At 45.2% G+C, this 143434-nt stretch overlaps 1 protein-coding gene and 1 pseudogene across 1 annotated transcript; both read right to left on the bottom strand.

Moving 5' to 3' along the window:
• Positions 1 to 11898: 11898 nt before the first annotated feature.
• LOC142486074 (uncharacterized) lies at positions 11899 to 35289 on the bottom strand (annotated as a pseudogene).
• A 38850-nt stretch (positions 35290 to 74139) lies between these two features.
• Positions 74140 to 130982, bottom strand: LOC142486073 (uncharacterized). Its single transcript, XM_075584733.1, has 4 exons — positions 129988 to 130982; positions 129589 to 129702; positions 129099 to 129212; positions 74140 to 76453 (listed from the first exon to the last, which is right to left on the bottom strand). Exons 1-4 carry the CDS (start codon positions 130004 to 130006, stop codon positions 74448 to 74450), a joined length of 2253 nt encoding a protein of 750 aa, XP_075440848.1. The 5' UTR covers positions 130007 to 130982; the 3' UTR covers positions 74140 to 74447.
• Between the last annotated feature and the right edge of the window lie 12452 nt (positions 130983 to 143434).

Below are 143434 nucleotides of genomic sequence, written 5' to 3'. Positions count from 1 at the left end.
ATTGTTTTTTGTAATTTATTATATGTAATACTATTTTTTTCCATTATCATTTCTTGCCACTGTATGTATGTATGTCTCTATTGATATATACATACAGGGTAAGAAATTATTTGGTTGGAAATGCTTGTTTTGCACTATTTAAATGTATTTTGATATGCTGCTATTCTTAAATGTGTGTAATGTATTTTTTTTTAGATGTAATTTTTGGTGTTGTATGCTGTACTTTAGGTAAGGTGAGGCTTGCTGTTTTATAGTGGGGGTTTTTTGGTACTACTATTTTGTCAGATGTTAACTTTTTTGGAGAATGGATTTGTTTAACGATTAAAAGAGTTAATTATGTAATTGATTTGGATGGTATTTTAATTGTTTTGGGATTTGATTAATAGTAATTTATTTTGGTTGCCTTGCTTGGTTTAAATAGTATACTTGTTTGTATTTCATTGTATTTTCTTTTGAATATTTTATTGTTAACATTGATTGACAGAGTGTACATGTTGCACAGAATTTATGCATCATGTATACAATGTAAATTCAATGTTTTGATTGGCATTTCATGCTTTTGATTGGCAGAAGAGAATGATTTTATTAGGAAATAGGATTTTGTTTTACTGTGGCTGATATTGACAAGTAGTATTTTTATTTGTGCATGTTTTTGTTAACCCTTAAACATTTCTTTGTTTATTGGTTCATCATGTGTATGTATATATACAAGTGGTATTTTTATTTGTGCATGTTTTTGTTAACCCTTAAACATTTCTTTGTTTATTGGTTCATCATGTGTATGTATATATATATATTCATCATGTGTATGTATATATATATATATATATATATACATACACATGATGAACCAATAAACAAAGAAATGTTTAAGGGTTAACAAAAACATGCACAAATAAAAATACCACTTGTCAATATCAGCCACAGTAAAACAAAATCCTATTTCCTAATAAAATCATTCTCTTCTGCCAATCAAAAGCATGAAATGCCAATCAAAACATTGAATTTACATTGTATACATGATGCATAAATTCTGTGCAACATGTACACTCTGTCAATCAATGTTAACAATAAAATATTCAAAAGAAAATACAATGAAATACAAACAAGTATACTATTTAAACCAAGCAAGGCAACCAAAATAAATTACCATTAATTAATCAAATCCCAAAACAATTAAAATACCATCCAAATCAATTACATAATTAACTCTTTTAATCGTTAAACAAATCCATTCTCCAAAAAAGTTAACATCTGACAAAATAGTAGTACCAAAAAAACCCCACTATAAAACAGCAAGCCTCACCTTACCTAAAGTACAGCATACAACACCAAAAATGACATCTATCTAAAAAAAAAAATACATTGTATGTATATATAATGTATGTATATATATATATAATAATTGTTGCATGATGAAGCCACTGTACAAATGAATGGGTGAAGGGTGGGTATCGGGCCACAACCTATTGCTGGGCTGCAGATACCGGCACGTATCCTGCCACTAAGCAGCACACGTGACTGCAGATTCTCCAGCACACACCAGCCGGCATACCTGAGGTGCAGAGACCCATGGCAGCACAAGCAGGAAAGGGTTTTCCCCTGGAGCTCCGGTCGGACGCCAGAACACGTGGTGTGGCCTGTAAGAGAGGGGATACTCTCCAATATATCCACTGCAAGCATTTAATGAATGTCTGGTAAGCGGGCATTTCTTCTGTGGCTTCGACGCAGACGTGACCCATCTTTTTAATGTTGTTTTATTAAATGTGATACTTTTTATTACAGTCCTTGTCTCAGCAGATGTCTGTTTAGTGTTAAGTGTTTTGTATAGTTACTGTATTACACTATGTCTGTTTTTGTTTTTCTTACATGATTCACTGCCTTCATTGGAAGAGTTCCAGCGGAGCACATCCATTCACTGGTTGTATAACACTTTTTTACTAATTTCTTTATGCCTGTGACCCAGCGCCATAGATATAACGTTTTTTTCCTGTTCTATATCTGACCCGGGGGGTCAGAGTTATATCAAAGGCGGCGGGTCTTCCTTTAGATTAGCGCTACCTTTTCTTTGTCTAGTGTAATAATGGAATGGGTCACAGACAGAATTCTTTTTTAGACAATCGTCAGGGTCGAGCACCGTTCCAGGAAGGATAGAGGGGTCCCAGATTCCAATCAGGGAGACAGGAGCCAAAAAAAATAGAAAGGAAAAGATCAAGAACGGACGAGTCAGAGGGAAGAGGGGAGGGACAAGGATGAGAAAGAGAAAGGAAAAGACCAGACCAAGGGAGAGACTGGTAAATAGCAATGTTTTCAATATCAGCAATATCCCTCTTAAACAAATAGAAGTTCTTTCAAAGGGTCTTCATTTCGCCCCGGTAATTGGACCAAATATGTTTAACACCTTTGTAGATGTTCATAAGTTTTTGAGGAAGATCACCCTGAAAAAATATATTATAAAGGATGCAGTAAGTCGATCGGTTATTTTACTGAGTCCAACCAACTTGATGACTAAGCCTCCACTAACACCCTTCAAAAAACCATCTACCTTTTATCCTAAAGGAATTAAAGGAACTTTCATTGATACATTTGCAGAAATGGTGATCTCAGATCTAAAAGCAGCTAGTTCTAATTTCAAGTGTTATAGGCAGCATCTCAGTAGAGAAGAAAAGGAAGCTGTCAAATCCCTTGAGTGCAATAAAGACATTGTTATTAAGGCGGCAGATAAGGGGAGGAGGTGAGGAGGAGTCACAAAGAATTCTAGGTGACAATACCACTTATTTGAAATTGGAGTCAAATCCAACAATCCCCTTTAGAAACAAGCTGTTGGTTTTCTTGGATCAGGGTCTTCGGGATGAGATTATCACCAAACGGGAACTGGAATTCCTGATAATCGAACAACCCAGGATTCCGGTTTTCTATTTCATCCCTAAGATTCACAAGAATCTCACATAGCCCCCTGGTCGACCCATAATATCTGGGATCCACTCCCTCACCTCAAATCTTTCCCAGTTTTTGGACCATCTCCTTCAGAAACATGTCATTCGGTTCCCCTCATTTCTGAGAGACACTTCGCATGTGTTAACCACAATACAGGATCTCGTCTGGACTGGCGAAATGTGTTGGGTCACATGCGACGTAGTCTCATTGTACACCATCATAGATCATGAGTTGGGACTCGATGCTATTAGTAGAGTTCTTGAAAGTGATGTCAGTGTAGATGACAAATTGAAATCATTCAGCATAGATGGAATCAGGTTCATCTTAACTCACAACTATTTCAGTTACGATCATGACTTTTACCTCCAGACATGCGATACCGCAATGGGCACCAGGTTTGCACCCAGTTATGCAAATTTGTTCATGTCCATTTGGGAGGAGGACCACATTTGGAACTCCAACCCGTTCGGTGCAAACCTGGTGCTCTGGAAAATATATATCGATGATGTGCTGTGTGTCTGGAGGGAGTCATCTGCTGAACTTGAACAATTCCAGAATTATCTTAATGACAATACTCTCAATTTGAGATTCACTTTCAATCATAATAAAACAAGTATCAACTTCCTTGATCTTATCCTTTATATAGAAAATAACACCGTACAGACCATGAACTATCATAAAGAAGTCAATGCCAATACATATTTACTGGCATCTAGCCATCACCACCCCAAGTGGTTAAAAAATATTCCTAGGGGTCAAGCTCTTCGAATTAAGAGGAATTGTTTCAATGATGTACTGTAGTATATAAACAGCAAGTGAATGATCTTAAAGATAAATTCCTAGAGAGAGAATATAACAGGCGAGATCTAGACACGGCTATTTCTGCAGTAGACAGTATCAATACGGCCACTATTGTCTCAAAGGAGGCAGTACACAAATTAAACCTGAAAGACCAGGGACAATTCCCTTTGTTCATAACTCAATATAGTGGTTTAGCCCCTATGATATCCCAAGTGTTTAGGAAGCATTGGGGGATTCTCCAAAGAGACCCAATTCTAAAAACTTGCCTCCCCAAAAGACCCCAAATAGTGTATAGAAGAGCTAGGAATCTAAAATCTACGCTGTCCCCAAGTTGTCCCATTGACAATCTTCAGGACCGCCATGTCACATGGCTTAATAACCTTAAAGGCTAATATACTTGCCAGAATTGCATTGGGTGTAGATATAGCAAAAAGAGTAAACAGTTTCAATCTACCGTAACTGGTATAAGCTACGATATTGATACATTTATTAACTGCAAGACCAATTTCTGCGTTTATCTATTACAATGTCCATGCGGATTACAATATGTTGGCCGGACTGGGAGACCTCTAAAGCGATGTTTCGCTGAGCATGTGTATAACATCAAGAGAAGTCTAGAGACACATAGTGTCTCTAATCATTTTAGAATAAAACACAATCAAAATCCAGATGGCCTTATCTGCATGGGCATTGATAATCCCAAAACCAATTGGCGCAGGGGTGATAGGTTAAACACGGTGTCCAGACGTGAAAGTTACTGGATCTATGTGTTGAAAACCTTATCCCCCTTGGGGCTTAATATAGAGTTTGACTTAGAAGCCTTTCTAAAAGATCAATAAGTTCTCATTACAATTCCATCCTTTTTAACATGTTTTATGCATTTCATTTAAATTTTAATTTTTATGCATCAATATGTTTTAGTTTATATTCCACGCAATGTTTTATGTATTGATAGCGATGTGTTTACAGACTTAATTAACCCCATCAGCGATCTGGTGTTAGATGCTGGTATCTGTCTGTTACACAGCCTGTCAGTCACAGAATCTTATCCGCCTTTTTGTGGGAAGTGCCCTTATTGTTTATGTATATAAGCAAGGTCTTCACTAAGCTCCACCATCCCGAGGAAGTGACGTTCAGTCACAAAACGCGTAGGGAGGAGGAGCTTAGTACTGTGGTGCCTGTTCAGCTACCGTTGCCGCCCGACGCCGGAAGCGAGACGCCTGCCGCTGACGTTATCATCGCTGAGCTGCGGGAGTTCTCATGCACACTAGCCGGTTGTTTTCATTACATGTTTCGGACGGCATCCGTGAGTTGTGCAGTTACTTCCTACACATCGTAAGTGTGGGTAGTTTGTGTTTTTATCATTTATTAAAAGTGTAGTTACGTATTACACTACGCTGTGCCCTTTTCCTTTCTTATCATCGGGTGTTGCTGCTATCGGTGTCACCTATGAGCCCTGACTAACATCTTAAAAGAGGAACCATTCGGTCAGACAACGTGGGGTCCGTGGCAGAACGAGGTGAAGACGTGGCACAAGCACAGATTCTATCCCCTGTCTGAGCAAGATATATCTCTTGTGAGTAGGGTTTAATATGCTCTAGATATGTTCCTGTTCTAGGTACTGCGCAATTGGTGTGTTCTCTGTCTCATTTTCAGGATCACCCTTTGAGACATCATATAGGGACATTCTCATCCATCCAAGACATCTCCTGGTCACTCCAACAACGTGTTCCTGATTCTGTCTTTCATTTAAGGACTGTCATTTGAACTACGGTATCTTGGACATTATTTTATTTGTCAGCGCCAGGGAACGCATATTTTGTGTTTGTTATTTCTACTTCTTATCGACACCTCCCCCAAAACCATTAATTTGTAGTTGGAGTCTTTGTGGCTTAGTGTAATCTTCCCGAGCCCTGGTTCAAACGCGCATGCGTACGTGTGAAAAGCCTTTCTACTTCTTATCGACACCTCCCACCCGAGAGTCATTCATGAAAATCTTTGAGGCTTTGTTTACAGTTATCCACACCTCCCCCAAAGCAATTAATTTGTTACAGACTGTGTAGATACCTCTCTCTCCCCCCCACCACACACACTAAGTTTAAATGATTCTCATGAATTTAAAGAAGGAACAATTTTATTTGTGCAGGATATTCATGGACAGATGAATAAAAAAAGACAGTATGTCGCCTCTTCTTGACTTTCTCTTCTTCGTAATGGCTGACAGTTGCTACATTATACACACAGTACAATACTTTTAAACATGCCTCCCCCCCCCCCACCCCTTCCTGGTCTGCAGCAGCTCTGAAAAGAAAAGAAAAAATTAGTGCAGTAAAGTGCATATAAGACATTGCGTACAGTAATAATTACTGTATATTGGACAAACTAGAGAGAGAAAAAAGAACCATGTTCTATGAATCGTTGCTACCAATATATAATGAAAAGTTCCAATATGTATATGTTGAAACAATATGGATCTTGCTTGAAGAAAAGATACTCATAATATCAAAAGTGTCTGGTACATGTTAGCAAGACAAACTATAAACAGTATAACTGTATAACTACTGTATAACTGTAAAACTACTGTAGGCCAAACTACTGTACTGTAAGTCACTTATTTATACTGTATATAGTATACTGTACAGTAACTACTGTATATACTGTATAACTATACTACTGTAGGTTAGACACATCCTGTACTGGATTTAATACTGCATACTGTACAGTAGAAAGTGGAGAGGAAGGGCTGAAATACTGTAAAATGGTTATTTTGAGTGCCATACTTACCTGTATTATACTTACCTGTACTTACCATACTACAGTACCTTACTATTTTTCTGTGGCCTGCCCATTACGCTTTAAAAGAATAGGCAACATGGTTGCAAGATGATAGATATATTTATTGCATCTTTGTACGGTGAGTATGTTGATCCAGAAACTCATTATTCCTTCAGCTAATTCATCCTTTTTGGACGGTTTCACCACTTTTCTGATATAATCCTTCAACTGATGCCATACCAATTTGATGGGATTCAAGTCTGGAGATCTTGAATTGGAGGGGGAAAAAAGGTGAATTAAAACAATGAGAAACGGTTACCGAACTTACTCCTGTGGCATCTTAACCCAGTTGATACCGCTGGCAAGAATATGGGCACTAGACACTGTGTGTTTCGGATTATTGTCTTGGAAGAGACGGTGACCAGATGGGAAATCACGAGTAATGTATTCAACAATCTCTGGCACTATTTTCTCTTGGAGAAATACTTTATTCATGATTCCTGGAACAAGAAAAGAAAAATGTAACATTAGGTTTGGTTGGGGGGGAATAATCCTTCTCCCTCCCTACCCTCTCTATTCCAGTCCCATGAATATCCTCCCTCCCCTTCCCCCCTCCCCTTCTTACCTTCCCTCCTTCACCCTCTTTTCCCCCTTATCTCTACTCCTTCTGTCCTTTCCTCCCTCTATTCTTTCAATTGTCTCTACAGGGATATGCAAGGGGACTCTGCCTTTCAAAGAAAAAATGAAAAAGGGTTCATGGTTTAAGGAATCTCAGGAATTAGTACACATACAGCTGGTTCTGTTTGAGTACAAGGTTCTGGGTCTTTGTATATAAAAAATGCTGTAAAGATACCCCCTTGAAACGCTGTTATATTACTAATTTGTTTATCCCTGTGACAACCAATAAAAAAAGTTTGAAACAAAAAACACACTTGTATAGGTATAATAGTTTTACTGCACAGACTAATAATAATAACACTCCAAAACATACATGCCTCGCAGGGTCTTACTCCTTCACCTTTGCACCGTGATCTCACCCTCGTGGGGTTTACTCCCAAGTACTAAAATGTCCCTGAGCACCCAACACTCTGGTGTCCACAGAGTCAATCACCCTCAGACGTGTGTGTGACATCAGTGTCAAACTAGCCTGTGTATGGGTGGTGCACTTGGTGAGATTAAGTACCTGCCGGATGTGTCCACACCTGTGCGCGCAAGGATGAATTTGGGAACCACGGATCCGAAGCGACGAACCGCAATGCCTCCGCCTCTATGTTGGGTGGGTCCTGCGTCGATTGTACCACCTTAGAGTCTCTGTGGGAATAGATGGATGATCTGGTCCCTGATCACCCTGGTCCAGGATGCAGCCGTGTCCTGGCTTTGTCCCTATGCTCTGGTTCTACAATGCAGTGTCCCTGCAGCAACCACAAGCTACACAGGGGAGTTATGGCCTAGCTGGGGCCCAATAGGAGATATCTGGCATAGTGCAGGTGCCAAGGGCACCTGCACATACCTCTTACCCCTTCCTTGTCCCTGCTCCGACTGGCATGGCTTGCAGCAAACAAAAAGTATCTATCTGTAGAGCAGGAAGATTCAGGAGCCCTATTGGCTGACACGCGCTATGTGACTCTGTCCCAGAGGCTCATGGGATATGTAGTCCCTGCTCAGAGTCTCTTCCTATTGGCCGCCATTTGCGCGCTTGTCCTGCGATTGCGCAGCATCTAGTACATGTGCAATTGCCTCAAAGATGGCGGTGCCCTGCAAAGGTAGCTGCCAGCGACGCGATCGCCATCGCAACCTGCTCCGTGCCTCAGTTCCCACCCACAGCCCTCCCCGCACCCTCTCCATTCTCCGTTGTCGGTCACAGCCGCAGCGGCAGGTAAGGGAATGAAGGGGAACCCGGGAGGAACCAACAGGGTCAAGGGGAGCCCAGAGGGAGCCCCATGCTATGCACCTCTGCACACATCTCTTACACAAAGATACGCCCTTTCCTCTGTTGCTCGACTGCTAAAACTCTGACAGACCCTCATTCTCTACCGTCTCGATTACAGTAACCTCCTGCTGTCTGACCTTCCTGCCTCTCACCTGTCTTTCCTATAATGTATCCTAAATGCTGCTGCCAGATTAACACTACTGTAAGGTCCGGGGGAATACCTCTCTCTAAGGGGGTTCCTCCCGTGCCATTACCTGCCTCCGCTCCGGCTGTGCCTCCTCGCCGCCGCGGGCAGGATCTTCCTTCTCCTCCGCTTCCTGCGGCGGCTACTGAACGCGCGCATGCACGTGCACGGCCGAGGACGTTTACGTCCTCCCTCAGGAGGAATTCCCGCCCCTGCTCAGGCCGCGCGCATCTCTCCCGCGCGGCACACGCCTGATGCGCGTGCACCACTCACAAGCTTCACATATAGCACAGCTGTGGTAATCTTCTCCCCAGCAATCCCTATTTTCCCTGGGGACGCTCCCTCATCACTCCCTCTCTCCCTATTGGTCCTTCCTCCTATCTATACCTTGCTCAGCCATTCCTTCTTTGGCTGAGCAAAGCTTTGTGTGACCTGTGTTACCCACGGTCGTGTCTGCCTCAGTTCCTGTCTCTTTGTCTTCCCTAGTGATTCCTTGTGTACCGTACCGGCTTGGCTGTGGACCCGCTCTTGGCTTGCACCCTGACCTCCTGAACTCCCCGAACCCCTTTACCTCGGCTTGCGGATTCCGACCTACCTCCCGGCTCTGGACCCCAGGCTCTCGGTACCAACTATCTTCTGGAACCTCCCTTCTCGTCTGGCGAGTATCTTACTTTATCTTATACTCCCAGATGGTTCCAGACGCCTATTTTCCACTTTCCAGGTGTGTCCCCGTAGCTGTAGTTGTTACCCATCTCACCTCAGTTTCGGGGTCCCTCCTTGTCCGTGGTTAGCACAGTATAACAACTACTCATTCCTAAATCTGTCTCAGCGTCTCCCCTGCTGAAATCCCTCTCCTTGCTTCATATCAAATCCCGTATCACACACAATTCTCCTCCTCCTCACTGTTAAAGCTTTACACTCTTCTGCTTCTCCTTACATCTCAGCCCTAATTTCTTGCTATACACCATCCCAACTCTTGGGTTCTGCTCAAGGATGTCTTCTCTCTACCCTTTTCGTATCTAAAGTCCTCTCCTGCCTTAAATCTTTCTCACTGACTGCCCCACACCTCTGGAAGGCCCTTCCCCGCAGTATCCGACTAGCACCATCTCTATCCACCTTTAAGACCCATCTGCTTAAGGAAGCATATGAGTAGCTCCATGGCTGATAATTTACAACTCGTACATAATTTTATTTATTTATTTATAAAATATTTTACCAGGAAGTAATACATTGAGAGTTACCTCTCGTTTTCAAGTATGTCCCCTTGGCCCCTTGCAAGCACACTTACCAGAACGCCCTCCTACTGTCTCTGTATGTTCTTCCTACCAACCAATTAGATTGTAAGCTCTTTGGAGCATGAACTCCCTTTCCTAAATGTTACTTTTATGTCTGAAGCACTAATACCCATTATGTTTTATTTGTTATTGATATGATTGTCACGTGTATTAGTGCTGTGAAGCGCTATGTACACTAATGGCACTATGTAAATAAAGACATAGATACATAGATACTTACCCTGTGTAACACTTGGGTGACAAGGTTTTCTTACTGAGAAACATTTTATACACTCTGTACACGGGAAAGGTTTCTCCCCTGTGTAAATGCTCTGGTGTCTGAGGACTGTCCTCCTATTACAGAATTGATTATGATGTAATCCCCTTTTATTAATTGTTTGGTGTGTGTTGAGGTGCCTCTCAGTGCTGAAATGTTTCCCAATTCTGTACAATTAAAAAGTTGCCCTCTTGTGTAAATCTGCTCGTGTAACAAGAGGTCCCACTTTGTATAAAATGGTTTACCACACTCTGAGCAAGCACATTATTTCCCCTGTGTGAATCATGTGGTGTGTGAGGTCATTCATCCAAGAAACGTTTTGCCTATACTCTGTCCATGTGAAAGGCCTCTCCCTGCAAGAATTTGTTTGTTTCTGAAGAGGTGGCCCTAACACTGAATTGTTTCCCACAAGCAACAAGCAAATGGTTTCACCCGTGTAAATACTTGGGTGTGACAGGAGGTCACACTTTGTACTGAATTGTTTCCAACACCCTGAACTAGGGTTAGACAATAACAAAAAACTTCCCACCATAACAGTATTAAGTAATTTATCGTAATAACAATATTCAGCAATATATTAACACCCAATAGAAAGCAAAAAAGCAAAAGTCCTCAAAATGTTCAAGGTCATTTATTGTGAAACATATTTCTTATACAAATGCATTTCATTCTTAATAAAATGTAAAAAAGCAAATACATTTTAGTATATTTTGAGAATAACAAATGTTTCCATTAAAATGTTACACAAACTACACCCACACTAAAGCCCCTTTCGTCACCATTTTTTTTTTAATATAAGTTGAAAAATAAGGCAGTGCACTGCCCAAAGTAACAGAAGGAGGATCACGGTTTTAAGTAACAAAAAATAGATTTATTACATAAAAAGTGGACAAAAGGGTCCCCCCTAGGCTGCAGCAGGGGTCCACTGTGACAAGGGAGAGGCTTTGGCCCGGGATTAAAGGGGTTACACCCCAATTGGCCACCCTCTACTCTCACCTGGGAAGCAAGGGGTTAACTGGACTGAGGTCCAGTAATGTGTTTTTACCTCGCTTCAATATACAAATGCTTATTCCCCTGTGTAACTGTATTGTGTTATGCCAGTGTCTGCACCACACACACACTGGGGCTAAAGGGGTTAATGAGCTACAGTTTAGTAAAATAGAAATGTGGTGTATCTTTTCAGAAAATTTGGGCTTCAAAAGGCTTGATTGAAGTTGGGTGTGAAAAAGTACAGATGGGGGCTTTGGTGCACAGTATGTTAATACCTAATTTGCAGGCCAAGGGAATATTGCTAGAGACAGCTAGACCCAGGCTGGGGCATTGGGTGTGAAATCTAACACCAGGTGACAAATGTTCACTACACATGGGTCCCTGCTTCAAAGGATGTATTGATGGGGGCCAGGGGTGCGGTTACCCAAGGAGAGATCAGAATGAGTGACCTTATTAAATATAAGAATATTTAAAACCAGAGACAGAACATAAAACACAGACAAAGCTCAGTTTTAGCACATCCAGTGAAACTCATACACAGTACAGTGCCTAAATATATATGTATAAATATCTATTAAGTAAAATGGTCTTTTAGTTTGACATTTTTGGCCAAAATTGTTGTAAGCCCCTGAGCCAACTTCACGGCAGACCACAATTCAGGGGTCCCTAACGCTAATATAAATTCCTAATAACCTGTTATTAAGAATTTATATTAGCGTTAGGGACCCCTGAATTGTGGTCTGCCGTGAAGTTGGCTCAGGGGCTTACAACAATTTTGGCCAAAAATGTCAAACTAAAAGACCATTTTACTTAATAGATATTTATACATATATATTTAGGCACTGTACCGTGTATGAGTTTCACTGGATGTGCTAAAACTGAGCTTTGTCTGTGTTTTATGTTCTGTCTCTGGTTTTAAATATATATTGCCATGCTCAGTAGCACTCCTCTGTGACACTCATATGCTTATATATATGTTGTAGTTATTTTGGGGGTTCAATAGGAGCTTGTTAGGTGTCCAGTAAATATAAGAATATTCTGAGACGTCCTCGGCAGAACATGCTAAAAATTACATATGTGTATTCGTGGGACCGAGTCACAAATAATGAATACAGACACCTGATGTTTAGCCGGTTCTAAGCGATAGATATTAATATCTCTCTTAATATTACACTGCAATATTTAGTCTCGTTGGGAGCGTCATGCGTGCCGGAATGTATTAATATGTCTCGCGTGCCGGTAGGTATTACTGAACTGAAGTTATAAAGTTATTTAGATAGGAAAAGCAGTTTGTAAACGTCCTTGGGTGGGAGGAGTTTTACTCTGAGGAAAACTGTCAACTTCACCGCTGATTTATGAGAGGGGCTGGGTTTAGGTTGTGTTCAATGGGAAATAATTGTATATAAACAAGGCTCAGCCTATGGCTAGTGTGCTTCATGGTCTTTCATGTCTTGATGATTATGAAGATTGCTGTATGAACTGCCAGTCCAGATGGGACTGTTTCATCATTCCATTTTAAGTAAGTGTCCATATTTTGCCTGTTATTTGTATATCCTGTGTGTTCACCTTTATCAAGGAATAAATTATATTTTATCATATCTAAGTCTCGTACCAGTTCAACCCAGTTATATATATTTTTTTGTGTATTATTAATAGCCTGTCACAAAGCTCCCGTCACATCCACCAACTAGTTTCAGGCAAAAATGCCCTTTAAGTAGGAAGGGTGGTCATTCCTGCTCAACCTTAATATCCATCAGTATATAGTTTTTGTGGCGGTGCAATGGGAAGAAACCAATATATTTCCAAAAAGGTGTTCAAAAGATGATCACCAGAAAGATTCCCATTTAAACTTGCACTCAGCCTATTGTTTATTTTTCTTTATAATTAAACAGTAGGTGTCCTAAAGTTGCTTTTGTTTCACAAACACCAAGGAGATAAGTACATAGGGAAGTATTAAAAGTTAAAATCATTTTATTAAACTCATCTATCAAAGAAAAACCCAAATAAACTATAATAAAATTCTTGCTTCTCTTTTTTACACAGTGTGTACTAATTGTTTCACCAATAATAATTATATTGTAATCGTTTGGTTATCACACAGTCTCTAGACGCTAGTATATGTGGAGGTGAACAACACCCTAATTATAGGTTTATCACTCTCAGTTGTACAGAGTATCAATCTTAGTAGCACAAAATGTCAATATCTGAGTTGGAATGGTTGTCTCAATAATGAATGGTTACTATTGTAACCCTGCTAAGTTACACACACATCAGTAGTCAGAACACAGCTCATCTACTATTATAAAAGGTAAGTATCAGTATATATATAGTATTATGTAGGACTGTGAACTAGCTTGGTAGGCTGCCCCTAGGGTCAATGCAGCCTAAGAATTATATCAATTTAATTCTTACTTATGCGGTCTTAGCTATGTAGTTAGTATCCATAAACAGAATATAATACAAATGCGGCTCTGATCTCACACGGGTAAGACAAGGGGTTAATGCCTTATAAGCACATATATGCACATATACAATATCTGCACCAGATGTTACGTTTGCACTTGGTATCGTGTAGGACTGTGAGCTAGCTATGTAGGCTGCCCCTAAGGTCAATACAGCCCTGCTAAGATTTATATATATTTAATTCTCACTATTGTTGCCTTAGCCATATGTGCTTAATATCCAAAAACAGAGTATAGTACAGATGCAGCTCTGATCTCACATGGGTAAAGCAAAGGGTAAATGCCTTAACAACACATATATGCATACAATAATAGCACCATGTGCTTTAACCCAAGTCTGGCATATCATATGAGTTAGTAATTGTACTTGGAAATGCACTGATGTTATTAGCCTCTCTGCTACCCTTTCATACATGAGGTAAGGTACCCCTTTGTTATTAATTTACACATATCTTAGTGCTGGATTGGAATACAGCTGAGTGGCATTATCACTCTGTAAATAGATATAGATTCATACAACCGTGTTAGCTCCGTGTCTCTGCATCCAGTGTCTAGTAACTGATAAGCATGCTGTGTGAAGCAAGTTCCTCCGTGACGGCTGACGTCATTAGTGATCGCGTCGCCTGACTGCCCGACAGCTGTTTCATGCCGTGGACCGGCACTTCTTCCCCTTGAATGTATACTAACTGTGTTGGTACATCTAATGAAATAACTTCAAATATGTGTATTTCAAAAATATTGTGGTATGTCACATGATGTAATCACATGATGTAATGGTTTGAGACTCAAAGGGCTCTATATATTGAATTGGATGAACTTAATTATGCTCATCTAAATTCGCATACTGTAGCGTACATTATCATATGACCTATCAATCATCCTAATATAAATAGATCTCCTAATGTATCCCTTTTCTATTTTCTCCTCTATACAGTTACATAGGGTTGCTGCTAACATAGCAACTAGTTATTTGTATTTTACTTGTCTGTCATATAATGTTTGTTCAATAAAGTTTTTGTTGTAGAAAAAAACATTACTGGAGATTCAGTCAGTCTACGGAATATGACGTCACACTGGGGCGACCATTTTATATGGCGCGCGGCTGTGACGTCACCCGGTGGACTGAAGTCGAAAGTACTGCTATGTGTATTTGTATTTTGCCCACTCTGTAGATGCGCGCGCACCACTCTCGCGTGGTTTCGCACATACAGGCGACTGGATTAGCCGCCTTTACTCTGCGAGACGCGGGAAGGTGACGCGGCTTGCTATTGGTTTGGAAGCAGTCTGGGTAAGTATAAAACAGCGGTATTAAAGCACTATGGTCACCTTGATAAAGTACACTTTGTACGAAACGCGTAGGTGCGTTTACCTGTCTGTTCCTTGTGTGTATTTTCAGCATGCAATAAACCTAACACCATTTTTTCATTTTTGGAGTGGCCTGGCTGTTTTTTTTTTCCTGATTGATACTCTCAGGATTCTCTGGCAGTGCGCTATCAACGCTCTCTACTCTTCTGGATCTTCAAAGGATGGATCGCACGCCGCCAACGACACGAGTGCCCCCTTGGTAGTACAGGTAAAGAGCCATACTGCCTTTTATTTATTCCTGCTTACCATGGTCATTGACCACTCATTTCTATAACACTGGTTGGGTTTGAAACACTGTAATCTAGTGAGGGTCTGGCTGACTCCACGTCTGTCCCACCAGTTGTCAATCAACTTTATTGGGGGCACTCTATCGTTATACAGATTAACCCATTGTGGACTCAAACAATATTGGATGTTCAATACAGGACTGGTTACAATTGGGAGCATCACATATATCTTGTTTCCACCCCCTCACAGCAGCTGCTGATAGGAATGCAATGGCAAGAAGTAATGGCAAGTATTGCGTTACCGTCCATTTTTATTACTGCAGTATTACTATGCTACTGGTATATTGCCCAACCCTACTTTGAACAATCACATATTTTATCTCAAGTATGAATCCTCATGTGTGTAATGAGGCTGATCCTCTGTGAAAAGCTTTCCCCACACTATGTACATGGAAATGGTTTCTCCCCTGTATATATCCTGTGGTGGGTGAGGAGGTGGCTCATTTGAGAAAAGCTTTTCCCACACTCTGCACATGTGAAGGTTTCTCCCCTGTATGAATTTGCTCAATGTTGAGGAGCTCTGTCTTCTGAGAAAAGCTTTTACTACACTCTGTACATGTGAATGGTTTATTCCCTGTATGAGTCATCTGGTGCCTGAGGAGGTTTCTCTTAGTACTGAATTGTTTCCCACACTCTGTACATGTGAATGGTTTCTCTCCAGTATGAGTCAACTGGTGACGGAGGAGGTATTTCTTAATACTGAATTGTTTCCCACACGCTTTTACTACACTCTAAACATGTGAGTGGTTTTTCTCCTGCATGAGTCATCTGGTGTATGAGGAGACTGCTCTTAACTGTGAATTGTTTCCCACACTCTGAACATGGGAATGGCTTCTCACCTGTAGGAATCCGCTCATGGATGAGGAGCTTCACCTTTGTAGAAAAGCTTTTACTACACACTGCACATGGGAATGGTTTCTCCCCTGTATGAGTCATCTGGTGTATGAGGAGCCTGCTCTTAACTCTGAATTGTTTCCCACACTCTGTACATGTGAATGGTTTCTCTCCAGTATGAATCCGCTCATGGTTGAGGAGGTCCGCCTTTCTAGAAAAGCTTTTACTACACTCTGAACATGTGAGTGTTTTTTCTCCTGTATGAGTCATCTGGTGTCTGAGGAGACTGCTCTTAATACTAAATCGTTTCCCACACTCTGTACATGTGAATGGTTTTTCTCCTGTATGAGTCATCTGGTGTATGAGGAGACTGCTCTTAACTGTGAATTGTTTGCCACACTCTGAACATGTGAATGGTTTCTCCCCTGTATGAATCCGCTCATGGATGAGAAGCTCTGTCTTCCGAGAAAAGCTTTTACTACACTCTGCACATGTGAATGGTTTCTCCCCTGTATGAGTCATCTGGTGTCTGAGGAGGTTTCTCTTAGTACTGAATTGTTTCCCACATTCTGTACATGTGAATGGTTTTTCTCCTGTATGAGTCATCTGGTGTATGAGGAGACTTCTCTTAATACTAAATTTTTTCCCACACTCTGTACATGTGAATGGTTTTTCTCCTGTATGAGTCATCTGGTGTATGAGGAGACGCCTCTTAACTGTGAATTGTTTCCCACACTCTGTACATGTGAATAGTTTTTCCCCTGTATGAATCCGCTCATGGATGAGGAGCTCGGTCTTCCGAGAAAAGCTTTTACTACACTCTGTACATGTGAATGTTTTCTCTCCAGTATGAGTCATCTGGTGTCTCAGGCGGTGGCTCATAGTACTGAATTGTTTCCCACACTCTGTACATGTGAATGGCTTCTCCCCTGTATGAATCCGCTCATGGTTGAGGAGCTCTGCCTTTGTAGAAAAACTTTTACTACATTCTGCACATGTGAATGGTTTCTCCCCTGTATGAGTCATCTGGTGTATGAGGAGACTGCTCTTAACTGTGAATTGTTTCCCACACTCTGTACATGTGAATGGTTTCTGCCCTGTATGAACCCTCTGATGATTGAGGAGGGTCCTCTTGGTACTTAACTGTTTCCCGCACACTGTACAAGTAAAATGAGTCACTGATGTCTGAATCATCTGGGGTGGAAGAAGTTTCCCCTTCAGTGAGAATCTGCTCCCACCATCTGTACATGTAAAGGTTTGCTCCCTAGCGGGGACACAAAGGTGTGTGAGCAGGTCCCTGTCCAGTGAGAAGCTTTTGCCACACTGACAACAGAGAAAAGGCTGAGCACCGCGGCTTCTTCTTAAATCTCTCGCATACCTTTTGCTGGACCCATATTTAGAGTCCATCTCTGCTGTGTTCTGTACAAGGTCTGTAAATTCACCATCATGTGGCACTGGTTCCTTGCACGTGTCTAAAATGTGGCAGGAATCATTGTTTTTTGGCACTTCTGGGCTGCGAGGAGTCAGCCAGCTTCTGGATGTATCAGAGCTCAAGTTCTGTTCCTCATTCAGGCCGATCTCTAACAGAAGTAAACAAAAAAGACAAAACAAATGTTTTCAATCTGTAAATCAAATTACTGAACACAAATTACAAATCCAAAACACTGAAGAATCTATTTCCCCAATACTTAATTAACAAAATATTCTCATCACCCAGGGTTTTAAACTTGTGGCACATGGACATCCAGTGGCCCCTAATGACTTTGGTGGTGGTTCCCGAAGGCCTGAAATGTATTTGTAGCAGCTCATTGATGCATATATAATTTGTATTTATTACTGTATTCATTATTTAAGGGTACATGCGCATCCTCCAAATAATTAACATTGAAAATGTCCATGAGAAGTAAAGTTAAGGAACTCCTGGTCTATCATATTAGTGAATCAGAAAAAGGGGGAAGGGAAATACAAAATTAATGTGCACCCTAAAAGAATTCACTTATATGCACACCAAACTAGTGTAAAAATTAACTTTTAATAAATTCCTTAAAACATATATTACCAAAGTAATGTGTAATGTGAATTAAAAATGTATTAAATGAGAAATATCTGGCATCCGTGTCTTTGATTATTTGAGTCGTGCTATCCCAGATGTCCACTTAATATTAGTGGGATACCAGAGACAGGGGATGCTAAGAGTCAGGGTGTTAACCCCTCTGGAGCAACGATGAGACCCAGTAGTGAGAATATATAGTTGTTCACAAGTAGGTGGCCAGCAGATTAAGCTTCCTTGCTAGATGGAGCAGCACTGCGCACTGCAATAAGGGCTTAGGTGTATTAAAGTACAAGTGCCTGGATAATAAAGCTAGCACATATAGTGTAATGATGATACAGACACTGCAGCTTAAAACTGCCAGAATAGCACAGTGATATCTGTGAAAGCGCCTCACATAGAGTGCAAGGAAAGCAGGCACACAACCTGTGGTAATAAATAAATGAACGACTAACTGCTAGGGTCTGCAAAGTTAGAACCAGGAGACTGCAGACACTACATTAAAACAGCTCCAAGTAGGAGACTGACAACATTGCGCGTCCAACGCGCGTTTCCCTCCAGCAAAGGAGCTTCTTCAGGGACAAGTTTTACTGGGGGAGAGAGGTCTGAACCCTTTTATACCCCTTCAATACCCTAATTACAAAATCAATTGCTATCAGCTGTTGCACATGCGCACTGATCTCACTCACAAACTGACTCAGCAAAGTACTCAAACACCAATACATGTAATATCAGAGAAAACCCCATTGTTTGTACCTTTATTAGGCATATTCCCATCATAAAAGTTAATTTTTACACTAATTTGGTGTGCATATAAGCGAATTCTTTTAGGGTGCACATTCATTTTGTGTTTCCCTTCCCCCTTTTTCTGATTCACTTTTCAGTTCACAGTTTGCACCCATCTCTTTGATTACCTCACTTATATATTTGACTACATTATTCAATTGGTATGGTCCTGTGATCACTCCCTATCCCTCTGTTGTTTCTATCATATTAGTGCGTTAATAATATCACCTAAACCAGACAGCAACCTATAGTGTAAAGATACTGTAAATGCCCATGTATGTATGTATTTATTTATATAAGGCCCGCAGTGTACTCAGCGCTTTATAGCAGAAACAATACAGTACAGGGAATTATAACACAATAAGTGCAACAAACACAATCAGACAATAGGAACGGAAATCCCTGCCCTGGAGAGCTTACAATCTAAGTGATGCAGCGACTACACTGCCCATGTAATCTTCTGCCATAAGACCCACATAACTAAACTGCTCCATTTTGTGTCATATTTTGTCAGTCAAAAATACTATTCATATAAGTTCCCAAGCACGCAGCCTTGGTGTAATTTTTGACTCCTCTCTTTCCTTCTCTCACATTCAAAACAAAGAAAAAAAGGAGCACTGCAGAAAAGAAGAACTGGAGGCAAAAGTAGAAAAAATAAAAGTTATTGAGACACAGCCTTAGTTAAAAGAGAAACCTCCAACGCGTTTCTCGCCATGGAAGCTTTATCACAGAGTGTTTTCCTGAGTCTAGAGAGTGTCACGTTATAGGCACTCCCCGCTGGAAACACTGCCTACCTGTATCCCAGGTAAAAACTTCTCATGGGAACAAAACAGTCCGGGGAAAATGTAACCACGGAAAGAAGGCAGTATAACTGTGGGGGAGAAAACCAGCAAAAGGACACAATAAAGAATACAATAACAAAAAACTTACATAGACTCATAAGGACAATAAAAATTAAATGAAAAATCATCAAATTTAAAAGTGGATAGGATGTGGAGAGAATAAAATTGAAATTAAATTAACTGTAACACCAAATAATATAATCATGTAATAATATACATATAATAAATGTAAACTCAACTACCAAGGCAAAGAACAATTTGAATCTTGATAAAGGGAATATACAGTTAGGTCCGGAAATAATTGGACACTGATACAAGTTTTATTATTTCGGCTGTGTACGAAAATAAATTCAAGTTACAGTTACATAATGAATATGGGCTTAAAGTGCAGTATATCAGCTTTAATTTGAGGGTGTTCACATCCAAATTGGAGGAAGGGTTTAGGAATTACATCTCTTTAATATGTAGCCCCCTCTTTTTCAAGGGACCAAAAGTAATTGGACAATTGACTCAAAAGCTGTTTCATGGACAGGTGTGGGCTATTCCTTCGTTATTTCATCATCAATTAAGCAGGTAAAAGGTCTGGAATTGATTCCAGGTGTGGCATTCGCATTTGGAAGCTGTTGCTGTGAACCCACAACATGCGGTCAAAGGAGCTCTCAATGCAAGTGAAAAAGGGCATCATTAGGCTGCAAAAAAAAAAAAATATCCATCACAGAGATAGCAGGAATATTAAGAGTGGCCAAATCAACAGTTTGGTACATTCTGAGAAGAAAAAAAAAGAACGCACTGGCGAACTCTGCAACACAAAAAGGCCAGAATGTCCACGGAAGACAACAGCGGTGGATGATCGTAGGATCCTTTCCATGGTAAAGAAAAACCCCTTCACAACATCCAGCCAAGTGAAGAACACTCTCCAGGAGCTAGGCATATCATTATTCAAGTCTACCATAAAGAGAAGACTTCACGAGATCAAATACAGAGGGTTTACCACAAGGTGCAAACCATTCATAAGTCTCAAGAATAGAAAGGCCAGATTAGACTTTGCCAAAAAATATCTCAAAAAGCCAGCCCAGTTCTGGAACAGCATTCTTTGGACAGATCAACCTGTACCAGAATGATGGGAAGAAAAAAGTATGGAGAAGGCTTGGAATGGTTCATGATCCAAAGCATACCACATCATCTGTAAAACACGTGTGATGGCATGGGCATGCATGGCTTACAATGGCACTGGGTCACTAGTGTTTATTGATGATGTGACAGAAAACAGAAGCAGCCAGATGAATTATGAAGTGTATAGGGATATATTGTCTGCTCAGATTCAGCCAAATTCAGCAAAGTTGATTGGACGGCGCTTTATTTTACAGATGGACAATGACCCAAAACATACTGCTATAGCAACCCAGGAGTTTTTTAAGGCAAAGAAGTGGAATATTCTGCAAAGGCCAAATCAATCACCTGATCTCAACCTGATCGAGCATGCATTTCACTTGCTGAAGACAAAATTTAAGGCAGAAAGACCCACGAACAAACAACAACTGAAGACAGCTGCAGTAAAGGCCTGGCAAAGCATCACAAAGGAGGAAACCCCGCGTTTGGTGATGTCTATGCGTTCCAGACTTCAAACAGTCATTGCATGCAAAGGATTCTCGACAAAGTATTAAAAAGGAACATTTTATTTATGATTGTGTTAATTTGTCCAATTACATTTGAGCCCCTGAAATAAGGGGACTGTGTATGAAAATGGTTGCAAATCCTAAACGTTTCATACAATATTTTTGCTCAACCCCTTGAATTAAAGCTGAAAGTCTGCACTTCTATTGCATCTCGGTTGTTTAATTTAAAATCCATTGTGGTGGCATACAGAGCCAAAATTATGAAAATGGTGTCTGTGTCCAATTATTTCCGGACCTAACTGTACATAATGAATAAGATGTAAATAAATAAACCACACTGAGAAAATTGTCATATTAAGGATACAATACTACTCATCAAATGTGACTAGAGAGACACATATGTATCTCAATGATAGAAACAAATGTATATGAAACACACACAGTATTATATAACCTGAGAATGGGCAAAGGAATAATATAGATTAGAGAAAATGTTTTAGGTCCCATTCTGTATTATTCCCAAAAGGGGATAGAGTATTAAGTGAGTGGGTCCAAAACATCTCACGCTGATTAAGCTGTTTAATTCTATCATCCCATCATGTAGGAACAGGTATAGATTCAATCCCCTCGTGTAGGAACAGGTATATATTCAATCCCCTCGTGTAGGAACAGGTATAGATTCAATCCCCTCGTGTAGGGACAGGTATAGATTCAATCCCCTCGTGTAGGAACAGGTATAGATTCAATCCCCTCGTGTAGTGACAGGTATAGATTCAATCTCCTCGTGTAGGAACAGGTATAGATTCAATCCCCTCGTGTAGGAACAGGTATATATTCAATCCCCTCGTGTAGGAACAGGTATAGATTCAATCCCCTCGTGTAGGAACAGGTATAGATTCAATCCCCTCGTGTAGGAACAGGTATAGATTTAATCCCCTCGTGTAGGAACAGGTATAGATTCAATCCCCTCGTGTAGGAACAGGTATAGATTCAATCCCCTCGTGTAGGAACAGGTATAGATTCAATCCCCTCGTGTAGTGACAGGTATAGATTCAAATCGCTGAAAAATGAAAGGTGGACAAGTTTCCCAATGTACAATTTGTAAAATATTTGGAAACTGGGAACCTCTTGTGTAGGAACAGGTATAGATTCAATCCCCTCTACAATGAATAAAAACTGGAATTGTGTGTGTTTTCTTACGGTGTAGAATATCAATAGAATTGATAGGATTGGCATAGCAACAAATATAACATTTACCACATTTGAAAAAAAAAATAAACATGTATTAAATTTGATTCATGAACACGGTCTGACCTGGAGGTAAATAAACTAGGCGAAAGATAGTTTGCCAAGGATTTAGCCTTTCTAAATGCAAATTTTGGTCCTTGTTCAATTGGCTCTAAGGTCTTCCTCCAAGGTAAGCACTTCCCAATGTTTCTGGATGTTTGAGCGGATTTGATCTATGCCGTGTAATAAACAGCGGATTGGACCCTTCGGGAGTGCCCTGGTCTGTCCTTGATTTAAACCCCCTGCCTAGATCCAGTTGAACCATAAGACAGTAACTCAGCATGAGTACAGAGTTTGGCATTCATGTAAGACTCCTCTATATCCCTGTTCTACAGCCCCTGACAGAAAATCTGTTTGCCAATTCGGTGGCCTGTTGATCAAAAGAATCCTCGTTAGAGCAAAGCCGCCTTAGGCGGAGGAATTGGCCCTTGGGTATACCACGGATGAGTGACCTGGGGTGCTTGCTATCCGCTTTAAGAAAGGTATTCCTGGAATTTTGTTTCCTATAAATGTCAGTCTGTATTTCTCCTGTAACGTCAATAAATAAAGTGATATCTAAATAATTAATATGGTGTTCCTAAGTAAAGTTAAGATTCAACATAAGGAATTAAGAGTATTAATGAAAGTGTCTAGTGAATGTGAATCCCCTTCCCAAATCATAATCGGGTTATCAATATAACGATTGTAAAAAATAATATGATGCCGAAAAGGATTAGAATCACCAAAAATAAATGTGGATTCCCAGAGACCCATAAAAAGATTAGCATACGACGGGGCAAAGGAGGTACCCATAGCCGTACCCCGTGTCTGCAAGTAAAATTGTGACTCAAATAAAAAATAATTGTGTATCAATAAAAATGGAATCTAAAAGAAAAGTGCGAAGTGAAATAGATAATGAGGACTGAAGGGAAAATTGAGTAGCCTTAATACCCTGGTCATGATCAATGATGGTGTTTAACGACATAACGTCCATCGTAACCCATCTATAGTTCTTATGCCATTTAACAGCTTTTATAGCACATAACAGATATGTAGAGTCTCTCAAAAAGGATGGTAAACAAGAAAAGGAAAATCCATCATGTATAGCTGGGAGTGGGGTCTCTTGTGATGTCACCTCCTGATATTGGTATAATATAATACCTCTTGTAAAGAAATGTATTACTAGCCCTTCTGGCAGAAAATAACAGAGTTGGAGATATATTATCTTCTTACCTGCTGATGGTCATGTGATAGAAAAAGAAAAAGGCGCTCCAAGGAGGAGGTGATGACAATAAATGTGCTAAATAATCTTAACTTAATAAAGTGAAAAACGTGGTAAATACTGTGACTTAGTCCCAGGATATTAGGCAGCTTTCTGCCCGATTTAGGTCAGAAAGTGCAGGAATAGTGCAAAAGGATCCATCCCACAGCTTGACATTTAATCAGGCTGGTGGATGGAAAGTCCAGGCCACAGTTTACAATGGGTCTAGTTCTCCCTCACCTGCTCTCCTAATTACAGAAACAGGTATATATGTCAGCTAGCTGTGCTGCTTCATTCTCTCTACTGGAGGCTGGGGGCACGCTACTCCCCTGTATCCAGTTTGGGGAAGACGCCCCCATCATGACTTTCACTGTCCGGAAGAATTGCCTGGACTCTTGGGACGCTGTTCCCATCTATCAGTTAAGCTATCTCTAAAGACTGTGGCTATTATTGCGCATCTAATGACCCTAAATGAGAGGGTATTGTTTAAGCTGGGGAAACAGGTTAGTTGGCCCAGCAACCTTTAGAGAGGCTGATACTACTGTACAGTTAGATCCCTAAAAAGGGATAGGTGTTACTTTTATGGTTTCTTTTGTTTCTTAAAGTGACGGTGTTTGAAATGTTTAGTGTCACTTATTTATTATTTATTTATAAAACATTTTACCAGGAAGTAATACATTGAGAGTTACCTCTCGTTTTCAAGTATGTCCTGGGCATAGAGTTAAGACACTGATATGAGTAAACCGCTGGAGGTTAATGGCTGAGCGCCTCCAACATGTATCTACTGAATCTGCAGTCCCCACTGGGATGAAATAAAACAGGCAGAAACCTGGAGTTACGCACTATACTGCTATCTCTTATTCTCTTATTCTCTTATTCTTGTGTTTTTTCTAAATAAACCCTAGAAGACTGTGTCGGTAAGAGCCCAGACAGACGTCAGCGATACGCAAGGGTGGCATTTGTCACTTATGGTGGAGAATGTGGGTTGACACTAAAAAGTCAGTGGTTTTGCAAATAAATGTGGGTGTTTAAAATGTCCGCCCAGCTAAAAAAAAGTACAAACTGTAAGTAAAGTCTGTCCTACTGTATATGACTGACAGTTCTGTATACAGCATTGCCACGGTAGACAAGAACTTATGCGTACAAAATCACTGGGAACTGATTGGAGCGAGACAGCGATAAAATAAACATGTACGTTTATTTATTTTCTGACTAACACACACAGTAAAACGAATAACATGGGATAAAAACACAGCAATCACATGAACGAAATACCAGGTCACACAGGTAGCAGCTTGTTCCTCAGGATTAGATCTTCACATGATTCAACAACAATTATTTGCAGATTATTGGAGATGAGGAAAAAGCAGAGGTATTAAACAAATTCTTTGCCTCTGTGTTTACCAGGGAAGAATCAAGTTCAATAGTAGTGCCGCAGGAGGAAGCCACAACCTTCCTATTAATGACCAATTGGTTAACTGAGGAATAAGTTCATACGCGACTTGAAAAAATTAAAGTAAATAAGGCACCTGGCCCCGATGGCATACATCCAAGAGTTCTCAAGGAGTTAAGCTCAGTAATAGCAAAAGCATTATATTTAATATTCAAGGACTCAATTTCCACAGGCTCAGTACCACAAGATTGGCGTAAAGCAGATGTGGTGCCTATATTTAAAAAGGGAGCTAGATCACACCCAGGGAATTACAGACCTGTAAGCCTGACTTCAATAGTAGGGAAACTACTTGAAGGTTTAATACGGGATAATATTCAGGAATACCTAATGGAAAACAAAATTATTAGTAATAGTCAGCATGGATTTATGAAGGATAGATCTTGCCAAACTAACCTTATTTGTTTCTTTGAGGAGGTAAGTAGGAATTTAGACCAGGGTAATGCAATTGATGTGGTCTACTTAGATTTTGCAAAGGCTTTTGATACGGTTTCACACAAGAGGTTGGTGTACAAAATAAAGAAAATTGGACTCAGTAATAATATATCTGTCACGAGAGCTTGCGACAGGCTGTAATTTTACACCAAAAACTATATATATAAATATATATTTATACCTGGGTTTGAACTGGGACGAGACTTAGATATGATAAATAGAATTTATTCCTTGATAAAGGTGAACACAACAGATTATACAATAACAGGCAAAATATAGACACTTACTTAAAAGATGAAAATAATGAAAACAGTCCCATCTGAACTGGCAGTTTCATCCAGCAATCAGCCCAAGACATTGCATGGCATTTCTCTCAGCAATCAGGAAATCATTCAGCAAACGAAGACAAAAGATATATGGGTGGACAGCAGTTTATAAACCTTTCTCCTTCTATTCTTAACCTTAAGCACAGGGGATTGGTTTACAATTACCTCCAGCCACTCACTAACGTGGGAAAGCATTCTGACCCATGCCCCCCTGCTAGTTGGCACATGCGCAGTAGAACTCTGGGGGTCTCATTTCTGAAGCCCCACATTTACATCAGGAATGCCAGCCAGTCCACCATTTGGAGTTCTGGCAGGAAAACCTTTGTTGAAAGGTGTTAACTGGAACACGTAAGACCTGCCCTGGTTTGGGCTTCGGATAAACAGTGAGGGTGATAAAACTCTTTGAACAGCACTTAAATCCTAGACATAGCGGCGTCCCCAGGGCCATCTGCTACCTTATGGCCCAAAAGAATTTCCTCTGGGTCTTTGTCCATACCTTAAGATACACTATTAAGCATAAAATATAAACGTATTAAAATATCCGGTTCCGTTATACACACAGTCAGGTGAGATATATTAATACGGCCGGTGACACCTGACGCTCGCAGGAAGACCAAAAATTACATTGTAATATGAACATTAATAGAGATATTAATATCTGGCATTTCGTAACAGGTAAATGTACAATGTTTAGCCTCAAAACGATGGGCTACATCCAACGGATACACATATGTAATTCTTATCCTTTTCAGCCAAGGACATCTCATAGTATTCTTATATTTAATAAAGTTACTCACTTTTGATATCCTGTTGGGGGTAGCCCCCCCCCCCCTGGCCCCATCAATAAAACCTTTTGAAGTGGGCTTTTGCTTTTCGCATAACCAATTAGGTCAGTTACCTATTGATCAGGGCGATGTATCACACCTCTCTGTTGATATACACTTCCAGTGAATACTCACGTGAATACTCATATGAGGCACCATTTGGCTCCTTACGCATTACAAAGACAGGCATTCTGCCTGTACATTAGCACACCATTAGCATTCTGCCTGTGTATTTCAAAAACTGCAAAAAGTCACTTTATCAAAAATATATGTCCCTCTTATGACAAAGTTATATTTTTAATATGTGTGTACTTGGGGGGTGACCCGGAGGCTGTACCCCAAGGCTCAGAATACCTTGCGGGCACAGGCAGTTGCAGGCCCATGAGGCAAAGGGAATACACAGATAACGCATTAACTAGCCCACTGGGCTTACACAATTAACCCCTGATGACCCAGTGTGTGTGTTATGCAGGTACTGATTAACCCAGACATTACAATGGAACAGGGAAGAATACATTTACAGGTTATAACAAGGGTAAAATCACATTTCTGGGCCTCAGCCCAGTTAACCCCTTGTCTCCCTGGCGACGTTAGAGGGGGGCCCTTGGGGGGTAACCCCGTTAACCCCGGGCCAAACCCTCCCTACCGCCACAATATGCACCTGGATTGAAAACTGGTTAAAGGACAGACAACAGAGGGTTGTCATAAATGGAACTTTTTCAGGTTGGGCTAAAGTTGTGAGTGGAGTACCTCGGGATCGGTACTGGGACCCCTGCTTTTTAACTTGTTTGTAAATGACCTTGAGGTTGGGATCGAGAGCAAAGTTTCCATCTTTGCTGATGATACTAAATTGTGTAAGGTAATAGAATCAGAGCAGGATGTAATTTCTCTTCAGAAGGACTTGGAGAGACTGGAAACGTGGGCAGGTAAATGGCAAATGAGGTTTAATACAGATAAATGTAAGGTTATGCATTTGGGATGCAAGAATAAAAAGGCAACTTACAAATTAAATGGAGATATATTGGGGGAATCCTTGATGGAGAAGGATTTAGGAGTGCTTGTAGACAGCAGGCTTAGCAATAGTGCCCAATGTCATGCAGTAGCTGCAAAGGCAAACAAGATCTTATCTTGCATCAAATGGGCAATGGATGGAAGGGAAGTAGACATAATTATGCCCCTTTACAAAGCATTAGTAAGACCACACCTTGAATATGGAGTACAATTTTGGGCACCAATCCTATGAAAAGACATTATGGAACTAGAGAGAGTGCAGAGAAGAGCCACCAAATTAATAAAGGGGATGGACATTCTAACTTATGAGGAGAGCCTAGCTATATTGGATTTATTTACATTAGAAAAGAGGCGTCTAAGAGGGTATATGATAACTATATACAAATATATTCAGGGACAATACAAGGATCTTTCAAAAGAACTATTCATCCCACGGGCAGTACAAAGGACTCGGGCCATCCCTTAAGGTTGGAGGAAAGGAAATTTCACCAGCAACAAAGGAAAGGGTTCTTCACAGTAAGGGCAGTTAAAATGTGGAATTCATTACCCATGGAGACTGTGATGGCAGATACAATAGATTTGTTCAAAAAAAGGTTGGACATCTTTTTAGATGGGAAAGGTATACAGGGATATACCAAATAAGTATACATGGGAAGGATGTTGATCCAGGGATTAATCCGATTGCCAATTCTTGGAGTCAGGAAGGAATTAATTTTTCCCCTTAATGGGGTTTTTTGTTTGCCTTCCTCTGGATCAATAAGTAAGTATAGATATAGAATAAAGTATCTGTTGTCTACAATTAGCATAGGTTGAACTTGATGGACGTACGTCTTTTTTCAACCTCATCTACTATGTAACAATGTAACTATGTAACTATGTAACAACAACACAGGAATGAGGGTTACAGGCATCTTTATAGACAGGGGTCCCTATACCTAACCTTCGCTCAATTCCATTGGTGGGAGAATATTTTCCTCCTATCAAAACCTGCCAGGTAACGTGGAAAATGGGCATAAGGCCAGCCCAGGTAACTCTGAGCATGCCCAGTGAGCAGCTTGGTAGTACTGCTTAGTAAAAAGGGGCCACTCGTTTCTGGGGACACAAAGTCTGGGGTTGAAATATATGGCACGGTTGTAGTATTGTCAGATAGCTGAGGAACTCACACTTCAGCTGTATTAACACACCCTTGCTATCTCCGGACTGCATACTAAATAGAATGGCTCTGTGGCTTTGTCCTTCTTAGGTCCACAGACAGCAGGGGTCCCCTTTGAACCCCGGCAGAACAAAGCCATCCCTTACCCTCGCTGAATACATTAGCATATCAAAAGGGAACATAAAACCAGCTTTGGCTTACATTTATAAAATATAGAAAAGCATTGCTTCTTTTAAAACTCTAACTTCTGCCCTTCTAAATATAGTAACAACTATGTGGGTATGCCTGCCGGCTACGTTTAAAAAAAATCAACCCGCTAGCATATATACATTTTAAGGGACAGAAAACGTTTGGCAAGGGAAACACAGGATTATTACATACAGATTTTGTTAACCCCTTCCGTCCCAAGATGATTTAGGGGACACACCGTTAAGAACGCATTGCAGCTGGGAGATTTAGCTGCAATCTGGGACAAATAAAGATGGTGAAGGGGAATGCAAGTTATTACACAGAGTTTACACATTAACCCCTTCAGTCCCAACACGATTTAGGGGCTCGATCGTCACAAGAATACACAGGGAAAAGTGTGAAAAGTATTGACGCAATAGCACCTCTAGAGGTTAGGGTGAAGAATACACCAGAGTGCAAAAATGGAGGAAAAAACGGGATTAATGTGTCACGTGTCTGACCACAGAAAGTGGTGTCCTTTCAGGAATGAGCGTCTGAGTACCCAGTGTGTCGCCGCAGAGCAGTATGAGAGGGAGCATGAGAAGGTCCAGAAACTGAAGCAAGAGCTAGAGGAGCAGAGACGCTGCGGGGAAACCTGGGAAAGGCAAGCTGATGGGACCCTAGCAACGGGATTTGTAGAGGCCCTAGACGTAATGAAGGCAGAGTTCCTAAATGTAATGAGGGATGCGTTCATGCACACAGAGCCCGCGCCAGGAAGAGATGAAGGCTCTGAGTGCAGAATTGCGAGATGTACGCAAGGAACAGGATTCTCTCACAAGTGGACTAAACATATTGAAAAGGGAGAAAAGCATTCAAATTATTCAGAAGCACGGCAAAGCTGTTATCCAAGGAAGGGAAAGAGAAAATTATCGGCGTATACGCGCCGCAACTATCATCCTACAGGCTGCCTAAAGAGGGATGAAAACTCGTCAGTTTAATCATCTAGTTCTCCCTCACCTGCTATCCTAATTAAGGAACAGGCATTTATGGCAGCTAGGTTTGCTGCTTCATTTTCTCGCCTGGTGGCTGGGGACAAGCTCTCCACTGCATGCAGTTCAGAGAGGACGCCCCCATCATGACTTTCACTGTCCGGAAGAATTGCCTGGACTCTTGGGACGCTGTCCCCATCTATCAGTTAAGCTATGTCTAAAGACTGTGGCTATTATTGCGTATCTAATGACCTTAAATGAGAGGGTATTGTTTAAGCTGGGGAACCAGGTTAGTTAGGGAAGGGTCCCTTGAATTTGTTTTCCCAAATGCGTTTTATCGCATCTATTGATGGTCAGATACCCATAACTCTGCATTTCCAACCTTTATACGTGTTTGAGAGCCATATTGCACTTCTAACTCTGCTGCATGTGGCTTGTCCCAGAACACCCAGCAGGCCTGGGGACTTCCTATGAGAGGCAATTAACCATGAATATTCTCTAAATGTGACCATGTGTCTTGTAACAAGATAACACCCCTTTGTGCAGAGAAAGGAGAAAAGGTACTCACCAGAGACAGGAAATGGAACAGTTTCACTCTTTATTGGGGTCAGAGGTTCCTCAGTGTTCGGTTCTTCCTTCTCTGACTTAATCTCTAAACTCTCCAGCACAATCACTGGGAAACCTGGCAATAAGAAAAGGGAAATCCATCATGTAAAGCTGGGAGTGGGGGCTCTTGTGATATCAGTATACAGAAATACTCTATACTGATTCCTATGGGGGAGGGGTGAAGGGATTGATGTTACTTTATTATTAACCCTTTGAGTGCTGAAGAAGTTTTTACCCCCAAGTGCCGAAAACATTTTGGAGCTACCAATGTTCAAACCTCAATAACAATAATATCCTCAATATTACCTTAGACAAATTATTTTTTTCATTAGGACAGGTATCTAATAATTCTATGCACGCTTTAATATTATTTCCCCATATATTGTACACATTTCAGTCCATGTTTTAAACATACTGAATAAAGACAAGTGAGGATGTAAGGGTACTTACCACAAACAGGAAATGCATCTATTTCTTCCTTTATTGGTGTCAGATGTTCCTCTGTGTCTGTCTCTTCTTTCTCTGACTTAATCTCTAAACTCTCCGGTACAACCACTGGGAAACCTGGCAATAAGAAAAGGAAAATCCATCATGTAAAGCTGGGAGTGGGGGCGCTTCTTGTGATTTCACCTCCTCTGATATTTATTTATAAAAATGTTTTACCCAGAAGTAATACAGTGAGAGTTACCTCTCGTTTTCAAGTATATCCTGGGCACAGAGTTAAGATGACAAATAATACATGGTTACAAATACAGTTACATAAGTGAACAGTGTATATATTATATACAAGACATTGCATTCACAGTTAGAGGTAATATATATTATGAGCGTATGAAACAGTTACAGACCAGATTAAAATGTGAGACAGCTTTAGTTTTGAAAGAACTTAAACTGGTGGCGGCTGAGAGTGTCTCCGGTAGGTTGTTCCAGTTGTGGGGTGCACAGTAAGAGAAGGAGGAGCGGTCGGAAACTTTGTTGAGCTTTGGGACCATGAACAGTCTTTTGGAGTCAGATCTCAGATGATAAGTGCTGCATGTGGTAGGGGTGAGGAGTTTGTTCAGATAGATGGGTAGCTTGCCCAGAAAGTATTTGAAGGCAAGAGAGGAAAGGTGAACTTTGCGCCTAGACTCGAGTGATGACCAATCTAGTTCTTTGATCATTTCGCAGTGATGTGTGTTGTAGTTGCATTGGGGAACAAAACGACAAATTGAATTGTAGAGGGTGTCACGTTTGCTACGGTGGGTTTGGGGTGCCGAGCCATATAGTATGTCTCCATAGTCGATAATTGGCATTAGCATCTGCTGTGCGATACGCTTTCTGACCAGCAGGCTTAGGGAGGATTTGTTCCTGTAAAGTACACCTAGTTTGGCAAAGGTTTTGGATGCCAGGATATAAATGTGCATTCCGAATGTTAAGTGGGAGTCAAACTATATGCCCAGGTATTTAAAACCAGTAACAGGAGTTAGGGTGGTGTTAGTGTTGGTTCTGATCAGGAGCTCAGTCACTGGAAGCTTTAAAAATGTAGTCTTGGTCCCAAATACCATTGTTACAGTCTTGTCAGTGTTTAAAAACAGTTTGTTTTGGGAAATCCAGTTTTCGAGCCTCAAAAAGTCAAAATACTCAAAAGTATGTGTTGAAGGTCGGAGAGGCTGTGGCTGTGTGCATATAGGATTGTGTCATCTGCATACATGTGTATTGAAGCTTCCTTACAAGCAGTGGGAAGATCATTGATGGACACTGAGAAGAGTAGGGGCCCCAGAAAATAGCCTTGTGGGACACCACAAGTGATATCCAAGGGGTTGGAATTAGAGCCTGAGATGGACACATGTTGGGATCTACCTGATAGGTAAGACTGAAACCAGTTTAAAGTATGTTTCCCTATTCCAGAGCTCTGGAGTTTAAGCAGGATAACATGATCAACAGTATCAAAAGCCTTTGCAAAATCTAGGAATATTGCACTAGCGAGTTGTCCCTGTTCCATTCCACATTGGATTTCATTGCAAACTTTTAGCAGGGTAGTTACGGTGGAGTGTTTGGGGGGAAAGCCAGATTGGAATTGGCTAGGGAAATTTGTCTTGATATAGTAATCGCTTAATTGGGAGTGGACACATTTTTCCATTACTTTGGATAGAATTGGGAGAAGTGAGATTGGCCTGTAGTTTGAGACAGTGTTTTTGTCCCCACGTTTGAAGATTGGGACAACTCTGGCAGTTTTCCAGGTCTTAGGGATATGGCCTGCAGACAGGATAGAGTTGACTATGGAAGCAATTGGTTTGGAAATGGCTGGGACACCAAGTCATAGGAACCTAGAGTGTAGTAAGTCAGGTCCACATTATCTGCTTCGTTTTAATTTGAGGAGCGCTTGTGTAATCTTCTCTTTGGATACTGGGCCAAATTGAAAATTGTGGGCAGTGTTGGGAGGGGGTGGGGCTATATGGTACTCCCAGGATGAGATTCAGGTTTGTGGTTTGAGTTGCGTTTTGCTAATAAGTTAGTAGCACACCCCACAAAGTAATCATTGAATGCATTTGCAATGTCAGTGGGGTTTGTCAGAGTAATATCCCCCTTAGTGATATTACTTGGCTGTTGATGGTTAGGAGGCTGGAATATATTGTTGATAACCTTCCAGAAGTTAGCTGGGTTTGATGTATTCTGGTGGAGATTGTCAGACTAATATTGTGCTTTTGCATTCCTTGTTTGCCTTGTGCACATGTTCCGAGAGGCATCTGTAGTGATTGAGATCCTTGGTAGTGCCAGTTACTTTGTAGCTTTTCAACAAGGCATCCCTGACGTGGTAGAGTGCTATAAGGTCACTTGTAACCCATGGAAGGTGGGCAACCCGTACCCTTATTCTGCGTAGTGGAGCATGGGTATCACAGAGTTTTAAGAACTCGGAATTGGAAATAGTCGAGCGCAGAATCAGGGTCGGGAATTAAATCGATTCTGAGCCGAGGGCAGTTGGTAAGGTCAGCCAGAAACTGTTGTGGGTTAAAGTTTCTAAATGTTCTAGTGTGGAGAAGTTTAGGGCTTGATTGGGGCGGTTTAATTTTCCTTACACAGTACACTATTGCATGGTCACTGAAAATGTCAGGAAGGGTGCCAGAGGATTGGATTCTGCTGGGATTTGAGGAGAGAATCCAGTCTAGCAAGGAATGGGAGTGCGATTTCAGGTTTGTCCGTGTTTGTTGGGAGATGAGTTGCGATAGGTTAAGCGACTTGATTTGTATCTGGATTTTGTGGTTTTTAGGGTCAAGACAATTGAAGTTGAAATCCCCAAGAACTAGCAGCTCACTCTTCTCATTCAGAGGAAATGGAGCCAAGAAACTGGGTGATATCAGTCAGGGATTGAAGAGGGGCTTTAGGGTGGCGGTAGATGCCAGCAAGCAAGATGGGCTTAGAAAAGGGGAGGCAGATTCTGCCAACTAGGATTTCAAAAGAGGGTGGGCTTGGGGGGCAATTTAACAGTGTAAATTGTAAGGTGTCTCCAATATAAAATAACACCCCTCCACCTCTCTCTCTTTGACCTATCACTCCTAGAAATGGAGTATCCCTTAATGGCAATATTTGCATCGGGAGTTTTAGGGGTTAGCCATGTTTCTGTGAGAACGATGGCTTTTGGTTTATGCTTAAGGCACCATGCCCTTAGTTCATCCAGTTTGGGCAGCAGGCTCCGGATATTTATATTGGTATAATATAATACCTCTTGTAAAGAAATGTATTACTAGCCCTTCTGGCAGAAAATGACAGTGTTTAAGATATATTATCTTCTTACCTGCTGGTGGTTCTATAAGAAAACAAGATTAGTTTGGGTGTTTGACTCACATAACTGTAAAATAATCAGATATTCCCTCCTTGCAGATTTCAAAGACACCAAAATATCTCCTCTACTCACTTAACAAGTGTGGATCCATGCTGGCAGTGCCGCTCTGGAGGTGCCGGCAGTGGGCAGTGAAGCTCTGGGAGGTGCTCGCAGTGGTCCTTTGGGAGGTGCTGGCAGTGGTCCTCTGGAGGTGCTGGCAGTGGTCCTCTGGAGGTGCTGGCAGTGGTCCTCTGGAGGTGCTGGCAGTGGTCCTCTGGAGGTGCTGGCAGTGGTCCTCTGGAGGTGCTGGCAGTGGTCCTCTGGAGGTGCTGGCAGTGGTCCTCTGGAGGTGCTGGCAGTGGTCCTCTGGAGGTGCTGGCAGTGGTCCTCTGGAGGTGCTGGCAGTGCTCCTCTGGAGGTGCTGGCAGTGCTCCTCTGGAGGTGCAGGCAGTGCTCCTCTGGAGGTGCTGGCAGTGCTCCTCTGGAGGTGCTGGCAGTGCTCCTCTGGAGGTGCTGGCAGTGCTCCTCTGGAGGTGCTGGCAGTGCTCCTCTGGAGGTGCTGGCAGTGCTCCTCTGGAGGTGCTGGCAGTGCTCCTCTGGAGGTGCAGGCAGTGCTCCTCTGGAGGTGCTGGCAGTGCTCCTCTGGAGGTGCTGGCAGTGCTCCTCTGGAGGTGCTGGCAGTGCTCCTCTGGAGGTGCTGGCAGTGCTCCTCTGGAGGTGCTGGCAGTGCTCCTCTGGAGGTGCTGGCAGTGCTCCTCTGGAGGTGCTGGCAGTGCTCCTCTGGAGGTGCTGGCAGTGCTCCTCTGGAGGTGCTGGCAGTGCTCCTATGGAGGTGCTGGCAGTGCTCCTCTGGAGGTGCTGGCAGTGCTCCTCTGGAGGTGCTGGCAGTGCTCCTCTGGAGGTGCTGGCAGTGCTCCTCTGGAGGTGCTGGCAGTGGTCCTCTGGAGGTGCTACAAGTGGTCCTCTGGAGGTGCTGGCAGTGGTCCTCTGGAGGTGCTGGCAGTGGTCCTCTGGAGGTGCTGGCTGTGGTCCTCTGGAGGTGCTGGCAGTGGTCCTCTGGAGGTGCAGGCAGTGGTCCTCTGGAGGTGCAGGCAGTGGTCCTCTGGAGGTGCAGGCAGTGGTCCTCTGGAGGTGCAGGCAGTGCTGCTCTGGAGGTGCTGGCAGTGGGCAGTGCTGCTCTGGGAGGTGCTGGCAGTGGGCAGTGCTGCTCTGGAGGTGCTGGCAGTGGGCAGTGCTGCTCTGGAGGTGCTGGCAGTGGGCAGTGCTGCTCTGGAGGTGCTGGCAGTGGGCAGTGCTGCTCTGGAGGTGCTGGCAGTGGGCAGTGCTGCTCTGGAGGTGCTGGCAGTGGGCAGTGGTCCTCTGGAGGTGCTGGCAGTGGGCAGTGCTGCTCTGGAGGTGCTGGCAGTGGCCAGTGCTGCTCTGGAGGTGCTGGCAGTGGGCAGTGCTGCTCTGGAGCTGCTGGCAGTGGGCAGTGCTGCTCTGGAGGTGCTGGCAGTGGGCAGCGCTGCTCTGGAGGTGCTGGTAGTGGGCAGTGCTGCTCTGGGGGTGCTGACCGGAGGTTACTTAATCTATATGTGTTGGATTTTAGAATGAGCCTGTATATAAAACAGAATTGTAATGATCAGTTTTTTTTGGACAAATATACAGCATTTAGTATCAGCTCTTTCACACCTAAATCATTAACCCCAAAGGAGTCGGAGAAGACAGGGGCACCAAAAAACACATATGGTCCATTCGCAAACAGGAACTTCATTTCAAACACTGCAAAACTTTAATGGCTCAGGATTGTGTCACAACATAACCATCTAGAAAAGTATAGAGATAGTGGGAGATTAGCAGCCAAAAGACCAGTAAAGTTCTCATAGTGTAACATAGTAACATACTGTACAGTTCCACAGTATGAATAAAAAGCAGATACTGTACATGAGTGAGACTGATAAATGCTCCCGATACTCTCTCAGGTCCAGCAGTTCTGCTCCATACTGACACAGTCTCACTTTCCCATTTCATACGGGGAGAAGTGGGTAATGCAGAGGAACCAGTGCAGTAACTTCCCTCACCTTACCCCACCATAATAAATAGGGGGGTTTGATCCCTCACACCCTCATTAATTTGTTCCTCGATCACCTCCAGTTTCTCACATTCAGCACATTTGTACCTGGCAGGACATGCTTATAGAAAGGAATGCCTGGGAAACACTGACATGTTACTCACTGATTATTTATTTTCCCCTGGTCTCTCAATGTCAGCACATGACATGAGGGAATAGGCTCTGCCCATCTGAAGGTAGGACACAGACTTCTGACCTGCTCACACCCTTATAAGCCCGTCCTATTATGACGGGATCACTGCTTCCCGACCCAGATAATTTCCAGCGGAATAGTTATATTCTGATACTGAATCAAAAGCTCTATTCTCTGTGTTATATCTGTGGAACGTATCCACACGTATAATACAAGTATTGTAAACATAATAAAAAAGGCTTCGAGATTGTAAAAAATAATAGTAATAATAATATTTATATACACACACATTGCATTTGAGATTATGAGTTAACCCCTCCAACCTCATACCCATCCCCTGCCACCCTCCCTCCTCTCTCCCTTTCTCCTGTGCCCTTTGGAATGCTCGCTCCCTCTCTAACAAGTTCCTCTCTGTGCATGACTTCTTTCTCTCTCACTCCCTGCTTCTCTTTGCTATAACTGAGACCTGTCTCACTCAGTCTGACTCTGCTCTGGAAGCTGCCCTCTCCTATGGTGGCCTTTCCTTCTCCCACACTCCGCGCCCTGATGGCAGGGGTGGAGGTGTAGGGCTCCTGCTCTCCTCTCTCTGCCATTACCGAACTCTTCCTATTCCCCCCTCTCTTGCCTTTCCCTCCTTTGAGGTTCACACTGTCCAGATCTTCTCTCCTCTCCCTGTTCACGTGGCGGTCATCTATCGCCCACCTACCTCTACTCATCCCCCTTCTGCCTTTCTCTCTCACTTTGAATCCTGGCTCTCTTTCTTCCTCTCCTCAGACTCCCCTGTTCTTCTCCTTGGGGACTTCAATTGCCACATTGATGACCCCTCTCTCCCTTGGGCTTCCCGCTTTCTTTCTCTACCCTCTTCTTTTGGCCTTCAACAGTGGACTGCAGCCAGCACCCACAAGGATGGCCACTACTTAGACCTGGTTTTCACTAAGAACTTCTCTCTCTCCGATTTCTCCATTTCCCCTGTTCCTCTCTCTGACCATCATCTCATCTCATTCTCTCTATCTCGCTTCTCCCCTTCTCCACCTCCATCTACCCCCCGGTTCTGCAGAAACCTGCGCTCTATTTACTTACCTTACATTGAGTCCACTTTACGCTCCTCCCTCTCCTCTCTCAGCTCTGCTACAGACCCCGACAACCTGGTCAGGAACTACAACTCTGTCTTGTCCTCCTCTCTTGATCTACATGCCCCACTTTCTCTCTGCCGCACTCGCCCTTCTAACCCTAGACCCTGGCTAAATTCCCACACACGTATGCAGCGTTCCTCCACTCGTTCCTCTGAACGCCTCTGGAGGAAATCTCACACTCTCGCAGACTTCCTTGACTACAAATTTATGCTATCCTGTTTCAACTCTGCCCTCTCGCAAGCTAAACAAGCCTACTTTTCTTCACTAATCAACATGCACAAGTCTAACCCACGCCGACTGTTCTCGGTCTTTGATACTCTACTCAAACCACCCTCAGCTGCCTCTCCTTCCTCCATCTCCGCTCAGGACTTTGCTGACTATTTTAAGGAAAAGGTGGAATCCATACGTCAGAACATCCCCTCTGTTTCTTCTTCCCATCCTACACCTCTTCCTAACTCTCCTCCTGCCTTCCTTGACTCTTTTTCCACTGTCTCAGAGGAGGATGTATCACTGCTGATCGCCTCTTCTCCCTCTACCACTTGCCCTCTTGACCCCATTCCCTCCCATCTCCTAAAACCTCTTGCTCCTACTATAATCCCTACGCTCACACACATTTTTAACTCCTCCCTCTGCTCTGGAACCTTTCCATCCTCCTTCAAACATGCAACAGTCATACCATTACTCAAAAACAGCAAGCTTGACCCTACCTGTCTTTCTAACTATCGACCTGTCTCCCTCCTGCCTTTTGCCTCTAAACTCCTTGAACGTCTTGTATTCTCTCGCTTGCTCCATTTTCTCAACACCTATAATCTCCTAGACCCTCTACAATCTGGCTTCCGCACTGCTCACTCCACGGAAACAGCCCTCACTAAAATAACTGACGACCTCCATGCTGCCAAAGACAGAGGTCACTACACTCTGCTGATATTACTCGACCTCTCTGCAGCATTTGATACTGTGGATCACCCTCTTTCTCCTTCACATTCTCCATACTCTTGGTATTCGGAACAAAGCTCTGTCCTGGATCTCATCCTACCTCTCCCATCGTACTTTCAGTGTCTCTTCTGCTAACACCTCCTCCTCCTCTATTGATCTCTCTGTGGGGGTACCCCAGGGCTCTGTCCTTCTTCCATTCTTCTCTTTTCTCTGTACACACTCTCTCTAGGTGACCTAATAACATCTTTTGGGTTTAAATATCACCTCTATGCTGACGACACACAAATATACTTTTCAACACCCGACCTTACACCTGCTATACAGACCAAAGTTTCTGAATGTCTCTCTGCTATATCATCCTGGATGGCCCTCCGTCGCCTTAAACTCAACATGGCTAAAACAGAGCTCCTCATACTTCCTCCCAAACCTGGCCCTACTACCTCCTTCCACATTACTGTTGGAACTACGATCATTCACCCAGTAGCCCAAGCACGCTGCCTTGGGGTCACACTCGACTCCTCTCTCACATTCGCCCCTCACATTCAAAACATTTCTAAAACTTGTCGCTTTTTCCTCTGCAATATAACAAAGATACGCCCTTTCCTCTGTTGCTCGACTGCTAAAACTCTGACTCAGGCCCTCATTCTCTCCCGTCTTGATTACTGTAACCTCCTGCTGTCCGGCCTTCCTGCCTCTCACCTGTCTCCCCTACAATCTATCCTAAATGCTGCTGCCAGAATCACTCTACTCTTTCCTAGATCTGTCTCAGCATCTCCCCTCCTGAAATCCCTCTCCTGGCTTCCAATCAAATCCTGCATCTCACACTCCATTCTTCTCCTCACTTTTAAAGCTTTACACTCTTCTGCCCCTCCTTACATCTCAGCCCTAATTTCTCGCTATGCACCATCCCGACTCTTGCGTTCTGCTCAAGGATGTCTTCTTTCTACCCCCTTTTTATCTAAAGCCCTCTCCCGCCTTAAAGCTTTTTCACTGACTGCCCCACACCTCTGGAATGCCCTTCCCCTTAGTACCCTCTCTATCCACCTTTAAGACCCACCTTAAGACACACTTGCTTAAAGAAGCATACGAATAGCACTGTGAACATTCTGAACACATGATACGTAAAGCTTGGCCCCCTGCAGACGCACTTACCAGAACTCCCTCCTACTGTCTCTGTACGTTCTCCCTACCTACCAATTAGATTGTAAGCTCCTCGGGGCAGGGACTCCTTTTCCTTAATGTTATGTTTATGTCTAAAGCACTTATTCCCATGATCTGTTATTTATATTATCTGTTATTTATTCGATTACCACATGTATTACTACTGTGAAGCGCTATGTACATTAATGGCGCTATATAAATAAAGACATACAATACAATACAACCCCAATATTACCAAGGCTTAACAGATCAGGTGGGCTTAGTCTCAGGCCGACAGGCTTCGGACAATACAAGAAAAATAGTCAGTATCATAGAACATGTCCACTTCACTAAAACAAAGGCAATCCTACTGGGCCTTGACGCAGTGAAGGCGTTCGACAGAATAAAGTGGAAATTCCTGGACAAGACCATGCAGTCCTTTGGTTTCTCTGGACCATTTCTAGAAGGGGGTCTGAGCCCTCTATCAGTCCTCTAGAGCCCTAGTTAAAATAACACTCGCACAGCCTGCCGATGGTGTCCCTACTTCCCGGCGGGTGTGCCCGCCACTCCAGTGGCAGCACCCGATAGCCCAGCGGTATCCTCCCCCGCAGCTGCAACGGAGGTAAGGGGGACCAAGGGGTGAACCCGGTTACACACTATATTATATTGTGTTTCTGTATTTCTGCCAGACCTGATGAAGGATCCTGAGAAGTTTTAAAACTTGTAACATTTCAACTACTTGTTGTTCCAATAAAAGGCATCCTATCCCCTCCTCCCTCTCCCCCCTGTTACTACAAGCCATGTTTCATGGATTCCTACAGCTAATAGTACTGTATCACCGGATCTTGTACCTTTCTGTTATCTTTGGGAAGAGGGCTCTGTGTCTCACTTCTACAGCTCCAGCTCTGCACAGACCTCCCCCCCCCCCCCTGAACATACTGTCAGACCACTTCTACATCTCCAGCTCTGCACAGACTGTCCTCCCTCTCTCCCCTGTCCCAGACACATGATTTAAAACTGGGACATGAGAGAATGCAGCAGATATTTGGGACATCAGAACATACTGTCAGACCAGGACTGTCCCCGGGCAAACGTGTCAGCTTCACACAGAGAAGCTATAGCCCATAACACACACATGATGCTGGCCCTGTGGTAATGAAGGAGTTAAACTCCAACCAATACTCCCTCAATCTAATTACTTTCTAACTCTATTTAATAACTTTCCCAATCTTATCCTCACTGATTCCTAATGTTAATTCCCAATGTAAAATAACCCCCATTATCTCCCAGTCCCTGTGATACAGGAGGAGTAACCCCCCCAGTGCCAGAGGCTCCCCCTCACTATCAGAGGCTCAGCCTCTCAGGCTCCTGTGTGTAAGGAAGCTCAGAGCAGCACTGGGATAATGTGCACAGGTCACACAAGGGAGGGGAAGGGAGGAGGAGGAAAGCACTTACCCAATAACACAGGCTGAAGATCTCTGTGCAGCAGGGGGTGGGCAATGTGAGGGGGACACAGGAAAAGGGACTTAGAGGCTGCAGAGCCTATTCCTCAGTGTGTCCCCCCCTCAGTGCCTGAGATGTGCACTTTATCCCCCCCTCACTGTGTGTGTACTTCCTATGGAGGGTGGGGGGAGCCCCTGTGATCTCTCAGTCCTTCCCTGTGGGAGTGACCTGGATTCCCCCCTCAGGATGTGGGACAGTCTGTGCTCAGGATCAGTGTTTCCTGCCGGAATCAAACCTCACACACCAGGACATCCGGCCGCAGCAGAGGGACCATAGAGAGGGAAGAGGGGAGGCCAGAGCGCCTCTTTCCATCTCCTCCTGAGCTCATATGGAACAGTGACCCCTGGTGGGCTCCCAAGCAAGGTGCGGGGAGTACCCCTTGGTGAGTGAAGAGAGAGACAAGCTCTGTATCTGTGCTCAAGGATATACTCCAAAATGTTGAAATAACCAATAGATAATCATAATGTCCAGTCCACGTAATAGCAGAAGAAGTAAGGGCTTGCTTGTGAGGGTAGTCAAATAATGCTCCAATTTAAAGGGAGGAGGAACAAAAAGCATAATACTCCTGGATTGATCCCATAGTGGAAATGAATGCACCATGTAATCCCAACGAGGAAAATTACCCCTCCCCACGAATTTGGTGGGGAATCAGCGCTTACAAGCTGACTTACATCTTTGAAGTATCTGGCGAATCTGTCGTAGCTGTTCCGGGAGTGATTGCACGTCCTCCATGGTGTGTTGAGTGAGGCTATCCGCCCACACGCCGCCGGCTGGCGTGTGCGACCCCTCACTTACGGAGAAGTCCCGGCGCAGGAGCAGTTACAGCTGTAGAGAGGGGATACTCTCAAATATATCCACCGCTTGCCTGTATCATCTATCTGCTGAGTGGGCATTTGAACCATTGCTGCAGTGTGCCGACCTGACCTAATTCCATTGTCCAATATTCTTTTATTATTTTTCTTATGTTCCATGATATGTTTTATGAAATGTTTTTCATTTTATTTTTCACCTGTTGATCTCTCAGCTGATTGTTATTTGTATTACATGTTGTCTGTATTATATGTTGTCAGTCCATTCACCATACAGTATTGTGCTATGTGCTACACCGCCTGGAGCCATTTCCTTATCTACCAACAGGCTTGGTTTTTATATCCTTTTTTGTTATTAGTAGGCGCCACAGATACATATTTTTCTTCTATGTAATCCCAACGAGCTTTTAACTGAATGAACAATCACTCCCCTGGGGCTAGAGCCAGACAAACACCCATAGAGTATGTAGCCCTCTTACCCCCACCCTAAGTGAGATTGAGTTGGGTAGGTGTATCTGACTACTTATCAGTGTGGTGCTGTACCTGTTTGGCAACCAGGAGGGCTGAGCTTCTGCCACGGGGAACCTGGGGTGAATTACTCTTAATACTACTATATGGTGCAGCGCCTCCACCTGCGATGGCTCCCAGCAGAGCGGGAGTTGTTCCTCGCAGGACACATACAAATGAACACATACACTGGATGTGAAATAGCAAAGGGCTTTACTGAACATAACATATATCTTACACACTTATACTCTAACGCTCATATAACCTTAGTGGTTCGGCCACTCTCATCAGGAGTAACGTCTCCGTCCCGTCACCGCGTACCCCACACACCGTGTCCAAGTATGATACTATTAGTATAGGCTCAGTTCTGTAGCCACTCGCTCACTGTTCCTAAAGAGTTTAGCCTAAGGTGGGATCAGCGCCTGTTGACCGGTGTTGGTACACTTGTTGTTATAGTACCTTCCGGTCACGCCGGTGACCGGTACCTCTTCGCAAAGGGTCAGGTGAATCAGCGGTCTGCCTCCTGGGTCTCAATGTCCAGCTGTCTGGTCCCAGACGACTCGCCAGCAAGCCTGCTCCGCACGCTCGTCCCTTTGTCCCTAGCTGTCTACACAGTAAGGGTGATGCTCGCTACCACTATGGGCGTCCCTGCAGCACAGCAACCTTTGGTGACTTCAGGGAACACTCCTAGGGGCCTGCGGGGTAGAACTGTCCTATGCAGGCGGGTCACTGACCCCCTGCACCCACACTACCTCTCCCTTCACCTGCAGCAACCGCACTGCACTCACACTGTACCTGCAGCTATACTGCACTGCACTCACACCGTACCTGCAGCTACACTGCACACACACTGTGCCATCTTATCAGCACTCACAGCACTGACAGCCGTGACACTGACAAGACTGCACACACACTCACACCTAAGGGCAGGGTCCCTACCTTAGGGGCCGTCCCTCAGTACCTACCCACTACCCTAACAGGGATTGGGGCCTGCCTGGGACCTGGGGAACCTTACCTGGTGTAGGAGCCACTTGCTCCCTACATCCTGCTTCCCCCTTCCTGCTTCCAGCTCCAACTGCCAAACGTGGCCCCCGCAACATTGTAGCCTTCCTCCACAGGAGAAGCTGCAAAGCCCTATTTGCTGGCTGGCTGCACGTGATGTGGGTGAAAGGGCAATCCCCAGAGGCTGCTGGGAATTGTAGTCCACTCAGGACCTCTGTAGCATTGGGACCGCGTGCGCTATCTTTACTGCGCACGCGCAATCCTGTAATGGCTACCGCGGGGGTAAGGGGGCTAGGGGGAAGCCTGCTACAAGTACTAGAATATAAGCAATGAAAGTACTCACACTGGCACATTATGCCCATTGATGTCCTGTATTGTGCGTGCAGCTGCAGCATACGTTTGGAGAGCAGTGTCCATGGGGAGGGCGGCAGGCAGTGCACTGCTGCTGGAATGGGCTGAAAAACTGTGACGGAGGCTGGATCACAGTATAAAATGCCGGCTTTATTGAAGAAAACACATCACAGTATGTGCAGAGCGCTGTAAGAGGTCAACTCTGACGCGTTTCGGGCTTCCTGCCCTTTGTCAAAGAGTGACGTCTGGCGATATACTCTGTGCTGTGTGTGTAGTGACGTCTGGCGATATACTCTGTGCTGTGTGTGTAATGCCGTCTGGGGATATACTCTGCCTGTGTGTGTGTGTGTAATGCTGTCTGGTGATATACTCAGTGCGTGTGTGTGTGTGTGTGTGTGTGTGTGTGTGTGTGTGTGTGTGTGTGTGTGTGTGTGTGTGTGTGTGTGTGTGTGTGTGTGTGTGTGTGTGTGTGTGTGTGTGTGTGTGTGTGTGTGTGTGTTGCTGTCTGGTGATATACTCTGTGCCCGTGTGCAGGGCTGCCAACAGAAATCATGGGGCCCAGGACAAATGAAAGGAGCAGGGCCTCCCCTCCGAACATATAGCGCACCTACCATGAAAAAATATTTAGCGTGCAACTTTTACTTAACTGTTTTCTTATTGTGATACAGAAAAAAACATTACAATGCAACCTGTATATATATATTTATATATTTTATATATCTTTTATATTTTCAACAAAAGATAGGTGACTGCCTGCCTGGGTGGTTGGGTGACTTTGAGTGACTGGGTGGGTGAGAGACTGGGTGGGTGGGTGAGAGACAGGATGGGTGGGTGACTGACTGGGTGGGTGACTGACTGGGTGAGTGAGTGACTGGGAGGGTGGGTTAGTGACAGTGACTGGGTGGTGGGTGACAGTGACTGGGTGGTGGGTGACAGGTGACGGTGACAGTGGGTGATGGGTGACTTACCTTGACCGGGTGGGTTCTGCTTCCTTGCCGCCAGCCGCTTCCCCCCCTGCCCCCGATATCCCTGTGGCATCTGCACGGGGCGGGAGTTGGGGGAGGGGGGTGCGGGAGGTGGGCTCGGGGGGCACGCAAATGCTGGGGGGCTGGCGTGAGACTGGCGGCCGGCTGCTGTGTGTGTAGTGCCGTCTGGTGATATACTCTGTGCCGTGTGTGTAGTGAGGTCTGGTGATATACTTTGTGCCGTGTGTGTATTGACTTCTGGTGATATACTCTGTGCCCGTGTGTGTAGTGAGGTCTGGTGATATACTCTGTGCTGTGTGTGTAGTGACGTCTGGTGACATACTCTGTGCTGTGTGTGTAGCGAGGTCTGGTGATATACTTTGTGCCCGTGTGTGTAGTGACGTCTGGTGATATACTCTGTGCCGTGTGTGTAGTGACGTCTGGTGATATACTCTGTGCCCGTGTGTGTAGTGCCGTCTGGTGATATACTCTGTGCTCGTGTGTGTAGTGCCGTCTGGTGATATACTCTGTGCCCGTGTGTGTAGTGACGTCTGGTGATATACTCTGTGCTATGTGTGTAGTGCCCTCTGGTGATATACTCTCTGCCCGTGTGTGTAGTGAGGTCTGGTGATATACTCTGTGCCGTGTGTGTAGTGAGGTCTGGTGATATACTCTGTGCCCGTGTGTGTAGTGAGGTCTGGTGATATACTCTGTGCCCGTGTGTGTAGTGAGGTCTGGTGATATACTATGTATGGAGACACTCCATTATTCTCCTCCTCTTTACAGTGTCAGGACGAGCCCATTCCTCTAGAACCTGTAATGTGTAGTCTTTTCAGGCTTCGGAGGCCTCCTCGCCGGTAGGAGTAGGTTTAACCCCGGAAAAGATTTGTAATTTGCGATACGGCTGCGGGGGTGGGGATTCCGTTTTGGGCCCGCCCAATTGCTGTATGGCCTTGGCTAGCATTTGTATATCTCCCATTCTATTGGAGCAGGGACTGCTTACGCTGGAGCGGCAGTTAGAACATGTTGATATAACACTGACGTCATCCCCGTAAATACTCACTGGCGGCGAGGACGACATTCTTATAGAAGTCTCTTGTAAGTCCGTGCTAGAACTACATGGTTCTGATTTTACAGGTATTTCATGGTATATAATGGGACACCCTGGACTGAGCGCTCCGCGGAGCTGTAAGTTGGACGGGCCTCCATCTGCTGTTAAAACACATCCACCTGTCACTAACACTGAGCACCATGCTTCTTCTGCGTCTGTGCGGCGCCCTAGGATTTTGGCATCTCCTAGGCCTGGATAGTGACCCAGTAGTAAACATATATCATAGCAGGAGGTGTTAGCGGGAACTTGTCCTACAGCAAGCGTTTGTAGAGGTGGGACTTGTCTCTTTAATACCCATTCGTACAGCTCCTGGCGGGAAGGTAATGATACATCGAGCGACATAATTCTCACTGAGCTCGGGCACCCCAGGTCTGACATCTCAGCAGCACCTCCAAATGTATAAAGGAAAAAGGAATACTAGCGCGTGGGTTAAATATGTGCCCTAATGTGCAAAAACACTATGTGTTTAAACCTATAAAACACACAACTATCCTATATACCAGGGGTGGGGAACCTTTTTTCTGCCAAGGGCCATTTGGATATTTATAACATCATTCGAGGGCCGTACAAAATTATCAACTTAAAAATTAGCCTGCTATATTTGGTCAAACATTTAATTAAGTCACCCCTAATGTGATGGCTGGAACTGCTTCTCTTTGTGTGGCTGACTGACTGACACTTGGGTGGTGGGTGACTATGACTGACTGTGTGTTGGTGTCGTATACACACACACACACACACACACACACACACACACACACACACAGGGAGAAATGTGCAGGGGGGGGGGAATCAGACTCTCAGACCCACACTCTCAGACTCACAGACTCACAGACTCACTCTCAGACTCACACTGTCAGACTCTCAGACCCACACTCTCAGACCCTCAGACTCACACTCTCAGACTCTCAGACCCACACTGTCAGACTCTCAGACCCACACTCTCAGACCCACACTCTCAGACCCACACTCTCAAACCCACACTCTCAGACCCACACTCTCAGACTCACAGACTCACAGACCCACACTCTGACTCACAGACCCACACTCTGACTCTCAGACCCACACTCTCAGACTCACAGAATCACTCTCAGACTCACACTGTCAGACTCTCAGACCCACACTGACAGACTCTCAGACTCACACTGTCAGACTCTCAGACCCACACTGTCAGACTCTCAGACCCACACTCTCAGACTCTCAGACCCACACTCTCAGACTCTCAGACCCACACTCTCAGACCCACACTCTCAGACCCAAACTCTCAGACCCACACTCTGACTCTCAGACCCACACTCTGACTCTCAGACCCACACTCTGACTCTCAGACCCACACTCTGACTCTCAGACCCACACTCTGACTCTCAGACCCACACTCTGACTCTCAGACCCACACTCTGACTCTCAGACCCACACTCTGACTCTCAGACCCACACTCTGACTCTCAGACCCACACTCTCAGACCCAAACTCTCAGACCCACACTCTGACTCTCAGACCCACACTCTGACTCTCAGACCCACACTCTGACTCTCAGACCCACACTCTCAGACTCTCAGACCCACACTCTCAGACTCTCAGACCCACACTCTGACTCACACTCTCCCTGACCCACACTCTCCCTGACCCACACTCTCAGACTCTCCCTGACCCCCACTCTGAGACTCTCCATCCCCCACTCTCACTCTCCCTAACCCACACTCTCCCTGACCCACACTCTCCCTGACCCACACTCTCCATGACCCACACTCTCCCTGACCCACACTCAAGCAAAATCCTACTGAAGGCTCCAAAGACAAGTGTTAAACTTGAGTGGCACTCAGTTCAAGTGAGTGACACTTGACAGGACCGCAGACACGGTCAAATTCAATGCAGTCAAGTTCAATGCACTGAGTGAGTGTGACTTAGTCTTCCTGAAGTAAAAAATTGCAAATTGAATACAAATACTCCAAATACTACCTGCACCGAAATCCATCACCAATGATGCTAAACAAGAATGACAATCTGCTGCAAGAAGTGACAACTTGAAATGCATGAGGGACGGTCTGACAGCTTAGATCACACTGAGTCCTTTTTTGGGGCACATTTCATGGGGGGGGGGTGTCTGCAAAAGCTAATCATACAACAACATGTATTGAAGTCAGGGAGACCAATGATGCTGGGATTAGGTGTCACTCAGTGACTGAGTGACAGGCCTGGTGGTGTCCCAGGGCCATCCTGCCCTCCCCGTCAGGGCCCTGCATGGCTCCCTCTCCCCCTCCTCCACGGCTGCTGCACGGTGTGGGGAGGAGGAGGAGAGTCGGTAGTGGGGTGTCTCTCCCTCCGCAGACTCGCTCTTCCATCCCCCAAGCCAGTGATTCACAACCTTTTTTGTTTGGAGGAACCCTTTAAGTATTTTGTAACATTTCGGGGAACCCCTATCTGGATGACATGTTTGACAGGGGTAAATCACAAAATAGACGTGTAAAGCAGTGGGGGTAATAAATAATAATTAACTCATACTTTTGAATAAACAATGTGTATATATTTTGTAATGATTTTGGTTTAAACATCACCCCCCCCCTCCCCACATCTCACATCATCCCCCACTGATCAATCGATCTCTCTCCCCCTCTCTCCTCTCCCCCCTTCTCTCTCCTCTAGCTTTCTCCCTCCTCTCCCTCCTTCTGTCTCCTCTCCTCTTCCTTTCTACCTCTCTCTCCCTTTCCCTCATTCTCTCTCCTCTCCCCATCCTCTTCCATTCTACCTCTCTCCTCTACATCTCTCCCCTCTCCTCTCTCCCCCTCCTTTCTCTCTCTCTCTCTCTCTCTCTCTCTCTACCTCTCCTTCTCCCTCCTCTCCTTCTCTCTCCTGTCCCTCCTCAGTCCTCTCTCCCCTCTCCCTCCTGTCTCCTCTCCTTCTCTCTCCTCTTTATCTCTACCTCTCTCTCTCCTCTCCCTCATTCTCTCTCCACATCTCTCTCCTCTCCCCTCTCTCCTCTCTCCCCTCTCTCTACCTCTCCTCTCTCCTTCTCTCTCCTGTCCCCCTCTGTCCTCTTCCTCTCTACCTCCTTTCCCTCATTCTCTCTCCACATCTCTCTCCTCTCCCCCTCTCCCTCCCTCTCCTCTCCCCCCTCCTCTCCTCTCTCTCCCTCCCCTCCCTCCTTTTGTCTCCTCTCCTTCTCTCGCCTCTTCCTTTCTCCCTCTACCTCTCTCCCTCTACTTCTCTCCTCTACCTCATTCTCTCTCCCCTCTCCATCTCTCCCTCCTTCTCTCCTCTCCCCTCTCCCCCTCCTTCTCTCTCCTGTCCCTCCTCTGTCCTCTCCTTCCCCTCTCTCGCTCCTCTCCTCTCTCCTCTTCCTTTCTCCCTCTACCTCTCCTTCTCCCTCCTCTCCCCCTCTCTCCATCTCCCATCCTCCCTCCCCCTCTCTGACACACACACACACACACACACACACACACACACACACACACACACACACACCACACACCACACACCACACACACACACACACACACACACACACACACACACACACACACACACACACACAGTCTGACACACACACACACACACACACACACACAGTCTGAAACACACACACACACAGTCTGACACACACACACACACACACACACACACACACTCAGTCTGACATACACAAACACTCAGACTGGCATACACACACACTCAGACTGACACACACTCAGACTGACACACACAAAGTCATTTTGACACACACACACACACACAGTCTGACACACACACACACACAGTCATTCTGACACACATACACACACACTCAGTCTGACACACACACTCAGACTGACACACACACACACACACACACAGACTGACACACACACTCAGTCTGACACACACACACACACACACACACACACACACACACACACACACACACACACACACACACACACTCTGACACACACTCAGTCTGACACACAAACACTCAGTCTGACATACACACACACTCAGACTGACACACACAGACTGACACACACACACACACACAGTCATTCTGACACACATACACACACTCAGTCTGACACATACACACACACAGTCTGACACACACACACAAACACTCAGACTGACACACACTCAGACTGACACACACACACAGTCATTCTGACACACATACACACTCAGTCTGACACACACTCACTCTGTCTGACATGCACACACACACACAGTCAGTCTGACACACACACACACTCAGACTGACACACTCAGACTGACACACACACACACACACTCAGACTGACACACACACACACACACACACACACACACACACTCAGACTGACACACTCAGACTGACACACACACACTCAGACTGACACACACACACACAGTCAGTCTGACACACACACAAGCAACTTTGAGCAGAAGCAGCATCTCCCTTCTACCTCCGGTAGCTCACATGATAAGTTCACAGAAGAAGCCGACACCACAGATGACCCTCCTCCCTCCTCCCTCATTACCTCCTCGAAGGCCGCCATCTTCCCCTCCTACTCCGGCGGCTGCTGCGGCTCTGGACTTGGGAGGGGTGGGGCACAAGGGGGACTTGGGGCAAGGGGGAAGCAAGGGAGGCATGGAGCAGACACCACGTGCTCCATGCAGGAAGAGGCGGGCCTCGCTTTGCAAGCTCGTATAGAGCTTGCTGCGGGCCAAAAAAAAAAAAATCTTGGCAGCGTGCCAACACGTGGCAACCAATCAGGAGAGGGGGAGGTTTTGTTTTTTTTCCTCCTTGCTTGCGGCGCATCGCAAGCGCAGTAAGCGGGCGATGGGATTTATCGAATGGCAGGGGGCCCGTGCGGCCGGGCCCCCTGACTCACGGGGGCCGGATCAAATCATTTTGCGGGCCTTATACGGCCCGCGGGCCGGACGTTCCCCACCCCTGCTATATACAGTGCAAAATATATCCAATCTCTGTGAAAAGTGCACTTACATAAACAAACGTCCAAGTGAAAATGTCCCGCAAAGTAAGTCCACTTTGGAGAAAGTATCCACAGGTTAACTTGATCCAGATGATAGGTGTGTCTCTTCACACTTGTTCCACTTTAAGAAAAGAAAAGAGAGAGGGACATGGCATAATAACGTTTATTACAGGTGTAACGGGTATTCCCCCACCCACTCGTAGATAATACTGTGGAGGTGTAGGAACATGCAAGGTTACGCAGGTGTGGTGCATTACCTGTTGGCTCACAGGAGGGCTGAGCTTCCGCCACGGGGAACCTGGGGTACATACATCCTATACATCTCTAGGTGCAACGCCTCCACCTGGGAGGGATCCCAACGGAGTGGGAGGAGGCCCTCACAGGAAACAACCACACAAAGCGAACGAATGTAAAACAGGACTGGCTTTACTGCATAACCAACTATATCTACATACATCAACACAACCGTCATGCGCCACGGCGGACGCTACCACCTGGGCGTCACGGCGGACGCTACCACCTCTGGCGTCACGGCGGACGCTACCACCTCGGGCGTCACAGCGGACGCTAACCTCCCACAGAGTGATCCCACCCCGTGTCCAGTAACCCCCACCCAAATGTCTCGCACCCCCAAAGTCAAATACCACTGTGCATGTGTATGTGTGACTGCGCAGCCACTATGTCTGGTGATAGGCCTGGTTGGTGCACGTGAGTTGCAGGTTACCTGCCCGGGCTCCTGCCACGGGTACCGCGATATCACCGGAGATCCGCCCGATCCAACGTTGTCCTCCACACCGCGTTGGGTGAATTCCAGCGCGGATAATATCACCTTAGTCCCAGGGTCTTTGATGGTGTTCTGAGCCCAGAACCCACCTCGCAGTGCCGCACGGCTGTAGCACTGTGTCCCTGACTAAGCTACCAATAAATGGGTCCGGGTCCCTATCTAGGGCCTGTCCCTATACTCCACAAGCTATAAGGTGGCTCAGGACCTAACTGGGGCCTGGGGGCTGCTGGCCTAATGCAGAGGGTCACCGACCCCTGCATCCACCTCTTACCCCTAGCTGGTCCGGATCCTGACTGCCTGCGTGACTCAAAACCCCGCGAAATGTATCTAACTGGGAGCAGGGGAACCTGGCCTTCCGATTGGCTCCCTAGCGTCTCATGTCCCTGCCCCTGTGCACCCTGGGGGCTTTCCTTCCCGTCTTGCTTGTGCGCGAGCTGTTGGAGCCTCTCGCGCTAGCTGGCCTCCTGCGCATGCGCGAGCTGACTGTCAATGGCGGCGCCCTGCTCCGCTAGCCGCCGGGACCCTAACAACGCGATCGCGGCCTCGGCAACCGGCCCGATCGCGTCCCCGGCAACCGGCCCGCTCGCGTCCCCGGCAACCGTCCCGCTCGCGTCCCCAGCAACCGTCCCGCTCGCGTCCCCGGCAACCGTCCCGCTCGCGTCCCCGGCAACCAGCCGCAACTACACCACGCGCGGCAACGGGGAAGGAGGGGGTGAGTGCGCGAGGGGGACCTGGCTACATCCGCCCCCTGGTGAAAAACCCCAACGACCTCGCTTGGGATAAATAACTCAAACCGTACAGAACTTATATAATGAAAATGCAGTAACTATATAACTTAGCACAGATAACTCTAAACGAGATTGCATAATTCATTGAGCATCACAATCACAGACTGTATCTTACTCCGAGAACACTGCTGAGCCTCATAATGGGGTGCCCCCATCTGATCATAGGTTACCCGAGTTGGAGGGTACCTGACCCTTTGGCTCCTACGGAGTTGTTCTTCAGCAACTCCCTCTGGGGAGTAATAAGTACAGTCCTGAGGCTCAGCCTCTTCCCTTGAGGGGAGAAATGTCTCTGAACAGTCTCTGTTAGGCACAAAGCACGGGCTCTGTGGATCCAAAGGCTGGCCTGTTGGTGCCACCTTAGTAGGCATTGGCCTACGGGGCCCCTTACCTGTAGCTCCTTCGGGAGATGCCCCTCCTGCGGGATGGTCCCTTTGAGAGGGTCCTTCCATAGGGTCTTCCGGAGTGTCAGAGTGGGTCTCGTTATTTACAGTCTCTTGACCCACCTCTGATAGATCGGACTCACCGTTGAGCGGTGTGGCCTGTATTTCTTCTTCTTCGTCTCCCACTTGGGGGATAGGGAGAAGGTGATTACGATGCCAAACCTTTACCCGGCCGTCTGTATCTTTGATGCGATAGACCGGGAGGCCGGGCATCTGTGACTCTACCTCATATACGCCATCTCTCCACCGGTCTGCCAGTTTATGTTTTCCGGGGACTCCCAAATTACGAAGTAACACAGCGTCCCCAGGACGTAACTCTCGATATTTGACTTTGTTGTCGTATCGTCTCTTATTGCCAGCATTCAGTTTAGCTGTAGACTTCTCAGCCTGTTGGTAAGCTCGCTGCAAACTGTCCTTTAGCCGTTGCACATACTTGAAATGGGTAGCATTGTGTACCCCATCCGTTGAGACTCGAAGACGCACATCTACGGGGAGTCTTGCCTCCCGCCCAAACATGAGGAAGTACGGGGAGAACCCAGTGGACTCATGGCGAGTACAGTTGTACGCGTGTACCAACGTTTCTACGTGACGACTCCATTCTGTTTTCTGCGTTCCCTTCAGAGTTCCAAGCATGTCCAACAGGGTCCTGTTGAATCGTTCAGGCAAAGCATCTCCTTCGGGGTGGTACGGAGTCGTCCGGGATTTGGCGACGTTCAGCATTTTAAGTAATTCTCGGATCAGAGTACTCTCAAAATCTCGCCCTTGGTCGGAGTGGAGTCGGTTTGGAAGACCGTAATGAACGAAGAACTTTTCCCATAGAACTTTCGCGACCGTGATCGCCTTCTGGTCTTTTGTGGGGAAGGCCTGGGCATATCGGGTGTAATGGTCCGTGATGACCAGCACGTTACCGATACCTCGGCTATCCGGTTCGATACATAAAAAGTCCATACACACCAAGTCCATTGGACCGGAACTCTTCAGATGGGCCATGGGAGCTGCTCTGGTAGGCAACGTCTTGCGTTGAACGCACCGGGCACAACGGCGGCAGTGTTGTTCCACCGCTTCCCGCATCTTGGGCCAGAAGAACCGGTCTCGGACTAGCCCAAAAGTCTTCTCTACACCGAGATGCCGTGTTCATCGTGTAGGGACTTCAACACCAGGTATTGTAAGTTCTTAGGTAGGACTAGTTGTCTCCTATCCGGGTGGTTGTGGTATTGCACCACCCGATAGAGCAAGCCATTGTCTATTTCAAATTTGTCCCATTCTCGCATGAGCAAGGCCACCAAGTCATTGGGCGCACGTTTCAGAAGGGCTGGGTTCCTCTTTTCAACGGCGTGCCGGATGATACTAGCGACCGGATCTCGAATTTGGTAGTCTATCAGATCTTTCCACCGGAACACCTTGTCATGCGTGAGGTGCATCCCTTTTGGGTCACAGTAGGCGACGGGGACAGCCTGCGACTGGCATCCCAAGGAGTCGGCCACTCGTAACTCGGACAAGGCCACTTGGTCATTAACTATGGCTGCAGTGTTACACATAGCCCGCACTCCGGGGCCGGGAAGTTCTTCCCATTCCTCGTCATCGGGGGTAGCGAGTAGTCCTGGCCTTCGGGAGAGGGCGTCCGCCCCAATATTCAATGGCCCCGGCTTATACTTCAAGGAGAAGCGGTAGTTACTGAGGGCGGCCTGCCATCTGTGGCCGGCTGCATCTAATTTGGCCGACGTATTGATGTACGTAAGGGGATTGTTATCCGTCCTTACCTCGAAGGTGACACCGTACAAGTAATCGTGGAGCTTCTCGGTGATCGCCCACTTGAGAGCCAGAAACTCCAACTTGTGGACGGGGTATCTCTGCTCACTGGGTGTCAGACTGCGGCTGACGTAGGCTACAGGCCGAAGACCTTCGGGGTGCTTCTGATGCAGGACAGCACCCAGTCCATTAAGACTGGCATCCACATGCAGGACATACGGTTGTTCTGGGTCAGCATATGCAAGCACTGGTGCTTCAGTCAGACTTTTCTTCAAGTTCAGGAAGGCCCGTTCACACTCCGGCATCCACTTATCGCCAAACGGTTGACGGGCCGACGTGGCCTTTCTCCCAGTATCTTCGGGGTATATCTTCAGCAAATTGTTCAGGGGTTTAGCTCGACTAGAGTACCCTTCCACGAACCGACGGTAATACCCACAGAAACCGAGGAAGGACCGCAGTTCCGTGACATTATCGGGACGCGGCCAGTTCACCACAGCTTCTACCTTGGCTGGATCAGTAGCAATCCCCTGGGCAGACACGATGTGTCCCACATAGGTCACCGAGGTGTGACAAAACCTACACTTGTCGAGTGATAGCTTCAACCCTTCATGGCCAAGACGATCTATCACCTTCAACAGCCTCTCCTCGTGTTCCTCTAAGGTCTTCCCGAAGACAATGATGTCGTCCAGGTAAACCAGACACTCCCGGGGAATCATGTCTCCGATAGTCTTTTCCATCAACCTTTGGAACGTAGCAGGCGCCCCACATATACCTTGGGGCATACGGGTGAATTGATAGAATCCCAGGGGGCAGACGAAAGCCGTTTTCTCCTGGTCTTCCGGCGTCATGGGCACCTGATAGTACCCTGATCGGAGGTCAAGCACGCTAAACCAGTGACTCCCATTCAGCGCATTCAGGATCTCTTCAATGCGCGGAAGATTGTATTGATCCGGTATCGTGCGATTGTTCAGTGTTCGGTAGTCGATACACAGTCGTACGGACCCGTTCTTTTTCCGCACCACCACTATGGGCGACGCGTAAGGTCCTCGTGATCCCGTCACAATCCCAGCGGTTTCCATATCTTGTATGGCGTTCCTCACATCGTCCACATCCCGAGGGGCAAGGCGACGAGAACGTTCCCGGAACGGAGTGGCATCACTCATCCGAATGGTATGTTGGGCACTGCGGCTGCACCCCACATCCATCTCGCTCGTGGAGAACACATGTCGTCGTTGCAGCAACTGGGTGGTCAACCGCTCTTTCCACTCTGTGGACAGCGTCGACTCGCCGAAATTGAAGTCCAGATCGACTATCCGCTCGTGCGCGGCCGCCGCCTTCACCTGAGGCGTGGCTCCCATCGGGCTGACCGGATATATGCATCCCAACTTCTGGTCAACATCAAACTCCATCGGAAAGGGGGAGAGATTCTGCACATACACGTGGGTTCGAATAGGGATCTTAGCCGTCCATTCCCTCACTTCGGGTAGTACTCTATACCCTCGCTGAACCTCTTCTTCTTCAGGCTCACTCTCCAGCGAGAACAGTTGGTCGTTCTGGTCTCGGTCAGGATAACAACACCAGACGGCCATCTTTTGCACTCCCCCTGGTAATATGGTTGTCAGTCCTCGTTGACGATTGTAGAGGTCCCCATGACTCTCCAAGGCATATACCCGATGGCACTCCTCTCGTAAAACGGGGTCTAGGAGCGAATCGGCCAGCGGCAGCTCGTTGGTCTCTTTCAAGTAAGCTCGGATTATAGCTTGCACTATGTCCGCATTGGTTCCCAGGATGATGGGGTATTTACAATGGTCGTGGGGCTCCGGGCATACCATGGCCGCTACCTGCATAGGGTGCTTCTTGCCGGTGTTCAGTTGGAGTATGTCCAGCTGGACCCTTGCAATCCCATCGATGGGGTAGTCTTCATTACTCAATCCCCTAACCTTCATATGTTCGGCCGGCCTCAGAGGGCAGTGTTGAAGGTGCTGGTCATAGAACTTGCGATATATTATGGTCACTTGTGACCCGGTGTCCAATAGAGCCGAGGCGTATATCCCTTCTATTACCATGGGTACGATGGCCGCGGGGCCCACTTGACTGCAAGCTTCACCGGTTGAGGCGTCCTCACTGGGGCCAGCGTCAGCAGGGGAATCCGTGGTTCCCTGAGGGGTGTTCACATCAGGCTCGACAGTCTGGGCGCGGCACACCATTGATCGGGCTGTGCTTCTTCTGTCGGGAGGTTTTTCTTCCGGTGGGTCCTCCTTCTCCGGACAATAGTACGAGATGTGGCCCTTCTTCCCGCAGTTGTAGCAAGATACCTCACGGCAGTCCGGACGACCCTTATACGTGGATGAGGACCGCTCAGAACTATGACTTTCCCGAACAGACGACTTGGGGGTCGCTTCCTCCTCTGGTGTGGTAAGTTTCTTACTCTTTGGGGCCGAGGGGACCACAGGGTCATTCTTGGGGGTAGTTTTGGGTTTCTTTGATTCATGGAAATGGCGCTGCACTTCATGGTCTCTTATGTAATCCATTAGTTCCCCGTATTTAGGGGATACTGCCGCGACCGGGGCGGCCCGCATCATTATAGCTATGTTGTGGTCAGGCAACGACCCCTTGAGTAGCTGTTTGAACCGGTATCGGTCCGCTTCGGCCGCAGAAATGATATGCTTGTCCAGGAGGGTGCCCAGGGACAGCTGTAGGTCACAAACGAAGGCAGATAAATCTTGTCCTTCACGTTGTCGGAGGGCTTTGAATTGAGCCAGTAGCTCATCTTCGTCGTCTTTTCTGGCAAAGGATTTAATTAGCATTTCCACTAGTTCCTGGGCAGTAACTTCTCCTTCTACGCTCCGGTGCGCCCGCACTAACCGAGCGGCGGGGCCTCGAAGGCACTCGACCAGTCTTTGCCTCTTGCTGGCTTCGGAACACGACCACTCCTCTATGATTTGAAGCGTATGGTCCCTCCATGCCTCGATCCCCTCTTCTCCCGTGGGCGTCGGCAGAATCCCAGAGAAGGCCTTGAGTTTCCGGTAGTTCTGTGCTTGCGTCGAAATGGTTACAGCTTCTACTAGTTGGGAGGCTATCGTGTTCACGTCAAGATTCCCACTAAGGGCCTGACTACTGCTCCCAGTTCCTACGCTAGACATGGTTGGGGTCCTGCCAGGCCGTTGATCAGGGTTGGGTGGGATGAGCGGGCTCCCTGCCCAGCTGGCGATACCTCCTAATCCGCTTGGGGTGAAAGAGACCCTAGGGGGGTCTACCCGGTGAGGCGTACTGGTCACTCGTTGGCTCGGGTGTAATCCAGTACTAGTGGACGCTTCTTCAGGAGATTGAGAGTCAGCGTAGATCATGCGGCAGTCCTCTGCGGAGGGCTCGGGTAGGTTTAATACATGGGGGGCCGTTTTGAAGCATATGTCACTCATGGTGTACAGGAGACAGGTGATCCCCCGGCCAGCAACATCCAGTTTATAGTCTATCACCCGGGCGGTGGCCAACCCCGGGCAACTTCTTACTTGCGTGCACACTGTAGATAAGTCTGTATCCAGTGCTACCCCGGTCACTGCAACCGCACGTCTTGGGGATACTTGGTGCGCTAAGGCCCAGGCATGGACATCCTGCGGTGACGGCACGGACATGATAAAAATATGAATCGGGCAATTTTAGAAAAAAATTGAACAGGGCACCCCAGGACTTGATCTCAGCAGCGCCTCCAAATGTAACGGGTATTCCCCCACCCACTCGTAGATAATACTGTGGAGGTGTAGGAACATGCAAGGTTACGCAGGTGTGGTGCATTACCTGTTGGCTCACAGGAGGGCTGAGCTTCCGCCACGGGGAACCTGGGGTACATACATCCTATACATCTCTAGGTGCAACGCCTCCACCTGGGAGGGATCCCAACGGAGTGGGAGGAGGCCCTCACAGGAAACAACCACACAAAGCGAACGAATGTAAAACAGGACTGGCTTTACTGCATAACCAACTATATCTACATACATCAACACAACCGTCATGCGCCACGGCGGACGCTACCACCTGGGCGTCACGGCGGACGCTACCACCTCTGGCGTCACGGCGGACGCTACCACCTCGGGCGTCACGGCGGACGCTAACCTCCCACAGAGTGATCCCACCCCGTGTCCAGTAACCCCCACCCAAATGTCTCGCACCCCCAAAGTCAAATACCACTGTGCATGTGTATGTGTGACTGCGCAGCCACTATGTCTGGTGATAGGCCTGGTTGGTGCACGTGAGTTGCAGGTTACCTGCCCGGGCTCCAGCCACGGGTACCGCGATATCACCGGAGATCCGCCCGATCCGACGTTGTCCTCCACACCGCGTTGGGTGAATTCCAGCGCGGATAATATCACCTTAGTCCCAGGGTCTTTGATGGTGTTCTGAGCCCAGAACCCACCTCGCAGTGCCGCACGGCTGTAGCACTGTGTCCCTGACTAAGCTACCAATAAATGGGTCCGGGTCCCTATCTAGGGCCTGTCCCTATATTCCACAAGCTATAAGGTGGCTCAGGACCTAACTGGGGCCTGGGGGCTGCTGGCCTAATGCAGAGGGTCACCGACCCCTGCATCCACCTCTTACCCCTAGCTGGTCCGGATCCTGACTGCCTGCGTGACTCAAAACCCCGCGAAATGTATCTAACTGGGAGCAGGGGAACCTGGCCTTCCGATTGGCTCCCTAGCGTCACATGTCCCTGCCCCTGTGCACCCTGGGGGCTGTCCTTCCCGCCTTGCGTGTGTGCGAGCTGTTGGAGCCTCTCGCGCTAGCTGGCCTCCTGCGCATGCGCGAGCTGACTGTCAATGGCGGCGCCCTGCTCCGCTAGCCGCCGGGACCCTAACAACGCGATCGCGGCCTCGGCAACCGGCCCGATCGCGTCCCCGGCAACCGGCCCGCTCGCGTCCCCGGCAACCGTCCCGCTCGCGTCCCCGGCAACCGTCCCGCTCGCGTCCCCGGCAACCGGCCCGACCGCTTCCCTAGCAACCAGCCGCAACTACACCACGCGCGGCAACGGGGAAGGAGGGGGTGAGTGCGCGAGGGGGACCTGGCTACACAGGAAAAGATAAAAGCATAGCTTGCCAGCTCCTGTTGTCTTTGTTAGGCAGATCTTCCTTCACTTGTCCTCTGTTGATTTCCTTGCAAGGGGGGTTTTCACCAGCCTCTCTGCTTCCAGCAGGCTGCGTCTCCGCTCCTGCTCCAGAGTGCACGAGTGCACGTGACCAGGCTCCAACAGCTGCGTTAGGACCGTGTGACGAATTAGCTCTGCTCTCAGACAACTATGGTGGCTGTGAGTGCCCAAAACACAGACGCGTTTCAGCAATGCCTTCCTCAATGTAGCCCTGTTTCCTCTTAAACACAGGAAGCTACTGATGCTGCCCTCAACCTGTTGGCTTACAGGGGCCTAAGCCTCCGCCACGGGGAGCCTGGGGCGATATTTATGTATAGGAATGGTGCAGCGCCTCCACCTGTGAGGGATCCCAACTTAGTCTTCATTGCTTAACCCCCGCACCTTGATGTGTTCAGCTGGTCGCAGCGGCCGCTTTCGAAGATGACGATCGTATAACCCCCGATATATGATGGTGACTTGGGATCCCGTGTCTAGTAGCGCGGAGGAGTAGATCCCATCCACGAGCACTCGGATTAACGCTACCGGTCCTACCCGGTTATTGTCACCGCCCGCTTCGCCTCCTTCCGCCGGCGTCACGGCCTGATCGCTATCTGTCGCATACACCCCGCACACCATGGCTTGAGGCGGAAACTTCGTGGGGGAAGTGCTTCGGCGTCGAGAGTCGCCCAGGCGACAGTCATAGGATATATGCCCCCTTTTTCCACATTTGGAGCACGACATATCTCGAGGGACCGCACGTCGATCAAGGGGGGGTGATAACCGTCCGGCATAAGGGTTTTTTTCGGGGGCCGGCTTGTCTGGGGGGTCTTCTTTCTTGTCGACGTCCCTTCTTGGCTTAGCACTGCTGCTACTTTTCGGCTTCTGAGGGGAGTGCAACATTAAATGCATCTCGTGCTCTTTCACCTGTTGCAGGAGTTGGATGAACGAAGGGGGAGGGCCCCGCGTGAAGTGGTCACGAATCATACTTGCTATGGGGTGGGCAGGACTAGACCCACGAAGGTATTGTTTTCGTAGATACTCATTCATCTGAGAGGGTAGCACATGTTTATGATGCAATAACGGTCCGAGAGACATTTGCACTCGGTGTATGTAGGCAGACAATTCTTCCCCCTCTTTTTGATTTACGGCATAGTATTTGGCCCATAAAGCACCATCGTCTTCTTTCGCACTATATGCTTCTGCCAGAAACTCAATCATCAAGCGCGAGGTTAGCTCGGGATACTGCTCGCGATGTATGCTGATTAGAGTGGCCGCCGGGGGCCGCAGGCATTCCATGAGTCTTTACCGTTTTACCACATCGGTGCACGACCATTCCTCCATTACGCTCCTTGTATGTTCCTTCTACCCCGTCTTCCCCAGTAGGTATGGGGAGGGTCCCCGAGAAGGCTTTTAGCTTCCGGTAGTTCTGGGTATGAGTGGCTATCGTAAGCTCTTCCACTAGCGCGGTAGACTAGGGGGGGCAGACAACTGGTCTATTTTGTCACTGAGCTTTTGCAGCACATTACTACGCAATTCGGCCTCAACAGAGGCGCTAGACCCCTGGTAACTGGAAGCGGACAGACAACTACCGGCCTCGTTCTCGGCGTAGTGAGCGAAAGGAAGGGTGGGGTCGTCCTCGTCTAGCGAACGTACGGGGGAGTCTCGGAGGGGGTAAACAAAGAGACTACCGCCAGGCGGTGCATTAGGCAGTCCACAAGCAAGGTATTCCAATTAGAATCGGGGTCTACAAGCACGTCTACCAAGCGAGCTTTAGCAAAGCCGGGGAGTTGTCGCAAAGCCGTCTGTAAAGTCTCTAAGGGCAAGGCCACAGGCACTCGGGCCAAGGCTACAGCGCGACGGGTAGGTGTACGGACTTGGCGGGCCCATTCGTGTATCTCGTGATGGGTAGGATGGGCCATAGTAGCAACAATTTATTTTCGAGGGGCACCCCAGGTCTAAGCTCTCAGCAGCACCTCCAAATGTAGCCCTACTTCCTATCGCTAGCAAGCTGCTACTCTGTGCTGTATCACCTGTAGGCTCGCAGGGTCTGAGTCTCTGCCACGGAGAGCCTGGGGTACGCGCAATAAGTATAACTGGTGCAGCACCTCCTCCTGCGACAGTGGGTCTTCGCAGGACGTCTAAACAATAAGTACACCCACACAACCAAGTAACGTAACCAACTTCCTTTACTCTTAGGTCAATATCAGAGTTATGCATACACCATAACATTCCCCTCCACACCGACCATTTAGAAGTCATGGCGGGCTTAACACTGTCTTGCGCCTCGGCGGATGCTACCACACTTACCGCGCCACGGCGGACGCCAACACTCCCCGACCCCGCCACCGGGTGATCCCACCCCGTGTCCAATGCCCCAAAACAGAACCGTCCTGTACTTCAACAGATAGTCACTATGTGTGTGTATGGGTGACTGTGCAGCCACAGTGGTCTGAATGAGTGAATGGTACCGTTGGGGCCCTTGCTGAAATACCTGCCGAGCACTCCAGTACTCGGATCCGCTACGATCTTCACAAAGGGTCTCGGCACGTCGTTACCTCCCGGTCGTTCTCTCTCTCTCTCTCTCTCTCTGAACTGTCCAGGGCGATCCCACCCGGACTCTCGTAACACCACGCGGGGTCTGAGCACAGACCGCCTGCTCCACAATTAGTCCAGAACAAAGTCTACGAATACTAGGGGAACCGGAAACTCACTAGGGCGATCCCTGGCTCTGCTTGTCTCTACGGTGACTCAAGGCCAGCTGGGCCTGGGGCATACAGCCTACGCCAGGGGCGGCTTAACCTCCCCTACACCCACACACTGCCTCCTCTCCTCTCCTATGCGCTCTCTCCACATGCGCGCCAAAAACCTCCCTTTATCCCCTCCTCTCAATGACGCTCCCCGCGGGGCTGATGGGTCAAGGATGGGCTCTACTCCCGCCAAATGTACTCCCCCGCCTTCGCGGGCTTTTGCAAAACCCTATTCTAGCGCAACCTTCCCGCTCTTTCGGGGTGAATCAGAGGTTACGGCTACATGGGTAAGAAGAACCTGTGCTAGTCTAGCGGATTATGATGAGCAATCCACATTTCTTGAAGAAAGATTTCTTGATTGACAGTATAAAAAAGAAAATGTAAAAGATGCAATGGGAAAGGCCAGGTGATATTGTCCCGGATAAACCATCAAGCGTTTTTAGAAGAGCAAATATTTTTTTTAAATAAACTAGCGCCAAGTGCGCTAATGAAAGTCAGAAAAGAATAAAATAGATGGCCCCCACAAATCAAAGGGTTTTTTGGTTGCACAACATGCAAAGCTTGTACATTCAGGAATTCTGACAAATTTACATTTTCTTCTAATGTCACCAAAGAAAAATTTGATATAAAAACGTGATATAACGTGTAGGACAAACCACGTGATTTACCTAATTGAATGCCCACGTGGGCTACAATACGTGTGTAAAACTACAAGAAGTGTAAAGATAAGGATCCTAGAACACATAGGAAATATCAGAAGAAGGTTGACCACGCATCTACTTTCACATCATTTTATTACACATCACCAAGGAGACCCGTCTGGCCTAAAATTTACGGTAATAGACGAAGTTATGCCTCATTGGAGAGGAGGAAATAGGGACATAGAAGTTACCAAACGTGAGACATTTTGGATTTTTATGTTAAAGACAATAGCTCCAGGTAGACTCAATGTAGATATTCAGTTAGGGTTTTTTTTGTGATGTCTGTTTTATCAAGTTTCCTTTTATAAAGTTTTTAGAAAGATTGGGATTTTATATTTTATATAATTATTTATTAATTTAATACATATATGATGATTGTCCGGTTTCTAATACTAATATCCCTCCTTTTTATCTTCTTCTTTTATGTACTGAGAAACATCAATCGTCTCATTATGAGTATAGATTAATTTATCTGTTTTCTGGCATATATACATCTTTTAGTTGATTTTATTAATAGTTTATGTATAATTATTAAATAGTATTTATTAAATAGCATTTTATGATTACTGTATACTTTTATGATGTATTAAATTTGCATATCATCTTATGGGACACATACAGTATGTTTCTGATATGATAGCCAATAGCGGAAGCCATATCATTAGTGTAGTGGGTATTTATATCACATGTGGGAAAGTAGTAAGCCACTCCTGAGGAAGCCGTCATTTTTGAACGGAGAAACGCGTTGGGCACGCTTGCGGTGTGATTCCGGGAGAAAGGCGTCCCTTAGTCTCCCCTTGGCGGTGTCGGAACGTATCCATTGTGGACCGGACGTGACGTCAGCGGAGTGAGGAGAACGCGGCAGTGACTACAGCACAGGCGGTGAGGCCGCGACTTTCCAGGCAGCCCTACCTACTGTATACCGTGCCCAGAAACTATTTGTTTTATAAATGTGTGTTTGCTCTGCACTATGGCTTCTGTATCTCTTTGAATCCGAGATCTACTGAGAATCTATTATCCTGTATCCAGCAACATTATTGCCACTGACTGGATTCGTGCCTTTACACTCCTACTCAAATGTGAGTAGGTATTTGGAGCACTTTTTTGTTTAAATTCACTGTGTTTTGCAATATTGCCTTATATATGTTTTTTTCCCTTCTTTTTATGGCTCAGAACATCACTCCCCTGGGATTTGGAGGAGATGGGTAGCTTGCCCAGAAAGTATTTGAAGGCAAGACAGGAAAGGTGAACTTTGTGCCCAGACTCAAGTGATGACCAATCTAATGCTTTGTGCATTTGGTAGTGATGTGTGTTTGTAAGGAATCGGGGTACACGTCCCCTGCGGCGTGTTCCCTCCTTACCTGCAGCTGCTACATCCTCCACCTTGGTTTCTGACCATGCGCGCGTCCCCACTCTGTTTACAGAGAGCGCACACCCGCAGCTCTTCTAGTCATACCACGGAGCTTGGCCGCACCTCTCTTGCACGCACTCATGTGACGTCGTGTACCGCTCCCCAGCTGCGTGGCAAGTATGCTAATCGCCACTTGTCTCCTGCAGCCTATCCCTGCCCCCGCAGGGGCCGCGCCTCCGCTCCGCCTCCTGCTTCATTGGGTCCTGCTTCCTACTTATACCCTGCTCTCACTCTTGCATTGCTGAGCATACCCTGTTGTAGCCTTGTGTTCCTGAGTTTGCTGTGCCTTGCCTTGTTGCTTTCTCTCCAGTTGCTTCTACGTGTACCGACCCGGCTTGACAATTGGACCCTCTCTAGATAACGACCCCGGCTTGTCTCTGACTACCCGTACCTCTCCATCCCTGACCACGACTTTTGGATATTCAACCACTCTCCCGGCTCCAACCCCAGACCATTCAACGGACATCGAACATTCTACTGGCTCCGCCCCAAGACTCCTGCAAGTATCAAGACTAACCCATTCTCTCCAATCCAGACCCGGCTACACTGACTATCCACCCTCCAGACGTGCCTCCGCTGCTCTGGGTGCGCAGTTTCATACTTCCCCACCTCAGTACCGGGTCCCGCCTTGTTCGTGGTGAGCGCAAGCGTTACAGTATGCTCAGCTCAACGAACATGGAGCCCCCTGAGGTGGGCCAAGCCCTGTCTTCTATTTCTGAACACTTTAAATACCTTGACAATCAGATTGCTTCTTTGACTCAAAGCCTAGCAACTGTTTCTCTGCACCAATCCTAGTCCAGAATTATTAGACCTGCAACTCTGTCTTCTTCCACCCCGGAAGCATCCCTTCCTCTCGAGCCACGTCTCCCCACTCCCAATCCTTAAGCGGGTGACCCCCATGGCTATAGAGGTTTCCTCAACCATTGTGACATACAATTCGAGTTAACCCCTTCAAGCTTTTCTTCTGATAGATCCAAGGTGGAACACATTATTGCCCTGCTGACCGGTGACGCCTTGGCATGGGCATCTCCCATCTGGGAGCAGAGACCCGAGTTTATTCAAGATTTTGCACGCTTCAAAAAGGAATTTAGGCAAGTCTTTGACACTCCAGGCCATAAGGTCACTGCAGCTTCCTCCCTGTTTCACTTTTTACAGGATCACAGATCTTGTGTCACAAGATACACCCTTGAGTTCCGGACCATTGCCGCGGAGACAGGCTGGGACGATGAGGCCTTATCAGCAGCTTTCTGGTGAGGCCTTTCCAAAATGCTGAAGAATGAATTGGCTGCCCAGGAACGACCCACTGCGCTGGAGGATCTTATTGCCGTATGTATTAGAGTAGATCAATGCCTTCAGGAAAGGAGGGTTGAACGCCATTGTTCTCGATCCCTCACTTCTATTGTTCCCATTCACAGTCCTTCTCCTACCACTTTCCCAGCTCTTGAGGCCCCATAACCTATGCAGTTAAGTCCCCAAATCTCTTCTTCGGAAAAACAACGCCGGAGGAATGGAGGTCTGTGTCTCTACTGCGGACTGTCCGGTCATCTGGTGCTTCCCTGTCCCACTAAGCCGGGAAACACCAAACACCCAATGAAGTATGAGGGGATATCATTGGGTAACATTTCCTCTTCCCCTTCTATTAAGAAGAAAAACCTGCTGATTAGGATTATGCTTCAAGTCTTCCTCGAGGGTTCAGGCTTCCAAACTCCTGCTTCTGCATTCATTGATTCCGGGTCTGGAGGGAATTTTGTGGACCAAGATTTCGCCTTAAAAACCAAGATTCCTCTGATAAAGAAATTGGTGCCAGTCGGGTTGTGTGACAGTTCAGGGGATTCCTGCTTCCCAATGTGTCCCCGTCACCCCTGTTCTCCCTGCCTCTGACCTCTCCCCTCTGCCTCCTCGTTCATCTCTCCCTTTCTCCTCCCGCACCCGTTCCTCTGTGGCCTGTCCGGACGCACGCCCCGCTGTAACGCACGTTCCCCGCAAGGTGCGCGCTTATCCCCAAACACCTAATCCCCTTTGAGGCGCTTCTCTATCCCCTCTCCTGTTACACTACCTCCTTCAGCCGCGCCTCCCTGCCCCCTTGGCGAGCGCCCCCACAGCGCGACGCTCCTCACGCTCCCTGGCACACACTGTGCACGCGCATCCAACCCTTACAGAGGGCGCGCGCACACGCTCCACTAGTAGGTCTTCCCAGAGCCCTGGTTCCACCCCTCATCGTGTGCAAGCCATATCCCTATCTGATTTACCTGTCTCCTCCCTCACTCCTTCTGACCTATCTCTGCAACACCTCACTCTACCCTCTGCTCCTCCTCTCCCTCCCATTGGTGCTCCCTCCTTTATAATCCCTGTCTGTCCTCTCACTCATTGCTCTGCATAGCTTCTTGTGACCCCTGTGTGTGCAGCCCTATGCTTGGCTCTCCTGTGTCTTTCAGGCTGGTTCCTGTCCCTGTTTACCTTTGGATCTCCCTGGCTTGAACTCTGCTTTGATTTGGATTACCCTGTCTTCTCCTGCCCTTGGACCCTGCTTTCGGATACGTTTAAACTGCCCTCTCCTATCCTCGAACACTGGCTTATGGACTTGATCACGCTGCTCTCTATTACCCCTGAACTCTGGCACACGGACATTACTATCCAAACTCAGATATCCTGGACATTGCAAGTATCTGTTAACCTTTTCTCAACAGGCCCGGCAACGCACTACCACACTCTGGGCACGCCCTCACTGCTGTGGGTGCGTGTTATAACCTTACCCACCTCAGTACTGGGGACTGGCCAGATCTGCGGGCATACAGGCGTTACAGGTTGGAGGCCATTGATGGACATCCTCTCCAGCCAGCTTTCATCTCCTTGGAGGCACATACTCTTACTCTTTCTACTAAGGATGGTCACAAGGAGGAGAGTTCCCTGGACGTAAAAGGCTTCATTAGAAACTCCTCTTCCCCAGCTAGGGTTGGTTTCTTTTTCGTTAAAAGAAGATGGTTCTCTCCGCCCGTGCATAGACTACGGAGGCCTTAACAAAATCACTTTAAAGAACCGTTACCCTTTACCACTCATTTCAGAACTTTTTGATTGTTTGCAAGGTTCTACTATCTTTTCTATTGGGATGTACCAGGCACAAAGCCCAGAAAAATGCTGCACCACAATAACGTAAAAGGGAGATAGTTTTTTTACTATTTAATGTGACAAAAAGAGAAGGTTACACTGACATGTTTCGCCAACAAATGCTTTATCAAAGTGCATGATGCATGATGCACTTTGATAAAGCCATTTGTTGGCGAACATGTCAGCCCCCGCTGATGACCGAGTTTGCTGACTCGGGAGATGATGAGATGGACTGTTCCTATGGCAGAACCAAAGCCACTGCTTCTCTCCGAGGGGACCTTGATCCGTGGTTGGTCCTAGCATCTCTGGAGGGGAAGACCACCGCTAACTAATTTTGAAAAGCTCTGTGTGTGGGGCACCGACACACGGGTACTGATTTCTGCTTTGTACAGAGATGTGATCGGAGCCAACAGGGACGGTACACGTAGACCCAGATTCATGACTCAGTGGGAGACAGATCTGACAGGGCCACTAGAAGACGAGGACTGGACGGAAATCTTTAAGGCAGCTGCCAGTAGCTCGATCTGCACGACTTTAAAGGAGAACTCATATAAAGTAATAATGAGGTGGTATTCTCACCCGTTAGATTAGCTAAATTTATCCCAGGCAGTGCGGGGAAAGGGGGGAGCTGGTGCACGTGCTGTGGTCCTGCCCACAAATCATACCCGTTTGGAGTCAAATTAGAGATTGGTTGCAGAGGATCTTGGGCCTCCCAATTCAGCTAGACCCGTGGCTGTTCCTGTTAAGCAAACCTACAAAAGAAGTGTCAAGATCGGGGAACAAATTAATTGCACATTTTGCAACGGCTATGAGGTGTGAGACCGGAGCATTGTGGAATCAGAATGCAATTCCATCAATAGGAAAAATTCGGAACAGGATTTGGTTTGTTTGCCAGATGGAAAAGTTGACGAGTTTGGTTAACGACACTGGCCTAAATTTCCAAAAGGTCTGGCTGCCCAGGGTGGCACAGACGGTTATCCAGGGGGTGAGCAATGCCACCGTCTGGCTCTGACAGGATCAGGTGAGTTCTCCTCTGATGGGCGGTGAGGGTCGGAGACGGAAGAACTAGGAGACGATAGTTGACACCTCCCCCCCCCACGGGGACACTGAAGTGGACGGGCACCCTCCTTACCCAGGGCTACGGAGTTAAAGCAAGGAGCGATCTCAGATCATCTGCACATGTTAGGAGACCCTCGGTGACACCTCCCCCAAACCCCTCCCCCCCCAATTCCTCACCTTATTGTCATTCCCTTCCCATGTCTGTTTAGATGTTGTATGTCCATAATTGTTTTTTTACAGTACTTATTATATGAATGTATGCTATATACTTAAAAACCAATAAAATGAAAGTTAAAAAAAAAACGCATGTTGCACAGGTTGCATTTCTCCGCCATTGGAGTCAATGGCAGAAACACAATTTAAACAATTCACCATACTCCGTTTGGTTGATCAGAGAGGGTCGGGAATTGCCATGCAATCATGCCGGAGCGGTGACTGCAGGGTGGCCAAATCCCAGCCCTCTAGCTCTTACCGAACCGGAGATATGGGTTCCCAGTTTATGCAGTTTTTCACTTAGCGTTTTCACCGCCTCGTGGCTTTCCCCCACCATTGTGGTCAATGGCGTGGCCCTCATGGTGGGCGCGACCCTTTCCCATGGCAATTTACCATCGGACCCGGTTAGGGTCGAGTAAGGGGTTTCCCCTGAGCTAGGGGCAAAAAGAATTAGACCACTACCTGCCCTAGGACCGGAGTTACCATTTTAATAGGTTTGAACTTGGCCGTGACCAAGTTCCCACGGCACTTTACTGATTAAAGGCTCTTTCATTGAAATTGTATCCGCTTTCGGAGTTTGCGGTTTGGCTGGCAGCCAACTCGTCCTTGGAGAGCGGAATCGAGGAATCCCCATTGAAAGACATTACGGCAGGCCTGCACAACTCGTAAAGCGAGAAGGGCCGAACTGCTCCAGGGAATAAAAAATTTGGGCCGCACGGGTAAAATCATCATCATCATCATCTCTCCTCCAGCACCTCTCATCATCATCCTCATATCTCCCCCAGAACCCCTCACTATCAACCTTTGCGATACTCCCCATCTATCTCTCATACCCCCATCTCTCCCCCTCCCCCACACACACAATATTCCCCCTCCACATCACACACAATACCCCCTTGCACACCACACACATACCACACCCCCCTGCACCTCACATCATTCTCCCCCCCTGCACCTCACATCACTTTCTCCCCTGCACCTCCAATGACCCTCCCCTGCACCTCCAATGACCCTCCCCTGCACCTCCAATGACCCTCCCCTGCACCTCCAATGACCCTCCCCTGCACCTCCAATTACATCATCTCGCTCCCCCCTTCCCTTCCCTACCTTGCGGTGGAGGAGGCGGCGGCAGAGCAGGCAGGAATGCAAGCACGCTCTAGAAAGCAGCAGGTTGGAAGTGCCTCAATGCTAGAGCGCGCTGCTACCCTGCGAGGGGGAGAGTGGGCTCGCGGTGGAGGGGGAGAGCAGGCTCGCGGGGGAGGGGGAGAGCAGGCTCGCGGGGAGCGCGGACTCGGGGGGAGGGGGTGAGCAGAAAGCCGCCGCGGGCCGCACAGTGAGTTCAGGCGGGCAGCGTGTTGTGCAGGCCTGCATTACGCCATTCATTTCAATGGAGCAGCTCCGCTCCTCCTCTCAGGCGCCACCTGCTGGTCTTCTCAAGTATCGGGCCCAAAACGGTGAAATCTCCATGGATTCCTATGGAGCTTCAATGGCGCCTTATGGAACCGGTTGCAAATGGAGGGTGAAAAGGCGGGAAGGGGAACAAAGGGTCATAAATACACAAACACCATTAACCCTTTCCCTCCTGACCTGATCCCAGTGTATGTGTTTGGCGCATACGTTGTAGGGGTACAAACAGAAAAGAGAACACATTTTGCACTGAGGCAGGGTAATAAAAACACATGTAATCACTGTTACATTTAACCCCTCGCCTCTCACACGGTGGTGGGGGGTGGCCAGCTGGGGTCTAACCCCTTTATTACTGGGCCAACCCCCCCCCCCCCCATCGCTACACTCCCTGCATGAATTTGTTGGTTTCTGAAGAGATGACCCTTAACACTGAATTGTTTCCCACACTGAACAAGCAAATGGTTTCTCCCATGTAAATACTTGGGTGTGACAGGAGGTCACACTTTGTACTGAATTGTTTCCAACACCCTGAACTAGGGTTAGACAATAACAAAAATACTTCCCACCATAAGAGTATTAAGTAATTTATCGTGATAATATTCAGCAATATATTAACACCCAATAGAAAGCAAAAAAGCAAAAGTCCTAAAAATGTTCAAGGTCATTTATTGTGAAACATATTTCTTCTACAAATGCATTTCATTCTTAATAAAATGTAAAAAAGCAAATACATTTTAGTATATTTTAAGAATAACAAATGTTTCCATAAAAATGTTACCTTAACTACAGCCACACTAAAGCCCCTTTCTTCACCACGTTATTTTTATTTATTTATAAAATGTTTTACCAGGAAGTAATACATTGAGAGTTACCTCTCGTTTTCACATATGTCCTGGGCATAGAGTTAAAATGACAAATAATACATGGTTACAAAAAGTTACATAAGTGAACAGGGTATACATTATATACAAGACATTGCATGCACAGTTAAAGATAATATATATTATAGGCGTATGTAACAGTTACAGACCAGATTAAAATGTGAGACAGCCTTAGTTTTGAAAGAACTTAAACTGGTGGTGGATGCGACTGAGAATGTTGAGAAATTTGACATTAAGGGGGTCTAACGTAAACAGCACTGAAATCTCAGCAGCCATTTTGGCAGACTATCCTTGTCAGCCATTTTTGTCTTGTTTGCTATAAGTTTTGTATGTCATTCAGTCTGTGTCTGTCTTCCATGTGTTATGTGCTGATTTCTGTGAAACTTGTCTGTGTGAACGTGAGAAAGCAGAGTGGTTGTTGGGCTCTCAGTAGATGCTTTGTATCCTTTGCCAGCTGCAAATGATGAGGTGATGAGGAAGGTGTATGTGGGAGTGTGGGGCGGTAGAGAAAAGTCCAGGCAATAATGAGAAACCTTGGTAGAATTAGCTTGAGTCTGAGATAAGCAGTTTCTCACATTGTAACTCTGAAACAAAGTATCAATAATAATGTGGAGGAAAGGTTACTGAAGCTGATGTAATCCTTTTTACTGATTTACATATATTCATTTTGTTTCTTTATTATACAATTACGTTATTTTTATGACGTACAAGCGACCTCATAAAGGGGCGTATGTTTTCGTTTTTAGGTTATAAATATGTCACACCATATTAACTGTTAGAGAGCTTTTCTATAGAAGCTTTCTCCTGTGTACACTGAATAAACTCATTTGATAACTACATTTTTCGTTGTAACATTTTTACAGCTTTAACACGAGAGACTCCGGGTAGGTTGTTCCAGTTTTGGGGTGCACGGTAAGAAAGTTTATAATTACCCCCTCGACCCCTCTTCTCCTGTACACATTAATAGGGCATGGGGAGGCGAGGGTTAATGGGCATGGGGAAGGAGGGGGTAAAGAGGCACGGGTGAGAGCCGAGAGAAATACGGGGGAGGAGAGAAAGGGAATGGGTAAGAGGCATGGCAGAGGGGAAGTGGTTAATATGGAGGGGTGAGATTACCAGCAGGAGGATTCCTTATAGCTGCAGCATGTGAAAGTCAAGGAGCTCCCAGACTCGCTCCCACTCCACTGTCTCTACCAGGCCCACTCAGTCCTCTCTGTGACACAGTCCCCACCCCCACGCCTCCCTGCCAGACCCACCCCCACGCCTCCCTGCCAGACCCACCCCCACTCTGCAGCTGCTGATAGGAATGCCATGGTAAGACGTAATGGCAAGTATTGCGTTACCGTCCATTTTTATTACTGCAGTATTACTATGCTACTGGTATATTGCCCAACCCTACTTTGAACAATCACATATTTTATCTCGTGCATGAATCCTCATGTGTGTAAGGAGGCTGATCCTCTGTGAAAAGCTTTCCCCCCACTATGTACATGGAAATGGTTTCTCCCGTGTATGAATCCTGTGGTGGGTGAGGAGGTGGCTCATTTCAGAAAAGCTTTCCCCACACTCTGTACATGTGAATGGTTTCTCCCCTGTATGTATCCTCTGGTGTAAGAGGAGGTTGTTCTTAACCCTGTGCGGTCCAAGTAATTTTCACTAAGTGCGCCAGCAAGCCTAATTTATTTTCCAGAAAAAAAAAACACATACAGCTTTTTTTTACTGCTCGCGCACACTCTCACACTGCGTGCGCTCTCACTGGGCACGCGCACTCAATGCGCGCGCTCGCTCTCACTGCGCACTCTTACTGTGGGCGTGCTCTCACTGTGCGTGCGCACTCTTACTGCTCTTAATCTTTCGGCATACCTCCGATATCAGCTGTTTTGTCTGCTGGGGCTGGGGGGTGGAGGAGGGATCAGTGCGGCTGCTGGGAGAAGGGGAATGCAGGGGACTCACACCACCCACACAGCCCTCCCCCCCCTACCCAGATGTCAGCTGCTTTGTCTGCCTGTGCGGTTCAGTGCAGGGTTGAGGGGGGGAGGGAGGAGTAGAGGAATCAGTGCGGCTGCTGGGAGAAAGGGACTCACAGCACACACACAGCCAGCCCCCTCCCCCCCACCTCCGATGTCAGTGCTGGGAGAAGGGGAATGCAGGGGAGTCACAGCACACACACCACACACGCACAGCCCCCCTCTTTCCTCCGATGTCAGCTGCTTTGTCTGCCTGTGGGGATTGGTGCGGGTTGTGGGGTGGATCGGTGCAGGGCTGGGGGGGGGGGGTGATCGGTGCAGGGCCGGGTGGGGGGGTGATCGGTGCAGGGCCGGGTTGGGGGGTGATCGGTGCAGGGCCGGGTGGGGGGGTGATCGGTGCAGGGATGGGTGGGGGGGGTGATCGGTGCAGGGATGGGTGGGGGGGGTGATCGGTGCAGGGATGGGTGGGGGGGGTGATCGGTGCAGGGATGGGTGGGGGGGGTGATCGGTGCAGGGCTGGGGGAGGGAGGGGCTGGGGGAGGGAGGGGCGGGGGGAGGGATCAGTGCGGCTGCTGAGAGAAGGGGAATGCAGGGGACTTGTGCTGCAGCCGGTGCCTCGCTCCACATCTTCCTCCCGATCCGACATTGGACCGCAAGTGGCAAAATATTTTGTCGGATATATTCCGACATTGGACCGGAAAGGGTTAATACAGAATGGTTTCCCACACTATGTAGGTGTGAATCATTTCTCTCCTGTATGAATCCTCTCGTGTCTGAGGAGACTCCTCTTAACTGTGAATTGTTTCCCACACTCTGCACATGTGAATGGTTTCTCCCCTGTATGAATCCGCTCATGGTTGCAGAGATCTGTCTTCTGAGAAAAGCTTTTACTACACACTGCACATGTGAATGGTTTCTCTCCTGTATGAATCCTCTGGTGTCTGAGAAGATGGCTCTTAATTGTGAATTGTTTCCCACACTCTGTACATGTAAATGGTTTCTCCCCTGTATGAATCCGCTCATGGATGAGGAGCCCCGCCTTTGTAGAAAAGCTTTTATTACACTCTGTACATGTGAATGGTTTCTCCCCTGTATGGGTCATCTGGTGTCTGAGGAGGCGTTTCTTAATACTGAATTGTTTCCCACACTCTGTACATGTGAAGGGTTTCTCTCCAGTATGAGTCATCTGGTGACTGAGGAGGCTGCTCTTAAATATGAATTGTTTCCCACACTCTGTACATGTGAATGGTTTCTCTCCAGTATGAGTCATCTGGTGACTGAGGAGGCGTTTCTTAATACTGAATTGTTTCCCACACTCTGTACATGTGAAGGGTTTATCTCCAGTATGAGTCATCTGGTGTATGAGGAGACTGCTCTTAAATATGAATTGTTTCCCACACTCTGTACATGTGAATGGTTTCTCTCCTGTATGAGTCATCTGGTGACTGAGGAGGTTTCTCTTAATACTGAATTTTTTCCCACACTCTGTACATGTGAATGGTTTCTCTCCTGTATGAGTCATCTGGTGTCTGAGGAGGTTTCTCTTAATACTGAATTGTTTCCCACACTCTGTACATGTGAATGGTTTCTCTCCTGTATGAGTCAGCTGGTGTCTGTGGAGGTTTCTCTTAATACTGAATTGTTTCCCACACTCTGTACATGTGAATGGTTTCTCCCCTGTATGAATCCGCACATGGATGAGGAGTCCCGCCTTTGTAGTAAAGCTTTTACTACACTTTGTACATGTGAATGGTTTCTCTCCAGTATGAGTCATCTGGTGACTGAGGAGGTTTCTCTTAATACTGAATTGTTTCCCACACTCTGTACATGTGAATGGTTTCTCCCCTGTATGAATCCGCTCATGGATGAGGAGCCCCGCCTTTGTAGAAAAGCTTTTACTACACTTTGTACATGTGAATGGTTTCTCTCCAGTATGAGTCATCTGGTGACTGAGGAGACTTTTCTTAATACTGAATTGTTTCCCACACTCTGTACATGTGAATGGTTTTTCTCCTGTATGAGTCATCTGGTGTATGAGGAGGTTGCTCTTAATACTGAATTGTTTCCCACACTCTGTACATGTGAAGGGTTTCTCTCCAGTATGAGTCATCTGGTGACTGAGGAGGCTGCTCTTAAATATGAATTGTTTCCCACACACTGTACATGTGAATGGTTTCTCTCCAGTATGAGTCATCTGGTGACTGAGGAGGCGTTTCTTAATACTGAATTGTTTCCCACACTCTGTACATGTGAAGGGTTTCTCCCCTGTATGAATTATCTGGTGATTGAGGAGGGTCCTCTTAGTACCCAACTGTTTCCCACACACTGTACAAGTAAAATGAGTCACTGTAGTTTGAATCATCTGGTGTGAAAGAAGTTTCCCCTTCAGTGAGAAACCCTTCCCACCATCTGTGCATGTAAAGGTTTGCTCTCTAGCGGGGACACAAAGGTGTGTGAGCAGGTCCTTGTCCAGTGAGAAGCTTTTGCCACACTGACAACAGAGAAAAGGCTGAGCACCGCGGCTTCTTCTTAAATCTGTCGCATACGTTTTGCTCGACCCATATTTAGAGTCCGTCTCCGCTGTGTGCTGTACAAGGTCTGTAAATTCACCACCATGTGGCACTGGTTCCTTGCAAGTGTCTAAAATGTGGCAGGAATCATTGTTTTTTGGCACTTCTGGGCTGCGAGTAGTCAGCCAGCTTCTGGATATATCAGAGCTCAAGTTCTGTTCCTCATTCCGGCCGATCTCTAACAGAAGTAAACAAAAAATACAGAACAAATGTTTTCAATCTGTAAATCAAATTACTGAACGCAAATTACAAATCCAAAACACTGAAGAATTTATTTCACCGATACTTAGTTAACAAAATATTCTCATCACCCAGGGTTTTAAAATTGTGGCACATTTTGGCACATGGACATCCAGTGACCCCTGACTGTGGTGATTCCCGAAGGCCTGAAATGTATTTGTAGCAGCTCTCACAGTGAAATCATTGATACATATATAACTTGTATTTATTACTGTATTCATTATTTAAGGATACATGTACATCCTCCAAATAATTAACATTGAAAATGTCCATGAGAAGTAAAGTTAAGGAACTCCTGGTCTATCATATTAGTGCGTTAATAATATCAACTAAACCAGACAGCAACTTATAGTGTAAAGATACTGTAGATGCTCATGTATGTATGTCTTTATTTATATAAGGCCCACCATGGGCGCTTTATCAAAGAGTGGTTTCCTGAGTCTAGAGAGTGTCACGTTATAGGCACACCCCGCCAGAAACACTGCCTACCTGTATCAAAGGTAAAAAAGTCCCATGGGAACAAAACAGTCCGGGGAAAATGTAACCACGGAAAGAAGGCAGTATAACTTTGGGGGAGAAATCCAGCAGAAGGACACAATAAAGAATACAATAACAATAAACTTAAATAGACTCCTAAGGACAATAAAAATGAAATGAAAAAGCATCAAATTTAAAAATGGATAAGATGTGGAGAGAATAAAATTATTTAAATTAAATTAACTGTAACACCAAATAATATAATCATGTAATAATATACATATAATAAATGTAAATTCAACTACCAAGGCAAAGAACAATTTGAATCTTGATAAGGGGAGTATACAGTTAGGTCCGGAAATAAGTGGACACTGATACAAGTTTGATTATTTCGGCTGTGTACGAAAATAAATTCAAGTTACAGTTAAATAATGAATATGGGCTTAAAGTGCAGTATATGAGCTTTAATTTGGGGGTATTCACATCCAAATTGGAGGAAAGAAAAACCCCTTCACAACATCCAGCCAAGTGAAGAACACTCTCCAGGAGCTAGGTATATCATTATCCAAGTCTACCATAAAGAGAATATTGGTGGGATAGGGAGAGGGGAACAGGGAAGGGGAAATGACTCTCGCTTCAGCTTAATTTAAACAGGCGAATAAATGTTAACAAAGGTGCATAGGTTGAATGGGGTATTAGTATAATGTAAGAAAAAAGAAACACCCTTTAACATGCACTCATTGTCTGAATTGATATGGTGACTAAAAGTTAATACTTATTATTTTATTAAATTGATTAAAATAAATGGTGATAAATAAATTACAATTATGAACAACAGAAACTCAACATATAAAACAAACCAACAAATATACAAACATAAACCGGACCACAGGGGAAGATGCAGTCTATAAATAAACACTTAATAGCGGTGAGTGAAGCTCACAAAATAAGTATTTAATATGTCCCCTTGTCCAGCACTAATATAAAGTTAAAAGACCTATATTAAGTCAGACAGGTACCTATGGCTAACGGTCACGATGCTAGAAGCACACTGCACGCAATAAATGGATACTCCTATAGAATTCTACATACATTAAACACAACAAAAACCAACCAGATTGATAAATTGATCAGTTGCAGAATGTCAGAACACCATAGGCATAGTATATGCTGTTAACACTCAGTATAAAGTCTTATCTGCTAAAGTGTATAATGATGCAATATGTGATGGCCCACAAAGTGTGTTTGGTGTGGCCCTGAGGCACGAGTCTTTGCTCGTATCAAATTATAGCCTCTTATACTAGACTAAGGAGTTGCAGTGTAAATCATTGGTGATGCTGTTCTTATAGAGTAATTATAACCTGGGGTGGGGTGGGAGTCGCATGGGGTGCTGATACTTTGTAGACAATGAACTGCTATTTAGGAAGCAATCAAAGACCATAGCATATAGTAATAGCCACGTTACAAAGCGCTACTCGCGTTACAAAAATGTAACTTACAGTATAAGACAACCGCTACACAAATATACAATACCATCGTCATGGCATTATAGTAGCAAAGAAACATATATAGTGTTTCCGTGTAGCTACAGTGTATTGTGAATAATAGTGATACCAAGGCGCTAACAACTTAAAATATAAGTGAATAATACTAAGTGCAAAAATTATATCAAGTGCAATTACAATATGTGCCAAATAATAATCTAAAATAAAAGCAAATTAATAAATAACCCTGCTCAAACCCTCTGGTGGGACCTGTTTCACGGGTTCCAAGAAGTATGATAGATCTCAAACAATCCAGGAGGAGCATATATGGGAAACAAAAGGAAAAACAATGCAAAATTTAAGTGCAGATGTATGGATATTAAGGGATATAATGCGATGAAATCTTGGCTTTGATGGTATGCCTACTCACAAGATGTCAGTGGTTTAAATGCGATTAGCAGATAGGGCTGCTACCCTTTGGGTAAAGATGGTATGTGGAACTCCCTCTAGCCTCGTCTCGTCAATGCAGGTAGTATATATGAGAGAGGGAAAGAGCACTACATAGCGCGATCAGATGTATAAAAATACTTTATAAAATGTAGGTATAAAAATGCGCTTACAATGTGCTAGAATAAAACATGCGTTTGTCACAATATATCTGTGTACAGTGGGTTCACCGCAGCTCTCACCGCCTCCCCTTGGTACTCCGGAGCTCCTTCGCCTGCACTTTGAATTCTCTGCTCCTCTCTATGCGTCCTTCCGTGCGTGTGACGTCACCGCTCTGAGGATTGGGAAACTACGGGTCGCCCACTAGTCCAAAATACCACTCTACGCGTTTCGCCCAGCCCTTGAGAACTGCATACGGCTTCGTCAGGAGTGTGTAGGTTTTGGAATTAAGTATTGCCTATATATACCCTATTCTATCAAACAATTTAATTAGCTAAAACAATTTAAGCCATTCCATGATTGGGCACTATGTATAGCAAAGAAATGCATATTAAGAACATAGTTATAATTAGATAACATGAGAGTTTATTTAACAGATTTAACACATTATGAAACATCATTCAGAGAGATTTAATGAGACTAAAATTGTATTTTTATCACAAAAAGATGTAATTACTAATATATGGAAGAATAATACTTCAATTGGACCAAGTATGAAAGGGATTAATTAAGAATCACTTCGAAGGTTATATTTTAAGTGTGATTATCAGATTTTTAGATAGCAACTATTGGGAATGCTAATACACAGCAATAGGTTAGGAGTAATTAATTAGTGTGTTTTTATTATTTAACACATAATTGTCAGATTCTTAGATAGCAGCTGTTGGGAAAGCTAATACACAGCAATGGATTATGGATAATTATTTTGCATTCATTAGTGGGTTTTTATAATTTAACATATGCAGCAATTAATTATAGCCTAATCATATGTGCCCTACTACTGGGGTTACACAAATGTAGTGGATGAGACTATATTAGTAAACTATTATATGTAAATACTATAATGACTAATTAATCTATAAATATAATCTTAACCATAATTATTTATATGTGCTAATAATTAATTTGAGAATGACATTTCAATTACATTACCTCCAATTTTACACAAACCATGAACATACAATATTAATTACAACTCATACAGTCTTTTTAGTTGATATAATATTTGGATATAATATAAAACAGAATGTGTAAAGAACATAGGATCACAGACAACTAATTAACTTCTTTTAACAAGATAATTACACATTTATATTCCAAGTGTTTTACAATATTAAAGAACTGATACTACAATGTAATTAGAATACAAATTCACAATGCAAGGGTTTCTAGTTTTATCTGGTATGGATGACATGACACAGAAGGCTGAAAAGACATGGATAAAAACAGGGAAAACAGGAAAAAAGCATCATTAGATACATATTTATAGTAGAAAAGGTGCCAGATCTATTTCAGCATTTAGTCCTTTTGGCGTAAGAGTTTTTAAACAGTGGATCCAGAATGTCTCTCTTTTGAGCAATTCTGATCCCCTATCACCTCCCCTCCTGTGTGGTTGTACATGTTCTATTGCTTTGAACTGCAAGCTTGTGGGTTCCCCAGCATGGCATTCTAAGAAATGTTTTGGTATACTGTGGTTCAAGAGCTTCCTATTTATTCCACTCAGATGTTCAATTATCCTGGTTCGCACAGGCCTGATACTTTTTCCTACATATTGTAACCTGCAGGAACATTCCAGAAGATATACTACATGGTCCGTCCTGCAGGTCATAAAGCTTTCTATTATAAAACGTTCGCCTGTTACGTTTGAAGAAAAATACATATGCTCAGATGATTTGAACCGACAAGCTGTACATTTCTTGCATCCATAGAATCCTTTCATATTTAGCCAACTATTATCCATACATTTCTTTTCTCTATAGGCGCTAGGCGCCAATTTATTCTTTAAGTTGTTAGCTTTTTTAAAGACAATATTAGGTCTATCTGGTATTACCTGGCCTAGAATCGGGTCATTCTTTATGATGTCCCAATGCTTAAGAATGATGTTTCTGATATTTCCTGCCTCCCTGTTATAGCCTGTGAGGAAGGCAAATTCAAAATTTCTTTTCTCTGTGTTCTTTCTTTTTTTCACTGTTAACAAGTCACTTCTGTTCATATTATCCACCTTTTCCCTTGCATTACTGATTAGTTCTCTTTTGTAATTCTTCTCCAGAAATTTATTCTGAATTTTTTCTGATTGTGTAAATATTTATATAGACAATAGTGTGTTAAAGACAAAAACTCATTTTAAGGACACAGACAAAAATAATTTTATTAGGAGAGATCGCTGCCATCTACCAAGATGGATGGATAACGTGCCAGTTAGCCAACTTATCCGCATCAAAAGAAACTGCACAGATGTTGAACAATGTGATACACAATCAGAAAAAATTCAGAATAAATTTCTGGAGAAGAATTACAAAAGAGAACTAATCAGTAATGCAAGGGAAAAGGTGGATAATATGAACAGAAGTGACTTGTTAACAGTGAAAAAAAGAAAGAACACAGAGAAAAGAAATTTTGAATTTGCCTTCCTCACAGGCTATAACAGGGAGGCAGGAAATATCAGAAACATCATTCTTAAGCATTGGGACATCCTAAAGAATGACCCGATTCTAGGCCAGGTTATACCAGATAGACCTAATATTATCTTTAAAAAAGCTAACAACTTAAAGAATAAATTGGCGCCTAGCGCCTATAGAGAAAAGAAATGTATGGATAATGACAAAGTGAGAATATGACTTAAGGGGGGGGGGGGGTCTGACATAACAGCACTGGGATCTAAGCAACCATTTTAAGTTAGCATCCATCTTAGGTCTTGTCTGAGTGAACGGGTTATGAGATGGACGTTTTGAATGAGGTTTTTGCTTTCAATTTTTCAAGTGATAATAAACCAAGCAGCTAACCGAAAAAACCTTGAGCAAAGTGCCAGTGTTATGAAAATAGGAGACTGATAGGCACTGTCTCTCATTCCGAGGAGGGGGGGGGAGGGCCGTGAAGTTCTGTATGTAGAGAAAAGGTCAACGGCTTGTATAAGGAATATTGCTGAATCCTTTCATTTAGGCATCCCATAATAATGCTTTAACTCAATGTGTTCATGTTCATATTTTGTTTACGTACTGACGACACGCAACCTTGTATAGGGAGCGTGGGTTTAGTATTTTGTATATAAATAAGGCCTGTATGCCACCATGTCGTTGGGAGTTTTATTTTGAAACTCTCCTCTGCGGGTGCACCGTACACTGCAATAAACTTATCTGTCATTCTGCAAAACATATCCTCAGACTTGTGTTTTTATTCACAACTTTCTCAGATGGCGCACCGAATAGAAACCCAGATTTACCGGAAGCTGAGCACCTGAAAAAAACACTCCTCGGTCACTCAAATCTGAGCGCTCGTAAGAATCAAGGTAAAAGGCACCTTTTGAGGAAAGCCTGAGTTTAAAAAGTTGTTTTGAGTGATGTGTAGAGAGATGTGTTTTGAAGGGTGTCTCAATCTGTGTTGACGGGTTTACCTAGCAGTTTCAAATAAGTTTATTTGTCTGTTCCTGTATCCATTTTAAAGTGTTATAGTTGTTAAGTTTTATTGGGATTAAGGTGAGAGTCCCGTTAAAAGTTTTGGTGTTTTGGTGATGAAGGTGAGTGTTTGTATGCTTAAGGGATTGTTTTTCAGACTGTCCTGGGTTGTGATAAATATTTTTGTTGTCTGAGCAGGAAGGGTCCCTGATTGTTCATTTGCTCTGTCTTGTCATTAACATACCAAGTGAGTTTATTTATGGATATCTGTTTAGAAGGTCTTATCTGTATCCATGTTATAAAAGTATAAGGTTTATCAGGACTGGGTTGGACCCGCTGAAGTAATTCAAGTGTTTTCTTGGGTATAGTTATGGTGAAAAAATCAGAACAATAACATGCCAAAAGAGTTGTACGCAATCAGCTTGCGCTGATTATTGTATCAGGTGTATTGTACAGGTCAATTAAATGTGATTACTGTAACAGGAGAATAATGGGAAACCAAAGTTCTAAAAATTTGCCGTTAGAGGTTGTGTGTCTGCAGACAAAAATAATAAAGAATGGATACAGAGAACAAGAAGAGACAATATAAATATGTTTTGTTGGCCAATGAAAATACACATGCAAGTTCAATGAAAATACACATGCAAGTCCCAATGAAAAACATGCCACCCCAATGAAAAGAGTTTGTTTGCAATAAATTACTATGGAAGGAAGCGTGAACCTATGAGCAGCCGCACCGGTTTTCTTATTCGTAAGAATGCGAACGCAAGGGCTCATAGTGGAACCTTCTAACTTTCAGTAATCCCTGTGTGTCTGTGGTAGTATAAATCTTTGGATTTTATGAGGTTTTTGTGGCTAAAGTCAAGCATGGCGTGACCGGCTGGCGGACGCCGCAGAAATCAGTTGTGAACGTATAAGCTTTTCCTTCCATTTCCCCACATGCAATAAGTGGTTATAAATCATTTCCTGATATAAACTCAAGTTTCGGTGCCGGCAAGTAAAATTGTTGCGCCCTTAATGGAGTGGCTAGATGGATTTGATACCCTAATGAATTTTTCCTGAATGATTACCTGTGTGAAAGATAAACCATGCTAAGTATCACCTGTGTGCACAAATCACCATCCAAAAACTTGCAAGTACGTACAAAAACATGAATATTATTTGCTCACAATGAAATCAAATGTCTGAAAGAAAGAGAATCAGATTCGCAGCAGCACAGAGCGTGCCCCCACCTTTTTCTCCAGCGCGAAGAATGTGCTAAGATACGAACTTTAACTCAAAAGCTCCGGAGCATCAGAGTAGTTTTAAAGTCAGGTTATTTATGAGAGTAAAGAAAGAGAAGGGAATTTTTAATATAGTTGCAGGGTAAAATTGTTTGGTAATAGGGGAGAAAGGTCTTTCTTTTATTTGTTCGTTATTTCTGTGATGTTGTTTGGCTGTGTATGAGAGAAGTTTTTTCTATTGTGTGTGTTCTGTATTGTGTTTAACCAGTAAAAACACATTTCAATTTTATTTCTATGAGATTAGGATATGTTTGAGAATATTTTGTGTTTAAAAAAAAAAGCGGGTTAAAAGCTCATAAGCATTGTTTGAAGTATACAGGCATACCCCACTTTAAGTACACTCACTTTAAGTACACTCGCGAGTAAGTACATATCGCCCAATAGGCAAACGGCAGCTCACGCATGCGCCTGTCAGCACGTCCTGAACAGCAATACCAGCTCCCTACGTGTACCGAAGCTGTGCGCAAGCGGGGAGACTATAGAGCCTGTTACACATGCGTTATTTACATCAGTTATGCACGGATATGACGATTGCAGTACAATACATGCATTGATAAGTGGGAAAAAGGTAGTGCTTCACTTTAAGTACATTTTCGCTTTACATACATGCTCCGGTCCCATTGCGTACGTTAATGCGGGGTATGCCTGTATATTGTATTGTATGTTTTTATGTATATAACGCCATTAATATGCACAGCGCTTCACAGGAGTGGTGCATGGCGTAATCATATAGGTAGCAAATGGTAAAGGTAAGAGGTCATGGAATAAGTGATCCAGACATAAAAGTAACATTAAGGAAGAGAAGTCCCTGCTCTGAGGAGCTTACAATCTAATTGGTAGGTAGGGAAAGTGTACAGAAACAGTAGAATTTGATTAGAAGCCAGGAGAGGAATTTCAGGAGGGGAAACGCAGAATCAGAGTTTAAAGAGTAGAGTGTTTCTGGCAGCAGCGTTTAGGATAGATAGTAGGGAAGACAGGTGAAAGTCAGGAAGGCGGGATAGCAAGGGATTACAGTTATCAAGATGGGAGAGAATGAGGGTCTGAATCAGAGTTTTTAACAGTTGAGCCCCGAGAGGAACAGGTGTATCTTTGTGATATTGTGGAGGAAAAAGCGACAGTTATAAAAATGTTTTGAATGAAAGAGGAGAATATGAGAGAGAAGTTGGGAGTGACCCATAAGCAGCATGCTTGAGCTACTGGATGGAAGATTCAAGAGTCAAGCTTGCTATTTTTGAGTCATGGTATAACTATTACATGTTTGAAGGAGAATGGGAAATGTAGCAGAGTAGAGGGAAAAAGGAGATCAACAGTGATGGTGACACTCTTTTGAGATAGTGGAAAAAGAGTCAAGGAAAGCAGGAAGAGAGTAGGAAGCAAAGTAGGATAGGAGGAAAGAGAGGGAATGTTCTGGTGTATGGATTCAACCTCTTTCTTAAAATAGTCAGCAAAAGTCCTGAGGTGAGATGAAGGAAGAGTTAGTGAGGGTTAGACTTGTGAGTGTTGATTAATGGAGAGAAATAGGTGTGTGTAGCTTGAGAAAGGACAGAATTGCAACAGGATAGCATAAATTTGTAGTGAATGAAGTCAGTGAAACTATGAAAGTTCAAAACAGAAGGCATTAAAAAAAACTGAGTGGAGGGAAATAGCATGAGCGTGTGGAGTTATTTGTGTGTTAAGAAGTTATATAAACCTCAGCTATATAAAAGCCCGTTGGTTCATTTTTAAGAGGCCATAAAAAATGTAGTTCTTAGGGCTCTGGATAAAGCTCCATGTATTTAAACTTTAAGCGAAAGTTCCAATCCAATAATTATTTTCAGGAAGAAGCCGTGGTGTGCCGTTATCTTATCTGTTCAGGGTCAATTGGCGAAACGCCCAGAAACAAAATGGCTTGTTGCCCAGGAACAAGTCTTCTAAAATATTTTTTTTCTTTAGTCAGATGAATATGCAGAGTGTCTTTAAAATTATAAAGCTGACCGTGTGCTCAGCACTGTGCAAAGAGATTATATAAAGCAAGACATTAGTGTGAAGTCTTATACAAGTCTTATACAAAATCATTTGTCTATTAACTGAATATGTGATGTATGTTATAACTTTTAACCATTTATTTTTTCAAAAGGTGTCCGTAAGCAGTGGTTATTGTCAAAAATTGCTGTGTAATCTAGAATGGGTTTACCAGGAAGGGGTGAATTTGTGAGTCACCTCTCATTTGTGGGTGTGTCTTGTACATAGGGTTAAATACAGGGGATACATAGTTGCAAAAGCAGTTACATAAGTGAATAAGGTATGCATTATATACAAGGCATTTCAATTTTTTTAACAGAATAGTTACAGTGGAGTGTTTGGGTAAAAGCCAGATAGGGATTGGCTAGGGAAATTTGTATGGGTAAAATAATTGCTCAATTGGGAGGGAATATTTTTCCATGACAGTGGATAGTATTGGGAGAAGAGAGATTGGCCTGTAGTTTGTAGTTTGAGACAGTGTTTTTTTGTCCCCACTTTTGAAGATTGGGACAAACTCTGGTAGTTTCCCAGGTCTTAGGGACAGGATAGAATTAATTATGGAAGCAAGTGGTTTGGCAAGGGATGAGGCCCCAAAGTTTCAGGAACTTAGATTGTATCAAAGTCAGGTTCACAGTGGCTACTTAATTTTAATTTGAGGAACATTAATAGGGGATACCGCTGTCTATATGCGGATGCTAAGACAGGAGTAAACACATTGATACAAGAATTTATTCCTAGGTATAAATTATCTCCCTATGAGACACATATGGGATGACTTGTGACTATCAGCAATCCAAAGGAACGAATTAAGGACCATGTTATTGGTAATAAAACAATAAGTTGTATGCAACTAATACATTTTTGGAGTCTCTCTAGGCAAAGTTGAAAGTGCACCTACTCGAGATGGGGTTAATAGTCACATATTTCCTGCGCAAGCATGCTTTTCATCCCAGGTGAAAAGGCCTAAAGTAACCATCAATACAGCAATTAAAGTGGCAGAGCTCTTTTCCTGGACCCAAAGCACGTAAAGCTCGTTCCAGCGCCACCAAACGTTCCAGCGCCACCAAAGACCAAAGTCACCTAAAGCACAGCCGCAGCAAGTTAACGTCTTGCCGAGTCAAAACTCTAACCGTTAACCAACGAGGAAAATAAGACACCAGGCTAAGGCCCGGGTTTATCAGAACATTTCATTTTTTCAGAGACTCAATATTTTTATTCTTTAGAGTGTGTTTAAGTTAGAAATTTAAAGTGTATGTACAATTGAGCCTTGATGGGAGGATTGGTTTCCTGGAAGCGTGGCTTGTGAAGGCTCTTGTATGTGTTTTGGCAGTACTCATCACTCTCTATGTATGTGTCATGTGCAGCAAAACTTTGATCCAGAAGTGTGTTGCACCTCCACCGAATAGAGGGGGTCACCCAGGGGCGTGTGTCAGCCACAAGGAAAGGATCATAAGTCAGCCATTTTGACCCATCGCAGACATCGTCTGTTCTGATATTCTGAGTGAATGATGTATACAATGCGTGCAGGGGTGAGGATCATGCATTTCGCTTCCACAGATACCAATCCCCCTCAATTCTCAGTAATAGAATGTTGTGATGATTCTGAAAATATATGATGATAGAGATAGATGCCATTTCCTTTATCTAGCACCTGCATATCCAACGAAAGGTTGCTTGCATAAAATAAGGTTTTTAGTATTATGTGTATAATTTCTGTATTTTCCCATTTTTTAAGGGAACCTCTGTTAAAGGGTGTATCACACACTAGGAACAAGAATCAATTTATGGGTCAAGTGTCTCCACCAACCAATGAAACCTGTGTAAAAATGTATATTTAGTCAGATAACAATTTACAGGAAGGATGTAGCCTTAATTTTGCAGTTTTTAATTTCATCATTAAACCAAGAACAGGTTCAGATTAGGCTTATGGCCTTACAAAACAGAATTGCTTTAGACTATGTTTTAGCTTCAAAAGGAGGGGTATGTGCTTTGATTAAAGACAATGTTGTGTTTTTATTCCAGATCAGAGTAGCAATGTGCAGCATGAACTAGATGAAATACAAGAGATTCAAAAGAGGCTTAGAAAGGAAGATGGGATGGAATGGGACCCTCTGGGGTTAGGTGAATGGCTTAAATCACTTGGAGCAAATATTTTGAATGTTTTTGTGTGTTTGGGGGTGTTACTTGTTGTCATATATGTGTCACGTGTTGCAAAGGTATGATCCACAAGTGTGCGACCCCCTACCCCAATCTGATGCCACTCTTTACAGATGCCAGAAACAGCAGTCCCTTGAAGAAAGAAGATGCCGACCACAGTTATTCAACTCCAAAAGACATATTGGCCGCAGCGCCTTACGAGACTATGACAGTGAAGGGCACACGCCCTTGTCCTCTGAGTTATCCCTGGACTATCATCATAAACTTAATTCTCAAAAGCTATGTTTTAAGAATAAAAAAAGGAGGGAGTGACAAAGTGAGAATATGACTTAAGGGGGGGGGGTCTGACATAACAGCACTGGGATCTAAGCAATCATTTTAAGTCAGCATCCATCTTAGGTCTTGTCTGAGTGAACGGGTTATGAGATGGACGTTTTGAATGAGGTTTTTGCTTTCAATTTTTCAAGTGATAATAAACCAAGCAGCTAACCGAAAAAACCTTGAGCAAAGTGCCAATGTTATGAAAATATGAGACTGATAGGCACGGTCTCTCATTCCGAGGGGGGGGGGGGCCGTGAAGTTCTGTATGTAGAGAAAAGGTCAACAGCTTGTATAAGGAATATTGCTGAATCATTTCATTTAGGCATCCCATAATAATGCTTTAACTCAATGTGTTCATGTTCATATTTTGTTTACGTACTGACGACACGCAACCTTGTATAGGGAGCGTGGGTTTAGTATTTTGTATATAAATAAGGCCTGTATGCCACCATGTCGTTGGGAGTTTTATTTTGAAACTCTCCTCTGCGGGTGCACCGTACACTGCAATAAACTTATCTGTCATTCTGCAAAACATATCCTCAGACTTGTGTTTTTATTCACAACTTTCTCAGATGGCGCACCGAATAGAAACCCAGATTTACCGGAAGCTGAGCACCTGAAAAAAACACTCCTCGGTCACTCAAATCTGAGCGCTCGTAAGAATCAAGGTAAAAGGCACCTTTTGAGGAAAGCCTGAGTTTAAAAAGTTGTTTTGAGTGATGTGTAGAGAGATGTGTTTTGAAGGGTGTCTCAATCTGTGTTGACGGGTTTACCTAGCAGTTTCAAATAAGTTTATTTGTCTGTTCCTGTATCCATTTTAAAGTGTTATAGTTGTTAAGTTTTATTGGGATTAAGGTGAGAGTCCCGTTAAAAGTTTTGGTGTTTTGGTGATGAAGGTGAGTGTTTGTATGCTTAAGGGATTGTTTTTCAGACTGTCCTGGGTTGTGATAAATATTTTTGTTGTCTGAGCAGGAAGGGTCCCTGATTGTTCATTTGCTCTGTCTTGTCATTAACATACCAAGTGAGTTTATTTATGGATATCTGTTTAGAAGGTCTTATCTGTATCCATGTTATAAAAGTATAAGGTTTATCAGGACTGGGTTGGACCCGCTGAAGTAATTCAAGTGTTTTCTTGGGTATAGTTATGGTGAAAAAATCAGAACAATAACATGCCAAAAGAGTTGTACGCAATCAGCTTGCGCTGATTATTGTATCAGGTGTATTGTACAGGTCAATTAAATGTGATTACTGTAACAGGAGAATAATGGGAAACCAAAGTTCTAAAAATTTGCCGTTAGAGGTTGTGTGTCTGCAGACAAAAATAATAAAGAATGGATACAGAGAACAAGAAGAGACAATATAAATATGTTTTGTTGGCCAATGAAAATACACATGCAAGTTCAATGAAAATACACATGCAAGTCCCAATGAAAAACATGCCACCCCAATGAAAAGAGTTTGTTTGCAATAAATTACTATGGAAGGAAGCGTGAACCTATGAGCAGCCGCACCGGTTTTCTTATTCGTAAGAATGCGAACGCAAGGGCTCATAGTGGAACCTTCTAACTTTCAGTAATCCCTGTGTGTCTGTGGTAGTATAAATCTTTGGATTTTATGAGGTTTTTGTGGCTAAAGTCAAGCATGGCGTGACCGGCTGGCGGACGCCGCAGAAATCAGTTGTGAACGTATAAGCTTTTCCTTCCATTTCCCCACATGCAATAAGTGGTTATAAATCATTTCCTGATATAAACTCAAGTTTCGGTGCCGGCAAGTAAAATTGTTGCGCCCTTAATGGAGTGGCTAGATGGATTTGATACCCTAATGAATTTTTCCTGAATGATTACCTGTGTGAAAGATAAACCATGCTAAGTATCACCTGTGTGCACAAATCACCATCCAAAAACTTGCAAGTACGTACAAAAACATGAATATTATTTGCTCACAATGAAATCAAATGTCTGAAAGAAAGAGAATCAGATTCGCAGCAGCACAGAGCGTGCCCCCACCTTTTTCTCCAGCGCGAAGAATGTGCTAAGATACGAACTTTAACTCAAAAGCTCCGGAGCATCAGAGTAGTTTTAAAGTCAGGTTATTTATGAGAGTAAAGAAAGAGAAGGGAATTTTTAATATAGTTGCAGGGTAAAATTGTTTGGTAATAGGGGAGAAAGGTCTTTCTTTTATTTGTTCGTTATTTCTGTGATGTTGTTTGGCTGTGTATGAGAGAAGTTTTTTCTATTGTGTGTGTTCTGTATTGTGTTTAACCAGTAAAAACACATTTCAATTTTATTTCTATGAGATTAGGATATGTTTGAGAATATTTTGTGTTTAAAAAAAAAAGCGGGTTAAAAGCTCATAAGCATTGTTTGAAGTATACAGGCATACCCCACTTTAAGTACACTCACTTTAAGTACACTCGCGAGTAAGTACATATCGCCCAATAGGCAAACGGCAGCTCACGCATGCGCCTGTCAGCACGTCCTGAACAGCAATACCAGCTCCCTACGTGTACCGAAGCTGTGCGCAAGCGGGGAGACTATAGAGCCTGTTACACATGCGTTATTTACATCAGTTATGCACGGATATGACGATTGCAGTACAATACATGCATTGATAAGTGGGAAAAAGGTAGTGCTTCACTTTAAGTACATTTTCGCTTTACATACATGCTCCGGTCCCATTGCGTACGTTAATGCGGGGTATGCCTGTATATTGTATTGTATGTTTTTATGTATATAACGCCATTAATATGCACAGCGCTTCACAGGAGTGGTGCATGGCGTAATCATATAGGTAGCAAATGGTAAAGGTAAGAGGTCATGGAATAAGTGATCCAGACATAAAAGTAACATTAAGGAAGAGAAGTCCCTGCTCTGAGGAGCTTACAATCTAATTGGTAGGTAGGGAAAGTGTACAGAAACAGTAGAATTTGATTAGAAGCCAGGAGAGGAATTTCAGGAGGGGAAACGCAGAATCAGAGTTTAAAGAGTAGAGTGTTTCTGGCAGCAGCGTTTAGGATAGATAGTAGGGAAGACAGGTGAAAGTCAGGAAGGCGGGATAGCAAGGGATTACAGTTATCAAGATGGGAGAGAATGAGGGTCTGAATCAGAGTTTTTAACAGTTGAGCCCCGAGAGGAACAGGTGTATCTTTGTGATATTGTGGAGGAAAAAGCGACAGTTATAAAAATGTTTTGAATGAAAGAGGAGAATATGAGAGAGAAGTTGGGAGTGACCCATAAGCAGCATGCTTGAGCTACTGGATGGAAGATTCAAGAGTCAAGCTTGCTATTTTTGAGTCATGGTATAACTATTACATGTTTGAAGGAGAATGGGAAATGTAGCAGAGTAGAGGGAAAAAGGAGATCAACAGTGATGGTGACACTCTCTTTTGAGATAGTGGAAAAAGAGTCAAGGAAAGCAGGAAGAGAGTAGGAAGCAAAGTAGGATAGGAGGAAAGAGAGGGAATGTTCTGGTGTATGGATTCAACCTCTTTCTTAAAATAGTCAGCAAAAGTCCTGAGGTGAGATGAAGGAAGAGTTAGTGAGGGTTAGACTTGTGAGTGTTGATTAATGGAGAGAAATAGGTGTGTGTAGCTTGAGAAAGGACAGAATTGCAACAGGATAGCATAAATTTGTAGTGAATGAAGTCAGTGAAACTATGAAAGTTCAAAACAGAAGGCATTAAAAAAAACTGAGTGGAGGGAAATAGCATGAGCGTGTGGAGTTATTTGTGTGTTAAGAAGTTATATAAACCTCAGCTATATAAAAGCCCGTTGGTTCATTTTTAAGAGGCCATAAAAAATGTAGTTCTTAGGGCTCTGGATAAAGCTCCATGTATTTAAACTTTAAGCGAAAGTTCCAATCCAATAATTATTTTCAGGAAGAAGCCGTGGTGTGCCGTTATCTTATCTGTTCAGGGTCAATTGGCGAAACGCCCAGAAACAAAATGGCTTGTTGCCCAGGAACAAGTCTTCTAAAATATTTTTTTTCTTTAGTCAGATGAATATGCAGAGTGTCTTTAAAATTATAAAGCTGACCGTGTGCTCAGCACTGTGCAAAGAGATTATATAAAGCAAGACATTAGTGTGAAGTCTTATACAAGTCTTATACAAAATCATTTGTCTATTAACTGAATATGTGATGTATGTTATAACTTTTAACCATTTATTTTTTCAAAAGGTGTCCGTAAGCAGTGGTTATTGTCAAAAATTGCTGTGTAATCTAGAATGGGTTTACCAGGAAGGGGTGAATTTGTGAGTCACCTCTCATTTGTGGGTGTGTCTTGTACATAGGGTTAAATACAGGGGATACATAGTTGCAAAAGCAGTTACATAAGTGAATAAGGTATGCATTATATACAAGGCATTTCAATTTTTTTAACAGAATAGTTACAGTGGAGTGTTTGGGTAAAAGCCAGATAGGGATTGGCTAGGGAAATTTGTATGGGTAAAATAATTGCTCAATTGGGAGGGAATATTTTTCCATGACAGTGGATAGTATTGGGAGAAGAGAGATTGGCCTGTAGTTTGTAGTTTGAGACAGTGTTTTTTTGTCCCCACTTTTGAAGATTGGGACAAACTCTGGTAGTTTCCCAGGTCTTAGGGACAGGATAGAATTAATTATGGAAGCAAGTGGTTTGGCAAGGGATGAGGCCCCAAAGTTTCAGGAACTTAGATTGTATCAAAGTCAGGTTCACAGTGGCTACTTAATTTTAATTTGAGGAACATTAATAGGGGATACCGCTGTCTATATGCGGATGCTAAGACAGGAGTAAACACATTGATACAAGAATTTATTCCTAGGTATAAATTATCTCCCTATGAGACACATATGGGATGACTTGTGACTATCAGCAATCCAAAGGAACGAATTAAGGACCATGTTATTGGTAATAAAACAATAAGTTGTATGCAACTAATACATTTTTGGAGTCTCTCTAGGCAAAGTTGAAAGTGCACCTACTCGAGATGGGGTTAATAGTCACATATTTCCTGCGCAAGCATGCTTTTCATCCCAGGTGAAAAGGCCTAAAGTAACCATCAATACAGCAATTAAAGTGGCAGAGCTCTTTTCCTGGACCCAAAGCACGTAAAGCTCGTTCCAGCGCCACCAAACGTTCCAGCGCCACCAAAGACCAAAGTCACCTAAAGCACAGCCGCAGCAAGTTAACGTCTTGCCGAGTCAAAACTCTAACCGTTAACCAACGAGGAAAATAAGACACCAGGCTAAGGCCCGGGTTTATCAGAACATTTCATTTTTTCAGAGACTCAATATTTTTATTCTTTAGAGTGTGTTTAAGTTAGAAATTTAAAGTATATGTACAATTGAGCCTTGATGGGAGCATTGGTTTCCTGGAAGCGTGGCTTGTGAAGGCTCTTGTATGTGTTTTGGCAGTACTCATCACTCTCTATGTATGTGTCATGTGCAGCAAAACTTTGATCCAGAAGTGTGTTGCACCTCCACCGAAAAGAGGGGGTCACCCAGGGGCGTGTGTCAGCCACAAGGAAAGGATCATAAGTCAGCCATTTTGACCCATCGCAGACATCATCTGTTCTGATATTCTGAGTGAATGATGTATACAATGCGTGCAGGGGTGAGGATCATGCATTTCGCTTCCACAGATACCAATCCCCCTCAATTCTCAGTAATAGAATGTTGTGATGATTCTGAAAATATATGATGATAGAGATAGATGCCATTTCCTTTATCTAGCACCTGCATATCCAACGAAAGGTTGCTTGCATAAAATAAGGTTTTTAGTATTATGTGTATAATTTCTGTATTTTCCCATTTTTTAAGGGAACCTCTTTAAAGGGTGTATCACACACTAGGAACAAGAATCAATTTATGGGTCAAGTGTCTCCACCAACCAATGAAACCTGTGTAAAAATGTATATTTAGTCAGATAACAATTTACAGGAAGGATGTAGCCTTAATTTTGCAGTTTTTAATTTCATCATTAAACCAAGAAACAGGTTCAGATTAGGCTTATGGCCTTACAAAACAGAATTGCTTTAGACTATGTTTTAGCTTCAAAAGGAGGGGTATGTGCTTTGATTAAAGACAAGGTTGTGTTTTTATTCCAGATCAGAGTAGCAATGTGCAGCATGAACTAGATGAAATACAAGAGATTCAAAAGAGGCTTAGAAAGGAAGATGGGATGGAATGGGACCCTCTGGGGTTAGGTGAATGGCTTAAATCACTTGGAGCAAATATTTTGAATGTTTTGGTGTGTTTGGGGGTGTTACTTGTTGTCATATATGTGTCACGTGTTGCAAAGGTATGATCCACAAGTGTGCGAGCCCCTACCCCAATCTGATGCCACTCTTTACAGATGCCAGAAACAGCAGTCCCTTGAAGAAAGAAGATGCCGACCACAGTTATTCAACTCCAAAAGACATATTGGCCGCAGCGCCTTACGAGACTATGACAGTGAAGGGCACGCGCCCTTGTCCTCTGAGTTATCCCTGGACTATCATCATAAACTTAATTCTCAAAAGCTATGTTTTAAGAATAAAAAAAGGAGGGAGTGACAAAGTGAGAATATGACTTAAGGGGGGGGGGGGGGTCTGACATAACAGCACTGGGATCTAAGCAATCATTTTAAGTCAGCATCCATCTTAGGTCTTGTCTGAGTGAACGGGTTATGAGATGGACGTTTTGAATGAGGTTTTTGCTTTCAATTTTTCAAGTGATAATAAACCAAGCAGCTAACCGAAAAAACCTTGAGCAAAGTGCCAATGTTATGAAAATATGAGACTGATAGGCACGGTCTCTCATTCCGAGGGGGGGGGGGGGGCGTGAAGTTCTGTATGTAGAGAAAAGGTCAACAGCTTGTATAAGGAATATTGCTGAATCATTTCATTTAGGCATCCCATAATAATGCTTTAACTCAATGTGTTCATGTTCATATTTTGTTTACGTACTGACGACACGCAACCTTGTATAGGGGGCGTGGGTTTAGTATTTTGTATAAAAATAAGGCCTGTATGCCACCATGTCGTTGGGAGTTTTATTTTGAAACTCGCCTCTGCGGGTGCACCGTACACTGCAATAAACTTATCTGTCATTCTGCAAAACATATCCTCAGACTTGTGTTTTTATTCACAACTTTCTCAATAATAGTTGGCTAAATATGAAAGGATTCTATGGATGCAAGAAATGTACAGCTTGTCGGTTCAAATCATCTGAGCATATGTATTTTTCTTCAAACGTAACAGGCGAACGTTTTAAATTAGAAAGCTTTATGACCTGCAGGACGGACCATGTAGTATATCTTCTGGAATGTTCCTGCAGGTTAGAATATGTTGGAAAAACTATCAGGCCTGTGCGAACCAGGATAATTGAACATCTGAGTGGAATAAATAGAAAGCTCTTGAACCACATTATACCAAAACATTTCTTAGAATGCCATGCTGGGGAACCCACCAGCTTCAAGTTCAAAGCAATAGAACATGTACAACCACACTGGAGGGGAGGTGATAGGGGATCAGAATTGCTCAAAAGAGAGACATTCTGGATCCACCGTTTAAAAACTCTTACGCCAAACTCTTTTTTTTTTTTTCCTCTTAACTCTGTGCTGTTAATTGACCAAAATGGAACAAGCTGATTTATTGGGGAGGGGGAGGGTCATTTGACTCTTTTTTCTGTATAATACCAACACCTTTGCTGCATTGGGCAGGAACTGCATTAGGCAGTGAGGCATTTAAAGTGAGCTTCTAAGTGATAAATACAGTTAGACTACAGTTTGACTAGAGGTGACTGGGGACTGGATCTACTGCACACTCTTTTACTCAAGACAACAAACGGTAAGCTATTCAGATCACACTATGATCCCATGCTTGCTAACCTGCCTATTTCAACCCCCCACCCCTTTACAACTTATTTACTGCAGTCTCTCCCAAAACTGACTGCACAATACACTGAAACCCTTAACTGACTCTAGCATTGCAATACAGCTAAACATTTGACAAGGAATAGGCACACACCTGCTGTTAGTCTGCTCACACTCACTCTGCTCACAACAGCTCCTTGCAGCACTGCCTACCTCTGGCATCATGAACCTGCTATGTATTTTAACTTTTTTCTTTCTCCTGGCCTCATGGATATGTTACTCCCTCTATCCACTACTAACTCCTCCATCCTGGCCCACACCCAACATCACCATACACCCTGGACTACTCAAAAGCCTTGCACTATCTACTGAATGTTGGTGGAGAACTCTAAAAACCAGCACACCAACCACTGCTCACTCTAATGGAAAATACCACAAATTTACAACTTGCAAACAACTACCCAAATTTCTACTCATACTATTACTCTCTTTAGCAGGTGATATTGAAACTAACCCAGGTCATCCCATTTCAGCTCTGTCCCATGCCCCTGAGAATTCCACCTTTAAATTCCAAAAAGGGCTATCTGTCGCCCATATAAACATCCGGAGCCTGCTGCCCAAACTGGATGAACTAAGGGCATGGTGCCTTATGCATAAACCCAAAGCCATCGTTCTTACAGAAACATGGCTATCCACTAAAACTCCTGATGCAAATATTGCCATTCAGGGATACTCCATTTTTAGGAGAGATAGGTCAAAGAGAGGAGGAGGGGTGTTATTTTTTTTTTTTTTTTTCCCCAATGTTTTTATTAGGCATTTTTAGAGGGTACAACATTTCTGACAAATTTTGTTGCCTAACATTTTCCAAAACATATATTTTTTTTAAAGGGGGGGAAAGAAGGGCAACCTAAGTTGTCCATGAAAAAAAAAAAAGAAGGGGGGGGAGCCTTCATAGAGAGAAGGTGTGGAGGGGTGGTTGAGGGGGTGGGAGGAAGAAGGGGGGGAGGGGGATGGGGGGGGGGGAGGGTATTGTCGTCCTACAGGGCTGATAGAGTGTGGTTGATGAGGTTCGTACTGATTTTGTCTTATGGGGGGGGAGTTAGTCTCCCACCTCCCTGGGTTGATCGGGGCGCTCTGGAAAAGTGGAACCAGGGTTCCCAGATATCCTCAAAGGCCGGGGTTCTTTGTTTGATGTTGGCTGTGAGCCTTTCCATGGTCATAACTTCCCCAATCCTTTTCTTTATTGTATTGAGCGCTGGCGTAGCTGTTTTCCTCCAGGAGGCCGCAATACAGCATCGCGCCGCAGTGAGAATGAAGGATATTAATTTCCTGGTGGGCCGAACTATATTCGGCATGGGTGCAGCCAACAGGAAGGTCAGTGGTTCAATAGGAATTTCTAGGCCTGTGACCTCTTTTATAAGAATTTGGACCTTGGCCCAGTATTTCACAATTTCTGGACAGGTCCACCAGATGTGGGCCATGTCCCCTCTATTACCACAGCCTCTCCAACATTGGTCTGATGCCAGAGGGTAGATCTGGTTTAATCGTGCTGGGGTAAGATACCAGCCAAACATGATCTTATAGATGTTTTCCTTAATTGTGGTGCAAAGGGAAGTTTCTGAGGCTGCCTGCCAGATTTCCTCCCAAGTCTCTCTTTCTATATCAACGTTTAGGTCAGCTGACCATCGCAGCATATAGTCGTGCTGTGTAGGGGACGTTGAGCGCATTAGGATATTATATATATCAGAGATAAGTCCCTTCTGGTAAGACTTGTCCTCACACAAGAGTTCAAACGTCGTGAGAGTGGGGTATTCTGGATGAGGGCACGTAGTTCTGACAAAGTTTCTAATTTGTAGATATTTAAAGGTGTCCAATTTTGTAATTTTAAATTTGTTCCTCAGTTCTTTGTAGCTCAGGAGCTTCCCTAGGCTCAGTACGTCGGCAATCGCCTCTATACCCCGTGTGTGAAAGTGGGCGAACAGCTTAGATCCGCATCCTGGAGGGAATTTAGGGTTATTAACGAAGGGGGTGAGTTGTGAGTTTATGGATGTGAGGTTAAATTTAAGTTTGCATCTGGACCAGGTGTCCCACGTGAATCGTGAGGCCTGTAGCTTAAGATTGTGTAAGTGGCCATCACCTCTGTTCAGGCTCCAGAGGCAGGCTTGCAGAGAAGGCAGTTTGGCACACCGAGTTTCCATTCCCACCCAGCAACATCGGGTCGGGTCTGAGTTCCACATTACTACCTGCCTGAGCTGAGCGGCTAGATAATATTTATATAGGTCAGGCACCCCCATCCCTCCTCTGGATCTCGTGGTCATCAGGACTGATCTGGCTACCCTGGGTCTCTTACCCTGCCAAATGAAGTGGAGTAGTCTATTCTGTATATATTTTAGATCGGCGGCCGGGACCTGGATTGGGAGCGTCTGGAATAGGTACAACATTCTTGGGAGTATATTCATTTTGGTAGAGATCATCCTCCCAATCCATGAGATCTGATAACCATCCCACCGATCTAGATCCCTTTTGATCTGATCCCATAGTTTCGGGTAGTTATCCCTATATAGGTCCCGATAGTGCCTAGATACATTAATTCCCAGATACTTAATGCATGAGGGGCACCATCGGTAGTTGAAATTCAGCTTGAGGAGTTTGATTGTGGGGTCGGGAAGATTAATATTTAGGGCCTCAGATTTGTCGCTATTTATTTTATATCCTGAAACCTTTCCAAACTCCGTCAGTTCCATCTGGAGGTTGGGGAGGGAAGTTAGGGGTCTGGTCAAGGTCAGGATAATATCGTCAGCGAATAGGGAAATTTTGTATTGTTCCGTGGCCATAGGTATACCCTGGATGTTTGGGTTTTGTCTTATTTTGGCCGCCAGTGGTTCAATCGTGAGAGCGAAAAGGAGAGGGGAGAGGGGGCAACCCTGTCGGGTACCATTTCGAATGTGGATTTGTTCCGCTCCTCCACCCGATAGTCTAACTGAGGCGGATGGAGTTTGGTAGAGCGCCTGGACACCCGTAAGAAAGGAGTCCCTGAATCCGAATTTTTTTAATGTTTGGTCTAGGAACAGCCAGTCAATTCTGTCAAATGCCTTCTCTGCGTCTAAGCTTAGTAACATAGCTTGTGAGTCTGTAAGGTGGGCCTGGTCAACAAGGTTAATGATTTTACGGGTATTGTCTGAGGCCTGACGGCCCAGGACAAACCCGACCTGGTCCATGTGTACTAGTCTCGGGAGAATTGGATTAAGTCTGTTCGCCAATATTTTACTGTATAGTTTTAGATCATTGTTCAACAGTGAGATTGGTCTATAGCTACCGCATTGTGTGGGGTCCTTCCCTTCTTTAAGGATTATGGCCAAATTGGCGGACGACATTGAAGATGGGATAGGACATCCTTCTAAGAATGAGTTGAACAATTGTAAAAGGTGGGTGGACAGAGTGGGGAGAAACTTCTTATAGTAGGCATTTGTGAAACCATCAGGGCCCGGTGCTTTAGAAATTTTGGAGGCCTTAACGGCCCATTCTAGTTCTTCCGCCGTTATTTTGGCGTTCAGGAGAAGGAGTTCCTCCTCTGTTAATGAGGGGAGGTCGCAGTCAGCTATATAATCAATGGTAGCCGATAGCTCCTTCGGGTCTGGGCTAGCAGAGTGAGCCCGTAGGTTATATAATTTAGAGTAAAATTTAGTGAATTCCTCTGCAATTTTTTTTTCATTGTATAGGAGCTCACCAGCACTATTCCGAATCACCGTTATTTGCGATCTTTTGTGTATGCCTCGTAACCTGCTAGCTGTCGGCCTTGTTCCCTTTATCGTAATACCTCTGACCCGTCCATTTAAGAGCTTTTTCGACATTGTCCATTTGGATTATTCTTAAGTCGCTTCTGGTAGAAGTCAACTGTTTATAAATTTTCCAGGAAGGGTTATTTTTATGCTGTTGTTCTAAACTTATTATTTTGTCTGTTAGCTCTTTGGTTCGTTTAAGTTTAGTTTTTTTCCTATGGGAGGCAATCGAGATGAAATGTCCTCTAATTGTCGCCTTATGGGCTTCCCACAGGCTCGCTGGAGAGGTAACAGTACCTATATTTGTCCGGAAATATTCCTTAAGGAACCATGTGTCAGGGGCTTGGGGGAGAAAGGATGTAACGTCAATAAGGATAAAGTTCCCACGCTCTGATTGGCTACCGTACCACGTGACAGGTTTTCATTGACGTCACATCCTTTCTCCCCCAAGCCCCTGACACATGGTATAACATAGACAATCAGAGTAGGGATAAAGTTCCCACGCTCTGATTGGCTCTAGTACCATGTGTGCACGGCCATGTGCCTTTTCATGACGTCATCTTAAAGGCAATTGAAGCAAAGCCATTCTGATTGGCTGTGCTTTCATTCCCTTTAAGTGACGTCATCATTTTTTTTTTATCGGCCAAAACACATGGTTTTCACGGTCCAATCAGGACCGTGGGAACCATGACGCAAAATGTGACGTCATAGGCCTTTAAAAGCCTATGTCGTCTCATTTTGCAGCCAGACGCCGCGGAGGAAGGACCTCCGGAGAAGAAAAAAGACAAGGGCGTGGCCGATGATGGAAAGAAGACCACGCCCTGCCCCCACCCGGAAGGAGATAGAAGAAAGAAGAATACAGATGAAGATGTACACTATTACAAGTAGAAGACCCGTGGATTGATTTGGATTTTTAGTTTAATGTTTATTATTTTGAATGGTTTATTATTTTATGGGTTCCTGATCGTGGATTGGTTCGTGAGTAAGCTGGGCAACGGGAGTCGGTGGGGGCAAGTAATGGTAAGTGAACTACAGTAAAGAATTGTATTTTATTTAACTTGTTAATTATTTCAAAAGGTTTTTTAACATGTGTATTTTTTTTTTTTTGTGGTATATCATTTCTTGCCACTGTATGTATGTATGTACAGTACAATATATATGTCTAGAGAGATATACTGTACAGTATACATTCAGGGTAAGAAATTATGATGTTTTAAAAGCTGGATTAGATGTGTTTTTAATTATTTTGTGAGTTTAAAGTATTTTAAAATTAGATAGATGTATTATTCCTTGGTATTGTATTGTGTGTTTGAGGAAGGTCAGGGATAGATAGCCTTGGTTGTACTGTAAAGGTTGTATTTTTGTCGGTACTTATATTTTTTCAAAGGCTTAATTGTTCTGCTCTAGGCGTGAATCTGTTAATGGTTTCATTGTTCATGATTGAGTGTGAAATGTTTAGGGATCTAAATAATGATTGCTAATTGATTTTTGTTTACGTTGATTAATTTGCAGAATGTATACAGTATGGTGCATAGATTTTATGCATTTTGGAATGTGACTTTTTTCATTGGTTTGTGATCATATACAGTACAGTAGATTGTGAGATCAGTTAGGATTTTTAAAGGAAATTGATTTTAATGTACAGTAGTTTCTGTATGGAGACGTGTTTGGTTGTAGGGCAGTATGCTTTTGATAACCCTTCTACATTTATTTGTACTGTATATTGGTTTATCATGGGTGTGTATATAACGTGTGTGTATATATATATATATATATATATATATATATATATATATATATATATATACTGTATATATACTGTATATATATCTCTCTCTCTCTCTTTCTCTCTGTCTCTCTGTATATATATATACAGTATATATATATATATAGTTGCATGATGAAGCCACAGTACAAATTCATGGGTGAAGGGTGGGTATCGTGCCTGTGTGGCTTAACCCCTTAATTACCTTTGCGGTTATTATCCGATAAGGTGTTTAAGGGGTTAATTGATATCTGAATGTAATTGCAATGTATTGGCTTGGTTTTGGCTATGTTTTGTGTGGGCAAGAGAAGGAAGGCGCTGGCGTCGGACACTTCGTATTGATGAGGTCAGTAGTACTTTATTTATTTGTATATGCTAGTTAATGTTATTAATAATGGGCAATTAATCTATTATCCATATCTGGATAATAGTTATTTTGCACATTATTGTACTGTAGGTGTTGGGGGGGAGGGTGTATGTATTGAATGTATAGGCCAGGTTTATTTTTTTTACATTCAGGGTTTGATTCCGTGGTTTTGCGTGGGGCCTATGGAGACCACCTGTGGGTATCCTCGGGTATCCTAAAGGGTATCAGGCTGGTGGTTCCACGGGTGACACATGCGGGGATGATGTGTGGTCCCACTTCTGTGGGGGCACCGCGGACCCGTAGTCTGCGGGCATGACGATGTGTGGTCCCACTTCTGTGGGGGCACCTCCGACCCGTAGGTGCGGGGATGATGATGTGTGGTCCCACTTCTGTGGGGGCACCGCGGACCCGTAGTGAGCACCCGTGAGTTCCCCAGACCCCCATGGGAACCACCCGAGGCCCCGCAGACACCTATGGGTTTGACCCGGGGCTCCCAGACATCCTTGGGCCTACCGTGGGGACACAATTGTGGCTCACGGTGACCCAAGGAGACCACCTGGGCGCCATGGTGCTGGCAGGATCCACCAGCAGGCCTCCAGAACCTGTGGAATGCTGCTGGTAAACTGTAGGTCTGTCCAGGTGCCCTGCCATCCCACCGGGGACTAGCGTGGGGCTGCGTTATGGACCCTGAATGTAAAAGAATAAATCTTGTATTTATGGGGGGGGGGGCACAGGGGGTGGGTAATGTATTTAATAAATAGAATGCTGTTTATTGTGGGGCTGTGCATTGTTTTGATTGCGGGGACTGGGGGTGGGGGGTGTGGTGTTTCCCCAACGGTATGTGGGTAGGCCTCCCTTGTGGGTACTGACTGGGTGGTTAGGCCTCACGGGTGGGGGGGGGGGTTAGTGTGGGAGGGTATGTAGGCATCCCGAGTGGTGGATGGGTGAGGGTGGGTTAACCCCTTCATGACTGTAGCGGTTAATAACCGCTATGGTGATTAAGGGGTTAGGGGACATTACTTTGAAAGTGTTAATTTTTTTCTCTGTTTTACTGTACAGCAGCGGAGGTTGCCATTGGTAGTGGGTAGTGTATTGAATGTATTTATTGGTTATTATGCCTTAACCCCTTCATTACCTTAGCGGCTATACGCTATGCTAATGAAGCCTCATTTCTGAACTTTTAATAATATTGTGCAGGAGCAGGGGGTCCCCTGAGATTAGATTTCTGTCTCAGGGAACCCCCTGCTCACTGTACAATATTATTAAAAAGACAGAAATGCTGCTTCTTTACCATAGCGCATAGCCGCTAAGCTAAAGAATGATTCTTTAATGATGTGTGTGTTTTATTCACAGTGTAGATGTGCAGGGGGTCTCCGGAGCTGAAGCGCACAGGTTTCAGGTCTGGGGACCCCGTGCCCCCCGAGATACAGGCCCCTTTAGGGGGTGCCGGTATCCCTCTGCTCTGCTTGGTTTACAGGCCGCGATCACGTGATCGGGGCTTTTAACGCAGAGGGATACCGGCACCCCCTAAAGGGGCCTGTATCTCGGGGGGCACGGGGTCCCCCGACCTGAAACCAGTGCGGTTCAGCTCCAGAGACCCCCTGCACATCTACACTATAAATAAAAATGTATTTATTTGTATTTATTTATTTATTTATTGCGGGGATGCTGTGTGTGATTATTTTTTATTGTGTTTAGCGGGGGTGGGTGACGGGGTTTATAAATGTGAGTTTATAAATAAAATAAAGAATATTATTTCTAGGGGCCTTAGAACAGAAGTTCCTACGCCAATTGCGCGCTCATTGCTCTTTTGTTACAATGTTGCTGGTCTTGCGGGTTTGCAGTCTGCCAGCAAAAAGCAGTTTGTACAGTAGTACTGAGTGTGAGATAAATTAACCAGTTCTTTTATTGCTGAAGTCGCCACCAAAAACTTTTATTTACAAATACAGTACAAAAACCGTGCAACACACAACAACATTCAGTATCCTTTGTTTAAGTACAGCAGGTACTATAGGGTAAAACATGTACTGTACAGTACAGCACAATATTACAGTATGGTCTCACTGAAAGTCCTCCCCATTTTCCAGCCATGGCCGATGCCTTGCATGGCGCAAAACGCCATTAATGCAGTCTCTAACGCCTCTCATTACAGGATCTGTAACAGGGTAATAGCGCTGCATTTCTTCCACAATCTTTTTCCTTAAATTGGCAGGAAGGGCCTTTTTTGGCGATTCCCATCATAGTTCACTTTGAACACCCACTCGCAGTACAATGTGTAGGGAACATGGTGTTTAAATATGATCAATGCATACTTGTGTGGTATACCAGCACTCCTCACCCTATACTTCTCCCTCAGCGCCGGTGGCAGATCGCACAGGGAGATGTCGGGCTCTGTTTGTATGCGAGCGGGTGTAGGAGGTCTTTTGGGAGCGGGTGTACTTGAGGCGATGGGCAATGGTAGGGTGTCTGGGAGGAAGCTTTCCTCCGGTAGTGGTCGCCGGGTTGTCTCCTGGCGTGGTCTTGACGGGGTTGTCATGTCCTCCTCAATAGCATAGTACACTGTATCTTCTGGTGGAGGGGGTGTGCTTGGTGATGGAAGGGGGTCGAAGGTACCATGCATCACATCCATGTCACCCCCCTGCTCCAGCGTCGGGGAAACAGGGGCATTAACACCGAGCAAATAATGTATGCCCGCTATGTCTGCCTCTATCTTGTCCATCCGTTGATCCATACGTTGCTCCATATGTAGCATCCGTTGATCCAGCCGCTGCTCCATTTGTAGCATCCGTTGCTCCATATGTAGCACCGACTCCAGAAGCAGATCTAGCTTTGCCAGCACACTAGAATTCCCGGGGAGATCCACACTTAGCCCATTCAGGATCCGGTCTAACGAGCTGCTTGTGCAAGGCATTTGAAGATCTGGGGGGATGGGTGCAACGGAGGATGAGATGGGGGTTCCCTGGAGAGAAGCGGCATCGATGGAGAGTGGAAGAGGTGACCTGGGGATGCCCGGTACAGGAGAAGCTGCAGCGTGGTGGAAGAGGGATGGAGAAGGTGACCGCTGGATTTCCGGGAGAGAAGCAGAGTCGTCCAAGAGCAAAGGAGACAGTGACCCGTTGATTTCAGAGGCAGCAGCATCTTCAGATGGAACCGGAGAAGATGGGGGTGGAGAAGCCGGGCTGAAGATTTCCGGGACAGCTACAGCAGAGTCGTCGAAGCTTATGGGAGCAAGTGGTCTGCGGATTCGGTGAGTTGGCTGCCATTCGTCTTGCGTACCGAGCACAGTACCGTATTTCTTCTTCACATAATAAGGCTGACGTGTTTTAAAACCTTAGCCTTTGGGGTCAGCAGAAGGTTTTCTTTGTTGGCCTTAGCCTGTCGCTTTGCCTTTGGCTTGGAAACGGTAACTGCCTTTCTCTTTTTCAGTGTGGCAGGCACAGCAGAGGTGAGATGGTTCTTTCGTCCATAGAACCGGGGCTGCTCCATGTAAGCGGGAGGCACAATGCAGTATCTGGACAATGGCTCAGATAAAGATCAGCAAGTGGTGGGCTATGCAACGTGTACAACCTTTTATGCATGGTGGCCAGGTACAGGTGTTGAAAGTGGGTGGTCTGTTATGTGAGTCATTAACATATAAATACACCATCCATTTTGTGGATTCACTGCACATTGAATACACATCGACTAAACATCGAATACACATTCTTGTGTTTGTATTTCTTTCTACAGTACTCGCAGCAATGCCTGTTAAGAAGATTTCAAAGGATCTCAGCATGAGAATGAAGGAGATGTACACGAGCGGAAAACGAATTGCAGATATCCAGCGCTGGTTAACTGCTTCTGGCCTTGTTGTGCCATCAAGCATCGTGTGCTATCATGCACAAGGAAAAAACAGAGACCGCAAAAAGGCACCAAAGATAACAAATGCATAAGTATACTGTATTTATAAAACTTAACCAAAAAAAATATAGAAAACTGTAGTGTACATCTACAGTATACCGTATTTATATAGTATATTTATTATATTACAACAGTATATACTGTAGTGTACTGTACTGTATGTGTGGTCAATTTATATTTTTTGTGCAGCAGTATACACTTTTGGTATATTGCAATTCATCTTACAACGGAATATACAGTATATGATGTGTATTTATTATGATATAACAACAGTATACCGTATTTATATAGTATATTTATTATATTACAACAGTATATACTGTAGTGTACTGTATGTGTGGTCAATTTATATTTTTTGTGCAGCAGTATACACTTTTGGTATATTGCAATTCATCTTACAACGGAATATACAGTATATGATGTGTATTTATTATGATATAACAACAGTATACCGTATTTATATAGTATATTTATTATATTACAACAGTATATACTGTAGTGTACTGTTTGTGTGGTCAATTTATATTTTTTGTGCAGCAGTATACACTTTTGGTATATTGCAATTCATCTTACAACGGAATATACAGTATATGATGTGTATTTATTATGATATAACAACAGTATACCGTATTTATATAGTATATTTATTATATTACAACAGTATATACTGTAGTGTACTGTATGTGTGGTCAATTTATATTTTTTGTGCAGCAGTATACACTTTTGGTATATTGCAATTCATCTTACAACGGAATATACAGTATATGATGTGTATTTATTATGATATAACAACAGTATACCGTATTTATATAGTATATTTATTATATTACAACAGTATATACTGTAGTGTACTGTATGTGTGGTCAATTTATATTTTTTGTGCAGCAGTATACACTTTTGGTATATTGCAATTCATCTTACAACGGAATATACAGTATATGATGTGTATTTATTATGATATAACAACAGTATACCGTATTTATATAGTATATTTATTATATTACAACAGTATATACTGTAGTGTACTGTTTGTGTGGTCAATTTATATTTTTTGTGCAGCAGTATACACTTTTGGTATATTGCAATTCATCTTACAACGGAATATACAGTATATGATGTGTATTTATTATGATATAACAACAGTATACCGTATTTATATAGTATATTTATTATATTACAACAGTATATACTGTAGTGTACTGTATGTGTGGTCAATTTATATTTTTTGTGCAGCAGTATACACTTTTGGTATATTGCAATTCATCTGACAACGGAATATACAGTATATGATGTGTATTTATTATGATATAACAACAGTATATTTATATAGTATATTTATATTACAACAGTACTGTATACTGTATATTTTGTCTATTTATATTTATAGTACAGCAGTATACATTTTTTGTATATTTATATTTACTGTATATTACAACATTACATGTACAGTATACAGTATACATTTTATATTGCTGCATATTAATAACACAATATAATTTCTTTGCATTGTAGGGAGACTACTCTTCTGGTGGACAGAATAAGTGAGGAGAATGATGAGAGGAGCGCATTAAGGGTTAAAAACACTCTTCAGGAAAACCACAATCTGACTGTATCCGAGAGCAGCATAAAGAAGATGAGACGCAGAATTGGATGGAAATATGGACGTGTGAGGTTAGTAGTGGACAGTACAGGAGGTACTGTACTGTAAAGTAAAAGTGTTGTTTTGCAAACTGTACTGCGCTGTGACGCTAACATTTTTTATTCATTGTCATTACAGAGCGTACCCCATGATACGGGACGCAAACAAAATCAAAAGAGTGCTCCAGGCATGGATCGACAGCGGTGAGACTTTCCAGGATTGCATCTTCACTGATGAGTCTACTGTGTCGCTGGAGAGATTTGCAAGATTTGCGTTCCACAAAAAAGGCCGCATAACTTTGAAGCCACGGCCAAAACACCCTGTGAAGCTGCATGTGTGGGGTGCCATCTCTAGGCGTGGACCGGGATGCATTGTCGTCTTTGAAGGTACAATTTCTCAAATATAATGCCGCCTAATGCACTGTACTTGACTAGTGTTGCCTTACCGTATGCACTGTACTGTACTATTGAGCACTTTTCTTTTCTTGCTATAGGAATCATGAATAAAGAATTCTTCCAAGACAACATTGTGCCCGTGATAGTGCGATACATCACACAAGACTTTCCCAATGGTCATCGCTTTTACCAGGACAATGATCCCAAGCACACCGCGTCGACGGCGCATATCCTTGAGCGCGGCATCAACTGGGTGAAGACGCCAGCGGAGTAAGTGCAGTAGACCGTGTCCCATTTATATGTTCCCCACTGTTTTTACTGTGTACTGTATCTCTTAAACTAATTGTCCTTTCTTTCCAATCACAGATCGCCAGACTTCAATCCGATCGAAATGGTCTGGCATCAGCTGAAGGACCACATCCGTAAAGTGGCGAAACCCTCCAAGAAGGACGAGTTGTATACAGCCATAATGAGTTTTTGGAACGATGTACTCACCGTGGAACGATGCAATAAATATATAGACCATATTGCCACTGTGTTGCCCATTGTCATCGCGCGCAATGGGCAAGCATCAGGAAAGTAGTACAGTGCTGTAGTATTGTACAGTAAGTACAGTATGATACAGGTAAGTATGGCACAGGTTTTTTCTTTCCCAATAGTCAGAGTATACAGTAGTTCCAGTATACAGTACAGTAGACTAGTTTGACAGTACTACAGTAACTGCCTACTAACTGCTCCATTTTTTTCTTTCCAGAGAAAGCTGCACCAGCCACCTACTGTACAGTAGTTCTACCATAATACAGTACGCACATACAGTACAGTACAGTAACTGAACAAAGTTTTGTTTTCTTGTCGTTCCAGGAAAAAGGGTGCCCAAGGGGGAGGGGGGGCCTTGTGTTCGTCAAATCTGCTTGTGCAGTCAAATGTACAGTATATAAACAGCAGTAATGATGTACACAAAACCTCTCAATGAACTACTGTACTATTATTTCACATTACTGTATATTGTACGATTATTTCACATTACTGTATATTTATCCTGTATATTTTCAGTAATTTAGAAGCAGTGGCTGTTCTGAACAGAACAGTTACTGTAAGCAAACGGATGCACATCAGATTTACATTTCAAATTCGAGAGGGGATTTTTCCAAAGCAGGCAGGCCTCCCTCTAAGGAAGGTGGATGGTGGGATGATACAGTACTCTGGCTGGCCTCCTGCTGAATCTTGTTACCGTAGCCAGCCCAGGGCCAGATTAACAAAACAATGGCTTGGATTGGATTAGCCAGACGATTGATGCTTGGCCAGGGAGGGATTAAAAACTCTAAGGGAGGGGGTGGGTGGTGTAGCTGTAGGATTGTACTGGAGGGGGTGGGTGGTGTAGCTGTAGGATTGTACTGTGTCAGTATTTCCAACGGCAGGTCACCCTAATAATTGCATGAATAAACCCCCAAAGACAAGGCCCAAATATAGTACAGTATACTGTATACTGCATACTGTATACAGTAGAGCTGTATACTGTATTATAAATAAATAATCATACAGTACTGTACAGTATGTATTATTGTGTGTTGATGTTTTGAATTGCTGTTAACTTGAAATGTTTCACCATTGTATTGTACTGTATTTGTAAATAAAAGTTTTTTGTGGCGACTTCAGCAATAAAAGAACTGCTTAATTTATCTCACATAAAGTACGTGAATACGACCGCAATCACCATTGTACAGTAAATGGGTGCATAGGATGGAACGACAGGTGCTAAAGGGGTATAAATATGATATTTATCAGTGTTGATCAAAGAGAGTTGATCAGAAGGATTCCCCTTATAAAGTATACAGCACTCTATTGTCATTCATACAGTATACTGTAGTAAAGGGTAGACAACACATGGTCTTGCAGTATACTGTATTACTAAAAATCTGTCAGGTTGACCAGAATCACTGCGGATATCGGAAAATACAATTTTATTAATTCTACGTAGAATTAATAAAATTGTATTATTTTCTGATATCCGCAGTGATTCTGGTCAACCTGACAGATTTTTAGTAATACAGTATACTGCAAGACCATGTGTTGTGTACCCTTTACTACAGTATACAGTACTGTATGAATGACAATAGAGTGCTGTATACTTTATAAGGGGAATCCTTCTGATCAACTCTCTTTGATCAACACTGATAAATACAGTAATTTATCTCACACTCAGTACTACAGACTGCTTTTTGCTTGCAATAAACAAACAAACAGGGAAGCGCTACTGTATACTGTATGAGTTAGGATCAGGCCCAGCAGCCACTTTATGTTGAAAACCACATATGAAATGAGCATAAAATTGCATGAATAATTACACAAAAATATATAAAATAAATAGCACAAGTCTCTGACAGAGAGAAATTGTCCAGGTGGTGTGGATACAGGTTAATGCCCCTGTCTGATAGGACAGACTCGGGCAAGAATGGCCTGTGAGAGGTGAATATCCAGAATGGTAGCTGGGATGGAAAGCGCTACCAACTGTGCAGGTATTGAAGTGTGTAGAAATGGGAAGGTGCCGTAGGCATCAAATGTGGAAAGCGCTCACCCAGACTTCATACACTTTGCGCTTTTTGCTTGCAGACTGCAAAGCCGCAAGACCAGCAACATTGTAAAAAAAGAGCAAAAAAAGAGCAATGAGCGCGCAATTGGCGTGGGAACTTCTGTTCTAGGGCCCCTAGAAATAATATTCTTTATTTTATTTATAAACTCACATTTATATATAACGTATATATTTATTTCTCTTCATGTATTTATTTAGATTTATTTATTAATTGTGGAGCTGCTGTGCGTGAGGGGCCATGGCCAGGATGGTGGGGGGGGGGGTAAGGGTACAGTATGTGGGTAGGGGGTGAGGGTGGTTAGACCTCACAGTACATTATGCACATTGGGCCCCCCCCTCCCCACATTTACATACACTGCACGACATCAATGCAGGGAGGGTTTACCAATGCAGGGAGGGTTTACCAATGCAGGTAAGGCTTTAGGCCTTTATATCTCTCTCCCTTCATTGTAATCTGTTTAACAGAAACATTAGGGGGGAAGGGGCTTTAGGCCTTTATCTCTCTCTCCCTTCATTGTAATCTGTTTAACAGAAACATTAGGGGGGAAGGGGCTTTAGGCCTTTATATCTCTCTCCCTTCATTGTAATCTGTTTAACACAAACATTCGGGGGGAAGGGGCTTTAGGCCTTTATATCTCTCTCCCTTCAGTGTAATCTGTTTAACAGAAACATTAGGGGGGAGGGGGCTTTAAACAATGCTGTGTATAATGTATAAGGTTTTTTTTACAATTAGATAGATGTAATCCTTGGTTTTGTAAGGGTTAGTTTGGTTTTAAATTGTCTTTTTTGGTTGGTACTTACAGTATATATTGATTTTGGTTTACTTGATTGGTTAAAATACTGTAGTTGACTTGTTTGGAAGTGTTTGTGTTTACTGGAAGAGTAGCTTGCAATTATATTGTTAACATTCATTTGCAGAATGTACAGTACTGTATATGGTGCATAGATTTAATGCTATGCATCATTTACAGTATACAATGTAAATGCAATGTACTGTGTGGATTGTAATGTTATGTTTTATATTGTAAAATAAGTTAGGATTATTAAATGGATTATTATTATTGTCTGTATAGAGAAGCGTTATCTGTAGGACAGTATGATTTTGATAACCATTCTACATGTATTTGTACTATTGGTTCATCATGTGTGTATATATACTGTATATATACTGTATATATATATATATATATATATATATATATATATATATACATACATACTGTATATATGTATACAGTATGTATATACATGTATATAACTATGCTACCCAGCACTTATGCAAACTATTTTTCTGGACTGTGACCTTTCATTTATTTTTTCACTAGGGACACTGATAACAAACACTACTGTAGGTTATTCAATAGGCGTTCATTAGGTATTTTCCTATATACTGTATGCTATTCATTAACTTCATTGCTCTACACATCTAGGGATTTCATTCCACCTTACCACCTTTCCTACACATGATTTGTGCTGTAGGCAATAGTCTATGTATATGTAAATGTATATCACCAATAGTCTGTATTCAATGTTAGGAATAGGGTTACACAGGTATATATACTGTGTCAACCCTACACTGGCGACACACTTTATTCGAGCTCGGCTAGTCCCACGAATTCGGGTATACCCGGGTGTATTGAGGTTTGTGACTGTTTTCTGCCCGAGTGCATTGAGGTATTTTCCAGGCAGGGATTGAAGCATTTTATTCCCGCTGGCTGCAATACTGCACAGTATATATATATATATATATATATATACTGCATTACAATTCATGAATTTATGCCATCTGGTAGACACGCGAAGCATTGCAGCCTATTAAATCCTAATCATTATCATTTAACAGATCAGCCGCCCGTCAGCCAGGCATGAACCCAGGCTGGGAAGGCAAACACAACGGGGCTTGTCAGAGGTGAGGAGCGGCGCATTCCAGGTATCTGCCAGGTACATACTTGGTATTTGCTCGAATAAAGTGTGTCGGTGCAGTATTACTGTATGCTAATGCAGATGTGTGATGCTTTGAGACTGTCATTTATACTTTGACAAGTCTACCTTTTGGTGTGTAGTGTGCATTATCCTTAGCGTTGTATAGGTGCCTTTGAACCCAGTAACCTATTGTGATTCACTTTGATTCTCCCTAGTGTTTTTTGAGTCACTATCCTTTTCATGTTTAGGGTTGACAGTGTGTGTCATTCCCTAGTGCTGTTCATTAGTGTTTAAGGGTAACACCCGTGACAGGGGTCCATGCCTCTTTTTTAAGTGTTTTTAAATTATGTACTGTTTATTCATCCCTTTTTGCACTGTGTCAAATAAATAAACAAATATATCAATTGCATACCTGAGTGCTCCCATACGGGTTACTTTTTTCTCTTTTCACTCACATACAGTATGTATGTATATACTGTATATATATATATATATATATACAGCGTTCGACAAATCACCCAAAAATCTACTCGCCCAACCAAAAAATCTACTCGCCACCTAGTCCCGCCCCCAACCCCGCCCCTAGTCCCGCCCCCAACCCTAGTCCCGCCCCAAACCCCGCTTTAAAATAAAATATATAAATAAAATACATTTAATAAATTCCTAGTCAGAACAACATTCATTTTTGACATAAATGTATTTATTGTATTACATTATACTACAATTAGGCCTTGTTACGTGTGTGTGTGAGTAAATTTCAGATCTAGAAATAAAAGCCAGATGTGAATGACTAGTTTCCTGAACCTCTTAACCAGTGTCTGGACGCCCCCGCTTCACAATATCTAAAGCAGTAATCCCGCCTGGGATCTTACCTGATCCGCAGTCCCTCAATGTCCAGGTACCTCATTCCCGCAATGTTACACATTGGAGGGGATGTGTTCCCTACCTGTCTTCTGGGTTAGGGGGGGATTCCGATATCTTCCGTGTGAAGCTTGAGTCAGATCTGGAAGACAGCAGTATAGGTTATTTCGGTGTAGTATAGGGCAAGTAAGATATATAGGGTAAATAAGCGATCCAGAGTGTGGGGGGGTTAGAGAGATAGAGGGAGAGAGAGAGTGGGGGGGAGAGAGAGAGAGTGTGTGGGGGGGGGAGAGAGAGAGTGTGGGGGGGGGAGAGAGAGAGTGTGGGGGGGGAGAGAGAGTGTGGGGGGAGGAGAGAGAGAGAGTGGGGGGGGAGAGAGAGAGAGTGGGGGGGAGAGAGAGAGAGTGGGGGGAGAGAGAAGAGAGAGTGGGGGCAGAGAGAGAGAGAGAGTGGTGGCAGAGAGAGAGTGGGGGGGAGAGAGAGAGAGAGTGGGGGGGAGAGAGAGAGAGAGTGGGGGGCGAGAGAGAGAGAGTGGGGGGCGAGAGAGAGAGAGAGTGGGGGGCGAGAGAGAGAGAGAGAGTGGGGGGCGAGAGAGAGAGAGAGTGTGGGGGGGAGAGAGAGAGTGGGGGGGGAGAGAGAGAGAGTGTGGGGGGGAGAGAGAGTGAGGGGGGGAGAGAGAGAGTGGGGGGGAGAGAGAGAGTGGGGGGGGAGAGAGAGAGTGGGGGGGGAGAGAGAGAGTGGGGGGGGGGAGGGAGAGAGTGGGGGGGAGAGAGAGAGAGTGTGGGGGGGAGAGAGAGAGAGAGAGTGTGGGGGGGAGAGAGAGAGTGGGGGGGGAGAGAGAGAGAGTGTGGGGGGGAGAGAGAGAGTGTGGGGGGGAGAGAGAGAGTGGGGGGAGAGAGAGAGGAGAGAGAGAGAGAGGGGGAGAGAGAGTGGGGGCAGAGAGAGAGAGAGAGAGTGGGAGGGGAGAGAGAGAGTGGGGGGGAGAGAGTGAGTGGGGGGGAGAGAGAGAGTGAGTGGGGGGGAGAGAGAGAGAGTGGGGGGGAGAGAGAGAGTGGGGGGGGAGAGAGAGAGTGGGGGGGAGAGAGAGAGTGGGGGGAGAGAGAGAGAGTGAGTGGGGTGAAGAGAGAGAGAGAGTGGGGGGAGAGAGAGAGAGTGGGGGGAGAGAGAGAGAGTGGGGGGAGAGAGAGAGAGTGGGGGAGAGAGAGTGGGGGGAGAGAGAGAGAGTGGGGGGAGAGTTAGAGAGAGAGAGAGAGTGGGGGGAGAGAGAGGGTGTGGGGGAGAGAGAGCGGGTGTGGGGGAGAGAGAGAGGGTGTGGGGGAGAGAGAGGGTGTGGGGGAGAGAGAGGGTGTGGGGGAGAGAGAGAGGGTGTGGGGGAGAGAGAGAGGGTGTGGGGGAGAGAGAGAGGGTGTGGGGGAGAGAGAGAGGGTGTGGGGGAGAGAGAGAGGGTGTGGGGGAGAGAGAGAGGGTGTGGGGGAGAGAGAGAGGGTGTGGGGGAGAGAGAGAGGGTGTGGGGGAGAGAGAGAGGGTGTGGGGGGGAGAGAGAGGGTGTGGGGGAAAGAGAGAGTGTGGGGGAAAGAGAGAGTGTGGGGGGAGAGACACAGAGGGGAGAAACGGTGGGTGACACACAGAGGGTGGGTGATACACAGAGGGTGACTGACTGGGGGGGGGTGACTGACTGGGGGGGGTGACTGACTGGGGGGGTGGTGACTGACTGGGGGGTGGTGACTGACTGGGGGGGTGGTGACTGACTGGGGGGGTGGTGACTGACTGGGGGGGTGGTGACTGACTGGGGGGGTGGTGACTGATTGGGGGGGTACCTCTGGTGTCACACATACACATGCTCCCATACACACATACACTTGCTCCCATACACATGCTCCCATACACTTGCTCCCATACACATACACACATACACATGCTCCCATACACATACACATGCTCCCATACACATACACATGCTCCCATACACATACACACATACACTTGCTCACATACACACACACGGGGGGGGGGGAAGGAAAGGCCACGACCAGCACCACCACCACGCTCCTCCCCCACCCACCCCCCGCTCGTGGGGGGGGGGGCAGGCCGACACCCCCCCCCCCATACCTCACGCGGGCATATTGGAAGCTTTGGGGAGGCAGGCTGGGTGGGAGGCACGTGGCGAGGTATCCCCCAGGGGACAGTCAGCCCCGCAGTGGCCGCCACTACCCTGCTCTTCTCGCCGGCATGTCTTCACAGTGCGCGGCCAAGCAGCTTTGCAGACTGCTTCTTCCCCCCAGCCCGCGGCGGCATGAAGCTAGCTGGCGGGGAGGCGGCAGGGTAGGTGGGAGTCACGTGGTTAGGGCAGAGTCCCCCCCCCTCCCGCACGCCAACCGGGCTGCAAGCAGTGGGGACCTCCCGCCCGGGGCAGCGATCGGTGGATCGAGGGGGAAGGGGACAGGAGCAGGGGACAGGAGGAGGGGAAGGGGACAGGAGCAGGGGACAGGCGGAGGGGAAGGGGACAGGAGCAGGGGACAGGAGGAGGGGAAGGGGACAGGAGCAGGGGACAGGAAGGGGACAGGAGCAGGGGAATGGAGGAGGGGAAGGGGACAGGAGCAGAAGAAGGGGACAGGAGGAGGGGAAGGGGACAGGAGCAGGGGACGGGGACAGGAGAGCTGCCGCGGTGGGGAGTAGGGAGCCATGTAGGGACCAGGGGGATCGCAGGGAAGGAGCAGAGGGGCCGCAGCATGGCGTGTACTTACTCTTGATGTCCGGGCAGAAAGAATGGCTGCTCGTTGGGGGCGGGCTCATATAGAGCCTGGCCGCGCGCCCACAAATCCTGGGAGCGCGCGCCAAACAGCAGTCAGGTAGGGAGTTTTTTTTTTTGTTTTTTTTTAAGCGCGAGCAGGGAAATTTCAGCGCGAACGGGGGAAATTTAAAAAAAAAAACACGTGTGCTGCTTGGGCCAATGTTTACTCGCCTGGGGGTTAAATCCACCCGCCCCGGGCGAGTAAATGTATAGGATTGTCGAACACTGTATATATATATATATATATATATATATATATATATACACAGTGTATATATGTATACTGTATATATAGAGTATATATATATACAGTGTATATATATACAAAGTATATACTGTACAGTATATATTTATTTCTCTTCATGTATTTATTTATTTAGATTTATTTATTAATTCTTGGGCTGCTGTGCCTTGAATTTTTTTTATTGGGGGTGAGGGGGGTGTTTGGCCCTTGGTGTGAGTTTACGACTTGCAGCAGCAGCACAATTAATAAATAAATCTAAATAAATAAATAAATAAATAAATGACAATAAATACATTTGAAATACATTTTAATTGATAGTGTAGATGTGCAGAGGGTCTCCGGAGCTGAAGCGCACAGGTTTCAGGTCTGGGGCCCCCGTGCCCCCCGAGATACAGGCCCCTTTAGGTGGTGCCGGTATCCCTCTGCTCTGCTTGGTTTACAGGCCGCGATCACGTGACCGGGGCCTTTAACGCAGAGCACTCAGCACTCAGAAACACAGGCCAGGCAGATTTAACACACACACACAATAGGGGGAGGTTTTTTTACATAGCTTGCAGGGAAGCTTAACGCACACACACAATAGGGGGATAGGGGGAGGGGGTTTTACATAGATTAGAGAGAAGGCAGGGCGTTTTAAAAGCGAGAATAGGGGGAGGGGGTTTTACATAGATTAGAGAGAAGGCAGGGAGTTTTAACACAGACGTGAAAAATATGTATTGAATGTATTAATTGTTTATTATGCCTTAACCCCTTCATTGCCTTAGCGGCTATCCGCTATGGTAATGACGCAGCACTTTCCGTATTTTTAATAATATTGATCAGGAGCAGGGGGGGGGGTTCCCTGAGCATTAATTTCTGGCTCAGGGAACCCCCTGCTCACTGTACAATATTATTAAAATAATGCTTCTTTACCATTGCGCATAGACGCTAAGGTAAAGAACGAGTGTTTATTTATACTGTATATTGTATGTGTTTAATTGATACTGTACATGTGCAGAGGGTCTCCAGAGCAGAAGCGCACAGGTTTCAGGTCTGGGGACCCCGTGCCCCCCGAGATACAGGCCCCTTTAGGGGGTGCCGGTATCCCTCTGCTCTGCTTGGTTTACAGGCCGCGGTCACGTGATCGGGACCTTTAAACGCAGAGGGATACCGGCACCCCCTAAAGGGGCCTGTATCTCGGGGGGCACGGGGTCCCCAGACCTAAAACCAACGCGGTTCAGCTCCGGAGACCCCCTACACATCTACACTATCAATAAAAATGTATTTCAAATGTATTTATTGTCATTTATTTATTTATTTTTTGGCGGCTGCTGTGTGTATTTTATTGTTGTGGGTTGCGGGAGGGTGGGTGAATGGGGTATTCGACCCAACGATGGTTGGGGAGGGCTTGTGTGGGGGGGGGGGGTAGCGGGAGGGCTTAACCCCTTCATGACCGTAGCGGTATTAACTGCTACGGTCGTGAAGGGGTTAAGTGCACCCGCAACCCCCCCCCCTCCCGCAAGTCCTAAACTCACACCAAGGGCCAAATACCTCCCTCACCCATCCCCACTACACACAATAAAGCGGGCACGGTGGGTTAACCCCTTCATTGCCTTAGCGGCTATCCGCTATGGTAATGACGCAGCACTTTACGTATTTTTAATAATATTGATCAGGAGCAGGGGGGGGGGGGTTCCCTGAGCATTAATTTCTGGCTCAGGGAACCCCCTGCTCACTTTACAATATTATTAAAATAATGCTTCTTTACCATAGCGCATAGACGCTAAGGTAAAGAACGAGTGTTTATTTATACTGTATATTGTATGTGTTTTATTGATACTGTACATGTGCAGAGGGTCTCCAGAGCAGAAGCGCACAGGTTTCAGGTCTGGGGACCCCGTGCCCCCCGAGATACAGGCCCCTTTAGGGGGTGCCGGTATCCCTCTGCTCTGCTTGGTTTACAGGCCGCGGTCACGTGATCGGGACCTTTAAACGCAGAGGGATACCGGCACCCCCTAAAGGGGCCTGTATCTCGGGGGGCACGGGGTCCCCAGACCTAAAACCAACGCGGCTCAGCTCCGGAGACCCACTGCACATCTACACTATCAATAAAAATGTATTTCAAATGTATTTATTGTCATTTATTTATTTATTTTTTGGCGGCTGCTGTGTGTATTTTATTGTTGTGGGTTGCGGGAGGGTGGGTGAATGGGGTATTCGCCCCAACGATGGTTGGGGAGGGCTTGCGGGGGGGGGGGGGGTAGCGGGAGGGCTTAACCCCTTCATGACCGTAGCGGTATTAACTGCTACGGTCGTGAAGGGGTTAAGTGCACCCGCAACCCCCCCCCCCCTCCCGCAAGTCCTAAACTCACACCAAGGGCCAAATACCCCCCTCACCCATCCCCACTACACACAAAGCGGGCACGGTGGGTTAACCCCTTCATTGCCTTAGCGGCTATCCGCTATGGTAATGACGCAGCATTTTCCGTATTTTTAATAATATTGATCAGGAGCAGGGGGGGGGGGGGGTTCCCTGAGCATTAATTTCTGGCTCAGGGAACCCCCTGCTCACTGTACAATATTATTAAATCTCTCTCTGCTGCAAACACATCTCGCCCCCAGTATGTGCAGTAATTTACTGAACATGTACTGTAGAATAAATGCATAGTTTTATTTATTCGGGTTTATTACACAGTATACTGTTCGGCTGGAAAACATCAGCATACTGTACAGCACAATATTAATGTATCCATCGAAATCCCCCCATTAGCTGTTTTCTTTTCTGAGGAAAAACAAAATGAAAAGTTTTAATGTACAGTAATGGTCAGCCCCCTAAAGAAGTACCCAGCCAGCCCCACCAAAATAATACGGCAAAAATACAGTACTCACCATACTGTACAGTATTACTAAATTTCCCATTCAGCTTGCGCCGGCGCCGGCCCACTTCCAGTCCAGCTTTCATCATCACCCACGTCGATAGTTTGCAGAGGGACTAGCCCACCTGTAGTCAGCGGGAAATCGCTTAGGTACATGCAAGCTTCATCAAAACTGGCTGCGAAATCCATCTCAGAGTTGTCACCGACGGCGGGGGCATGATGATAAGCTGGTGCTGCTGCTGGTTCTGGTTCTGGCGCATTGCTTGGCAGGGACTGTCGCTTCTTATTTCGTTTTAACACGACCCTTCGCCTTTTGCCGCCTCCATTATCATAGATACGGGAAAAACCCTGTGACACACACCAATACCCTCCAACAAATTGTGGCTCAATACGGTGAAAACAGGGGTCACTACATAACCTTTTCCTTATTGCGCGCTTCCACAAATGAGGAGTTGGCGAAAATCTGTAAAAGTCATAGTTTTCGATAAAATACTGATAAATTTGAACAACTGTTGCCATCTTATCCTCTGTTGCATTAATAGCAGCCCATATCAAATAAGCATAACTTCTGTCAGGTTTTTGGAAAGCGGGCTCCACTTGAACACTCATGTCTCTGTAGAATAGTGTAAGCGAAAATGATCTTTGTCTTTATTTAATACAGTACTGTATGTAAAGCCTAAATTGATACATTTTTTGCAACTCTTCCTTCAGTCTCAAGGACAAGTTACAATACTGTAGCATACTGTACTGGGATAAAGTATCTTTTTTTGTAAACGAAACAACTTGCAAAGCCCACACATTACTTAAGTCATGAGTTTATGCCATCTGGTGGACAAACGAAACATTGCAGCCTAGTAAATTTTTCTAGTTATCATTTAACAGATCAGCCGCCCGTCAGCCAGGCATGAACCGTGGCTGGGAAGGCAAACGCAACGCAGCATGCAAGAGGTGAGCAGCGGCGGATTCCAGGTATCTGCCAGGTACAAACCGGGCATTTGCTCGAATAAAGTGTGTCGGTGCAGTAGCTAGTTTGTAATCTGGTGGTGATGGTGGCAGTATACAAGATGCCTACTTGGTAGTCTGTAAACTCCGACCGTAGTCACAGTCACAATGAGGTCATCTGAGGGGTAAATGCACCAAGCACAAGGTTCATATACTGTTATCCCTAATTACACTGCAGTCATAGTGTTGCTGTACAGGTAATACCAAATAACTGCTCATGAACGTGTGTTCTGCTCTGCTGCATGAGTGTATGAAAGGGTTAAACAATATATCCCATTTGACCATGAGTGTTAGATAGACAGTAGTGATTGTTTGGCAACCTTTTAGAGTCAGAGGCAGTGAAGCATTCACTTCCCAAAAACCCAAAGTGTCAGGTAGTGCCAAGGGTTAAGCAGCTGTCACCTTTAACCATAAATATCCAACATCAAGCACAGTGTAAATGTACTGTCTTCCCTGGTTACACTGCAGTTATAGTGTTGCTGTGCAGGTAATGCTAAGTGTCTGCTTAGTGGATGGGCGTTCTGCTCTGCTGCATATGGGTCTGTAGGGGTTAAATGATTATCCCACTTGGCCATAAGTGTTTGATCAAACAGTGGTGATCGTTCAGCAACCTCCTAGAGTCAGAGGCAGTGAATCATTCACTCCCCATAGCTCAGAGTGTGTAACGAGTAGTGCCACGGGTTAAACAGCTGTCCCACTTCTCCATAAATAACAGGCAGGCAGTATTGATCGTTTTAGCAGCCTTCTAGAGTCAGAGGCTGTAAGTAATTAACCCCCCATACCGCAGACTGCATACCGGAGGAGTGCCTGAGTCGCTGAGTGCAGGGATCTCTAAACAGATGAACACGGGAGCAGTCCTAGCTAGTGGGATCCACAACTGGCCCACATCATGATTAGCTAATAGCACTCAAAAGCTGAGAGCCGAACTGACCACACTACTATCTAGCTGGTCGCGCTGATGACGTCACACAGGACGTCTCACCCGACACTTGTTTTGTTTCTGACTATGGAACTTCTCATCTCATCTCTTTCCTCAGGTAAAACCATATTCCAAATTGTCTCTGTCCTGATATCCTCCCCTGCTGTGCATATAGATCTATTTAGGTAAAACCATATTCCAAATTGTCTCCGTCCTGATATCCTCCCCTGCTGTGTATTTAGTTCTATTTAGGTAAAACCATATTCCAAATTGTCTGTCTGTAAATCATCCCCTGCTGTCTTAATTTAATTCAGCTTTCACACTTGTGCAAGACAACACCCAATCTTAGAAAACCATTTGCTTTAACGTCCCTCACATGTGCTAATTAAGTTTGTTGTGCCAGCCAGGTAACTTTGTAAAGGTATATAAGTAAACTCATAGCAGCCTTAGCTGCCTGCAGCCATGCTTCCAAGTATATATGTTTCAAGTATTTATGAAGTTTAAAAAGGAAGTTCAAAAAGAAGTGGAAAAGTGGACAACACCTACTGCTTCTGATTCCTGCTTTTGATCTACGTTGGAAAGGAGGATATCATCTATCCCAGACTGCACATCTCAACATTTAACTATTGCTGTGATGCCACCTTTATTTTTTGTGTTTGCTGTAACCTCACTCATTTTCAAATTATGCACTTCCTTCCACCAGTCTCCTTATGTCTCTAACTCTATTCATATATCTCCATCTCGCCTTTCTTCCCCACTTCTCATGAACTCCTTTCTTACCTGCGCCCTCTGTCACCACACAGCTATACACCCTGCACTAAAACACACCCCTACAAATCATCCGCACACATTCTCTTTCTTTCCATGCTTCTCCTCCTTGCTTCTGGGGATCTCTCTCCCAATCCTGGTCCCCGTTTTATTTCTACTTGCTCTTGTCCTCGCCTCCCACATGCAACTTCTACTTCTTCTGGTGTTAACCCCTCCAACCTCATATCCATCCCCTGCCACCCTCCCTCCTCTCTCCCTTTCTCCTGTGCCCTTTGGAATGCTCGCTCCCTTTCTAACAAGTTCCTCTCTGTGCATGACTTCTTTCTCTCTCACTCCCTGCTTCTCTTTGCTATAACTGAGACCTGGCTCACTCAGACTGACTCTGCTCTGGAAGCTGTCCTCTCTTATGGTGGCCTTTCCTTCTCCCACACTCCGCGCCATGATGGCAGGGGTGGAGGCGTGGGGCTCCTGCTCTCCTATCTCTGCCGTTACCGAACCCTTCCTATTCCCCCCTCTCTTGCTTTTCCCTCCTTTGAGGCTCACACTGTCCAGATCTTCTCTCCTCTCCCTGTCCATGTGGCGGTCATCTATCGCCCACCTACCTCTACTCATCCCCCTTCTGCCTTTCTCTCTCACTTTGAATCATGGCTCTCTTTCTTTCTCTCCTCAGACTCCCCTGTTCTTCTCCTTGGGGACTTCAATTGCCACATTGATGACCCCTCTCTCCCTTGGACTTCCCGTTTTCTTTCTCTAACCTTTTCTTTTGGCCTTCAACAGTGGACTGCAGCCAGCACCCACAAGGATGGCCACTACCTCGACCTGGTTTTCACTAAAAACTTCTCTCTCTCCGATTTCTCCATTTCCCCCTTTCCTCTCTCTGACCATCACCTCATCTCATTCTCTCTATCTCGCTTCTCCCCTTCGCCACCTCTCCACCTCCATCTACCCCCCGGTTCTGCAGAAACCTGCGCTCTATTCACTTACCTGACTTTGAGTCCACTTTACGCTCCTCCCTCTCCTCTCTCAGCTCTGCTACAGACCCTTACAACCTGGTCAGGAACTACAACTCTGCCATGTCCTGCTCTCTTGATCTACATGCCCCGCTTTCTCTCTGCCGCACTCGCCCTTCTAACCCTAGACCCTGGCTAAATTCCCACACGCGCATGCTGCGTTCCTCCACTCGTTCCTCCGAACGCCTCTGGAGGAAATCTCATACTCTCGCAGACTTCCTTCACTACAAATTTATGCTATCCTGTTTCAACTCTGCCCTCTCGCAAGCTAAACAAGCTTTCTTTTCTTCACTAATCAACATGCACAAGTCTAACCCACGCCGACTGTTCTCTGTCTTTGATACTTTACTCAAACCACCATCAGCTGCCTCTCCTTCCTCCATCTCCACTCAGAACTTTGCTGACTACTTTAAGGAAAAGGTGGAATCCATACAGCAGAACATCCCCTCTGTTTCTTCCTCCCATCCTACACTTCTTACTAACTCTCATCCTGCCTTCCTTGACTCTTTTTCCACTGTCTCAAAGGAGGATGTGTCGCTGTTGATCGCCTCTTCTCCCTCTACCACTTGCCCTCTTGACCCCATTCCCTCCCATCTCCTAAAACCTCTTGTTCCTACTATAATCCCTACGCTCACACACATTTTTAACTCCTCCCTCTGCTCTGGAACCTTTCCATCCTCCTTCAAACATGCAACAGTCATACCATTACTCAAAAACACCAAGCTTGACCCTACCTGTCTTTCTAACTATCGACCTGTCTCCCTCCTGCCTTTTGCCTCTAAACTCCTTGAACGACTTGTATTCTCTCGCTTGCTCCATTTTCTCAACACCTATTCTCTCCTAACCCTCTACAATCTGGCTTCCGCACTGCTCACTCCACGGAAACAGCACTCAGTAACATAACTGATGACCTCCATGCTACCAAAGATAGAGGTCATTACACTCTGCTCATATTACTCGACCTCTCTGCAGCATTTGACACCATGGACCACCCTCTTCTCCTTCACATTCTCCATACTCTTGGTATTCGGAACAAAGCTCTATCCTGGATCTCATCCTACCTCTCCCATCGTACTTTCAGTGTCTCTTCTGCTAACACCTCCTCCTCTATCGATCTCTCTGTAGGGGTACCCCAGGGCTCTGTCCTGGGACTTCTTCTCTTTTCTCTGTACACACTCTCTCTAGGTGACCTAATAACATCTTTTGGGTTTAATTATCACCTCTATGCTGACGACACACAAATATACTTTTCAACACCTGACCATACACCTGCTGTACAAACCAAAGTTTCTGAATGTCTCTCTGCTATATCATCCTGGATGGCCCTCCGTCGCCTTAAACTCAACATGGCTAAAACAGAGCTCCTCATACTTCCTCCCAAACCTGGACCTACTACCTCCTTCCACATCACTGTTGGAACTACCATCATTCACCCAGTAGCCCAAGCACGCTGCCTAGGGGTCACACTCTACTCCTCTCTCACATTTGCCCCTCACATTCAAAACATTTCTAAAACCTGTCGCTTTTTCCTCCGCAATATAACTAAGATACGCCCTTTCCTCTGTTGCTCGACTGCTAAAACTCTGACTCAGGCCATCATTCTCTCCCGTCCTGATTACTGTAACCTCCTGCTGTCCGGCCTTCCTGCCTCTCACCTGTCTCCCCTAAAATCTATCCTAAACGCTGCTGCCATATTCACTCTACTCTTTCCTAGATCTGTCTCAGCATCTCCCCTCATGAAATCCCTCTCCTAGCTTCCGATCAAATCCTGCATCTCACACTCCATTCTTCTCCTCACTTTTAAAGCTTTACACTCTTCTGCCCCTCCTTACATCTCTGCCCTAATTTCTCGTTATGCACCATCCAGACTCTTGCGTTCTTCTCAAGGATGTCTTCTTTCTACCCCCTTTGTATCTAAAGCCCTCTCCCGCCTAAAACCTTTTTCACTGACTGCCCCACACCTCTGGAATGCCCTTACCCTCAGTACCCGACTTGCACCCTCTCTATCCACCTTTAAGACCCACCTTAAGACACACTTGCTTAAAGAAGCATATGAATAGCACTGTAGATATTCTGAACACATGATACATAAAGCTTGGCCCCCTGCAGACGCACTTACCAGAACTCCCTCCTACTGTCTCTGTACGTTCTCCCTACCTACCAATTAGACTGTAAGCTCCTCGGGGCAGGGACTCCTCTTCCTTAATGTTACTTTTATGTCTAAAGCACTTATTCCCATGATCTGTTATTTATATTAGCTGTTATTTATTTGATTACCCCATGTATTACTACTGTGAAGCGCTATGTACATTAATGGCGCTATATAAATAAAGACATACAATACAGTATGACTCTGCAAGCGTTCTCTCCATCTCCTCCTTGAATGACTCTGATAGCTCAGAGCTCAAACTAAAGGTGCACCTTCGTCCACAATATTCAAACAAGTGATAAAACCCTATGCGTTTCGTGCGCTTGCGCACACTTCCTCAGGGGTTTAAGTCATGCCAGTGATGCCTGGTATAAATACTCATATACGAGTTCCTGATTGGCCTATCAATTAAGGCATACGTGAGCTAACACCTATATGGCTAATGATAATAAAATACTGGCATTTGAATAGCCTTGCAAAACAGATAATACATAACTACAAAAAACATTAATACAATAATACATGAACATAAGAAAAAAGTGAGAGAAAAAAACATGAAAATATTAAAAAAAAAAATAATGTTTGGCAAATGTCAAATAGTTACAAAAAGGCTCCAAGATCAAAATCTATATTAAGACCTTTTGGAGAGAGTATCCGTTCTGCCCACATATTGTAAACCACAAGGGCATTGGAGTAAATATATGACATACACCGAATGGCAATTAATAAAAGATTTGATCGGATAAACCTTTAAAGTAACATTGGACTTAAAAGTTTTTTGCATTACAACTAAATGAACAAGCCAAACACTTTGCACATTTAAAAAAACCTTTATCCACTTTTGCTCTTCAAATGCCAGTGTTTTATTATCATTAGCCATATAGGTGTTAGCTCACGTATGCCTTAATTGATAGGCCAATCAGGAACTCGTATGTGAGTATTCATACCAGGCATCACTGGCATGACTTTTAACCCCTGAGGAAGTGTGCGCAAGTGCACGAAACGCGTAGGGTTTTATCACTTGTTTGAATATTGTGGACGAAGGTGCACTTTTAGTTTGAGCTCTGAGCTATCAGAGTCATTCAAAAAGGAAACGGAGAACGCTTGCAGAGTGATACTGCCCAGTAGCGACGGAGCTTAAGGTGACGTCGTATCCGGGACTTCCGTGGATTCATCCCGCCTACCAGTGACGTAGTATCCGGTGACGTCACTTCCGGTCGACGCGGCACGGAGTGAGGAGAGGCGCACCAGCTCATCTAAAGATCTGGGCGTTTATTGATACATTTTCCAACGCGCATTGCCTATGGCTTTCCTGTGAGTAGCACTCCGATTTTGCTCCTCTGGACCGGTGTACCCTGAGTCCCTTATCCATTCATTTTTATATCATAGAGTTGTATTAAACTAACTTTTTTATTTCAGCCTTGCTTTTGTGTATTTGTGGTCAGTGTTGTGTTGTATTGTTTTGTTTGTCTTATGTCTTGTCTTTTCAGTTAGCTGTGTTGCACTATAATTCTCTTTTTTTCATTCCATGTCGCTTCCCACACTGCTGAAGCTACACTTGATCACCTAAAAGACGGAGGAATTTTCATCCCCTTGGATATTCATCCTTCTATCTGGAAATTCCAGGACTATATTCCATTTGGACTTTCAAGGCGCCGGTACTCCCTTTTTTGTTTTATTAAGGATACAATACTACTCATCAAATGTGACTAGAGAGAGACACATATGTATCTCAAAGATAGAAACAAATGTATATGAAAAATACATAGTATTATAAAACCTGAGAATGGGCAAAGGAATAATATAGCTTAGAGAAAATGTTTTAGGTCCCATTCTGTATTAATCCCAAAAGGGGATAGAGTATTAAGTGAGTGGGTCCAAAACATCTCACGCAGATTAAGCTGTTTAATTCTATCACCCCCTCGTGCAGTGACAGGTATAGATTCAATCCCCTTGTGCAGTGACAGGTATAGATTCAATCCCCTCGTGTAGGAACAGGTATAGATTCAATCCCCTCGTGTAGGGACAGGTATAGATTCAATCGCTGAAAAATGAAAGGTGGACAAGTTTCCCAATGTACAATGTGTAAAATGTTTGGAAACTGGGAGCATCTGATCTAGTTTTTTAATAGAACGAATGTGCTCCATAATTCTGACCTTCACTGATCCGATTGTCCGCCCAACGAATCCTCGACCACAACCGCAGGTTAAGTAATAAATCACAATATTACAATGAATAAAAACGGGAATTGTGTGTGTTTTCTTACTGTGTACAATATCAATAGATATGATAGGATTGGCATAGCAACAAATACACATTTACCATATTTGAAAAAACACTGTGTATTAAATTTGATTCATGAACCCTGTCTGACCCGGATGTAAATAAACTAGGCGAAAGATAGTTTGCCAAGGATTTAGCCTTTCTAAATGCAATTTTTGGTCCTTGTTCAATTGGCTCTAAGGTCTTCCTCCAAGGTGAGCACTTCCCAATGTTTCTGGATGATTGAGCGGATTTGATCTATGCCATGTAATAAACAGCGGATTGGACCCTTCGGGAGTGCCCTGGTCTCTCCTTGATTTAAACCCCCTGCCTAGAACCAGTCGAACCATAAGACAGTAACTCAGCAGGAGTACAGAGTTTGGCATTCATGTAAGCCTCCTCTGTATCCCTGTTCTATAGCCCCTGACAGAAAATCTGTTTGCCAATTCGGTGGCCTGTTGATGAAAAGAATCCTCGTTAGAGCAAAGCCGCCTTAGGTGGAGGAATTGGCCCTTGGGTATACCACGGATGAGTGACCTGGAGTGATTGCTATCCGCTTTAAGAAAGGTATTCCTGGAATTTTGTTTCCTATAAATGTCAGTCTGTATTTCTCCTGTAACGCCAATAAATAAAGTGATATCTAAATAATTAATGTGATTAATATGGTGTTCAGAAGTAAAGTTAAGATTCAACATATTGGAATTAAGTGGATTAATGAACGTGTCCAGTGAATGTGAATCCCCTTCCCAAATCATACTCAGGTCATCAATATAACGCTTGTAAAAAAATAATATGATGCCGAAAAGGATTAGAATCACCAAAAAGAAATGTGGATTCCCAGAGACCCATAAAAAGATTAGCACACGACGGGGCAAAGGAGGTACCCATAGCCGTACCCCGTGTCTGCAAGAAACTGTGACTCTAATAAAAATTATGAGTCAATAAAAATGTGATGGAATCTAAAAGAAAAGTGCGAAGTGAAATAGATAATGAAGAGCCGAAGAATAAGGGGTTAAAGACTCCCCTAGCAATGCTCACAGGGAATGTCCACGTGTTAAACATACACTTTGTATCCTTTAGAATCTTGTTTTCCTTCCCAAAGAAGCCTAGACCTCCATAATCCACATCAGCCAAAATCAATAATGTCACATATCATGTCCTTTCATAACCACTCTTGATAGACTTCCACTAGCCTTAATAGGTAAATCTTATGTGGTTGTCAGTGGTTTAGGGTACTGTAGACATATAGTATACATCACTTTCACTGTCCGGAAGAATTGCCTGGACTCTTGGGACACTGTCCCCCATCTATTAGTTAAGCTATGTCTAAAGACTGGATATTATTGTGTATCTAGTGACCCTTAATGAGAGGGTATTGTTTAAGCTGGGGAACCAGGTTAGTTAGGGAAGGGTCCCTTGAATTTGTTTTCCCAAATGCGTTTTATCGCATTTGATTACCACATGTATTACTACTGTGAAGCGCTATGTACACTAATGGCGCTATATAAATAAAGACATACAATACAATCTATTGATGGTCAGACGCCCATAACTCTGCATTTCCAACCTTTATACGTGTCTGAGAACCATATTGCACTTCTAACTCTGCTGCATGTGGCTTGTCCCAGAATACCCAGCAGGCTTGGGGACTTCCTATGAGAGGCGATGAACCATGAATATTCACTAAATGTGACCATGCTCCTTGTAACAAGATAACATCCCTTTGTGCAGACAAAGGAGAAAATGTACTCACCAGAGACAGGAAATGGAACAGTTTCACTCTTTATTGGTGTCAGATGTTCCTCAGTGTTCGGTTCTTCTTTCTCCGACTTAATCTCTAAACTCTCCAGCACAATCACTGGGAAACCTGGCAATAAGAAAAGGGAAACCCATCATGTAAAGCTGGGAGTGGGGGCGCTTCTTGTGATATCAGTATACATAAATACTCTATACTGATTCCTATGGTGGAGGGGTGAAGTGGTTGATTTTACTTTGTTATTAACCCTTTGAGTGCTGAAGAAGTTTTTACCCCAAGTGCTGAAAACATTTTGGAGCTACCAATGTTCAAACCTCAATAACAATAATATTCTCAATATAACCTTAGATAAATCATTTTTTTCATTAGGACAGGTATCTTATAATTGTATGCATGCTTTAATATTATTTCCCAAAATATTGTACACATTTCAGTCTATGTTTTAAACATACTGAATACAGATAAGTGAGGATGTAAGGGTACTTACCACAAACAGGAAATGCATCTATTTCTTCCTTTATTGGGGTCAGATATTCCTCTGTGTCTGTCTCTTCTTTCTCTGACTTCATCTCTAAACTCTCTGGTACAACCACTGGGAAACCTGGCAATAAGAAAAGGAAAACCCATCATGTAAAGCTGGGAGTGGGGGCGCTTCTTGTGATTTCACCTCCTCTGATATTGGTATAATATAATACCTCTTGTAAAAAAAGTATTACTAGCCCTTCTAGAAGAACATGACAGAGGTGAAGATATATTATCTTCTTACCTGCTGATGGTTCTATAAGAAAATAAGATTAGTTTGGGTGTTTGACTCGCATAACTGCCAAATAACCAGATATTCCCCCCTTGCATATTCCAAAGACACTAAATTATCTCCTCTACTCACTTAACAAGCGTGGATCCATGCTGGGAGTGGGCAGTGCTGCTCTGGGAGGTGCTGGCAGTGGACAGTGCTGCTCTGGGAGGTGCTGGCAGTGGGAAGTGCTGCTCTGGGAGGTGCTGGCAGTGGGCAGTGCTGCTCTGGAGGTGCTGGCAGTGGGCAGTGCTGCTCTGGAAGGTGCTGGCAGTGGGCAGTGCTGCTCTGGGAGGTGCTGGCAGTGGGCAGTGCTACTCTGGAGGTGCTGGCAGTGGACAGTGCTGCTCTGGGAGGTGCTGGCAGTGGGCAGTGGTCCTCTGAAGGTGCTGGCAGTGGGCAGTGCTGCTCTGGAGGTGCTGGCAGTGGGCAGTACTGCTCTGGAGGTGCTGGCAGTGGGCAGTGGTCCTCTGGAGGTGTTGGCAGTGGGCAGCGCTGCTCTGGAGGTGCTGGAAGTGGGCAGCGCTGCTCTGGAGGTGCTGGCAGTGGGCAGTGCTGCTCTGGAGGTGCTGGCAGTGGGCAGTGCTGCTCTGGAGGTGCAGGCAGTGGGCAGTCCTGCTCTGGAGGTGCTGGCAGTGGGCAGTCCTTATCTGGAGGTGCTGGCAATGGGCAGTGGTCCTCTGGAGGTGCTGGTAGTGGGCAGTGCTGCTCTGGAGGTGATGACAGTGGGCATCGCTGCTCTGGGAGGTGCTGGCAGTGGGCAGTAGGCAGTGGTCCTCTGGAGGTGCTGGCAGTGGGCAGTGCTGCTCTGGAGGTGCTGGCAGTGGGCAGTGCTGCTCTGGAGGTGCTGGCAGTGGGCAGTGCTGCTCTGGGAGGTGGTGGCAGTGGACAGTGCTGCTCTGGAGGTGCTGGCAGTGGGCAGCGCTGCTCTGGAGGTGCTGGCAGTGGGCAGTGCTGCTCTGGAGGTGCTGACCGGAGGTTACTTAATCTATATGTGTTGGATTTTAGAATGTGCCTGTATATAAAACAGAATTGTAATGATCATTTTTTTTTTTGGACAAATATACAGCATTTAGTATCAGCTTTTTCAAACCTAAATCATTAACCCCAAAGGAATCGGAGAAGACAGGTGCACCAAAAAACACATATGGTCCATTCGCAAACAGGAACTTCATTTCAAACACTGCAAAACTTTAATGGCTCAGGATTGTGTCACCACATAACCATCTAGAAAAGTATAAAGATAGTGGGAGATTAGGAGCCAAAAGACCAGTAAAGTCCACATAGTGTAACATAGTAACATACTGTACAGTTCCACAGTATGAAGATGTAGCCAGCTCCCCCTCTGCTTGTCGCCCCCCCCCCCCCATACCTTGCTGGCGATCGCGAGTGCCGCCGAGCCCCATGGCGGACCCGTCGGCGGGCCGCAGGTGTGGGTGGTTGCTGGAGGAGCTGTGCGGTGATTGCTGTGTGCGGCGATCGTGAGCCAGGTACTCCCGGCGGCTCCCTGAGCAGGGTGTCGCCATCTTAGATTGCGCACGCATGCACGGTAAGGATTTCAGTGCGGTGGCCAGCCGGGAAGTTCGCGCATGCGATTTGTAGAGGCCCTAGACATAACGAAGGCAGAGTTCCTAAACGTAATGAGGTATGCGTTCATGCACATAGAGCCAGCGCCAGGAAGCGATGGAGGCTCCGAGAGCAGAATTGCGAGATGTACGCAAGGAACAGGATTCTCTCACAAGTGGATTAAACTTATTGAAAATACTGTACAGTTCCATAGTATGAATAAAAAGCAGATACAGTACATGAGTGAGACTTTGATAAATGCTCCCGATACTCTCTCAGGTCCATCAGTTCTGCTCCATACTGACACAGTCTCACTTTCCTATTTCATACGGTGAGAAGTGGGTAATGCAGATGAACCAGTGCAGTAACTTCCCCTCACCGTACCCCACCATAATAAATAGGGGTGTTTTATCCCTCACTGCCTCATTAATTTGTTCCTCGATCACCTCCAGTTTCTCACATTCAGCTCATTTGTACCTGGCAGGACATTCTTATATAAAGGAGTGCCTGGGGAAACACTCAGTAACTTCCCCTCACTTGTCCCCACTTCTCACTATATTAAATAGGGGGGTTTGATCCCTCACACTCATTAATTTGTTCCTCAATCAACTCCAGTTTCTCACCTGCTCACACCCTTATAAGACCGTCCTTTTATGATGGGATGACTGCTTCCCGACCCAGATAATTTCCAGCGGAATAGTTAATAGCGGATACTGAATCAAAAGCACTATTCTCTGTGTTATATCTGTGGAAAGTATATATATATATAGTATATAGTATATATATATATATATATATATATATATATATATATATATATATATATATATATATATATATATATATAGTGACAACCACATCACGTTGTGAAGACTGAGATAATGTGTGTGGCTATCATCACCTCCATTTTGGCCTAACCGCCATTTTGAGTGTTTGCTTGTATGTATGCCAATCCATTTATTCGTGTATGAACTGTGAATGTTTGATTCTGCAGAGTATCACTCCTAGATGTAACTCGCCCCTATGTAATTCCTACAAGGCATGCAAGAATTGAAATTACATTCGTAAGAGGTTTTTCCTGCCTTAGATAATTCTGCTGACCATGGGTTCTGTTATCTGACAGATACAGTCACACACAGGACTGGACACAGTAACTCCCGTATGTCACAAGGTTAAGTGCGGCCCACATATATGGTATATAGGATAAGAATATAGCAATGTAAAGCATATTTATGTATCAACCAATATGTATTTTTGTATGTCATCATATTATTTATCTCTAAGCCAGCCCCCTTAAGGGGTGTATTACTCATTTTGAATTGTATAAAAATGTGATACCAAACAATATGTTTTCAGAGGCTTGAGTTCTTTCTGAATTCTTGTGTCCCAATGTGCCTTGGTACAGATAAACTCATGTTGTTACTTTTTGAACCCTTGACTCATTGATTTTATTTCTGCGCTTTGACAATGTTGAGGTCCTTTTGATCACAAATAAGGCCGGAAACACAGTACTTCGATTTACGCGGGGTTTATTTATAGGGGCTTAAGTAACGTATTCGCAGGTCCACCGTCCCTTTAAGAAAACAAAATTAAAATAAAACATAAATAAACGCCTTTACCTGTCAGGGAGCTTACTGGCTTCTTCAGTCCCTTACTATCAGGGCCGCCAGCTAAGCCGGTTGTCAGCCCAAAACATGCCCTGGCATGGGCAATACAGTAACAGCAGTCTTTGTAAATAATAGAAAGGGTTTTGCTTATCTTAGTCCATCTGGCAATGTCCCTGCTTCAGCATGGCTCTCTCAGCAGCTTCTCCCACACTGCTTCAGCACGTCTCTCTCAGCAGCTTCTCACACTGCTTCAGCACAGCTTGCTCAGCAGCTTCTCTCACACTGCTTCAGCACAGCTCGCTCAGCAGCTTCTCTCACACTGCTTCAGCACAGCTCTCTCACCAGCTTCTCTCACAATCTGCCAACTTCTTTAACAGCCTTTGGTAGCTGCGGAGCCCCTTCTGCCTCCCTCCTTCTCTGAGGGAAACCCGGTCTCTCTCACTGCCTCTCTGGCTTCCTGGGTCTGGCTCTGTGTCTCACAGCTTCCTGTATCTTTTAAACCTGCAGTCTTTCAGGAATCCTGCTTAATTAGGCTGTAGGTGCTGGTTGAGTGCTGGAAGGTGCACATATCCTCCATTCCAGCCTACTGAGACAGTGACTGTCACATATCCTCCCCTCCAGCTCATTCCTACTGGGGTGAGTGACCAGTGCACAATTATCGTGCACCCAAAAAGACGTCCTCTCTTTCCGTTTCCTAGTCTTCCAATTGAAAAATCTTCCCTTTGGGACAATTACCAGGCCTTCTGGGCCTGCAGAATGGTCCTTCGCTACCTCTTTATCTTGTGCCGGCCTGAGTCTAGGGTTGAAGCTCCGCCTTTGTTGTGTCCCTTTTTTCAAATGTTCCAGAGCATCCTGCTGTCTATCAGCTATCTCTGCCTTCTTCCACTTGTGCTCAGAGTCTCCCTTGCCCTGTAGAAGAGCCTTTTGGCCTTTTCTAGTGAAGACAGCAACTCCGCTTCAGCGGTGATGGCTTTTGGACCTTTTCCCATCAGCATACCTTTAGTGTTGGGTTTCACATCCTTTATATTCAGAACTTCAATTTGGGTGGGGGTCTTATTAACCCCAAGTGCACCCCATGATGCCCATCTATTACAGTCGGCAGACTCGTAGGCTTGGGCCTGTCTTTCATGTCCCCTTAACTTACTCTGTTGGGAGTGTTGCTGGACAAACTGTGAGGTCTTTCTCATCTTACGAACATGGACACTCTTTAGTCCCATTCTCGACTGTCTCTTCACAGCGGCTGCCATCCTTGCAAGGAATCCACTATGGGTCCCATAGTACAACTGGCTTCTTACTGTGCTACTACATCGCACCTTGGTCTTCCCATTCTGTTCCTTGTGGAAAGTAGACTGTAACACTGCAACGGTATTGCAGTCACGCTTCCTGGTGCGCCTCACTTGCTTTATCTCTACCGCCCTCTTTTCCATGGACTTCTTCTGTGACCCAAGTGTCTGTTTTAGGGTAGTAACCGCTTTCTCCAGCTTCAGCTGAGGAACCTCCTGCTGGGCAGCCTTAGAGTCCAACGTAGCGTCCTGCTCAGTCTTAAGAGCCTCGAGCTCCTCCCTCAGGTCGCGCTTTTGCTTCTCTGTCATCTTGCGGCCAGCACACTCAGACTCCAGGTCCTTCCTTAAGTTTTGAAGCAGTCCTTCCGTATGTCTTTTCCCACTCAGTGCGGCTGCTAGTTCAGCTTCATTGAAGTTGAGTCGCGATTCCACATCTGTCAGCTGATTCAGAGCCAGGTTTACTCTGTTACCTTTTCTCTATTCTTGACCTGTAGCTGCTGGTGTTCCTCCCGGACCTTATCCAGCTCCAGCAGGGCCCCCTCATTGGCCGTGTGGTCCAGCCGCTTGTATATATCGGCCATCTCCGTTTCATAGCGTAATGTCAGGCACCTCATCTGACGGACGGACACCTCCCACCTCTCGACGAGCTGTATCTTGCACTCAGCAACCTGCGTTCGCAGCTCTTCAATTTGATCCTGCAAGTCTCCTCTCAGGGCCTTCACTTCTTCCCGGTGCTTGCTCTGAGTTTGCGTCAGTGCAGCCTTCATCTTTTGGAGCTCTGCAGTGTTTGTCGCCAGGATCGCCGCTGATTCTGTTTTCCAGGCTTCTTTCTCCTTGGCATACTGACTCATGGAGATCGAGTTGCCTCTCTGCTTCTCCAGCTCTTGCTCCAGTCTCTGGACCTTCTCGCGCTCCCTCTCATACATAGTCACCTGGCTTCTAAGCTCCACCCCCAGCGATGCTCGAGGCACACAGCGTGGCCCTCAGCTCCTCATGCTGCTCTATGGGGACACACTGGGCACTCAGCCGTTTCTTTAGCACTCGTTGCTTCTCCTTGGCCGCTTGTAGACTTGCACATAGCTCTTGCAGCTGGCTCTGCCATAGGTGCGCTGCTTGTGTGTGCTGCTCCAGGGAGACACGTTGCATCCTCTCTGCATTCTAACTTTTCCTGGATCAATTGCTTCTCCACCTTTCCTGTTTGGTGAAGCTTCTCATCACCTTTACTGATTTGATCAGTCAAGACTGAATTTTTCTGTGTTAGACTTACATTGTCTTTCTTTACAGTCTCTAAATCCCTCAGGGCATTCTCATGGGTTTCCTTCAACAAACCCAGCTCTGTGTTTAGACTGTGGCCCTCTTGGTGTGAGTGTTCCATCTCTGTGCTGAGAGCGTGAACCTCTTGTAGAGCCTTCCCGTATTTCTGTTTGAGGTTAGCAAATCACTTTGTTCAATTTGTTCTGCTTTTCCTCCATAGTAGCAATTGAGGTGTTGGCATTTTCCAGGCCAGTCATCACCTTCTCCAACTCACTCCGTAAGAGACACTCTGTTTCCTTCAAAGCCGCATACTCTTGTAAAGCTGAGAGTATACACCTCTGTAACTCATCGTTCACTTCTCGCTCCTTCATCAATCCCGGCCACAGGACTTCATAATCATGGCGGGCAGCTTGGAGTGCAGAAATTAAAGCCTCTTTATCCTGGATCAAGGATTCAGCATCCCTTTGCTCCTCCTTTTCCTTTGCCACCGTTCCCATGACAATTCTGCCCATCACTCCGGTCTGCAGCACATCTCGGCGCCTCTCTGACAGCGCCGGTTCAAGTGGCTCGGTCACTTCTTCTGTGACTTGAGGAACAGTTTTCTTTTTTTCTTCTTTCTTTTTGATTTATTAGCTCCAGAGACATCAGTATTACTGGGCACACACTCACTGGTATCAGCTTCCACATCTTGCTTGTACTCACAGGGCCTTGTTTGCTTTTGCAGCTGTGTGTCTTTGAAAATTTTGGGACACACATCTTCCATGTGACCTACCCCATGACAGGCCCAGCATACTAAATTTATCTGGTATGAGTCGTCGTCGTCATCATCATCTTAGGGCCTGAAGGGACACTGTTTTGTATGATTAAGTACATTGCAAAACAAACATTTCACGTCGGCCATTTTAAAACCCCAGCAGGGAAATTCTGACACTCAGCACTTTGCTTATGGCGTTATCTTTACACACCGCTCTTGCTAGCTGCAACTTCACTCACTTCAGCAAAAGGCATTAGCTTTACACAGCAATTCTTTCATACCCCACGGGGCAAACTTTACACTCAGCACTTGCTAGCTGTAATTTCCACTTTCTTCAGAAAAATTTAGTTTTCTGCTTGAGTTCAGTACCTTTCAATCTTCTGACCTCTGGGTGCTGTTGCATCCACACTACATACATTCTCTGTGCATGCTGTAGCATAAATGGTCATACACCTTGGGACAAACTTTGCTTGCTTTTCAGTTCAGTTGGGCGGCCATTTTAAATCCCCGCATTTCTCTTCAACCCCACAGTTTCCGCTGCATGGTGCCTTAAGGACTGCCCGCATTAAACTCCACCATATATGACAACCACATCACGTTGAGGTCCCTTTGATCCCAAATAAGGCCGGAAACACAGTACTTCGATTTACGTGGGGTTTATTTATCGGGGTTTAAGTAACGTATTCGCAGATCCACCGTCCCTTTAAGAAAACAAAATTAAACTAAAACATAAATAAACGCCTATCCCTGTCAGGGAGCTTACTGACTTCTTCAGTCCCTTACTATCAGGGCCGCCAGCTAAGCCGGTTGTCAGCCCAAAACATGCCCTGGCATGGGCAATACAGTAACAGCACAGTCTTTGTAAATAATAGAAAGGGTTTTGCTTATCTTAGTCCATCTGGGAATGTCCCTGCTTCAGTACGGCTCTTTTAGCAGCTTCTCTCACACTGCTTCAGCACAGCTCTCTCAGCAGCTTCTCTCACACTGCTTCAGCACGGCTCTCTCAGCAGCTTCTTTCACAATCTACCAACTTCTTTAACCAGCCTTTGGTAGCTGGGGAGCCCCTTCTGCCTCCCTCCTGCTCTGAGGGAAAACCGGCCAGTCAGTCTCTCTCACTGCCTCTCTGGCTTCCTGGGTCTGGCTCTGTGTCTCACAGCTTCCTGTATCTTTTTAACCTGCAGTCTTTCAGGAATCCTGCTTAATTAGGCTGCAGGTGCTGGAAGGTTAACTGGTTGAGTGCTGGAAGGTATACATTCCAGCCTACTGAGACAGTGACTCTGTCACAATATATATATATATATATATATATATATATATATATATATATATATATATATATATATATATATATATATATATATATATATATATATATATATATATATATATATATATATATATATATATATATATATATATATAGTGGTTGACAAATCACCAAAAAATCTACTCGCCACACAAAAAAATCTACTCGCCACCTAGTACCAAACGTGTGCTGCTTGGGCCAATATTTACTCACCCGGGGGTTAAATCCACTTGCCCGGATATATATATATATATATATATACACAATACACACACACACACACAATGTTTCAACCTTGTGGGTCCCATCAGTGTGAGGTTGGTTGTTGGTTATATTGGCTTCTCAGTTACAAACAGTCTGTATGCGAGTGGGTTTATTGGATTTGCATCTCATTCCAGGCTATGTTTAAAAGTTGTGTTTAAAGCAGCAAGCATTGGCTTAAGGGTTTTCCATGTAATCATGGACTTGAGACAAAAGGTGGCACTATTCTGGAACCACAGAGTCACATGTAGGATATGAATGAGGCCAGATAGCTCAACTCGTCCCCATTTGAACGCACACCAAGTTCTGTAATATTTCTTAACTTTATTGAGAAAGCATCAGACATATAAAATTACTTGTAGATGGTGCTGTGTGGTAAGAGAGTGCTTCTCTAGGTGAAGGTGCTTTGGTATGGGGGGGAAGGTAAAAACAAATAGCCTTGCCAGGGAGTAGATGGCAGAAGAAGTACTCACTCAGCCTGCTAGGATGGAAAAGGAAGTGAGGGATTCCTGGGAAACAGGAATAGTCTGAGGACCAAACTAACTTGTCAGCAGAGACAGGGGAGGTGGGAAGACCCATTCTCAGCTAGGAGAATTGGGAGGTTGCTAGGGCAACCAGCACTGCTGAGTGGAGAGGGGAATGTGTAACAATAATGTATCAGTTACACAGGCACTGTGTGTCTTCAGAGCAGAGAAGCATGCAACTGAAATAAGGAGCTGGCAGTCAGAAAACAGAAAAAGATGATAATGGTGAAAAGCAGGTTTGCAGACTTGTGCTCACAATATATATATATTGTGTGTGTGTGTGTGTGTGTGTTGAATTGTATTGTATGTCTTTATTTATATAGCGCCATTAGTGTACATAGCGCTTCACAGTAGTAATACATGTGGTAATCAAATAAATAACAGATAATATAAATAACAGATGATGGGAATAAGTGCTTTAGACATAAAAGTAACATTTCGGAAGAGGAGTCCCTGCCCCGAGGAGCTTACAGTCTAATTGGTAGGTAGGGAGAACGTACAGAGACAGTAGGAGGGAGTTCTGGTAAGTGCGTCTGCAGGGGGCCAAGCATTATGTATCGTGTTTAGAATATCCACAGTGCTATTCATATGCTTCTTTAAGCAAGTGTGTCTTAAGGTGGGTCTTAAAGGTGGATTGAGAGGGTGCTAGTCGGGTACTGAGGGGAAGGGCATTCCAGAGGTGTGGGGCAGTCAGTGAAAAAGGTTTAAGGCGTGTGTGTGTATATATATATATATATATATATATATATATATATATCGAAACGTTTGTCTGTGGGTAGGTTTTCTGGCTATGCATCTTAACCCTAGCTGTGTTTAAAGCTGTGACCATGCAGCAAACTTAAGCCTATGGGGAACCATGTTAAAAAAAAAATATATATATATATATACTAGCTGAGAGACCCGGCGTTGCCCGTGATGTGAACCGTGAATAATTATGTGTTAATGTAGTGTAATAATGTGTACAGAAATTGTAAAATGTCGTGTAAATGTTATGTAATTTTGTTTTTTGTTCAAATATATTTTATTAAAAATTTGAGTAATTTTGTGTGTTGTGTGTTTATGGGCAGGTTTTGGTGTGTGGCGGGTTGATGTTCCAGGGGAGAGGTGTTCCAGAGTACTTAATGTGCATTGTGTTGAGTGTAAATGAGAGGTGTTTATTGTCGAGGGTGTGTTGGTGTGTATTTGCGTATGTGCGGGTGTGTTTAAGTGTTGTGTAGGGTAGGTGGGTTGAATATGGCGCAGCATGCGTTATGGTGTTTGTTGTGTGGGGGGTAGGTAGTGTGTGGCGTATCAGCACAGGAGTTGTGGGTGTGTGTCTGAGGCCGTGTGGTGTGGTTGAGGCCGTGTGTGTGCGCGTGGTGCGTGTGAGTGCGTGTGTGTGCGTGTGTGTGTGTGTGTGTGTGTGTGTGTGTGTGTGGTGCGTGAATTTTTTTTTTTTTTAAATGAGATAACATGTAAATGAAAATTGACAATTTCAGAACCCATTATTACAGTATATTAACACATATTTATTAACGGTTGACATCACGGGCAACGGCGGCTTTCTCAGGTAGTTGTTGTTTTATAAAGCAGATATGTGTGAGGAGGTGAATGTAATGAGTGCTATGTTATATTGTGAAGCATTGATGTTGCAGGAGTGTTAAGGTGATGTGGGGGTCTGTACAGGAGGTGTTGCTGTGTTTGCGTGCAGGTGAGGGTTTGTGGGTGCGTGCTAAGGGAGTGTTATTTTGGGGGGGGGCATCCGTGCGACGGGAGTGTTTGGGGGGTGGTGGGGGGGCATCCGTGCAAGGGGAGTGTTTGGGGGGTGGTGGGGGGGCATCCGTGCGACGGGAGTGTTTGGGGGTGGTGGGGGGGGGCATTCGTGCGACGGGAGTGTTTGGGGGGTGGGGGGTGGGGCATCCGTGCGACGGGAGTGTTTTGGGGGGGGGGGGGGAGGGGTCCGGTATGCAGGGTGAAGGTGTGTTTTTTCATGCACCGTGAGGTGATTGTGGGTGCGTGCTAAGGGAGTGTTATTTTAGGAGGGGGGGCATCCGTGCGACGGGAGTGTTTGGGGGGTGGTGGGGGGGCATCCGTGCGACGGGAGTGTTTGGGGGGTGGTGGGGGGGGCATTCGTGCGACGTGAGTGTTTTGGGGGGGGTGGGGAGGGGTCCGGTATGCAGGAGTGGTTGTTGTGTACATTGAACCACGGATGTGGCAGCAGGGTGAAGGTGTGTTTTTTCATGCACCGTGAGGTGTTGTGTTAGCGGTATAGTTGGGTCTTTGTTGGGGTGAGGGGGGTGTGAGGTGATTAATTTTAGTGTTGTGCGGGCGGTATACAGGAGTGTTTGGTGTGTATGTATGTAGTGTTGGCGCTCCACGTGCGCGCTTGGGATGCGGGCCCTGAATGGAGGTAGGGTTGAGGCCGTACAGGAGGTGTTGCTGTGTTTGCGTGCACGGGAGGGTTGGTGGGGGCATCCGTGCGACTGGAGTGTTTGGGGGTTTGGGGGGGGTGCATCCGTGCGACGGGAGTGTTTGGGGGTTTGGGGGGGGGTGCATGCGTGCGACGGGAGTGTTTGGGGGGGCATCCGTGCGACGGGAGTGTTTGGGGGGGCATCCGTGCGACGGGAGTGTTTGGGGGGGCATCCGTGCGACGGGAGTGTTTGGGGGGGTGGTGGGGGGGGCATCCATGCGACGGGAGTGTTTGGGGGGTTGGGGGGGGGGGGCATCCATGCGACGGGAGTGTGTGTGTGTGTGGTAGGTTGGCGCTCCACGTGCGCGCTTGGGATGCGTTTGGTTTGTGGAGTTTTAACGGGAGTGTTTTGTGGGTGTGTGTTGTTGGGTACGTGAGTTTTTTGTGTGTATTGAGCGGGATAGAAGAGGTGTTGCTCCTGCAGGAGGGGTTGTGATGGGGGCTACGGGATGGTGTGTGTGTTTGGGGGGGGGATCCGTGCGACGGGAGTGTTTGGGGGGTGGTGGGGGGGCATCCGTGCGACGGGAGTGTTTGGGGGGTGGTGGGGGGGCATCCGTGCGACGTGAGTGTTTTGGGGGGGGTGGGGAGGGGTCCGGTATGCAGGAGTGGTTGTTGTGTACATTGAACCACGGATGTGGCAGCAGGGTGAAGGTGTGTTTTTTCATGCACCGTGAGGTGTTGTGTTAGCGGTATAGTTGGGTCTTTGTTGGGGTGAGGGGGGTGTGAGGTGATTAATTTTAGTGTTGTGCGGGCGGTATACAGGAGTGTTTGGTGTGTATGTATGTAGTTTTGGCGCTCCACGTGCGCGCTTGGGATGCGGGCCCTGAATGGAGGTAGGGTTGAGGCCGTACAGGAGGTGTTGCTGTGTTTGCGTGCACGGGAGGGTTGGTGGGGGCATCCGTGCGACTGGAGTGTTTGGGGGTTTGGGGGGGGGTGCATCCGTGCGACGGGAGTGTTTGGGGGTTTGGGGGGGGGTGCATGCGTGCGACGGGAGTGTTTGGGGGGGCATCCGTGCGACGGGAGTGTTTGGGGGGGTGGGGGTGGTCATCCGTGCGACGGGAGTGTTTTGGGGGGTGGTGGGGGGGGCATCCATGCGACGGGAGTGTTTGGGGGGTTGGGGGGGGGGGCATCCGTGCGACGGGAGTGTGTGTGTGTGTGGTAGGTTGGCGCTCCACGTGCGCGCTTGGGATGCGTTTGGTTTGTGGAGTTTTAACGGGAGTGTTTTGTGGGTGTGTGTTGTTGGGTACGTGAGTTTTTTGTGTGTATTGAGCGGGATAGAAGAGGTGTTGCTCCTGCAGGAGGGGTTGTGATGGGGGCTACGGGATGGTGTGTGTGTTTGGGGGGGGGATCCGTGCGACGGGAGTGTTTGGGGGGTGGTGGGGGGGCATCCGTGCGACGGGAGTGTTTGTGGGGGGTGGGGGGGGCATCCGTGCGACGGGAGTGTTTGGGGAGGGCGGTATGCAGGAGGGCTTGTTGTGTAGATTGAAACACGGATGTGGCAGCAGGGTGAAGGCGAGATGTGTGGTCCCTGGAGGTGTTTATTTGTGGTGCATAAAGCAGACATGTGAGGAGGTGTATTAGAATGGAATGAGTGCTATGTCATATAGTGAAGCATTGATGTTGCAGGACTGTTAAGGTGATGTGTGAGGCCCTACTGGGAGATGTGTGGCGTGCTTTGTGGTGTGCATTGGTGGGGGGGTGGTTGTTAACAGGTGGTGTGTGTTCCGTGATGGTGCGTTGTGTGGAGGTGGGGTGAGCGTGCGGTGTTGTGTGAGGGTGGGTAGTGTTGCAGTGGTGAAAAGAATATATATATATATAGCTAAGAGTCTGTACCTGATGCCGCAGTTGTTTTGGTTGAGAGGTGAGAGCGTCGTCTCCCAGAGCAATGAGGGTTAGGTGCTGTGAAGCGTTACCAAATCTCCCAGAGAACTGAGGTTTAGGTGCTGTGAAGCATTCCCAAAGGTCAGTGAGGGCTGGGAGAGTGTGGCAGTGGTGTTGGTGTGTTTGGTGTGTTGGGCGCAGGCCAATGAGAGGTGTGCGGGGGCGGGTGTGGGGCCAAGGGAGCAATCTCATTGGGCTGAGTCAGTGGTGTGAGGTGTGCGGGGGCGGGTGGGCCAAGGGAGCAATGTCATTGGCCTGAGGCAGGTCCAATGGGATTGCCGCTAGGGACACAGGGAGGGACACAGGGAGACACATACAGACCCGGACACATAGGACACTTTCAGAAATATATAGTAGATATATATATAGTAGATATATAGTAGATATATATATATATATATATATACACATACATACATACACACACACACATATACACACAATTACCGGTAGTTAAGTTATGGTGGGTAAAAAAAGTGACAAAAACCCTCCACAGCAAAGCATATAGCAAATGGAAATATTCCTGTATGCTCATTTGCATGTCTTAGACAGGTCTGCAACCCCGCCTTTCATCATTATCACCCAGCACAAAGCACTTCCACTGCAGCAAGGGATTCTGGGAAATTACATGCAAATGTGCACACAGTGTCACCTT

This window comes from Ascaphus truei, unplaced genomic scaffold (assembly GCF_040206685.1).
Source record: "Ascaphus truei isolate aAscTru1 unplaced genomic scaffold, aAscTru1.hap1 HAP1_SCAFFOLD_725, whole genome shotgun sequence".
Lineage (NCBI taxonomy): Eukaryota > Metazoa > Chordata > Amphibia > Anura > Ascaphidae > Ascaphus > Ascaphus truei.
Note: the sequence above shows the minus strand (reverse complement) of the source record. Positions and strands in the feature narration are given on the sequence as shown.

What these genes read in the sequence shown, in the direction of transcription:
- LOC142486073 (XM_075584733.1), bottom strand. An exon ending in AGATGCATTTCCTGTTTGTG is followed by an intron (nt 129,213 to 129,588) that starts GTAAGTACCCTT and finishes TCTTATTGCCAG; the next exon opens with GTTTCCCAGTGATTGTGCTG. An exon ending in TGTTCCATTTCCTGTCTCTG is followed by an intron (nt 76,454 to 129,098) that starts GTGAGTACATTT and finishes TACTTCTGTTAG; the next exon opens with AGATCGGCCGGAATGAGGAA.